Source organism: Empidonax traillii, unplaced genomic scaffold (genome assembly GCF_003031625.1).
Source record: "Empidonax traillii isolate 1590-97213 ecotype Southwest subspecies unplaced genomic scaffold, ASM303162v1 scaffold457:size789790, whole genome shotgun sequence".
NCBI lineage: Eukaryota > Metazoa > Chordata > Aves > Passeriformes > Tyrannidae > Empidonax > Empidonax traillii.
In genome coordinates, this window is record NW_020955650.1 from 325,640 (window position 1) to 466,538 (window position 140,899).

General features: G+C 45.6%; 5 protein-coding genes across 15 annotated transcripts; 4 read left to right on the forward strand and 1 right to left on the reverse strand.

Annotated features, from left to right (window-relative positions):
• The first annotated feature begins 12,022 nt into the window (after positions 1-12,022).
• On the forward strand, positions 12,023-54,873 carry MTHFD1 (methylenetetrahydrofolate dehydrogenase, cyclohydrolase and formyltetrahydrofolate synthetase 1). 3 transcript variants are annotated; one of them, XR_003572526.1, is made up of 29 exons: positions 18,389-18,456; positions 19,937-20,021; positions 22,408-22,467; positions 23,136-23,189; positions 23,567-23,703; positions 23,840-23,940; positions 24,254-24,390; positions 25,865-25,976; positions 29,751-29,878; positions 30,547-30,644; positions 31,630-31,803; positions 32,302-32,438; positions 32,727-32,773; positions 35,078-35,185; positions 35,287-35,361; positions 37,149-37,251; positions 38,418-38,494; positions 39,409-39,549; positions 42,432-42,500; positions 43,064-43,175; positions 43,379-43,518; positions 43,942-43,983; positions 44,996-45,096; positions 45,999-46,176; positions 46,418-46,525; positions 47,219-47,371; positions 51,333-51,441; positions 51,617-51,668; positions 54,857-54,873. XR_003572526.1 is itself a non-coding variant. In XM_027895345.1 (28 exons), exons 1-27 carry the CDS (start codon positions 12,113-12,115, stop codon positions 51,420-51,422), a joined length of 2,808 nt encoding a protein of 935 aa, XP_027751146.1. In that variant the 5' UTR covers positions 12,023-12,112; the 3' UTR covers positions 51,423-51,441; positions 51,617-52,550. The 3 variants fall into 3 exon arrangements, 2 of the variants coding, with proteins under 2 accessions (XP_027751146.1, XP_027751145.1); XM_027895345.1 differs by lacking the exons at positions 18,389-18,456; positions 54,857-54,873 and adding an exon at positions 12,023-12,153 and having other exon boundaries at positions 51,617-52,550; XM_027895344.1 differs by lacking the exon at positions 54,857-54,873 and having other exon boundaries at positions 51,617-52,550.
• A 758-nt stretch (positions 54,874-55,631) lies between these two features.
• Positions 55,632-61,846, forward strand: AKAP5 (A-kinase anchoring protein 5). Its single transcript, XM_027895325.1, has 2 exons — positions 55,632-55,647; positions 57,488-61,846. Exons 1-2 carry the CDS (start codon positions 55,632-55,634, stop codon positions 59,482-59,484), a joined length of 2,013 nt encoding a protein of 670 aa, XP_027751126.1. The 3' UTR covers positions 59,485-61,846.
• Positions 61,847-70,419: 8,573 nt separating this feature from the next.
• Positions 70,420-74,751, reverse strand: ZBTB25 (zinc finger and BTB domain containing 25). Of its 5 annotated transcripts, none has more exons than XM_027895326.1 (3): positions 74,552-74,751; positions 73,178-73,357; positions 70,420-72,024 (listed from the first exon to the last, which is right to left on the reverse strand). In XM_027895326.1, the coding sequence occupies exons 1-3, from the start codon at positions 74,605-74,607 to the stop codon at positions 70,887-70,889; spliced, it is 1,374 nt and encodes a 457-aa protein (XP_027751127.1). In that variant the 5' UTR covers positions 74,608-74,751; the 3' UTR covers positions 70,420-70,886. The 5 variants fall into 5 exon arrangements, with proteins under 5 accessions (XP_027751127.1, XP_027751129.1, XP_027751128.1 ...); XM_027895328.1 differs by lacking the exon at positions 74,552-74,751 and adding an exon at positions 74,031-74,092; XM_027895327.1 differs by lacking the exon at positions 74,552-74,751 and adding an exon at positions 73,437-74,006.
• A 2,267-nt stretch (positions 74,752-77,018) lies between these two features.
• Positions 77,019-101,603, forward strand: ZBTB1 (zinc finger and BTB domain containing 1). 5 transcript variants are annotated; one of them, XM_027895335.1, is made up of 3 exons: positions 77,513-77,571; positions 87,120-89,031; positions 99,761-101,603. In XM_027895335.1, the coding sequence occupies exons 2-3, from the start codon at positions 87,140-87,142 to the stop codon at positions 99,795-99,797; spliced, it is 1,929 nt and encodes a 642-aa protein (XP_027751136.1). In that variant the 5' UTR covers positions 77,513-77,571; positions 87,120-87,139; the 3' UTR covers positions 99,798-101,603. The 5 variants fall into 5 exon arrangements, with proteins under 5 accessions (XP_027751135.1, XP_027751136.1, XP_027751132.1 ...); XM_027895334.1 differs by lacking the exons at positions 77,513-77,571; positions 99,761-101,603 and adding an exon at positions 77,019-77,116 and having other exon boundaries at positions 87,120-90,398; XM_027895331.1 differs by lacking the exon at positions 99,761-101,603 and having other exon boundaries at positions 87,120-90,398.
• Positions 101,604-107,513: 5,910 nt separating this feature from the next.
• Positions 107,514-110,072, forward strand: HSPA2 (heat shock protein family A (Hsp70) member 2). Its single transcript, XM_027895336.1, has one exon. It carries the CDS (start codon positions 107,783-107,785, stop codon positions 109,685-109,687), a length of 1,905 nt encoding a protein of 634 aa, XP_027751137.1. The 5' UTR covers positions 107,514-107,782; the 3' UTR covers positions 109,688-110,072.
• The last annotated feature ends 30,827 nt before the right edge of the window (positions 110,073-140,899 follow it).

The window sequence follows — 140,899 nt, forward strand, 5'->3', positions numbered from 1 at the left end:
GTACAAAGTCTTCAGCAAATTCCAGACTAAAAAGTAATCAGGCTGGGTTGAATTTTAGCCTTTTTCCTTGCTGATAGCAACCTTGCTATAACAAATCCCACAAAAGAAAACAAAATAGTACTCTGAATTTCTTAAAGTACAGTGCTGAAAAAGTATGAAGCAACTAATAGTAGGTTATGTTGTCCTTTTTAGGTACTAATTAATTGCTTATTCCGCTCCATAAAGCTGACTCAGAAAGGTTTTCCCCTGTTTAAGGACTTGCAAGATTCAGGTGTGTTTTTGCCTTGACAACATTCAGGGCACCTACTGAATTTAAGTATTCAAGAATTTGAGAAGATTGCTTATAGCTGAAAAAGCACAGGAGTTACTCTCAGTGGATAGGCATCGCTCTGGGTTTATAAAACAAATTATGGTTTGTTAACCAGTCCAAGCCTACACATTCAAGTTGTGCCAAGAAGAAAAGCTTTCTAGGAATATTGTCCTGTGGTGGGATTGCCAACTGTTCTGGTTTGGCTCAGACCTTCCTAACATGAGGTGGGTCTCAGGAGGGAGAAGTACAAGTTAAAGATGGACTGAGCACGGAGTGCACAGTCCACCATAAGGAGTGTTTCAAGGCAGCAACTGAGCCACCAAGCTGAGACAAAAGGGGGAAAACAACATCAGTAAAGGAGATGTGAAGCTGGCTGAACATTGGGATTGGTTGGCCAGGGAGGTTATGGGCTCTGCATCCTTGTAGGTTTTCAAAACTGAACTGGACACGGTTCTGGGCAGACTGATCTAGCTGACCCTGCTTGAGTAGAGCAGTTTGACCAGAGGTTCTCAAAAGGTCCCTTCCAGCCTCAAGTATTGGCACAACAGCAGAGAGAACAACTGGATCCAGAGGCTAGGACTGAGAAGAAGACATTAGCAAAACTTGCTAAAATAAGGCCAGGAAACATTGTTACAAAGAGATTATGACATAAATGTCTCAAATGTTCCCGACTAATGATTCTGGGAATAAATAATTTCTGAAAGGACCAGTGATGCAATCAAACTCTTAATGTGTAACATCCAGCTCCACATCAGAAGTGCTAAGAGCTGAGGAGTTCACCTTGTCTTCCTTAGAAAGTATCAGGGAGGCATGGACACTTGCATTATGCCCACGTTTTCTAATTTCTTCACACATCAAGACTGTACCAATTGTAAAGCTATAGGGAGCATTGTACAAACAGAACACTGGCTCATATGTTTGTCCTTCCACCCTGGAGAACTCTGACTAATTAATGAAGGGACATGCAGTACTTACCTGGGAGATCTGTTCCCATGAAAACCTGGAAAGAACTCCTGCTAACAAGGTTTTGAACACCTAAAATTTTAGATTAGAGAAAGCCCAATGCCAAAGGTGGCAGATATTAGAGCAAATCATCCTCACATCTTCCATAAACCCAGAGTACACTCATCACTGAAGATGAGTCAACAGAAGAGCATATCCTCATTAGTGTCACCTTTTGCAAAAACTAGCATAATGCAACCCAAAAACTGAAGAAAAATATCACTTTGAAATGTCACTGCAGAAAGTCTTTTCCCTGAGTGTCTCCCACCCTGTATGAATTTTCTTCTTTCTCTATCCCACCACAACTTGCTTGGCTTCAAAGATGCAACAAAGCCTGGACATCAAGAGTGGCCACTTGTCCCCAGCCTTTTTGTTTTTCCAATATTAAAATGACTATAAAGAAATTCTAAATGTATTTTTTAGGCCAGTCTGCACTGGTATAGTCTGTGGTGGAGTTTAGTTTCTTCACAGTGAGTAAATACACAATTATCTGGAGCTCAAGCTGTGGAGGGTTAAAATAATCCAGAATGAAGTGCAAGTGATTATATACATGGATAGGAAGGAGGGGCCCCCATGCTAATACCTTGAACCCACAGGTCTAACGCTGGCTCTGCCCACTGGGAATATTGATCCTTGTATGAGGATCTCATCAGTTGGAGACCGCATACATATATTTGACTGCATCCCCTTGCACAAACGGAGAAATGTGGTGTCTCCTTGCAGAAAATCTTGGTGCCACGAGTACAGTAATGGCTGGAGTCACACGAGGTACCTTTTCCCTGGCTGGGCACAATAGGCCTGCAGTGACCAGCACAAGAGAGTATGAGCTGGAAGGTTGGGTATGGATCTGAGTACCACTGTTGGCTCACTCTCAGTCAGTCAGTCCGCTCAGCTTTAAGCCCAAATTCATCTCGCAGTCAAGCTGCCTGCTTTGAAGTCCAAGAACAGAAGCAAATGTTTATGTCATGGTGAGATTTGGAATAGTTAGAAGGAAAGCCTGAGGTCATCCAGATGCTCAGCACAGGCTCTGCCACATCTACCCCGCAGTGCTGTTTGGCTGCCCACCAGGCTCCTCCATTCCCTACTTCCCAGAGCATTCAAGGGATGTCCTATGGCCAACGTCAAGCAGACAGACTGGCCAATTCTCCTTCATAGAGCACCTGTCATAACATGGAATAAATCTTCTGAGTCTAAGCCTGCATCATCTATAATATGGGCACCGGTGGGAATCAGCCAGGACAAAAGCCAAGATCCATATCCCAGCTGCTTTTCCTGCTCACTGAGCAGCACTGGGGCAACTGAAAATGGTAAATCACTGAGAGTAAAGGAAAGTATGTTTGTGGTTGTAAGCAATTTTAGCTAATAGTATGGATGTTCTTCCCCTTGTAACAATCCCACTTAAGTAAGATGCAATAAACATTCCACTGAGAGCTACCGGCATCAGCTGTTACATTCCAAAGGTAATTGTGGAATGCCTCGCACGGGGAGCAGTGAGGTGGGGAAGGAGCTGTATCAGCTGAGACATGAGCTGAGGGCAGTGCAGATGTACACACTGCACAGTATGTACAGCTCCCAGCACAGCTCCCTGTGCCTGGACTCAGGCCTGCAACCACACAGAGCCGTGACCTCTCAGGATTCACACCCCTGTTCCACCCTGCAGCTTCCCCACGTGCAGCAAGAGAAAGCATACAAAACGAATCCTTTCCTGTGTGACTAGTGCCTTAGGTTATTGACAGATTGGTCAATTCCATTCCAGCATAGAGTCATTTCTGGTTTGAATTTCTGGTTCTTCAGCTGTGGCTGTGGGAGATGCCAATGCTACAGGAGCAGAGACTGCTCCCAGGTGTGCAGAGAAGGCTTTGCACAATCTCCAGTAATCCAGCCCTAACACACAGCAGCAGCATGGCTGAATACGCTCAGTTTAAAAGGCTTCACTCTGTCATTGGTGCAAAAAAAAAGTTCTCTACACAAAATCAATTGAAATACTTATGTTAGTAATGCCCCTGACTGCCTCCTTTTTCAACAAAATCTAAGGCCTTGTCCTGGGTGAGGATGGTAGTTTCTCTTTATAGGATAACCAACTATTATTTTTTATGCTTTTCACTCTTAAAAATTCCACTAATGTTGCTAACATCAGTGATGATGAACAATGTCACACCTGAAGAGAAATCCTCGGTACAATCCACTGTAGGAAAGGTCTCAGGGACCAAGCTGTCTTGTTGACTTTTTGCTACAGTATAGTCTTTGCTGATCCTGTGTGATTAGTACAAGGACTCAGCCTCCTTCATAATCTCTCTGGCAGTCCTACACTGCTATGGCGGGCACAAGAGACACCAGAAACATCCTGGCTTGGCACAGCTCCTCTTGGAAGGATTATTCATTTCCTTCTCCAGGTTTCTAAGCAATAAAGAGGAATCACAGGCCAAGCAGACTCCTCCCTGCTGAGCTCACCGTATTCCTGTTCCACAGCAAGTCTATGGGCTCTGCATCTTCCTGTGGCCCAGGCAAGTGCCAGGCACTGTCTCTTCCCTAGGCACAGTCTGGGAGCACAGGCTCCCCATGGTTTGTTCTGCAAAGCAGTGGGGCTGCAGAGCAGAACTACTCCAAGGGCAAGCACCTGCACCAGGCTGCTCAGGCTAGAGATGTCAAACTGCAAAGCTTCAAAAGGATAGCTGGAGGGGACCAGAAGGGACATTACTGTGCTTTTTGCCAGCTATGGCTGATATAGGACAAAACATTACACTGCCCTTCTGGACTACCTAAAGCTCTCGGAGACAGCAGCAAAGGACATGGCACAGACTTTCCAATGAGTTCTGTATCTGCTTTGTGAATCAGAAAGCTCAGAGAGATCACAGCAGCAGACATGAGCAAGCCATGCTGTTCTTTTGAGAAATCTTTCTCCCAGAGATGTGCAGGACAGCCGTTAAAGCTCTGCAGACTTGAGAGGTTAATTTACTGCTTTTCTTCTCTGATGCAGCTGAGCATGAGGGAAGAGACACACGCCACAGCTTCAGGGCAAACACTGGCCGTGTGTCTCCGAATCTGGTGCCTCCGCCAGGCTCTGCATCATTTATAAATGGAGCGGTTCTTGTTTTAAATACCAGACAAATCACAAAGCTCTTAGGCAAAAGGGAAGGGCAGAAACATGATCACTCTGATTAGAAGCTGAAAAAATTTTGGGATAAAATGGTCTGTAATATAAGGCATATATATATACATTATATAACTGGGAAATACGTGCCCATAGACATAAGCACATATATAAACAATTGTGGAACAAGCTTTCACTGAGCTCAGTTATGTTCATACTGTTCAGCGATACGAGATAAAGAAGAAGAAAGAGCTACTTGAATAGTCTGTACATCAGCACTTTTTGACATTTTCAAGCTGAGCTCTTGCAAATCTAAAACTCAGCTCCAAATATTTCAATTAGGAGACCTTCAAGGAAAGGTTTGTTTCATGTGTGGGTGGACATGTGCTTATATGAACAGCATATCAAAGATCTGCTTTTCCAGAGCAGTTCAGTTAGGTCTCTTCCTCCTTCAATTTACTGTTCCTTTCTAACTACAAATAACAGTCATCAAACATGGGCAATGGGGGATAAATATGGATTTTTGTTTTCAGTGCTAAGAATCATAGAATCATTAAGGTTGGAAATGCCATCTAATATCTAACACTGCCAGGTCCACCACCAAATCATACCCCTAAACTCTACATCTACACATTTTTTTAACACTTCCAGGTACAGTGATTCCACTACTTACCTGGACAGCCTGCTTCATTGCTTGGCCACCCTTTTATGAAGAAATTTTTCTTGATATCTAGTCTAAACTTTCCCCGGCAGAACTTGAAGCTGTTTCCTCTTGTCCTGTTTTTTGTAACCTGGGAGAAATTAAAGTCTAATTATGAACAACTCCAATAGGGAGATAACGAAGCACAATGGGCAAATAAATCCACATTTCAGAGACAGAAAAAGCATGCACAAAAAAGGGAGAAAAACATTCACTGCAGCATTCAAAGGTACCTCATCCTTTTACCATTAGAACTAACCAACAGACTCACCTGGCCAAGAGGTGTTATGGAAAAGGGGAAGAACCCTAAGATCCTGTGTGTTGAGAAAAATCAATACATTCTATATATTATATATCAAAAGGAAATTATCTATGTCTCTCATGAACCTCTAAAAACAGAAGGCACAGGCTTCAGACTGTTGTTGGTCCCTAACTTTGCTCTGTTTCTCCCCCATTTCCATTATTCTGTTTGTCTTAGGAATTCTTGCAGCTGTAAATGGTTGGCAACCAGCAATATCATCTATTTGCCCCGTTCCTCTAGTCTTCCTTACACACCTCCACCTGGCCACTGTTAGAGCCGTGACCCTGTGGTGGGATAACCTTGTGTCTGATCTGTTATAGACAGTTCAGTGATCTAGAGGCAGTTACAGAAAAAATACATGTACTGGCATTTGGAATGCTATAAGTAGAAGCACTCTGAAGGTACAATTTCTTAAGCCTGCTTCATACTATGAACTGTGTGCATCATCAAACACTGCTCAGGGTGTCAAGCTGGATATGAAGAGAAGCATAAAGACTGCACCACCCAGGTCTGAAGAGCAAATTTACCTATTTTTTCCTCCAAATACTGACTTGCTGGAATTACGATCTGTAAAGAAGTTGGTTTCTGGGACTTCCACCACCATAGACTTCACAGGATCTTTCTACCCTACTCCTGTGTCTTCAGGACAGGATTAGCTTGGTTGAGAGAGTGCCCTGCGAAAGTTCCTGCAGAGATGGCATAGAACCAGCTATGTAATCTTGCTCTGCCAGGGATGTCCTTGCTTGGGCTGGGAGAATTATCTGGGAGGCAGTGTGGATTAAACTGCAATGGCAACACTGTCTTTGGGACAATCTACCTGCAGCCCTGAAACTCACACTTCTCCCTGCCTACCTCTGCCTGTGTCAGTGTCTGCAACTCCCTATGCAATTAGAAAGGTGAAATTGGTGTGGTATTTCTCTTGAAAATGTTGGAAATGCTTTTTTCATTGTTTTCTACTGAATTTTAGCAGTCGGAAAAAGAAGGAACATCCCATGTAGCTGCAAGCCATTAACTAAAAACTACTAGCCAGAGAGAATTAGAAGGAGGTGGAAATGGCAAGGTAGTTAATCACAGCTCCACTGCTTATGTTTGTATTCTGCTTTAGGCTATCAATAAATCCTTCTGGAAAATGTGGTAATAAACCACTGACAGGCTGGAACAGTGAATCAGGCTGTTTATTGCAGGGAGTGCCCCAACATACTGCAGAAGTATCAGAAATGGTTACTATATGTGAGAGAGAACTACTTAGAAAATTGTTTCTTTGCTCTGAATTTTATCTCTTAACATCAAAGAGTCAGGACAACCTAGAGCCCATATTTATCGAGCACTCCGGCACTGTTCTCAGTGGAATCAAATGTGATGAAAAAGTCTTCAATCAGTTAACAAGATATCTTTCTTCTGCAGTATCCCAAAGAGGTCACTGGGAAGTGTTGGAAGAGTTCTGTTCAAAAGCAAGGTGATGTAGTTAAAGGAAGCCAGCTAAAAGAGCAACAAGAAAAGCAGTCAATGGAAAATCCACTCAAGCATGTACAGATTTGTGTCATTGGCATAGTAACACAAGTAGAAGTTCAGAGACGGTCTGAGCTGGTTATTGCTGGTTTTAGAGTGACAGATAATCAATATGAGCCCCCCTCGTGGGAGGCGAGTGATCAGCAAGCTTGAGAAAAGGGGGCAGGAAAGCCCTTGAGAGGCCTGTTTGTTACTGCCACTCTAGGACACAACCAGCTCTACCTCCCTGCCAGAAATAGCTACGATGAAAGTACCCTTCACTGGCTTTACAGAAAATCAGTTCCTTGTAATTAAAGCTGCTCTTGGAAGTGATCTGGTCACTCTGCACTGAAGTGGACAAAGAGCACCACAAGTTCTGCTACTTCAGCCATTGGACCAGGAACCCTGAGGAGAAGGCCAGAGAGCAAGTACTATCCTAAACTAGGAGAGCTACTTTTGCAGTGACTGTGCAACACCTGGCTGCATCACCACCTTCTTATTCCAGTGACATGTCTAAAACGGATAGAAGACATGATATGGCTAAAGAGATTAAGGGGTAACTACATCTGGGAAACACTTTATGGTGGAACAAATCATAGTTCCAGTTATCTCCTAGTTCATCAGCACAGCTTAGCTACAAGGGCTGATGGAAAGCACGTACGTTGAGTCAATCTCAAGCTTTACGTCAAAGTTTAGTAATTTTCTGACTAAAGGGAGAGTTTAAATGTGCCACTGTTAACCTGTTACAAAGTTGTGTTCCTCATCATGGTGCATACAAATAAGGTACATTCTTGGGTAACATCATTCATTCTTCAGTGGGGCATCTCTAAGCAGTAAAAGTTCCCTGTAAACATTTGAAGAATCAAAGTCTAATATTGGTTTTCTGGCATGGTCCTGGAAACAGGTTTCCTCAAAATCTCTTTTCTGACCAAGGTTTATAAAGCTAACCTAACTTTTCTGTTCTTCCTCCTTTACTGGAGACAATGTCCTATCCTAAACATCCCATTTAAGAGGTGAAGCAAAGCTTAATGTTCTTCCTTAGTTTGATGATTTGGGATGAATTTCTCATGACAAATCACAGCTTTTGGGGCCCTGTGCCATCAGAGGCACAGCTGTTGGCTCACCGGTAACACTGCAAGTGTTTCTGGCGTGCATTTTGCAGCCTTCATGGGTTTTTTAAAGAGCAACCTCCACGACTTTTGACATGTTGGGTAAGAGGGGGTGGATGCAAAGGTAAACAGTCAAACTGTGGGAGTTGCCAAATCAAACCCAGGGATGCTGGCAGGGAGGTGAGGGAGAATAACTGTGCTGGGGCAACACTCAGAGCAGAGAGATCTCTCTTACACTTCAGCCTATTCTGAAGTAACTGTTTTTATCCTTCTTTATTCTAACAACTGTTAGATAATAAGTCTGCTCTGGTGCTGAATGCTTAAAACATTGGTCTTTACTGTTTGTAAACATTTTCACAATGTTTGTCTCCTTTGCCAATGTGTTTCTCTGAGATTTCCTATACGTGAATAGTAGCTTTAACTTTTTACCACATTTTGGGGCTGGATATGGCTCTGATATGAGCTGAGCAGAAGGATCTGTTCAGCCATTTCCCATCATATAATCCCTCTTCTGTTCCTTTCCCACTCCTTTTCCAGCATTTTGATCTCAGGATGACAATTAAGAATAAATGTTAAAGAACATGTTCTTACCTAAAGACATGATGGGCACAATTTCTGAGGAACAATTTCAGCTTTCGTGCTTGACTGCCACATGAGACAAGTTAGAAATACAAAAGGACTTCCTGCTATGATAAAAGGAGGTTAGCAAGTCTGATTTTATGGCACAAGAATTTAAAATTCATGAGTCTGTCCCTTCCTGAAAATGAGAATCTGGATCAAAAGTAAAGAAATAGTAGAAGAAGTTGTTTGGAATTATTCTTATTATTCCTTTCCTGCAATAAGTTCAGATAATTCTCAGTGTTTTATCTATCACCATGACACATCTATTTTTCAGGAGTTGGGGCGTTAAGAAAAGCAGGAAGGGAGATTTATTTCTCACACACACATGTAAATCATGGAAGTTTGCAGCTCTGTGTAGGAATCTACAGCTCCTGATGGCAATGGTTTCTTCTGCTCACTCTTCAAATAAGGCCACCTGATTATTTTAAATAATGTGGCTTTTTTTTTTTTTCCTTTTCCCGCCTGATATTTTTACTGAATGACATCAGGATGTCATTACATCCTGAGTGTCAAATAATTTACTTTTTTGGGGGGCCAAAATTGTTTTTGGGAGCTTTTCCTGTCCTTCACTGAAAGGGTTCATCTTTTGCATTTTTTTGTTTTTTAAACACAGGGTCATTTTCCCCTCCAAGAGTTCATTCAGGGGTCAGATAAAGGCACCAGAAGAAACAAAGAAGGCACAGAATTTTAAGCAGCCTAGAAAAATCCCTTCTCTTGGTTAATTGCGTAATCTCAGTTTTGACTGTATAATACTGCAAGTGCCTCTTGGAGCATTCCAGGAAATACAGGGAATACATAATGAAAGGGGAAAAGAAATTCTTTCTAGATTTTTCTATTTATGTCCATGTTTTTCTATTTAGCATATAAAAGCCCTAAACCACAATGTTTTCTCTCTTTTCCAAGGCACTTTTAGAGAGAAATTTCTGACCTTTAATCCTACAATTACAACATGATGTTAACTTGGGGTAGTGCAATCACTCAAGGTAACAATCTCTACCCTCAATGGGAAAGAAAGAAGAAAAAAGTAGAAAATGTATCACTTGTTAGGCTATAAAAGGAAACAAAAAGAAAAAAAGCCTTATTCTGAGAGAACTTTTGAACTATGTATGGTTTATACTCTCCTCCTAGGATACTGGAAAAGCAACCTTAAAGCTTCTGAGCTTCTGAGACAGAAGGGTCCTTATATTTCCATCCTCACAGTTTTGTGCCCTAGGTGAAAGCTGCAAGGCCTGCATTTCTGCCTTCTCAAAATCTGAGAGTTCCCCAAATTCCTTTTTGAAACAGTTACATTATGGAGTAGTGGGATTAAATGCTTTCTCAGCAAACTCTTGGGAACAGACACTTTCTTTTTCCTAACCTATGCATTCTATAGGAAAGCATTTTACACGGACCTTTTAAGCCTCAATTCTCAGCAGGAATGCTGCTGTTTTAGCATCCAACCCTGATTCTCCACAGCTTGTTAATTTGCAGTGAGGTTACTCCATTTCTTTGCTGTACTGCCAACACACGTGGCAGATGTTGCTAGGTCCCAAAACAGTAAGAGCACTGCTTTACTGGAGGAACGTGCTACTACTCCCCTACAGCAATCTAATGCTGTAGGGCCAGCCCAGCATTGATCCCAATCTGCCAGTTCTCGGCCCCAAACTTTTTATCACCAGTTTCTTGAGTCATGGACCTGCTCTCTAACCATGTGCTAAAGGAACACTGATGAGTTCCTTAACAGTTCTCTGGGTCTCAGAGTTATCTTGCCTGGGCAAGTCTGCTTCAGTGACATTTAACTGCTTGTTCCATCTCCACCTCTGGCTGGGCCCTAATCATTTATTTGCCATATGTGTGAGAAAAACCACTGACAGCCAACTCTCTAAGCAAGAGAGTTAACGTCTGCACTGGCCTGCAAGGTAAAGAAAAGACTTGGTTATACAAATAACAGTACCCATGGACAACTGCATGGATCTGACTGGAAGCTGTACCTTCACCAGCTCTAATGGGATTACTTACTGCAAATATATCCCTTGCAGACCAACGTTAGGAACCTGTTTCTCACTCTTGACAGCTCCTATGAACTTCAGGCCACAATCTAAGCCTCCTCTTCATTGCTCTCTTTCTGGCTAACCACTGTTTTGGTGACTCTATGCTGGACAAACATGTTGAAATCATGAAAAATAAGGATTACTCATTATTATGCAAATAAGAATGAGAGACGTTTTGCAAGGGCATGTAGTGATAGGAGAAGGGTGAATGGCTTCGAAGTAAAAGAGGGTAGTTTAGATTAAATATTAGGAAGAAATTCTTTATTTGATAATTAGTTATTAGGAAGAAATTCTTTACTTTGGAAAGTGTCCAAAGGAGGGCAACGAAGATGGAGAAGGGCCTTGAGGTGAAGCCGTATGAGGAGCGGCTGAGGCCACTTGGTCTGTTCAGCCTGGAGAAGAGGAGCCTGAGGGGAGATCTCACTGCAGTCACAACTTTCTTGTGAGGGGAAGAGGGAAGGGGGTAGAAACTGATCTCTTCTCTGCGGTCCCCAGTGAAAGGACCTGAGGGAATGGCCTGAAGTTGTGTCAGAGGAGGTTTAGGTTCTTTACTAGAGGGTGGTTGGGCACTGAACAGGCTCCCCAGGAAAGTGGTCACAGCTCCAAGCCTGACAGAGCTCAAGAACTGTTTGGACAATGCTCTTTGGCACACGCTGTGACTCTTGGGGATGGTCCTGTGCGAGGCTAAGAGTTGGACTCTATGATCCTGATAGTTCCCTTCAGATCAGCAGATTCTGTGATCCTGTGAGGGTGGTGAGGCCCTGGCACAGGTTGCCCAGGGAAGCTGTGTCTGCCCCATCCCTGGAAGCGTTCAGAGTCAGGCTGGATGGGGCTCTGAGCAACCTGGGATAGTGGAAGGTGCCCCTGCTCATGGCAGGGGGTTGGAACTGGATGATCTTTAAGGTCCCTTCCAACCCAAACCATTCTGTGATTCTATGATTCAGCTATTAGCTCCCAGTCTCAGCGTAACCTGTTACGGGTTCCACACGACATGAAACGCAGATTCTTCTTATACTGACTCGGGATTTTCTTAAAGATACGGTTATGCATTCGCTGTGCAGAGCCCAGCCCCGCGCACCCCTCAGCCCCAGCTCCCCCCGGGCCAGCTCTCGCTCTCCGCAGAGCCGGGACCGGGAGAGGCCGGGAGCGCCGCCCCGCAGGCGTTTGGGAGGCCGTTCAGGCGGCCATTTCCCCGCGGGTCCCAGCCCCGCTGCCGGGAGGAGACACAACCCCGCCGCCGCCGTGAGGGAGCCCCGGGCCGCCCTCCTCGCTGCCGGGGCGGGACGGGATGGGACGGGACGGGGCGGGGGCAGCGCTTGCGCGGCGGGGCCGGGGCCGGTGCCCGCCGAAAGTTCGGGGCCACGTGGGGCGGGAGTGGAGCGGCCGCGGGGGCTGCGTGTCCTCCAGTCACTCCGGGAGTCTCGCCGCGCTCGCCCGCTGCTTGCCCGCCCTCCTCCGCCATGGCCCCCGCCGAGATCCTCAGCGGAAAGATTGTCTCCGCGTACGTACCCGGGGCCGCCCGCCCTGCCCGCCGCGCTGGGCCGGGCTCCCTCGGGCGGGAAGCTCTGGGAGCCGCGGGGGTTTTGCCCTTCGGGAAGGAGCCGGTGTGGCTGGGGAGCTGAGGGGTGCCCCTGCTCTGCTGGGGCTGTGGGGGCCTTTGCTCAGGCTCCGCGGGGGCGAAGCAGGTTTGGAAACACCTTGAAGCTTTTTAACTACGTTGCAGTCAGAGCTCGCTTCTTCCTGGCTGGAAGCTGGGAGTTACGGGATGTAGCACAGTGTTAAAGGTCTTCGGGAGAGTGTAAGCTGCTGTCAGTGCTCCCTCCACTCCCCGAAACCAGCGGTGAGTCTGCTGGGGTCTCTTTGGCAGCATCAGCCCCACGGAGCAGGTGATGACCGCTGAGCATCCCTGTGCTGATGAGATGGGATGGAGATGAGATGAGTGCCCGGGCAGGTGTGAAGCTGCCTGCTGACCTGCAGCCTCTGTGTGTGAGCAGGGCTGTTTGGGATGCAGGAGTTGGGAACGTGTGCTTTACGTATGGTCTCTGTTGATAAGGTACAGGCGTTGATCGTTCCTCTTTAAAGCAAAATAAGTTAATCCATGTGTTCGATAATACGAAGCTGAGTGTTCATCGGTGTCCTGCCAAAGCTATTTGAAAGATTTGAGAGACCTTAAAGGAAAAAGCTTCCTTGTACTTTTCAGCATTTACTTAGCTGGTAAGCCCTGAGTATAGGTGAGTAGTTTGTTTGGTTTTCCTGCTGCCACTCTACATACACATCTGGTAAGAAAGCCAAATAATTTTCCCTAACCCTAGGAAAATGCAGTGTAATGTTTCCATTACATTCTGTGCAAACAGAGTTTGGTTAGGTAGGGTCATTGGGTACCTCCTGTCAGTAATCAGGGAATTCAGACAGAAAGGGTAAGTTTGATATGGTATGAAGTAATGTCAGAAAAGCTGTTAGTCCTGCTCTTAGATATTGCTCTGGACAACACAGCTACATCTAACCAACAGTGGAGCAGTTCTGAAAAGTAGGCCTAATGTGCCTTGAATATGAATATCCATGATGAAAGGCTGCCTGTGTATTTTTTACCTGGTAATTTTTGGGCCAGTGCCAGCTGTGTGTTGCAGTCTCTCAGTGTTAGGTGCTCCATTCTACCTGACCTCTTGGCAGTGTTGAAGCCAGCACACTGTGCATGCTGCTGATGGGAATTAAGTGATTTGCTTGTTGCAGGTTTCTTTTCTGGCTGAGAAAGTGACCCTGAAGTGAAGTAGGTCCTTTCAAGCTACATATTATTGCTATTTAAAAGCGATTAGAAACCAGAAAGATGCTAGTTTGAGTACAATGAATGTGTTTTGAGCTTTCACGTTAAAACTTTTAGCTTCCTTCCCCGTGCATGTTGCATTACTTTATTTATAGATACAGTGGTGACATTTTTTCTATCTGTTTGTTTTCTGTATTGTAGTAGCAGCTACAAACAAGCAGTTTTTAGAGATGGGGACATTCATGATGTGCAAATACCTGGGAAGAGGCATGAACTTTTAGTAGGCACATTTAAGAGAAAGGTTTGCTTAGCTTCCAGAACATCTCTAAGGTATTTGGCTCAAGTCTGCCTTTCAGAGTCATTAAATCTTGACCTGAAGGCATCACAAAATGGAGAAATAATTGCAGCTGTCCAGCTGTCCTTCAGTTCCTTTATTTCTGCTGTATTTATGTCCAGTGTAGCAAAAACGTCTTTTGCTCTGCAGGAGTGGGCCTTGCCTGGTTCTGCCTTTTCCTAGTGGAGTGTTTGAAGGAGGCTTGAGGAACTGGTCTATCTGCCCTGCAGATACCTATACCTTTCTTCCATACCCTCTAGAGAAGTGCTGGTCCAGAGAATTCTCATTATCCAGAGTTCACCTTCAGGCCAAGAGTCTGGCAGCAGCAGCAGAAGCGACAGGCATGTGGTTTTTCTAAGAATTTTCACTTGAATTGCCTGTTGTAGAAAGGCAGTGTCCCTGACTTTTCATCAACTGCAAAACCTTTTCCGTCACTATCTTTTAGGGGGTGGGTTTTGTTACTTTACCCTTTAATCGAGAAAAAAATATTTGTTTTTAAGTCAGTCAAATATTGACAAATGAGGTAAATCAAACAAGTAGTGTTTCATCTATATAATTTTTTGGTTTTGTGTGACTTAAATCACAGCTCATAATTATTGTGAACTTTCTTCTCCAGCCACTGAGCACCCCTTCCCTAAAGACAGGCAAAAGAAATACCTAATTCAGTCATGCCAAGTATTTAAACAAAAATCATGTAGATAGTGGTGTTATAATTCTTGTAAAGAGAATAAATACTTTGAGAGAGTTTGCTTGCCTCTATGAATAAGGAAAATTTGATAAAGTTAGTTCACACCCTGAAAAGTCTTGAAAGGCTCAAAAGAGGTACAAAAGAAAATTGACATTTTCAGTGGCTTTGAATATTACCTGTGAGGATTGTGAATGTGTTTAGGTCGTGCATGGGAAGGAGAACACAGAAGACATTGTTTTCTCTGTAGGATTTTAGTGTTGATGTTAATGCATCTCTCAAAGGCTGCTTCTCTCAGTACAAACTCTTGTGCCTGAACAGTCTGTGAAAGATATTAAATGTTGGAGGGGTTATACATCAATCTGATCTGGCTAGTTACCTTAGGGTGGCTTTCCTCTACTTGTCTGAGTGCCTGTTTAGTAATTAATTCTTAGATTTTGCTACAAGTTAAATTTGCCTTATTGGCAAATGAGTTGCAAAAGACAAGTTATTGTGTAACAGCACAGTAAACAAATGACTAGTAAGAGGAAGAGAAGCAGTGTTTTAAGTATGCAGAATATAGAGGGTTGAAAGTAATAAAAATACAGTATTATACACCTTTTATTGCTGGTATTCCCTGAAAAAAACCCCAACCTCTGTTTCTGTGTCTGAAATAGACACTCAGAGTAAAACATGGTTGTGGCTCTTCTTTATAGCTTATGTCCCCTGCAGTGAGCTGTGTGTTCACTCTTTACCATCTGAAGGAGCCCAGGTTTGGAAACCTCTAGCTTGGCCTGAATTGGTTGATAGCACCAGGAATGGAGACCAGCATTCCTGATCTGGAAGAGTAGCTGATGAGTTGTGATGGCAGGGAAGACTTAACACCCCTCACAGCCACTAGGGATAGGGCAAGGGGTGCTTTGAGTTTAAAGAACTGGATATAGGAATGGTCAGGCTCAGCTTATAACTGGAGGTAACAGTGCAATAAGTAACTCCTCAGCATTTTCAGGCTGGAACTCAGAAGTTTTTTTGAGCTCCTATTGAAACTCCAGGTAAATCTGGTCTGAACTGAAAAATTCCCATCTGAGATCTCATTTACCAGATCCTACACAGAATGTTTCAGGCTTGCACTGAAGTATACCACACTATGGATGTGCTAAATCAAAGTGACACCCAGTGACACTGGGTGGCTCCAATTATAAGCAAGAGCCTCTTGTGTTCGGTGCTGTGCAGACAAAGAATTAAAAAAAAAAAAATGGGGCCCTGGTCCAAAGAGGTGATAAGCTAAGAGGGCCACAGTGCTGTGATCTGTGCACATCAGCACCAGGTTGGATGGAAGGGAAAGAACATTTGTTCCTTTGGGGAATGAATAAAATCTCAATATTGCTCCTTGTGAAGATGAAGCATTGTAGAAGGGCCTAGACTATTGTTTGGAATGCCTGCAGCCCCACAAACGTGGATTGAGTCTTTATCTGTTTCTCATGTGTTTTCCTCTAATTAAATCACGTGATAGTTGGGTGTTGTGCAAGCATCCATTTTGGGAAGCAGACCTGATCAGAGCCATTAATGCTGCAGCATGGAAAGCTGGTCATGACAGTTCATGATATCATAACTCATGTTTGGGGCAAGCTCTTCTAAGGCTCACCTTTATGTTAAACTGTTGTTCTGTTGGCAGCCAGCCACATTAGAAGTGCCTCAATTGCTGCCTCTCCCAACCCCTACAGATGATTGTTTTTGCAACTCAGACCCACATTGGATTTGTTTGTAGCCCACCTTGGATTAAAACTCCAGACATGATGAAAAAGCATCTAAAAAAGCAAAAACATCTTCATGTATTTATGTGGTCTGAAGAAGGCTCCTGAAAATATCTGAGCTGGCACAACCCAAAAAAGTGGTTAAAAGCCTTGGGAGTGTGGAAGTGGTAGCAAATAGCAGACATTTCTCCTGGGAGATAATGACAGTATGCCAGGATCATGCAGTGGTGGAGCATGAGACAAAAAGGTGGGAGACTTGTGAACTGGCTCCAGCTCTCTTGTCTAAGTGGTGTCTTCCCTCAACTGGAGACATCTGTTGAATTGCCAGCTGTGTTTAGATGGATTCTCCCAAGGCATTTCCCATCCCAACATCACTTCATTCACACAGCCAACCTGTGACTTCCATGAGGAGAGACTTCTCTGTGTCTCGTTAGGTACCAGTGGGGTGTTTTGTGGTGTGGTGTGGTTGCTTGCAGCCTCTTCGCAGCATTTGAGGGTAATGCAGTTGTCCTGTGCTAGGACCTGGTGCCACAGTGGTTTGGAGAAGGGAAAACTTGTTTATTCACACTACAGTGTTGGTTTGTCATGGGAGCAACAGAAGGTGAGCAGTGGCAGTGCTGCAGGCCGTAAGGAGGAATGGCTGCAAAGACAACACCCAGGATGGTGCAGGACCTGGGGAGGACCATCAGCCTCATACAGCCATTTCTGCAGGGCTGCAGCAAGAGCATTTTCTGCTGCATGTTTCTGAAACCCTTGGGGAATCTATGATCCAGGCAGTAAGGCCAAACCCTCCTCTTTAGGGACAGGCATCTTCTAGAGCATCACCGTCTCTGAGGAGGTATTTGCCAGGTCCTATGTTTGGCAGTATCACAGAGACCCTGGACCCTGTTACTCACAGAAGGGACAGAAGCACAGCCTGGTGTCACCTTCAGTACAGTGCTGTGTGTGGGCACCAGCTGAGCAGTGTGTGTACATCATCCCACAGGTGTGTGGGGAGGTTTCTGCCTGGTGTGGGAGCTGTGCTCCTCTCTCCATTTACAGCAGAGCTGGAGGAGTGTGGTTTGTCCATTTGTCCTTTGCTGTTCTGCGAAATTCACTTAATGAATTTAAATTCAAGTCACTGTTGGCAGCCCAGAGAAAGAAAGGCTAACAAGTTCTTTAATCTTTGGAGCTGGCTCTTGCATTGTATGCCTAGGGCCATGTGCTGTCCTTGACCTGTGTGGACCCTGGACTCTTGTTTGCTGTGTGAGTTTGTTTGTGGAAGGGCATGTGGGCACAGGAAGGGTCCCAGAGTCCGAGTGAAGGCTTTTGGAGAAACAGCCACAGAGAATGGCAAATTTTTTGTTTGAAGGCTTAAAAGAATTTTCATGCAGCTAGTAAAAAAGTGGTGTTGGTTTATCAATATGAACTTTTATCTTTGGGAAGACCTACAGACTGTATCTCTAAATAGCTGCTGGCTTGCAAAGATTGTTTTAAAAAGTTTTTGTAAGTCTAACTTAAAACAAGGATTTCTTCGTTTTTCCTCAATTTTCTCTCAAACCTTTGCCCCTGTGGCTTTTGTGGTTACCGGAGAGCAGTGGTGCCCAACACTAGGTGGCTGTCTAGCAAGTGATTTCTTGATTCGAGGCTCCTAAAGCAAATCAGCGCTGACAGCATCACTTTCCTGTGTTTGTGTGTTACCTTCCTTCTGTAGCTGAAGGGCAAGCGAGCTAATGCCTCATTACAGCAAATGACATCAATGTGATTAGATGTGGCTGCTGGGGGTAAAGCACAACCACAGCCCTGCTTCACAGAGGCCAGGGGAAATTGGGTGGGTTTGTTACTCTCCAGCTGAGAAGACTGGAATAAAAGTAATACCTAGACCTGGGACCCTGTCCAGTTGGCTGTCCCTTATGAGAGCATCATAAATTGTAATACATTCCATGTTTGTTTGCATTTCTTTTTGTTTGCCAGCCACACACCAGTGCTGCCTTTTCCTTACTGAAACACCTGAGACTGTTCTCAGAAATAGTTCCCTCTAAGAGCTGCCCCCAGCCCCAGCTCACAGAGCAGGTGCAGGGGGTTTCTGATGCTCCTTGAGATTGTTGTGTTGTTGTTCCAGGCTGCTCATGATCCAGCTCAGGTGCCTTCGCTAGGGGCTTGCAGCCGGACTGTAAGGAGAGGCAGTTGGTGATTTTGCTACCCAGGAGATGAACTTTTGTCACTTAAGCACGAAGAATTGCTAGGACAAGCCTTGCTATGACACTTTTCTCTGAACTCGTCAGCCAGTCTTGGTGTCAAGTCGTCTTGAGGTAATAGCCAAAGGAAGCCTTGGAACTACTGTTTCTTAATTGAGGCTGAAAACAGCCTCTTCTGCTGAAGCTTGTTAAGAGACTTTGAACCACTTGGCCAAACACCTATAAATACTCTGAAACATCTCCTTAGTTACAGCAGAGCTCTGACTCTGTGACTTGGGATGCAGCAGGAGAGATGTATTATTTGGGATGTAGCTGGAGACTGTGACTCCCCCTGAGATGAGACTTGGAACAGCCTTAGGGCTGCTTCTGGCTGGGCCAGCCACAGCTGTCCCCTGGGATCAGTGCTGCTGCCTTGCAGCAGAGCGTGTACTGCTCCCATTTCCCTCTCTTCCTGCCTCTGGCACTTCTGATTTGGAGCTTATAGTTGCAGGGTAGAGTTGGCTTCACTGGCTTTTTGTCGTCCTGGAATTTCCCCATGTGGCAGGAATCGCAGCCTTCCAGCTGGTGTCAGCTGCCTACTCTGTCCCTGTACCCTTGCTGTTCACATTTTTAATGAACTGGCAGGAACAGCACATCCTCCAGTCTGGGAAATCTGCTTCTACTTGGGAAGTAGCAAGACCTGGTGATACTCATTTGAGGGTCGATCAGCAAAAGGAGACCACCTGTGTTTTAAATGGAAGGGTGTTTGGCACAGGGTGGATTTGTTAATTGTGATGGTGGCACCTTCTCCTCTCTGAGAATAGTGGATGGGACATGGGCTGGAGATCATGTGGAGGACAGACCTCTCAATCCTCTGATGTCCTGTGAGGTTTTGCTTACCTGGATTTTGCTTCTGAGTGTCTCTTATGTGTGCAGCAGTGATGGGTACTCATTATCTCTAAAACATTCCCTAGTAAACTGGGTATGAGTTTACATCTGAGCTAATTAATCAGTGAATCCTCTCATGCTCTGTTTCAAAGCTGTGTTTAAACAACTGTATTCTTAAACTTGCCTTTCCTGAAGGGTTGATCTGAGCTGTGCACCAGGGTTTAGCTACTTTTCCTCACCTCTGTCTACCCCCCATTCTCTATGCTCCCATGGCAAAATCTTGGTCTTGTTTAGAAGCCCTTGGACTGGGGGCATTTTCTCACTCAGAAGCACTCTGGGGGCAGTACAACATATGTGGAAAGAGGATTTCCTTTTGAGAAGGGAGTTTGAAATCCATGGGTTTTCCATGCCAATTTTTAAATTTTTTTTTTACCCTTGTATCCCTATGTGACCATGAAGAGGAGGGTGAGGAAGCACAATGTGGACTTAAAAAAACAAAACAAAAAAAAAAGTTTGAATGAACCTGGTTCCAAAGTGTCTTAATGATTTATGGACATCAGTCTTATTTGGAGATTGCTGGGACTTGTGTACTCAAGGCATAAGTATGTGTTTGCCAGTCTGCCCATCTGTCACCTTTTCAACTCCTGATTTATCACACTGTATCAGAAGTCAGCCCCATGATTAACTTCTACCTTGGTTTTGTTTTCTTTTTTCATTCCCTCTTCAGGCAAGTGCGAGACAGACTGAAGCAGCAAGTTGCTGAGATGAAAGAGAAATTTCCGGGCTTCAGACCGGGGCTCGCAATTTTGCAGGTATTGTTTTCTTTAATGACAGCTACAGAAAATCTGAGTTGCTTTGCAATGGTAAGTGCACAGCTGATGAGCTTCGTCAAAGCTGGCTTGCAGTGGGAGCATTTTATAAGGAACAGAAGACCAGAGTTCTCTGTGGAATGGTAACACAGTTCTGTGGTGGCTTTTCCCAAAGTACTAGGGCCTAAAAACATTTTTGGATTTTTCTGTTTTTTTTTTTTTTTTTTTTTCTTTCACCAAACCCTGTTCTCTGTTCGAGTGTTCTGTCTGTGAAATGGTGAAATTAAGCTGCTTGCCTATTAAGAGGAAGCAGTGCTTGTGGACTCTGTTCCAAGTCTCTGCACTTGAGTGAGCCCCAAAGACTGTCAGCTTTCAGAGATGTGTTTGTACCAGAAAACTTCCAGATGGGGTGTTTATTAAGGGATTTGGTCTGATGTTATGTTGGAACATGGAGAGATAAGAGGGACAGAGGAAGGGAGAGAACCCCCCAGCCAAAACTACCTTTGGCCAACAAGACTTTGAGTGCAGGGGATGGAACAAAATCCCATTTCTGAATCGGATGTCTACCAGAAGTGTGAGTAAGTGTTAGAGTCTGCACAGAAGTGCTTACAGAGATAAAAAGCACTCAGTCAGTAAAGGGGTTTGGGCTGTGTTTGGCATAACTTTTTTGCCTTTGCAGCTATAAAAAATGGAAAGTCTTTATGCTTGTATCTGAAGGTGACTGGCAGTAGCAAGTGTCATGTAACAGGAAGGAACTGTGTGTCCCCAAAGGATTGATGGGGAATGTAAATGGCTGCTAGAGAAGTGACTTTTGTCCTTATTCAGTGTTTTGAGCTCCTGCAGAGCTTTTGGTGCCTATCTGAGGATTCCAGTGCTAATACCTCCATAGCACACAAAGGCCACGCTCCTCTTCGATGCCAGGAACAAATTTGCGTTTGTATTTTCTTGGGTTTTTTTCTGGTTTTGTTTTCCACTGGCTTTAAGAATATTGTCTCTACAGAAGATTTGTCTTCGGGTGCTTAGGAGGAAGTAGGAAAGTTTTTTAAATAAAATTTAATAAGGAACGCTTTGATCAAAGTTGCTGAACTGTTGACCTCATGAACTGTCTTCAAAAATTGCTGTCTTGTTGCGTTATTGGATTTTTTTCCATGCTTGGCCCGTGCTCTCTTCAGTCCTGGATTGTCTCAGGGTCCTTTACAACCTGTAAAGCTCTTTGGCTGTCTGACACTTTTCTAAGCTGCCAAACAGTCTGGGCTTGGAGTTCATCTCTAATACTGATATTTGCTGCTGTTATCCTTTAGTGAAGTCAGGACAATGAGCTGTTTCTGATGGTTCTGTGTAGCACTTCACGCAATATGTGCCCTTTTCTTGAGAGGCATCTGATGTTGTCTGAGCTCAACAAAATAAAGTCAGATAATCTTTATTGTTTTGCCCTGTAGTCAGGAACGACCCCATTTGCACAATATATGTGTTGTGTTTGCTGACATCTGCTGATGCTCTCGCTCTTCCTCCTTTTCTGTCCTGCACAGGGCCTACCTTTTCCTAAACCCTTCAGACTTTACAGGGAAGATAGCCCCTTTGTCTAACCTAGGGATGAAGAATCAGTGTGTGCTGGGTGATCAGTCAGTACAGTCACCCCTGGAGCTTGTAAATCTGTGTGAGAACTAGGGATGGCTGCCAAGTACCAGGGAACAGGGTTTCAAGAGTTTGCTTATCAGTTTTTCCTTATTTCCCCCTCATTTTCTTAAGGTTAGAAGCAGTATTACCTTTAACAAACTTACTGGATGTTCCAAGCTGTCTCCTGAAATGCAGTTGTACTGGAAGCACACAATACTGCCAAAAACCACAGACATTTGTTCCACTTGCTGCTTTCTCTTTGTGCATCACTTTGTTCTTGTTTTGCCTTTTGTTTGGCTGGAAAATTCTCAGGGTTTGAAACAGCAGTAGAAGAAATGTCTCCATCAAAGCACACATGTGCATAAAATTAGGATTCTTGGGTATCAAACAGGCCCAGCTTATCTGAGAGCCTTAATCAGATAATTGAATGTTATCAGCACCTGCTGATCATGTTAATTAGCTAGGATTTAACTTTCTCAGATCAGATGGTAGGGACTATTTTCTGCTTTGGAGACCACTGTGTTGCTAAGGTTTTTCAACAGGTGCAGATGTTTATTCAGGAGATCAGACAACTTGTCTTTAGCTGCCTCTTACTTGAAAGAACATTTCCCTCTTAGCTCCAGCTACTTATAGCCTCCATCAGTGTGTTTTAGTTATCAAGAATACCTCTGTCTCCTTGATGTAGCTCCAAGGAAGCTGAGGGTTAAGCCCATCTCAGCCTGTGTCTGGGTCTCTATTCTGTGCTGTGATTCAACTGTCTTTTCATCCCTAGGTTGGAAATCGGGATGATTCGAACCTCTACATCAATATGAAGCTGAAAGCAGCTGCTGAGGTAATGCCCAGACTTTTAGTACTGCTTTTTATCCTCCTAGAGTCAGTCAAAGCTGAATATGAAAAAACAGATGCAAATCAAATAACTTTGTCCAAGCTTTGCCCATATTGGAGAGCCCAGTGTTGGCCTGAATTCTCTGTTACAAGGACGAAGTGTATTTGTGTAACCTGAGAGCCAGGTGGGGGACACTGGTCACAGCAGTGTGAGCCGGTACCACTTTGTGTGTGATCATCACAGATGATGTGTCTGAAGGGCTGATGCTCTTGTCTTTCCTGGCCTGTGGCCTTGTGCAGCTGCCCTGTGTATATCACTGAGTGGTACCTTACATGCCACAGCAGGGCAGGAACGTAGATGAGTCCCTGTTTCCCTAGGTGATGCCTGGCATCTTCTCTGCTGGCACTTCAAGGCAATGTGCTGTCAAGCAAAGATGATGTTGTTCATGCCAAAAGGTCAATAGGACAGTTAAAGGACCAATCTGAGCAGGCAAAGCACTAATCTTTCTTTTTTTGATGGTGTTTCTGAATAATAGGATTGTAGCCACAGGAACAGGAGGTAGTCCTGGGAAACGTGACAGAATGCAGCTGTGATTGAGCTGGATAGAAAGATTAGTCAGATCAATCAAATGTCAATTCAGAAATGAGATAATTTGTTGTTATTCTCATTTGCAGATTGGGATCAGTGCCAATCACATAAAACTGCCAAACACAGCAACAGAAGCTGATGTAAGTAATATAACCAAGTGATGAAAAAACATATAACTTTGGTGTTGAGCTCAAGATATGAACTTATATTTGCCCTGTCATTGGATAAAAAAAGACTACTTGCCCATAGATATTAAGTCACGAGAAAAGAACTGGAATCTGCTGAGATGTTTGGTTTTTTTAAAGAAAACTAAAACACTACAATGTAAAATTTAGAGGCTTTAACAGCTTTTTTTTTTTTTTTCTAAATTACAAATGTGAGTGATATATACTGTTGAGTGGAAAACCTAAACGTAAAGAGTGTATCTTTTAATCCAGATAGAATGATGTTTTTTCCATTACATCAGTCACGTTTCAGTTTATCGACCGTTAGTTTGTTTGGTCTTTGCTTGTTGTAGGTGCTCAAGTGCATTGCCTCTTTGAATGCAGACCCTGCTGTTCATGGCTTTATCGTGCAGCTGCCCCTCGACTCCGACAAACCCATCAACACGGAAAAGATAACCAATGCTGTTGCACCTGAGAAGGATGTGGATGGGTAAACTGACTTCACCCCTGGAGAGCATGACAGCTACTCCAGAAAGAAACCCTTTTTGCTGTTTTTTTATTTTTTCTTTTGAATGGTGATCGTGGGGCTGGGAATCTTACTTGGCCTTTATTCTTTCAAAATGCAGCTTAAGTAGCATCAATGCCGGGAAACTCTCTCGAGGGGACCTGGGAGACTGCTTTATTCCGTGTACACCAAAGGGATGCATGGAACTTATCAGGCAGACAGGTAAGGAGGCTTCCATACATTATTCATGAGTGCAGGGATCTTCAATAAGTGGAGAAACTACGCACGCTGCAAGGCTGTGCTTCACATTGAAACTTCTGTCGAGATGCCACATTTCCTTTCAAGTAGTAAAAGAGCTAGTTTTAAAACAGTCTTTCCTTCCTCCCTCCCAGCTCACACATGACAAAAAAAGAAAAATAGTGTTCTGAAGTACCAGGGCCAGACTTAGACGGACCGAAAGACTCCGGAGCGGTCTGAGTTAGTTTGGGATGTGCAATGCCCTGTGTTCACTCTCTCCTGACTCTCTGTGGCGCAGGTGTCCAGGTCACAGGGAAAAGAGCCGTAGTGATCGGTCGCAGTAAGATCGTCGGTGCTCCCATGCACGACCTGCTGCTCTGGAACAACGCAACCGTCACCACTTGCCATTCCAAGACCTCCACCCTGGCCGAGGAGGTAAGAACAGGCTGGAGGCATTCGCTGCACGTTGCTGCTCGATGTCTTGCTACTCTGAGTCACTAGGTCTTGGGGTGTCTTTCATCTGAAACAGTTTCCCAGTCCTGCTCACTGCATGGTTGTGTAAATACTTCTGCTGGAATAGCATCCTGATTATTTTTGGCACTTAATTAAATAATTTTAATTATAACAATAAAATTATTATTTTTGTTTTCTTTGAGCAAGGGCCGAGATTTAATTGTCCCTTCCTAATCTCTGTGTAGGGGCTGGCAAGACAGCATATGTGTTGGGTTTTTGGTTGTTTTGTTTTGTTTTTGTTTGTTTGTTTGTTTTTAGTTGGTTTTTTTTTTTTTTTTTTTTTTTTTTTGTTTTTAGTTGGTTTTTTTTTTTTTTTTTTTTTTTTACCAAAAAGGCCAGGTGGTCTTCTGCTCTAATGGCTGAGAAATGCTAGGCCAAATGATTTCTCAGTTGGTTTGTTTTTTCCAGTCTATTTTCTATCACTGGGAGTTGGTACCATTTTCCTCTTTAGCAGTGAGAGTGACAGAAATAGTGTGTTGCTGTGCTGCCACCTACTTGGATTTTGTAGAGCCATCAACACTGCCAGGCTCTGTAGGCAAGTATTAAGGCTGAAAAGCGAGTAGGTGTATTTGAATGTAACTCACAAAGATCAGAAACGCTGCAGTGCTTCAAGCCATTAAGTTGCTGTTCAATAAGACCATCATTAGGTTGATTAAAAATTGAAGTACTGATTCTTAATGAAATCTAAAAAATAGCTTATCTCCCTTGAAGATTAAAAGAAGAAAATTCCAGGCGATAGCAGCTTCTGAAGCAAACATGAATGAAGCAATGCAGGAACTGACAAGAAGCTTTAGTCAGAGTCTCTAACACCAGCTTCGTGACCAGATCTGTCAAATTCAGTACTCCCTGAGCACATATTAGTGCTGAAATACAGTCAGCTTCCCCTGGAGTTGTTACAGAGTCCTGGACATGAAAACCACAAGACAGTGCTGCCACAAGTGAAGTGCTGCCTGGTTCTGTGCAGGGGTTGTTCTTGGCTGCTGTCTGATGAGTGCTGGGTGTATTTCTAGCACTGAATGTGCAGGGATATTTGAAGGGAGGAAGAGAAGAATATGCAGAAGGCTTTAATTTTATCTAAATGTAGTCTGTATGATCCACTTGGGAATCATGGAGGAGTTCAGAGGAGGTTTTGAAGTGTTGACTAGCAATAGTTCAGGGTAGGAGTGTGAAAATAAGCTATAATTTCTGGCTGCAGGATTTTGTCCTTGCCAAGGAACTGCCAGCTACTTTTAATTGCTGACAGTGCCCTTCCATCCCTCTGATGGCAGTGGGTGAGCACAGTTTCACTGCAGTTGCAGCTGATCTAAGTTGCTGTTGAAGCAGCTCTGTGTTTTTTCCACTGCCAGTGTGATACACAGTTCTTTATTTGTTGTTGTGTTTGGTTTTTTTTTAATAGGTTGGCAAAGCTGATATCCTGGTGGTTGCAGCTGGTAAAGCTGAAATGGTAAAAGGTGAATGGATCAAGCCTGGTGCAATTGTAATAGACTGTGGAATTAACCATGTGCCAGGTGCGTGGGTAATGTATAACGAGTGGGGATGTGTTTATTTGTATATAAATACAGTTGCTAAGTAGGTTCATGAATACTGTTTCCTTGGTGTTTCTAGTCCATGTGGACTTCTTTATCTTCTGTCTTAAGTAATGATGGCAATCTCTGAAGATGCCAGAGTAAAAAAAAGCTGCCCTAGAGCAGATCAGTGGCAGTTTTGATTCGGCCTTCAACAAGGCTGATGATTAAGAGAGGAAAGAGGAGGCCTAGGAAATATTACAACAGAATATCCAACTACACAGTGAAGTCTTGCTGCTGTTGTCACTTGTGAGGGTATGGCTTTGCTGTCATTACTTTGCAGTTAGATCTGATGAAGCTGTTCTGTTTGAGATACAGAAATGACAAGCAGTCTCTTAAAGTAGCTGTGGATTTGTTGAATCACAGCGCTAATTTCTTAGGCTTGAATGGCTGTTATCTTGAAACAAAGCAGATTCTGCAAGAGTATTGGTGACAGTGGCTCTGGCATAGAATAAAGTGCTTTAACATAATGGATTTTAGGTTAAGGTTTCACTTAGCTACTCCTTCCTTATAGAGGAGGTACAGACAGTCTGGCAATTTCTGTTTTCATCTCATTTTAAATCCAAATTACAGATATTGAATGATATGGAAAATTAGTCACTCTCTCTGTGCTACACCCACAAGGCTTTTAAAAGGTAGTTTTCATAATTAATCAGTCATTTTGTTGCCATTATTTAACAGAATGTAAAGAAATTTTTGTTCAGCAGTCTTGTTCCTCAGAGGTGACATTGAGGTGCATTTAAAAACATTAGTCCTCTGTCTAATTAAAATTAAAAAGTCATCTGCTGTTGCTGTTTGTTGCTGGGTGTATTTGTTCCAAGCTACCCAAACTTAGGCCCTTTGCCAAAACCCACGGGGTCGCTGCTGATGTGCATGAAGCAGAACGGCTGGAGTCTCCCCAACTGACACGTTGCAAATAAAAGTGCCGTTGTGTTTCTGACATAGGACGGTATGACCTGTTTTTTCAGGCTTGATGTGAACTGCATCTCTGAGGACACATCCCTGTTCCTTTGCAATTAGCCTGCCTTGGGCAGTGCACTGACATCTGAGCTTCCAGTGCACCCAGCCTAGTCTGCGTGGCACGGAATGCGCTCAGTGGCAGTGTGAGACTCAGGGATCGGGGCTTGGTAGAATACCATGGAAATTGTCACATTTCAAAATGATGGATGCCACAGACCTTTTTTTTCCTCCCCTCCACCCCCCATGGTTTTCTGAAGCTGCTGAGTTCTTCTTGCCTTCTTCTTCCCCTCTGATAGCTTGCAAAAAAGTTTTCAGATGAATCTTGTGGGAAATCAGTGCCAGGCTACAGAAAGAACAGCAGCCAGTTTCATAGCTTCTCCAGCTAAATCACTGTACAGATAGAAGGCTGCTGCTAGCTGTGGTAATGCTTTGAATGTGAAGGGGTGAGAAAGAACACAGTTGCCATACATCTTACCACAGGTGTAAGTGCACCCAGCTAGGTGCCTCCTAGGTGTAGCTGTGAGTTGCAGCTGGAAGACACGTCAGTCTCTGGATATGCCTTTACTTTGCTGGTCAGGGTACCATGTACAGGCAGATCCCAAATGATATGACATGTCAGGACACTAACTTCATGCAGTCTTGCCAAGCTGGAGTCAAAACAAATTATAGCCATGTAGCCCCATACAAATGCAGCTGTTGTGCTTTTGGATGGAGGATGGCATGTATACTCCCAGGGGCGCCAGTTTGGAGGCTAGAACAGGCAGTTTGGGCATGTCTGGCTTTGTGTTCATGTGTACTGCAGCTGAACAGAATTTCTTCCAGGTCTCCAGGTAGACAGAGAGGAAGAAAGGATCTCCTGAGACCTCTATTACAGTAGACAAGCATGTCTTACTTTGCAAGCTGGACTGTATTTGTCTTTCTCTCCCCACTGCTGCAGTTGGAGGGCTAGTCCAGCAAATGCTCTGAATGCCTTATTCCAGGCCTGTAGAAATTGCTCTGCTACAGAAAGGGAAAGAAATGCAGGCAAAGGATATTCCCAGAAATTACAGTGCCTGTGGAGTGTCCCTCTCTGAGTCCTGATAGAAGCAGCAACTCTATTCAAAGTCTTCTGCTATAGGATTTTTGCAGCCCTTGCTAACAGGGAGCCTTGAACAGTGGGATGTGAGAGCAGCAGAGGAGGATCAGCCTCTGTGGATCTCAGTGCCATGGTCTTCAAACACCAGAGAAAGATGTAGAAAGCCTTGATTTGCTTCTCTGATTGTATCTTCATGCACTAAGAATCAAGCTGGCATCACCAGCATACTGGATCAGATTGTGTTGTATGCCTTACAGAACACCTGTCCCAAAGGTGTCCAGAAGGCCAGACTGGTCTGCAGTTCAGGGCAGCAAAGCTGACAGTGGCTGTAGAAAGACTGGCTAACAGCTGTGATGCTGTTCAGGCTTTGAGCTTTAGGGAGAAGAAGTGTTGCTTAAAACACAAACACAGCAAAACATCCAAGCTGCTAATTGCCAGTAACAATGCAGCTAAAAATTAGTGTTGGCAGGAGCTGCTCTTGTTCTCCCTTTGATTTTAAGATAATCAGCTGTTTGGGAGTTTGGTTCCTCTTCCATTCCTCCCCCTCACCAAATGTACGGTAAAGTTATTGATTGTGTTCTGTTCAAACATCCACACATTGCATGCAATATAATATTTCAATATAACAACATTAAAATCTATCTTCAGGTTTTTCATGCTGCTTAGATGTTCCCTTGAGTCATTTATCTGAAATGAGAATCTGCCATTCCAGGAGAAACTTAAATTTTCTGCTTTTATGTGCTATAATCAGTGGGTTTCTTAGATGACTGTGCTAGTTTATAACACGTTTTATCTTTTTCTCTATGGGCGAGCTTAAAGGTCACCATTGGGGAAAAAAAAGGGCTGTATGTGCTTCTGAATTGTCAGGTCGTGTAGTGCAGCAGGATGTAGCAAACTTTTTTGCCAGAGAGAAAGGAGATGATTTTACTGAAGCTCTCTTAAACCACCTGTGAGGTTTGTCTTGACAAGACGAATCTTTGAACTGCACTATTTACTGGTCCATCATTAAAATAGCAATGACTGATTGAAAAGCTCAGCACTTTATGTCTTCAGTTCCTCTAAAGGCAGGAGATTTCATTCAATATTAAGGCCTAGGTGTCCAAAATGGGACAGACCAAATGTAAACCTGGGGTTTTGGAACAAGTCAGTCATGTTTCTTCTCTCACCTCCTTCTAGACCATTGGTTTATATCTCCTTCACATTGTAAGCTATACTGATCCTTCAGAGAAATAACAGCAAGAGTTGCAAGGGGATGGTTCAGGTGACATCTCTATTGTACATCCCATTTATGTTTTATTACTGCACAGATACAAAACTTGGTGTGTGATTTGGTCCCTCTGCATTTGTTTTGGAGTCATCTTCAGACTGCCCTGTGGGCCATGTTCCACTAAGAAACAACTTGCATCCCCCAGGAAAGGGACATCTGTGTGGCTGAGGATAAATGGTGCTTAAGGGGAGGATATGTTGCATGAGCTGTTGTCACTCTCTGAGTGAACTATGATAACAGCTTCGTCTTGTGAAGTTGCTTTAGCTTTTTCATCTTACTGAGCAGCTTCCTGAGTACTCAGCTTCTACTTTGTTTACTGCAGCAGAAGAAAAGACTTCAGCTTCAGTTAGTGCTGTCTCCTCTGTTGTTTTGGTGAAATGTCATGTGTAAATTTACTTTCTCCTTAAATCCCCAGACAGCACAAAGGCCAGTGGAAAAAGAGTTGTGGGAGATGTGGCATACAATACAGCAAAGGAGAAAGCTTCCTACATCACCCCAGTTCCTGGTGGCGTTGGGCCCATGACTGTGGCCATGTTAATGCAGGTACATTGTGGTCACCTTCTCCGTGTTTGGCTTTGAATTATGTTGCCGCTGGCCCAGCAGCACACTGCCAGAGCAACTGGTGCTTCCTTCTTGCTCTTACAGAGATATATCTGGGATTTCCAGCTTCTAGTCCGTAAAATTGGGATTTAGTTAACTGAGATAAAAAATGGGCTTTAAGGAAATGTTAGGACAGAGGTTTTTGGTTGGGTTTTCTGGGAGGTTTTTTGTTGTTTTGGGTTTTTTTTTAAGTTTTTGAGTGTGGTTGCTCAAAGCCATGAGAAAGGCTTTTGTCATGTAATGATAATGGCTGTAATTCTAAAACTGTTCATAGAGTGACTGGATAAAAAGAAGGAGAGTAACAGTATAAGCCAGCTCCCTCTTTTTCTGTGCTTTGCTTAAGAAACCCTGCTGGCACAGAACACCCACAAAATTCCAGCCCATTGCAGGATCAGTAGAGAGATAAATATGGTGGGGTTTGGGGTTTTTTTCCTTCTAGGAAAACTACAAGCAGAATCTCATTTTGGGGTATTAACAAGTGCTTTAATGAAAGTACTTGGTTTAATCCCAAAGAAAAACAGAGGAGAGGGGCGAACCTTTCTGGTCTCTCTGTTAGCCAGCGTGGTTCATGCAGTGGTGGTTGCTGTAATGGATTCTCATCCCCATTTCAGAGCACAGTGGAGAGTGCACAGCGTTTTCTGGAGAAGTTCCAGCCTGGAAAATGGGCCATCCAATACAACCAGCTTAACCTAAAGATGCCTGTTCCAAGGTAATGCTTTCAAGTGAAGCTCCTGGCAGTATTCATGCAGTACAGTATCCACCTCTCTTCCCAGGCTTTGTGTAATACAGGGCATATGTGTACGTAGACTGGCTGAGATTGAAGTTTGGAGAGTAGAGAGAAATCACTGTGAGGCCTTCCTGAGGTAACAGAGTTAACCTGCAGTGGTGCTGTGACATCTGTTGAAGTGTAGGTTTGGATCATCCTGATAATATTGCTAGATAATTGGTGATTCAGCAAATAGTAAAACAGTCACGGGATACTCAGAGTTGGAAGGGACCCACAAGGATCATCAAAGTCCAGCTCCTGGCCCTGCACAGGACCATCCCCAAGAGTCACAGCATGTGCCTGAGGGTGTTGCCCAAATGCTTCTTGAACTCTGTCAGGCTTGGTGCTGTGACCAGTTCCCTGGGGAGCCTGTTCCAGTGCTCAACCACCCTCTGGGTGAGGAACCTTTTTTCAAATATCCAACCTAAACTTCCCCTGACACAACTTCAGAACATGCCCTGTTACTGGTCACCTGAGAGAAGAGATCAGTCTCTACCACTCTGCATTCCCTCATGAGGAAGCTGTAAGCACAGAGGAATCACTTTTGAATGTTTTCAGTCTGACATGGCAAAAAGATAGCATCTTGAAGTAGGAGTTGTTGGTGTCAAGTTCCCAAGGAGCAGCTGAAAATATGCAAAATACCACAAGGGAACATAACACATTGCCTACAAGAAGGCATTCTTGGGGTGGGGGAGGTTGGGGGTTGTGTGGGTGTTGTTTTTTGGTTTGGGATTTACTTTATTTTTAAAAAGGCAACTCTGAGGATGTGCCTATTCCAACGTAGCTAATATTGATTCATTTAACTAGGAGGGGTTAAAGCTTCACTTCTGAAATACAGATCAGGTGTTTGTAGTTTATGCCATCCAGAAGCAGGGAATTCGTGAGAAGTTCTTTGACATATAAATTCACCTTTTTCTCTCTCTCTAAGTGATATTGAAATCTCACGGTCTTGTGTGCCCAAACCCATTGAACAAGTTGCCAGTGAAGTTGGCCTGCTCCCTGATGAGGTGGAGCCCTACGGCCAAACCAAAGCCAAAGTCCAGCTCTCAGCTCTGAATCGTCTGAAGAACCAGCCGGATGGCAAATATGTTGTTGTTACTGGGTAGGTACTTCCCTAGCTGAGACTTACCTGATGTCAAGATGAAAAGAAATATTCCTAGCGTGGCTTGTTGTATTGTCTTTTGGTAGGGTGACTGTATGGGGTTTTAGTAAATCACATTGTGACAAATGTAGTGGTTTGGGAAGTAGCTTGTGGTAAACAGTGGGGATGTAGCTTAACATTTCTCTTGAGGAGATTAATTGTTTTGGCCTGCAGGTCAGGGTTATGAAGGGCAGGCTGGTTCCTAGTCAAAGTTCTCCTCATCTGGTAGCCTGCCCTCAGCAGGAACTAGAACATTGCTTCAGAGGAGAGTTGTCAGCAGTTGTGTGATTACTTGCCAACCTCATTCCAGTTTTGAACTGATGAAGATTAGCTGAAGTCTGACCCAGTCCAGAATTTGAATTCTCATTAATTGCAATCACTGGGTGACCCTTGTCCCTGTGGTTTAAGTCTCACCCACTACAAGGGTTTAATTGTGTCTCTTCTGCTTTGTTGCTGCAGGATAACTCCCACTCCCCTGGGAGAGGGCAAGAGCACCACCACTATTGGCCTTGTTCAAGCCCTGGGAGCTCACCTCCACCAGAATGTCTTTGCCTGCGTTCGGCAGCCTTCTCAGGGGCCAACTTTTGGTATAAAAGGTATGAGCTGCTCTGTTGCTTGCAGTTGGCCTAAATGTGAAAGATGGCATTCAGAGATTGTATCCTGCTGCACTGGAGTTTTACATAATTCCCAGTTACAATTGCATTTATTTCAAGAAAGGAAAACTTTGGGTAAGTTCTTCAGTTTCGTCTTCAAGTGGTGTACTGGGTTTTAAACTAAGCTGCTTGATGGCAGCTGCCCTCCTAAAACCACTAAGTAAACACATGTAATAGCAATCTAGGCTGGAGACACTTGTATTGTATATTCTGACTGTTGTCTCTCTGCAGGTGGAGCTGCAGGTGGTGGTTACTGTCAGGTTGTCCCCATGGAAGAGGTAATTCTTTATACAAAGCCTCATTGCACGTACAGCTCCCAGACTTCGGAAAGATGCTGCAGTCAGATAACTTGGAAAGCCCATGAGTTTATGGCCTGGTGTAGCACTCTAAAGAACTGCATGCTTGATTTTAGGAAAGCTTTTTAAAAAAAAAACAAAACAGGCAAACGTGTTTGGGTTGTTTCAGAAGTGTGCCTGCATGGTCAGGGAACTTCATAGAACTACAAATTCCCAGTTCCTCCATTCCCTTCCTGTCTCTGCCTTGAATTGCTGCATACCCTTGAGCAAGGTACATCCTGTGCCTCATTTTCCCAGCACTGAAATGAAGATGATAATGGCTTAATGCCTTTTGGAAGCACTTTAAGTAGTTCTGTCAGCTGTGGTGGTCACCAATTCTTTCTGTGAGCTATTTTGGCATTCTTGTGTTTTAGATTACTAACATGATCTAGGAAAAGGGAAATTGGGAATCAGTAGTGTCAAGACCTCAGTCTGTGGGGGCCTGGCAGTGGAGCATATTTCTAGTGTGGCTTGGCAACAAGTAAAATTCTGTGTTTGGAGTCAGGGAATTAAAAGGCACGTGTAGCACGTGCTCTCGTGCTTCCCTCAAATCTCAGAGTAATTGCCTGTAGAATTCTGCCTTTGTCTTGAGCACTATAGATTGACACTGGGCAATTTCAGGAAGAAAAGCAGGAACGATCAAAAGGGCTGTTTGTTCTAATTGATGCAGCAAGTCCATAAAAGATAAAAATGTTAAAGGAGGCAGAATATTGATTTAGTCATGTGCCAAGAACGTGTGTCAGTAATAGATGTGACAGGAAAAACAATCTCCTCCTCTTTGGAAGTGTTAATAAGGCAAGCCAAAATACTTGACTGTGTGCAGCAGTGGGAAACAGCCCCGCTTTAGGAACCAAACTGGCTGAAACAGCTTTCTTTAATTATGACCCATGTGGAACAAATACACATGGTTTTGTTGGGGGTGTTTTAATCAATGCATGTCTCGTAAAATTAAAGTATCTGGAGTCACTAGTTACGATAATGACCTTGAAATATCATGTAATAATTCTGCATGCAGCTTTAATCCTAGGAAAAAAAATAGTAAGTGAAAAACTTCTGAGTTCATACTGCAGAACCAAGGTAATAGCTTATTGTTGCATTTATGCACAGTGAGACAACAATTAGCATTTACTAATTAGGATTTATAATCAGTGTGTGACTAGCTGCACTCTGTTTTAGCTCTGTGAGTTTCAACAAAAGTAGCAAGGCTTCAACAAAATGCTATGTGAAGTCTTCTGTCATATTATCTTTTCTAATGTTTCCTTTTCATCTTCCTCCTTTGCTGCTCTGCTACAGAGGAAAAAGGTTGTTTTAACTACACCTTTTACACACCTGCCATAATGCAGGAAGCTATATATCCTAAACTGTTTCACAGTGTATAATCATATTGTTTAAGTTGGAAAAGCTCTCTAAGATCAAATCCAACTGTTAACCCAGCACTGCCAAGCCCACCACTTAACCATGTCCCCAGGTGCTGTGTCCTCGTGTCTTTTAAACACTTCCAGGGATGGTGACCCCACCACTTCCCTGGGCAGCCTGTTCCAGTGCTTGACAACTCCTTTGTGTGGAGAAATTTTCCCTTAATATCCAATCCAGACCCTTCTCCAGCTTCACAGCTACAGTGCAGCCAGATAACTCACGTAGGCAAACCCACTCAAACTATCTTTTAATGAGATAGAACGAGGAAAACTACTAGCAGTGTCACTGTGTAGTACAAGTTCTGCCTGTGACACTGTGTTTGGGTGGTTACCTTATGCAGAGCTCTGTGCAACCACAGCTCCACTGCTAGTGCTGCACAAGGTTGCTAGTTCCAGTTTAGCTCAGATTCCCCTGTGGGAGCAGCAGCAACAAGTTCAGCTAATGTGTGTGTGAAACCTGCTGTGCAAATGAGGGGATTAGAAGGAAGGTGAAGGAGGAGCAATGCAGATGTGCCATACCACGGTCTTACCAAGTGTTAAGGAACCTCTGAGAACTGTTCTTGTGGAGGGGGAAACATAAAAACAAACAACTTTTTATTTGGGAGCTTTGTTCTAGAAGTTTGTAAAGTGACATAAATGTGGGGGAGGCATTTTTCTGTTTTAGAGAAATTCTTTCCTCTCTTCCACGTACTGCACTGAGCAATCTCTCCCCCTCCACCCTCACCCACTTTAACAGTACTATTAATACTTCTCTTTCCATCTGTCTACGATGAATTGAAATAAATGAAAATTGCAGCAGGATGAGGTAACTGATATGTTTTATCTCCTCTAGTTTAACCTTCACCTCACTGGTGACATCCATGCTATCACTGCAGCCAACAACCTGGTCGCTGCTGCTATTGACGCACGTATGTTCCACGAGCTGACTCAGACTGACCAGGTACAACCCTTTCCTACGATGTATTTGATCCCAGCCCAGTTTGACCAGGCTGTTCTGGGTGTGCCAGCAGTGCTAACTGACCACCTGTTTCATTCTGCAAGGCTCTCTACAACCGTTTGGTGCCTTCTGTCAATGGTGTTAGGAAGTTCTCAGACATTCAGATCCGAAGACTACAGGTGAGATCACTGGTTTCTCATTGGTTTCTGGTTCTGTTCAACTTACTCATACTTTAGATAAGCAGAACTATATTACAGAAACCCTCATGTTGTCCCCTAGGTCATTCTACTGGCATTTATTTTTTATTTTATAAAGTGTGCAGAAGTGTGGCAACCCTTCATACAACACAGAAATAGCAGTGGTAGCACAGAAAACAGTGAGATGCAGCCCCAAGAGGAAGAATCATTGATATAACTCTGTCATATGCTCTGTGAGTAACACAGTGGGAAGAGGCAAAGAGATTAGTGTCCTTTATTAGTAGTGGCATTTCAGTGTCCTTAATGCAGTTTTAAGAAAGGACTAGAATTGGTTTCTCTACCTTACACACATTTACAACTAGAGATTAATGGTTCCCATGTGACAGCCATATAGATAATGCAGGAGAAGAAAGGCAATTTAGAAAATTCATCAGGAAGAGAACAGAGAGAATTTTTTTGTCTTAGCCAGATTGAGAAAACAAGGAAAAGTGGAAAAAACACCTCTTCCCTACATTGCCCACTCCTCCTCTCTACAAAAAAGAATTCCCAGTTAGATGAGCCGCCCTGTCATTGAGTGGCAGTCGCTGAGCAGCCCACAGCTCCTCTTATCCTCAGAAATAAGGACACATGCTAGTTCACACTGACTTCTGAAAAAATGAGGATTAACTGAGACACAGTTTTGCACTGGGCTTGAACCTTTCAGCTAGGAGCACAGACTGGGCCCTGCTGAGCTCACTTAAAGTACAAGCCTGTTTGTAGGGTATTCAGGCTGGATGAGTTACCCATTTGGAAGATGGGAGCAATGGGCAGACTACTTAGCAAGCTAAAACTCTTCTATATTAATTTGCTATAATGTCTCAACCATTAGACAATATGTGGTTTGCTTCCACTGCTGAGCAAGAAGCCGTGTCATGGTGTTCCTGACAGACCTCTGAGGGAACTCTACCCTGACCACTCTTCTGGTTATTAAATGTCGAGATGTGACAGGATGCTAATGCTCTGGAAAGATGATATCTTTATTGTTGTTTATTTCTTTTTCTAAATGATATGCTTGAAGAGGAAGAGAACAGACTTTCTTCTTCCCTGCTGTTCTTCAGGGGGAAAATAAGACTTGACTGTCTAGTTAATTAAAACAACCTTGCTCGTTCATAAATCAACTGAATCGTTTTCCCCATTCCTAAGCTTGTGCTTGTATCAGGCTTCTTGAGATAATTCTTCTCTCAATTAAGCAACTTGGCAAGCTGCCCATCCTCTCAGTATGTTCAAGATCGGCTTTCTGGGATGCTGACAGCCTTGTGACTGAATTGTTTAATTCTTCCTTTGTGCTGCTTAACCAGCGTGCTGAAAGCAGTGGCTTTAAACGCGTATGGCTGTGTGCAGTGACCCCAGGCAAACTAACGAGAAGTGGATGTAAGCATGTGAGACTAATGATGAGAACAAGGCGTGTGAGGAACTGCAGAGCTCTCTCTCTTACTCTTTCTGTAGGTGCCTTGCACAAAGCTTGGTGACAACCTGCCCTAATGGGCTGCATTGTCTGCCTTGCCCTTTCATGAGCTGGCCCACAGCAAGCTCTGCTTCAGATACACCCTGGTGTGGATCATCTTACATTGCTGTGGGGTCTGGGAGAAGGGGCACCAAAAAGGCAGCCCTTCCTTATTTCTGAATATGCAGATGCTGCTGCCAAAGCTTCATTGCTGCAGTAAAAGGTTCATTTATGTGAATTTTTTCACCATACCCTTTTTTCTTTTATTTGTCCTTTCTTCCCATAGAAACTGGGCATTAACAAAACTGATCCCGGGGCTTTGACAAAGGAAGAAATAAACGCATTTGTGAGATTGGACATCGACCCAGGCACCATAACATGGCAAAGAGGTACAAGATACACTAAATGAAAGAATTGTTAAGAAACAAAACCATGTGTCAAAGGAGACATTTGCAAGTACAGCTGAAATTGTGTTTCCTGGAAAAATAAGAAAGAAGACAGGGCTGGCCTGTGGGATAGATGCCTGCAGCTGGGATCCCATTTCTAAAGGGTCTGACACAGGGATTTGAATCTGCACTGAATTTACAAAGATTAAGGCTCTGCTAATTGGTGCAAGTTTGTGTTTCTGGATTTGTCAGTCACTGAGAGACTTGAATTTGGCAACTGTAGCCAACAGTCTTTTTACCTGACTGCTCTGTGAGAAAAGAGAGGGTTCTGGTCTGGGATTAAACTCAGTTTTAATCTACCCACTTGCTCTGTTGGGGACTGACAGCAAATGAAGGACAGATTTTTAAAGGTTTTTTAAATTACCTGAAGGTGACATCAGTCTCTGATCTGGCAGATTTAATATTTCACTAGCAAAAGAAATTTCAAAATGGACTTTTTTTTCTTGAGCTAGACTCCAAGAGTATTGTTTTTTTTCTTCTTTCTATTAAAATACAGTGTGAAATGTATTATCCAAAATTTGCTTCATAACCTGTAATGAGGCTAAAGTAGTTTGCCTCATGGGACATACTTTACAAAATACTTAGAATATTCCAAGCAGATAGTAAGACACAGCAAATTTAAGCCGCTGTTTGATAGTTTGTGTTTCCAAGGCAATTTGAGTTAATGGAGCCACGTGAAACAATTCCCACTAAATAGTAGTGTCTGACCGTTTTATCACTTAACTTATAAAATGATAATTTTATTTCCCTTTGGCTGTAGTAATTTCCTGAATTCACACTGACTAATGATGGTGAAAAATCAATTTGAATAATACTAACAGCTCTGCTCTTCAGAGAAGCTTTGGTCTTGTGGTTAGTGCGCACAAAGGGATTTAGACTCCCCCTGGATGCAGTGGCAGGGTCTGACGTGTCTCTGGGTGTCTTAACTTAGTTGCTGTTCAGTTTTGGGGAGGAATCATGTTGAGAAGCATTTGTCACTCTTCAGGAGAGGATGGTATCTCAAACTGCTGTCCTCTCTTCATGGATGAACTGGCCGAGTGTTTCTCACAGGGCATAGATGTGACTTATGACTTGCAATGTGACATCTTATCTCTCTGCATTCCTTGCAGTACTGGATACAAATGACAGATTCCTTAGGAAAATCACTATTGGACAGTCTCCAACAGAGAAAGGCTTCTCACGAACGGTAATTGCTCCCTTTCCTTGCAGAAGTGCTTTGAAAAATGCGTTCCTGAGGCAAGTTTCTGTAACTCCGGATATTTTCATCTTTTACCAGGATCTTGTTAAAGAGAAAGCAGAAAGTCCTTTAAACCAAGCAGCTAAATTTGCTATCAGTGCTTATTTCATTGTCTGTTCCCTCCTTTCCTGTTCTCTCATGAATATTGGTTTCCCAAACTGGGATGACTGGCCTTTCTAAAGGTGGCACGTGGCAATGGTTCATCTTCACCGCTGTAGATGCTTTGGGTGGGGTGTATCTGGCCAAAACTAGGCTAGCTTGTCTAGATTCACTGTATAATCAATAGAGTAAAACAGGCAATTGGGCTGTGACTCCCCTCATCCCTTAAGTAACTGTCAAATTAATAGTTCAAATGAATCGTGCTCAGAAAAGCCTCTTTCTATTGACTTGAAATGTCCTTAGGGTGCTTAGCTTCCCTAAGATGGAAGTGTCTGCATTATGTCAGATGAATTATACCCTTCGTTTCCTATAGAATCCGGGGGTTTTGTTGGGATTCTTTGTCATTGACTGTATTGTTTAGGGATGATAATCAGATGAGTTAGTAAGCTCAGCCTTCAGAAATACAATTTGTTAGTAGTGTTAAGTGTTCTTACATGAATCACTAATGTGTGTGCCAGGAGAGACACATAATATCAGCGGAATAAATAGGTTTTATTTCATTTTGCAGAAAAAAAGATCCAGTTTAAAACAGTCAAATTAATTGTGTTCTGATTTCTTGTGTATTTGTACATCTGGGGGGTTCTTTTCTGGTTTTTTTTTTTGTTAGGATGGTGATGATTGGCCTTGTTTCAAGAATTTACAGGATGTAAGAATTGCTGCTGGGGAATCTTGATGAGTTCACGTTCTTTATTCATCTCTCACAGGCTCAGTTTGACATCACTGTGAGCAGTGAAATCATGGCAGTCCTAGCACTGGCTGATGGGCTGGATGATATGAAAAAGCGATTCGGCAGAATGGTCGTAGCCTCCAGCAAGAAAGGACAACCAGTTACAGCAGATGACCTTGTAAGAGTCACGCAGTTATTAAATGCTTCTTCCTACTGCTTCTGAAAGTTTTTGGATTGAAAAGCAGGAAGGTGTCTCTGTTCAGCAAAGATCTTTAACTTATAGAAGATCAAAGGTGAAATCTCGGCCCATGCAGTTAATGAAAGCTTTTTGCTTCAGTGTGGCAACCACCTTGTCCAGAGAGTGTGTGTAAGACCTGGGCAGGGACAAGGGTCCTGTGTGATGTCCTGTGATGTGCCGTGTCTCAGGTTGAAGCTGGCACCACAGGAATTACTGAGGAAATACGTGGTGGCTTCTGCTTAAAAAGCACGTTTATGAATCGGAAGAACTCAAAACGCATCCTGCTGGCCGTCCTGTTTCTCAGGCTCCCTGGAGTGAGGGAAACATTGAGCAGGAACAAAGCCTCGTGCAAAATTAATTACAAGACTGTGAAATACCTTATTCTTGGAGGCTCTGAATGCTGTAAAAGCCAAAGCCTTTGCAAAAAAGTGTGTGTGTTCTCCGTGAGGCAACCTTTGAGGAGGGACATAAAGCCTTTGTTTCCGTTGCACGAAACGCTGAGTGTCACGGCGCTGGGGATGCCTGTTACCGGTGTGTAAAGCAGTCCCAGGCAATAGTTGCAAGCTGCAGCACTGTCCTGCAGCTGCCCATACGATGATTATAGTGCAGTTCTTGGCATGTTTGTGGAACATGTCCACTAGCACCCTCCCAAGTGGTGCTTCAGCATGGTTTCAGGGGAATGCCCTGTTGTGCCCCAGACACTTCTTCCAGTGAACATTTTGAAGATGGCAACCCTGTTTGGAGAAGGGAAGGGGGTTTGAGCCCTCTGTGTGAACTGTGCCCCGCCACTTGGCCCCAAGACAGAGAACAGGCTCAGGACTGTTGGACTGGTCAATAGAGATGCAGCATTAGTGCTTAGAGCTCTGCCTGTATAGCAGATACTTCACAGCCTGCTTTGCAAGAGACAAGGGTGTTACAAATTTGCACGACGTGGCATTAATGAGGTTTGTGTTGTTTTCTGAATGAACATTTCCAGTGGGAGATAAAAATCCAGAGGGTGGGTTTCCTGGCTTATGTTTCCAGCAAGGTGGACACAGCACTAAGGCTTACCCAGCTGTTGCTATCTTCCTAAGGGGTTTCTGTTTTCTTGTGTTTTGGAGGTTTTTGTTTCTTTGTTTTACTTCCTCCCAGGATAAAACTAAGAAACTGCAGATTTGTGGCCTGACTCTGGCCTTGCAGGAGAAGGGCTAGGCTGGGAACCATTTCTGTCTTAATCCCTGTGTGATACATTTGTTGGGAATGGGGGAGGGCATGTGTCAAAGTTCTGTAGGCAGCTTTGAGATTTTAATTCCTACACCTAGCATGCTGCCAGTTTAAGTACCTGAGTTAAACCCTTTTTCTGGAAAACAGGAGTCTCCTGCTGCCCATCAGCAGTGGAGGCAGATGGTGCTTGGGTTGGGAGCTGCTTTGAGTTTTCTGTAGAATCCAGTGATAGAATTTTTTCATCTCAAGATTTCATTTTTTTTACTTTTTTTTTTTTTTTTAAATCTAAATATGGTTAACTTTTGTCCATTGCAACTGCAGAATGGAGAGTGGTATCACACCTGTCCAACAGGTTCTCTTGTGTGTTATATGTTTGCACTGATGGCAACCAGTGGCTCGTGTCGTTAGGGCTGTGTTAAAAACTCCTTATGCAAGCAGAAATGTGGTGATTGCAGAGACCAGCCTGGGTCCTTCTGCTGTGATAAAACCAATGTCAGGAGTGTGCTACCAGGAAGTGCAAAAAAAGCTGGGAAGAAGCGTGGAATCGAAAACTGACAACAGGTTTTTAGAGATGGGATGCATTGAAGTGCCGCTGAGTGACACAGGCCTGAAATGTCGCCATGGAAATCTTGCTCTGTAGTTTTCATTATTCTGGAGATGACTGAAGTTTAAAGCTTATCCGTTAAATGTTAAATAAGCTTTCATGTGGCAAGATTGAAACTAATGAAACAAAGCACGGAATGTCTTATAAAAAAATAATCTTTCCTGTAATTGAGTGCTGCAATCCACTTGAAATGGAAAGGAAAGAAAAAGAGATCATGGTTCAAGGTTTTCATAACTGCTGTGAACGTTTGGCTCGGGACTCGTGACAGCAATTTCAGTTACTTTTGCAAGTGCTGGGTAACAGCTGGTTTGGTTTCCACTGGACTGTGTCAGTCACAAAGGTGACCAAGCCCTCATTTTTCTCTTCTCAAAGCATATGGTGATGAAATCATAATCTTTCACTGGAATCAGAATTCATCAGGGTATGTGGCTGCACCTCAGAGGAAACCTGGGCTGCAGTGTTTGCTTTTTATGTCTGCCTGGTTGTTCTCATGAGCACAAAGGTTCACTTTAAAAGTTATTTTTGCACAGGAGACTTGAGCAGGATGTAGCAGCTTGTTATGACATTTTAAGGCCAGTTTGTAGAGCTGAGGAGCTGAGTTGCTAAAAAGAAGAAGGAAAAAAGTTCAAGGCAAATCTGCCTTCAAAACCTGGGAACCTTATTTCGTACGACTGAATGGGCTACAGTAAACCATATGTACTGGAAAGTTGCTCTCTCACTGCTCTTATTTACTAACCTTGCCATAGCATTGAAACAGCAGTTAATTGGTTTTTATATCTTTGCTACAAAGTGATGGCCCAGCAAGGTCACAGCCCCCAGCAGAAATCACAGATCCTCTTACAGGAATGTAAAGGTCATTCTCCTGCCTTGCCCTGACTAGAGGTTGTTCTGTGTAGAGCAGCTGCTGGTTCTGGTGCTGAAAGCCCACCAGGACAAAAGCAGAGCCCCAGCACTGCATAGGAACGGTCTCAAGGTCTCGGTACACGTGGAAACTGATTGTCCTTTTCTCTTTTAGGGAGTGACTGGAGCTCTGGCTGTCTTGATGAAAGATGCTATTAAGCCAAACCTCATGCAGACTCTAGAGGTGAGCACTGATGATTTGCTGTAGGTGTGTTCTCAGAGCCAAGAAACAACTGGTTTATTTCATTCATCACAATCAGTGTGGGCCTACTTAGCTTAGAGCTGGAGGTCTGCTGTGGTTTCCTACCTAAGGCTCAGGGCTAGGGGGGAAGGCTGGCTTCCTTCTAGGTCTGCCTTTGGCATGTGGGATGACCCCGAGGAAATGCACTAAACTTTGCTGTGTCTTTGTTCTGTTGTCTTTTAATGTCAGGAAGTGCTTGGGGAATTTAAATGGTGTGGATGAAGGAGAATGACAAAGATTGTAAATTCAAAGTTGCTGGGATTTAGCCATCCTTTTGCTAAGCGGATTAATACCTCCACTTGTGCAGATTATAATAATCCTGTTTGCCCTGTAGTCCTTATTGCTGATAACAAATGTCTGATCAGAAGGCTTTAAGATCTGTCTTCTAAAAATGTTTTTCTTTACCTTCAGGTACCACAGTACTTAGCTCCTGAAATGCTGGAGATTTGTGAAATTGTACTCTCTGTTTTTCTCTTTCTCTCTCTCCCACATCCCCCCTTTTCTAGGGAACACCAGTGTTTGTTCATGCTGGACCTTTTGCCAATATTGCACATGGGAATTCCTCTGTGTTGGCAGACAAAATAGCACTGAAGCTTGTGGGTAAAGACGGTTTTGTTGGTAAGTGCAACGAGTGTGGGGTATTTTCTTTGCCGTTTGTTTGTTTGTTTTGGAGGGAGGGGTCCGCCTCTTTTTATCATGACTGTCTTCGGGCTTTTTTTTTTTTTGCCTTGGAAGAAGCTTCTGATTTATATAATCAGAGCATGATTTTTCCACCCAGCAACCTTTCACAAGCTTCTTTTCTTTGATTTTTTTTACTGCAGTTACAGAGGCAGGATTTGGTGCAGATATAGGCATGGAGAAATTCTTTGATATTAAGTGCCGCTACTCTGGTCTCCGGCCCCACGTGGTGGTGTTGGTTGCTACTGTCCGAGCTCTGAAAATGCACGGAGGAGGGCCTGCAGTAAGTACTGGGGAAGGTTTTCTGTAGACCTGAGGGGCCATTCCTGTTGTTCTGATCCAGTCACTTAAAGCCCTGTAGGGTTTGATCCGCTGGAAATTGTCTTGAGGTTCAAGTTGTAAAAGGAATTGACGTGTTTCTGTTGCTTGTCAGCAGCTTCACTGCAGTATATTACAGGTTCATACCTGCTTGTTTTATTAGCCTGTGTGCTGGGGCACTTGTGAAAGTCCCAGAGGCAGTCATATGTTTTATCAGGAGTGCATCCTGCAGTCTTTTATTCTTCCTTTAATTTTTTTCTTACAAAGAAAGGATCAGCATGGAGTAGAATGTTGTATCTTGATGCCACTTAATATGAATAAAGCACAAATTGATGTCATGGATGAAAACCTTATGGGGCTCTTTTGTTTTTTTCTTTTTTTTTCCCAGGTCACTGCTGGGGTACCTTTACCAAAGGAATACACAGAAGAGGTAATCTCAAGGTGGTGTGACAGTTGGCCGGATAATTGTGGTCATGACATCAAGATGTCATGCAGTGCATGCCTGGGTTACTAGTGTGTCATTTCTTTAGCTGCCATGGAAATGCTTCCTCATACAAGCTGCAATGTTATGTTTTTTTTAATGATGTTACTTTGGCTCTGCTCTTTCAAATATTTATTGTACTTGATCTAGCCAGTGTTCAGAGCCTTTTTGTTTCTCCCTAACTTATTGTCTGTGTGCTCAGTTTTTCATAGTAATATCTACTCTGTATCCCCAACCTTCTCAATATGAAGTAATTGCTTGGCTGAAATATTTTGTGAAAATGTTCAGAGTGCCTCTCTAATATGCTCTGTAGTTTGGTTTTTTTTTTTTTATCCCCCCCCCACCTTTGCAAGCAAGAGAGGAAAGCGAACTAAAGTCTTGCCTTCCATCCTTGTGCTTTTAATGGTTATGTACACTTGGATAATTGGCCTGGCTCTCTTTACACTGCTGCAGCTTTTTTACTTGTGGAGGTTCTGCACGGATTATTCTTTGCATAGGAAGGGATGAAATGTCTGAATTTCCAGGAATAGACTCTGATGCTGCAAAATGTAAATACACGTAAACTGAAAGCTGTTGCCACAGACTTCAAAAGAGTGTCATAAAATTCACTGCTGGTGATATTTAATACATAAAGAACAATGTGACAGAGAGGAGACTGAGGCTTTACTGTGGGGAGTTAATGGGGACAGTTATTAACTTACTAAGAATAACAAAAAGTGGTTTCTCTTACCTTGGCTTGACAGCTGAAACCAGTGATTATTAGAAGTAGTAATTCTTTTCCCTGTCTCTATCAGGAGCATGCAGTGGTCTGGACTGTTCAGAAAGCACCACTGAGTATTTGCCTTTGTGGTGTCATTCCTTTTTTGACATTTTTACCATTAGCTGTGGATGTAGTGGTTTTGGAATAAAAGTTCCACTGCCCCTGATAAAACACGCTTCCTGCTTGCTGTCTTCTTTACAGAACCTTCAACTGTTGGCAAATGGCTGCAGCAATCTAAACAAGCAAATCCAAAATGCACGGCTCTTTGGTGTCCCAGTAGTTGTGGCTGTCAATGCTTTCAAGTAAGTGAGCTGGGACTTGGAAGTGATGCATGGGTATAAAACTGTGGCATTTTGTATGTTATGTTTAGCACAAACTCCTGTCTTCAGTTCTGTTGATGTATTGTTTGCAGCATCTTGCATTGTTGGAAGGCGCTGAAAAAGTGGGGGAGCTCTGCTTAGTCATTTCAAATGTATTCCTGACTTTTAATTAGTGCAGGATTTTATGGCTAGTATCTGCTATCAATTAACACCCTGACTGGCCAAATTATTATGGGCAGATGTGCCTGTGACAGTGTGGAATCTAAGCTCATAATAGGCGGTGAGGTGCCTGTGTTTTTGACCGCACTGTGTTCAGTGGTTGGCTGTATGGAATAATTGTGCCCTGCTAAGGAACATTTTGGGCTCTGCACAAGAAATAGAACCTTTGTGTGGTTGTTTTAGGAGAGCAGAAGGCCTTTGAGGTGGGATGTTAAAGCTGGTACCAGTTGAAGGGGAGTAGGCAGCTAAGGTTCTTCATCTGAAGTGAATGCATATTGCCTCATCTAGAGAATGGTGGCTTTTAGCCTGCTGTGTGCCCGTGATACAGCACACCTGAGCATCTCTCAATCTGCAGTTCTAACACCTTTGAGTTTGCTCCTGAGAACTGGAAAGCAGAACAGAAATGGCAGAAGGCCTGGAATGCTGCTCTGTCAGAAGTTGTGGATGTCCACACGTAGTTCCAGAGCTACCTGTTGCTGTGTGTTGCTGCAGGGAGTAACCTCCTTCACCAAGGCGGAGAAGGCTGCGCTGGATAGCCCGTGAGCAGCTTCCTGATGGCAGGGTTCTGTGATTTCTCTGGGCAGGTTTTGGATCTTGTCAGGAACAAACGGTTTGTTTAGTGTGTGTGCGTTCTGGTGCAAACATGCAAGTTTTTCTCCTTGCAGGACAGATACAAAGGCTGAACTGGCCCTTGTAGTACAAAAGGCAAAGGAGGCAGGAGCGTTTGATGCTGTGGAGTGCACTCACTGGGCAGAGGGAGGGAAAGGAGCGCTGGCACTGGCCCGAGCTGTTCAGAGAGCGTCCCAGGCACCCAGCAACTTCAGGTTCCTCTACAACATGGAGGTAGGAACTTGCAGTATTACACACAGTTAGTTCTCGTTGTGTTGACTAACCAGTGAATATTGAAACCTATTTTGAAAACCCTCAAATTACTGTATAGCTTTGATCTACAGCAAGTGGGATTAAGTCTGATGTCTACAGTTGGGCACTGTACAACACATATAAGGGGTGGGAAGCTGCTGTGATGCTGCAGGTCTTTATAGTTTGGCCGCACTGATTTGCCTGTATTTTTTTTTTTCCTTAGCTCCCTGTTGTAGATAAGATCAGGCTTATTGCCCAGCAGGTCTACGGGGCAAGAGACATCGAGCTACTTCCCGAGGCACAGGAGAAAGTCGCCATCTACACTAAGCAAGTGAGTTTTCCATATCATCTGATAGCAGTGGTGCTTTCTGGTTGCCATGTTGCTTTTACTCTTCTCTAGCATGACATGCTTGTGAAATTTCCTGCTTCTGCATTGTTCAAGGTCTGTGAAGAGAAGACAGTGTGTGAACTGGCCATTTGCTGGTTACAGGGTGCTCGAATGATTTTGCTTTTGCAGTTCATTTACTACTGCCTTATATAGCTTCTTGCTTTCCTACTTCTTGTATATTCCTTTACAAGCCTATCAAAATCCTCTAGGCATGTAATTGCCACTTCCTCATGGCCTGCAATTATATTGACCAAATGTTTCTAATTAACTGATCTCAGCTGAACAAAACTTCGTGCTGTTTAACGTTTTGGGAAGAGAGTAGAAAGTAGGATGGCTATCAGGGTTGTATATCTAACACTTTTATAGTGTTTTTCTCACTGGATATGCTGGAGGCCGTGGTGGTTTTCTTTAGTACTTAGTGGGGCACATAGAGTTTGAGAGAGAAGGAATGGGGATGCAGAATGGTCAGTGAATCTGACAGGCTGTGGGTGAAGCAGTTGGTGAGGAGTGAAATGTCCCGATAAAATGTCTGATGTCTGCAGGGAATGACAGAGCAATAGAGCAATTACATTTGGGTACAGGAAAAGTTACTGTTTTTTCCCACTAATTTCTCTTCTTTTCTCTCTCTTTTCGCAGGGATTTGGAAACCTGCCAATCTGCATGGCTAAAACTCACTTGTCGTTGTCTCACGACCCTGAACAAAAAGGAGCACCTACAGGTTTTGTTCTGCCAATCCGAGACATTCGGGCCAGTGTTGGAGCTGGATTCCTGTACCCACTGGTGGGAACGGTATGTGATTGGGTGAAACCCTCAGCTGGGGTGAGGGGAAAAAACCTGCTGTGCATTCCAGTAATCAGTGTATCTTAAGTATCTTAAATTAGGAGAGTCCTTGTTATGGTTGGTGTTCTAGCAGTCCAGTGTATTAGATGCCTTAAGTTTTTTCCCCTGGTGTACCCCTCAGGTCCCACATCTCTCTCTTCCTAGATTTTTGAGCTCTGTAGTTAGTGAATTCTAGGAACAGCATCTAGTAGAGGGCAAGGGAAAAATCCTTGGCCCACCTGATTGACATTGGACTTTGCATTCCCGATGAAAGCACTTTGCAGTACCGCAGGTGAGCTCTGTGGGCACCTGTGGATCAGGGTAGAACAAGGCAGCTCCTCCAAAGCTTTCAAAGCAAACAGCTTTGGATGAGACACCTCCAAAGAGAAGCTGACCTGTGCTATTAATCATTTATCAGGCTCCCCTCCTGTTTGGTTCTCATGGTTTTGCTGACCATCTGTTTGCTGTTCAGCATCAATTCCAACAATTCATTTCACTGTGCCCTTGAGTTTTTAGTTTCTGTTCTTTGACGTGATTGGCATAATGTCAGCTGAGAGGGGAGACAGTAGCAACAATGGAAACAGGATCCTGGAACAGCTTTGATATGAATTGCCTGGCAGAAAGAGGAGCTACCTGCAAAATGAACTCAAGTTCAGGTTTGCATCCATAGACAGAAGCATGAAGATGAAGGGATCTTCTGGAAATCTTACCTGGGGAATCTCTTCTGGGCAGATGTTAAATAACAAATGAGAGTATTTTAGGGGATGAGGCAGTTGGAGCAAGCAGCTCTGCCTTCTTCTTGTTTTTTGGGCCTGAAGCTTTTTCTGAAGTCTTAATGGCAACATACTTAGTATAATAAACTTTCAGAAGCATTAGGAGTGCATGACTCAGATGATGAAATTTGCTGATTTAAGAGTTGGAGCCGCTCTTCCTTCAAATGCTTGCTAGAGCCAAATATTGGGTACCTTTTCTTTTAATTCCTTAGAAAAATAATGGTAGGTAAGGGTTTCCAAGTTACCCAACATAAATAAAATAACCACATCCTGATGGAAATCTGGTTCATCCATATTCTAAAGACTAATGTGTGTTTTGGGATAGAATGAAAGATAACATGCCTGTTGCTGTTATAAATGGCATTTTTTGCAAGCCAAGATTTAATCCAAACAATGATTTATTTTTATTATTTATTGCATAAGCATTGGAGAAGGAAAGGGTACACTGCATTAATGAGCTACACAAAAGAGAGATGTTTTCAGACATTAAAACCAACATTTTGGCTCTTTTTCTGGTGTCTTCAGTTTCTATAGAGTTGGAATTTTTCCTTTCTGCTCCTTTCCCAGTTTCCTAATTTTTTCTTGGCTATGTGGTAAATCATGGTGTTAATTCTGCTAGAGTTAATAGTAGGTCTTCTGGTTAGGAACATGATCACTCTTCTGTGGTGTCTACAAACTCAGGGAATGGATGTCCTCTCGAGAAGCAATCCAGAGCATTTTGAATCAGATCACTATTTTAAACCCATTCAGCAGGGGATCTGTTAGCCTCAGAATAAATTTTTGGCAGCAGTCATTGAACTGAGAGCTGAAAATGCAACAAATTATGTAGCTCTGTGCAGAAGCTTTTGGGATAAATATGAGGTGAAAATAATCACCAGTGTGTGCATACTCTGGTTATCTGAAGTCATCACAAAGAATGTCACATTTTATTTTTTTTTCACAGGTTCTGAGTTTTTGTTTTTTCGCTTTCTGGCTCAGGGTTGAAACTGTTGTACTTCAATGAAATGCTTTGAGATTTTAAAGTAAATATAATTTCAAAAGGTATCTAGATTTGAAGTGAAAATGAAATAAATTGGACTCAGATTGGTTGGGCTTTTTTTCTGGTGCTGCTGCTGAATTGAAGTCAAATCCTTTATTCAGCTATTTTTTTAGTTGCTAAACAGCAATTTTTTTGAAAGTTACACAAGAGCAATAAATAATACATGTTGAGTTGGTATTAGTTTTATTTGAAATCTTGCAAGGGATTTGATGATAATCATGTGGGCTAATTCTTCATGTAAGTAAATAGTGAATTCTTTTTGGGCACTTGTGGTATTAAAGGGGAGGAGGATAATGAAGGAGAAATTCATTACTTCAGCATTGAAAATAACTGAGTGCATTCGGCATTGTAGGTATTTGTACAGAAAATTAGTAGCCTGGATGGAAATTACTCTGTACTGCATGAAAATTTGGGGGTTTAAGCAGACTGCCTTTAAGTAATAGATAGCAGAGTAGCCACTGTGGATGAAAAGAAAGGAGGAAAAATTGACTGTTCATTTCAAAATAGAAAGTGCAAGAAATGGCAAAGTCAGGCACATCTACAGCACCTCCTACTCTATTGAATGTCACTCTCTCAGCCCCTGCTGTGGCCCTCTGAATCTGGAAGTGGAGAACTGCAAAGCTCCATGGCTCTTCAGTGATACATAAATAAATAGGAAATTTCTTGCTCTGCGTGACCAGAGACTGGCAAGTGAGAACAGGAAAACCCTTCTGGGTACTTTGAAGCTCTTAATACCTTCCTGAGAGGTTCTTGAGAGCAAAATATTCATACAGCTAAGCACAAAAATAAGGACTGAGGGTCCTCTCCATGCCCCCCACCCAGTCTCTGTCTGGGAAGGCAGTGGCTCTGACAAAAAGCTGTTGCAGCCCTAGAATTCATTACAAAGAGGAGACCCAAAGTGAGGTTTGCCCCTGCATAAGCCATGGAAGACCTGCAGTGGTGCTGTACCTGTGGGACTGGAGTTAGCACTTGTCAACAGCTTAGGAAATTGGGCTGGAACTTCAAAAGCTCCCCAGACAGTTTTGAGAACAGCAGCAAAGGCCTCACCAGCAGAGCTTTGCCTCCTTGCTGCTCAGCTTGTGATCAAAAGGAAGATGGGGAGGTAATTTGATTAGCGTGCAAAATACTTGCTCAGGGAGAAAATACCAGGTTGCCAAAGAGATCTTTAATCTAATGGAGACAGGCATAACAATACTGACTGTGAAAGCTGAGGCTGGGTGATGCAGATAGAAAAAGAGACCTTTCAAGGTCTCCCTTTTTTATTATAGCAGTTAATGACCACTGACACAAACTACCAAACATGGGCACAAGTTGTCCACTTTTGTAGAGCATCCATGTCTAGCCTGTGTGTACTGCTGGGCTAAATGCTGAGTTAGGGAAGGCGAAATGTTCTCAGCTGCATGAATAAATCAGGCCACCAAGTGTAGTTCCTGCCAGCTTTTCATTCTGCATCCCTGAAAGTGGGTGCTCGGCAGTGGGACAAGCGGAGAGGACTGGCCTGGGGCAGGCCTGGTGCTGGCAGCTGTTCTGTGAGCTCTGCCATTGCACAGCCCTCCTGAAAATGTTCCAGTCAGGAGGATGGACCTCTTCATCTCTTCCTAAGCTTTATCCCACTTTAGAAAAAACAACCCCCAAATTGATTAAACTCTCAACAGTAATTATTCCTAATTATATAATACTTCTAGTTCTAGACTCTTTAAGAGTTGTAATCAACTCGGACTTTACAGTCGGCAAAGTTGTATTAAAACATGTATCCTCACTTTAGTACCCAGAAAACTGCCACAGGTAATTATCTCACTACAGCAAAATCCATGAACACTCCTCCAGCAGTGACCTGGTCAGCTGGTTATCCAAGTACTTTGCCAAATCTTGGGCTCAGTCACTGGCAGCTGCAGAAACCAAACTGAATGCTCATCATAGAAAGGAAAAAACCTCAGATCTATCTCCTCATCCAGGAGTTCCTGGTTCTCACAGTGTGCTTCTAAAGGGTCCATGACCACCATCCTGCTGGTCTGTTCATGTGCAGGGAGCTGCCTCGGCTGCTGCCATCGTAGTCTTCAGTATCTTGTGCACAAAATGATGCTGCTGCCATTTTAACATTCTCTCTCTTCCTGTCCAGATGAGCACTATGCCAGGACTTCCTACAAGACCCTGTTTCTATGATATAGACTTGGACCCAGTGTCAGGAGGAGTAAATGGGCTCTTCTGAAAGGAATTATGAACCAAAGGTGGGTGCCTTCTTGAAGGCTTTCAGTATTTGGGCTTTATGTCTCATGTTGAGATAATGGAGTTAAGCCAATCTCAAATTATGCCATATGTCTCCAAATGACATTTGATTATAATTCAGCCTGGAAGTTTCCTGCAGTAGTATATAATAGTAATTAAATATGTTTTTGTTTTTAGCTCCCAGAGGAACACCTGATGAGTCACATAAATGGAACTTGTGCCCTGATCTGTTTTTTAAGATACGACTGAGAATGTAGAGCAAGAACTGACTGGAAGGAGGAGTGCTGAAGAATCGACCACTAATGTGTAATCTGTAATAATTTTTATACTGCTGCATTCCAAGCTAGTCCACACTGAGCATATAAACCGTATTTCCTCTACAGACCTCCCGCTTCGAAATTGTAGCTGAAGCAGAATAGAGAAGCTTGGGTTTAGTGACCTCTTTTGATTCAGTGACATGATTTTAATAATTAAAAATCCTAAAGCTGGAGCTCTTTGAAACAGTCTTGGGACTTAATTGTCTTAACCATAGGGGTTTTGTAGCATATATTATCTTTGAGAGTCTCATACACTGCCGTTTCCCACTTGCCATCCTGAATGAGTTCTCTTCCATGTCTTGCACTGTGGGGGAAACCGCCGTGCTCTGAAATTGCACCCATGTCATTTCAAAGAGGGAGCGAGGAGGAATCCCCTCCACTCCTCATCTCTCTCCAGAAGTGCTTGCCCTGGCTTCTGCTATGCATCATTCCTGCAGGCACCTGAGCCACGTCAGATTTCCCTGAAAGCCCAGCTATGACTACTGTATTTTACTGCTGATGGAATGAAACCTCTGGATATCAGATGTGAAGGGACTGGGTCTCTGGCCCGTAACTGTGGCTTGTGTCAAACGTGTCTTTTGAACCATTTTATGCTCAACAATAAGTGCAGTTACACCACTGACAAGCCTTGCCTCCAAAGGTACCGTTTTGGTGAAGAGCGACAACACGAATAGTGATCAAGTGAGTTGTAGGAGGTTTTGTCCACAGGCCAAAAATCATTTTGTAACAAGAAGACAGTGTTGCTAACGATTTTTTTTTTTAAACTAATACAAATAAACTGGCAAATACTTCAACTTTTGGGGTTTTAATGTATGCACTGAGACTACTGAAGTAGAGCTTATTTCTGTGATTAACTGCACACAAGCAGCAATCCTTGTATTGACAAGTAGGAGTGATTATTGCAGTAATAAGTTGCCTGCAATGCACCAGGGGGTGTGTGTGCATTTAATCTGGTTTCCCTCCCTAGATGATGTATGTCATCTGTAGGAAATAAACTACCTGAAATATTCTGTGAATTTGATGTACTTGCAGCTGACTGCGGAATATCTGAATTAAAACTTGTGAGGCCCATCTGCTTGTATCAGAACTGAAATCTAAAAACATTCTGATTTTGGTGAGAACTGGGAGGATCAGGACGTAGGTGTGCACCAACGCAGGGGAGCATCTGTAGTACACAGATATATTGTGTGTGTGTATGGAGAGAGATCTCTATCTCTCCAGTTGTTCAAGAGGGGGCAATAATTATATAAAAATTACCTGGTTGTGACACAAGCAGGCAGAACAGTTTAAATGGTGGTAACAGCATTTGAGATGCATTCACAGCCTCCTTAAATTTTCCTTTTGATGGTGGTCTGCTGAGGCTTTACTGGCAGCCAGAGCACACTCAGGGCCCTTGCAGGGGGTTGGAAGGGTTGTCCCCCCATGGCTGCCCCAGCCCCTGCCTGGGTGACGGGGCCTCTTCACCTGCAGCTCCTCGGCCAAGCCTTCCCTTCCAAGCAGGTTGCCAGAGCGGATGCTGCCAAGTCTGCTGTCAGTTCCTACATTTAATCTTCCCTGCTACACTGCTTTTCTGCAAGTGCTCTGTGTTCCACCTTCATTTTATGCTTATGAAAGATGGGATAAGTGCAAATTTATGCTAAGATTAGCCTCATTTTAGTTTAGCATGAGATCATAGCCATGTGCTTGAGGGAGATGGTTCAAGAGGTTGCTAGTCCACCTCCTGCAGTGAGGCACAGCCCCGGATCAGGCAGGAGCTGTTTGAGGGTTGGCTACGCACAACAGGACTGGTGGCAACAAGGCATGAGAGCCAAAAAACGGCCCCTAGGGCCAAAAAATAGCCCTGAGCATTTCCTGAGGGTAAGGTTCTAACCTGCACTTTCGACCCCTTGGGATATGATCTCTCCTCTCCCTAGTCTTGGTCTTGCGGAGATGATACATAAATAGGTTGTTTTTTTAACTCTCTCCTTTGCAGCTAAGCATGCCAGCTAGGTCTTGTCCTTTCAAATGGGACACAGAGGACACTTAATTTTTTCTAACTAAGTACTGGAAGGTTGTCTTCTCCTCCTGTTGCCTAGAGAAAAAACTAATTATGTACGAATTTGTTCTCTGTGGACTATTTGTGGGCCCAGAGCCCTTTGTTGGTGTTATGACCATCCGTCCCCTGAGCTGTGCTGTACTGAGAGTCCTGCATCACGTCATGTAAGAAATAACACATTTATTTCCTGGAGTAGTGCAGGGGGCAAAAGGAGAGATTGTTGCTTGGTTGGCTTGTTGCATATCACCAGCACTGGAGTGTAGGCCCAGAAAGAAAACTGCCTCCAGCTGGGCCAGGACCTTTTTCTGACCGGATCTCGGGCTTGCTGCAGAGCCTTTTATTTATTTCCCTTGGGCCACAGCCTGTAGTGTCACTGTCTGCCCCTGGAGCATCAGGAATAATTGAATTCCATGCAAAGTGTTCCCAAATGGAGTTGATGGGAGCTTGCCTCCATCACACCACCCCTGAGGCAGCACACACATTCCCCATCCTCACATTATCCACCCTCCTTCCTGCTGCCTCCGACTGCAAGGAGGGAAAAGCTCCTCAAGCTGAGGGGCCTTGCTTGGCTTTAATGCAAAGTGGATTGTAATTAGAACCCACCACCCACGTCGGGGGAGAAGCCGTTTCCAAATGAAGTTTATTATCCTGAGCGAATGCGAGCAAACACATCTCACAGGGGAGCTTTTAAAAAGGCAATTCCTTATGATGCTTGATGCACTTTTCTGCCCTCCTGGCTGACATTTCAGCCCATCAAACCCATTTTGTACCTTTTTTTCCCATGAAGAAGCCAAAGAGGGGGGAGGCCAAGTGTATTTTTCTAAGCCTGGCCTACTCTGGAAGCCACTTGCAGGTTCAAAGTGCTGCTTTGCCCAGTTGCTTATGTGCTAACACGCTGTGAAGCAGTTAATGTCTGCAAAACCTCTGTGGGCGTCAGTCAACTCCCCGTGGAGATGAATGGGGACGTTCAGGCATCTCGACTATAGTTTCCTGTAGTTCATCAGCTCCACTTGGTAGTCCTTTCTCCAGAGGCTCTCCCATCAATCATAACAGCTGGAGACGTGATTTTTTTTTAAGTCAGATCTCAGCTGCTTTGGACAGAAAGAAAGCTCATATGAAAGAGGCACTTTCTCTGGTATTTTAGGCAGGGATTAGTCTAAAGCCAAGAGCTGGCTGTCCTTACCTCCACCTCTGAAGGTGTAGCTCCTGCAGCACCCCCGGCAGTGTGTGCTAAGAGCTGTGAAGATTTCAGGTGGTACCTGAAGAACAGCTGCCAAGAGCAAGACCCCCCGCCCTCCTGCCCACACAGCCAGGCAAATGCCAGTGGTCCCTCCTCCCTGCGGGGTGTACACCCGTCTCCCCTCCCGTGCATCTTGCTGTCACTGGGATCTACAAACCACAGCTCGATTCCTAGGAGGACCTTTGCCTCGAGTTGTATTCGTGGTTTTCGTGTCTGCTGCCGCTGTGCAAAGCCTGGGAGGGGACGAAAGGTTACTCTGCCAGCGGGAGAGGGATCCTGCCTCACAAGGAGGGATGCTGCCTTTCCAGAAGGGAAGGATGCCGGCCGCCAGAAGAGCGGTGCTATCCCGCTACGGGGAGGGATGCTCGCAAACAAGGGATGCTGATCAGCGAAGAGGGAGAGATGCTCTCCCCTAGGAGGAAGGAGGCTGCGAGCAGGTGCCGGCGGAGCGGGGCCGGGGCGGGGGGCGTGCCGGGGGCTGGCGGCGGGGGGCGGGGGGCTGCCGGCAGCGCCCTCCCAGCCGGCCCGGGGGGCGCGGCTGCGGCGGAGGCGGCGGCGGCGGCAGCGCAGCCGCGCGGACCGGAGCCGGGATGGGCCGGGATGTGCCAGGATGCAGGTAAGGGCGCGGGGGGCGAGGGGGCGGCACCGCCTCGGGGGGACCCGCGGGGGAGGCGACACGCGTGGGGCTCCCGGGCCGCCGCTGCGGGCGCTGCCCCAGGAGCCCCCGCCGTCCCCATCCCTTCGGATGGGTCCGGCTTTGGGGGTTCCCCTTGCCCGGGGCGGGGGAGCGGCGGTGCCGGGCGGCTCCTGCTCCGCACCCGCGAACGCCCCCAAAACTTCGCGGGCGCGGGGGCGGCGGAGCCGGGCTGCGCTCGGGGCTCCGGGAGCTGCGGGTGCGCGCTCGCTCGGCTCCGACAGCCCCGCTCCTTCTCCCTTGAAAGATTATAATTAAAATAAAAATAATAATAATATTAATAATAATTGTAAAACCCCAAATGTGCTGCGGGGGAAGCGCGCCCCGGAGCCTCCCTTTAATCACCCTGCTCCTGAAAAGCCCTGCCCGGAGCCCCCGAGCCCATCCTGCAGAAGTTGTTTGTGGTAACACATTTTTTCATCTTTCTATCCCAAAACGTTGTGATAATGTTTCCAGGCAGCGCGGGATTTTTTCGTTTTGTGTTTGATTTGTTTGATTTATTTTCTTTTTTTTTTTTTTTTTTTTTTTTTTTTTTTTTTTTTTTTTTTTTTTTTTTTTTTTTTTTTTTTTTTTTTTTTTAAGGGTGACACACATCTTACAACATCACCTCTTTGATGAACACACGCGGTGTTAATTGAGGTTGCCATGGGAGGCATGCACGTAGTATAAATATGCTCCCTTCTTGCCATGTGATTTGGCTTTTGTATTCCACAAGCCTCCTTTTTGTATTCTCTGGTTTTGCATATTGTCATATGGTGCATTAAAGATAAAAATATCTGCTGTCTCAGGGTGTAATTTCCCTAGCTGGAACTATGAGTGCATATGGAGCAGTGAGGAAAGGATTTAGCAAACCTTAGGAAAAAAAATATGTGTGCATGTGTAATACGTATTCACCATAATATGGGCAGTTACATTAAAAAAAGTCCCCTTTTACCACATAAAATAGCCAAGTAGTACTTTCTGTGGTGGAGCATCACTGGGTTGACATCTTGTGGCCTGATTTTGCCTTTGGATATTGATGCTAATTAGTGGAAATAAACTGCTATAGTGCATCCAGTCTGCCTCCCAAAAATGAAATATTTAGAGAAAAAAAAAAAGTTTTCAATACGTTTTGTTTGGGGTTTTTTAATTGCCCTACAGGTATTATCATTTGTTTGTTGTCTTCCAGGTAAAAGATGAAAGCCTCAGTCAGACTTCACATCAAACTTCATGTAACCTGTGAGGGGAACTGAAGCAGAAAGGAAAGCCAAGGCAAAGCAGCATCTGACCTTGTCACTGGGGGGCAGAAAACAGCCACTGGTTCCACTGGTGCTTCAATCAAGCTCCCTTGTGCAATGTGGAATTGCAGAGAGCTCACAAAGTGCAAGTTCTTTCCAGGTCCGTGGGGTGAATAAAAATTGTTAACTCTTGGCTTGATTTGTCATCCTTTGGGGAAAAAAAAAAAGTATGTCAGACTGGCCATTATATAGTCGCTGCTGTTAGACCAAGCACAACGTGGAGTGGGTTTATTCCGGAGATGAGAGTGACTGTGGCCAGCAAAGCCAAGGAGAAGCCTGTTCAACACCACGTCTGCCCAGGATTCCTTGGAGAGGTGATCAAGTGAGTAATAAGACGAAGTGGGAGTTACAAAGCGGATGCGATCGCTCCAGCAGAACTTCTTTTCACTGCCACATCCGCTCGTTACAAAGCAACTAACGTTATTTGGAGAACTGTTCGAGGGGAAAAATGCACTTTGAGCATCTCTGCTGTTCTTGTGTCTGAGGCATCGATCAAGAAAATCGCTGCTACAACCCAGACGAAGGAGGAGCGAATGTGGTGAGGGCAGCTAAGGAAGCTCAAATGGAGAACCCAAAGGAGGTAGAGTCTCCCAGCACAGGGGCAACGTGCTCCCCACTGGAGGAACAAGCAGAGAAACCCTCCATGCTCTGTTTTAAGAAGCGGAAGAAGCCCTGTAAGAAGGGGCTGACTGTGAAGGATGCGTGCGAAGGAGCCTCAGAGGAGAAAAGCCAATGTGTCAGCACCGACCAAGGGGAGGCAAAAGTTTCCAGTCCATCACAGTCCTCCAAAGGAGCCTGGGCAGCCATCAAAAACCTCACAAGGCCTCGGAGAAGGCAGAAATCCTCCTCACGGAAGAAGGCACAGTCCGATTCGCAGGTGGAGCTGGAGGTGGATGCTGAGGAGAGCTGTGCACAAGACCTCCCGAAGAAACGGGCCAGCTCTGGCGTGAAGATGCCCTGCATGCGGTTCTCCAGGGGCAAGAAGAAACCCAGACCCTCGGAAGCACTGGAGGAGTCAGAGGGCAGCGTTCAAGCAAACGAAGTGGTGGGTGTTTTGAACAAAGCCTGTGAAGAGCCAGAGGATTTGGCCCCGGCAGAAAAATCTGAATCCTTCAGCCCAGTCTCTGCAGAGGAGGACCAGGCTACAGTGAAAGAGGACCAAGCTGCAGTGAAAGAGGACCAGGCTACAGTGAAAGAGGACCAGGCTACAGTGAAAGAGGACCAAGATACAGTGAAAGAGGACCAGGCTACAGTGAAAGAGGACCAAGATACAGTGAAAGAGGACCAGGCTGCAGTGAAAGAGGACCAGGCTACAGTGAAGGAGGACCAGGCTGCAGTGAAAGAGGACCAGGACACAGTGAAAGAGGAGCAGGCTGCAGTGAAAGAGGACCAGACTATAGTGAAGGAGGACCATGATACAGTGAAGGAGGACCAGACTACTGTGAAAGAGGACCAGGCTGCAGTGAAGGAGGACCAGGCTGCAGTGAAAGAGGACCAGGCTGTAGTGAAGGAGGACCAGGCTAGCATGAAAGAGGACCAGGCTGCAGTGAAGGAGGACCAGGCTATAGTGAAGGAGGACCATGATTCAGTGAAGGAGGACCAGGCTTCAGTGAAAGAGGACCAGGCTGCAGTGAAGGAGAAGCAGGCTATAGTGAAGGAGGACCAGGCTATAGTGAAGGAGGACCAGGATATAGCAAAGGAAAATGACAACTCTGTTGAGAAGAGTGAGCCCTCGACAGAGCACACACCTGACATGGAGGAACATACGGAGTGCACTGTTCAGTCAGAGATAACTGATTCAGAGACAGTTAATGAAATAGCCCAGGACAAACTCCAGGAAGGGAGCCTACCCCAAACCACAGACGATGCAGAGGGCAGAGAAGCTCCCAAAGCACCTGTTTCCAAGGATCAACCCGACAGTCCCCTTGAAACCACCGAGCAGGAGGAAATCCCTAATATCTGCACAGAGCTGCCTGAAGGGGATGAATCAGAGAAGAGCACAAATCTTCCTGAGGAGTGCAAAGCCCAGGAGACTGTATCAGAGTTCAGTGAGTCGACATCCAGAGACAACGGAGCGAGTGTGCAGGAATGCTCCAGCCATCAGGTGACATCAGAGGCAAACGCGGGCGCCGGCATTGGCGTCGGCATCGTCATCACCATCACTGAGGCTGAGGACTCTGACAACACCGACTCCGACCAGGCCTATGAGCCGTCCCCAGTTCTGCACCAAAATAAGCAAAAAGGGAATAAAAAATCAAACAGGAATGCTGATGTTGGTAAAAAAGAGGGCCCTGAGGCTGGTGGTGGTCCCCAGGCAGAGGACAAAAGTCTGGGTGACCAGGGGCACAGAACTGGGGAGCAGTACGAATTGCTCCTCATAGAAACTGCCTCCTCCCTCGTGAAGGCAGCCATCCAGTCATCCATAGAGCAGCTGGTCAATGAAATGGCCCTGGAACAGAATAAACACAACAGTTTTCTGTGAGGGGAGCTTTGCCCCCAAGAGGAAGAGCAGAGGGAGTGATTTAAAGCCCCATTTGTCCTGGGGTGTGTGTGGAGAGCTCAGAGGGCTCCCAGGGCTGAGGTGTAGTTAATTCTGCATGCCCCTCCAGTTGTGTGTCTATGTGAAATGGATCCTGAGACGTGGGCAGACCCTGCTACATACACTGTGTTCCCTGGGGCCTCAGACAACACCACTGACTGCAGCTGCAGAAAAATGAAGGTGTTACAGTGACTGTATTTTCATTTATTGGCATAATTATATCAAGGCCACATTTCTGCCAGCACCCATGCCAGGTTGCCCCACTGTTCATGCTGTAGATCTGTATATACCATGTGTTTAAATAAAGGTCCTGAGAGGCAGCGAGTGCCCGACCTGCTGCTGGGCTGGATTCGGGGGCACGCTGGAACAGCTGGAGGTTTGCCTGGGGTGTGTTGGAGATGAGGGAAAGCAAAGCAACTGCAGTGTTAACACGAAGACATCACTGTCAGAAGGGCTCAGGACAGTGTTTAGTGTTGTGAACTGTAGGCATTCGCTACCTACGGGCGCCAGGACCGGGGGTCACCGTTGCTGTCCCATCGCGTGAAGCCGGCAGGCTGCAGCGAGAAGTGTTCTGTGTTCTGCATTCGGCCTCTCCCGCTGCCACGAGCAGCCTGTGCATCTCCAGACACGTTAAAGCACAGCATCAGCCGCTCGCCTTGCTGACCCCGGGCTGCACAAACGCCAGGAAAGCGACAACGCTTCGGGGGAGGGCCTGTTCTTGCACCATTAAGCTCAACGGGCAAAAATTCCCTGCGGCATCAGCGGCGTGGGCTGGGCGGGAGCGGTGCCTGCTGCGGGCAGCCCCTCTCCTCCCTGGCCGTCCTCCCCCCCAATCCTGGTGTCGTGGTGAAGCTGTCCTCAGATGTAGCATATTTTTTTATATATATATGGCATGTGATATAAATAGCAGTGAGCTGCATGCGTGTTAGCAGTCAGCATAGTTTGGGTAGCTGCGATGTTCTGCCGGCACTGGAATTGCTTTGATTTGGTCTGGGCGCTGCTGGCGTCCCTGGGTGCTGGCGGCAGCCGTCCTGCACCGCTCCCCGCTCTCCACAAAGCCCGCCTGCCTTCATCCCAGCCCAGGCATCCCTTGGGAAACGTGCATTATGCCCGGCTCGCTGCCACCAGGCTCCGGCTGGCTCTGGCACGCCACGTAGCGCGCCTGAAACATGCAGTGAAATGCTGGAGCGATCTTACCGAAGTCCTCAGGGAAAAAATCTAGACATGGAGGGCCTGAGGACATGGCTGGAAAATGCCTGGACAAGCCTACTGTCGTCAAAACCCGTGAACTGCCCTGCTCCAAGGGGGTTTGTGCGTGTGCGAGCACCGCCTCCCACTGCAAGCCCTCCAAGAGAAAGGGGCCTTTTAATATTTTGGGATTGTGTCTGCATGGCTGGGATTTATGTCCAGCTGTGGGCAAGGCAGTGTGTTCCTCTGAGAAAATTCTCCTGCGTGTTTCTCAGCCGATACAGAAATAGCAGCCGCGCTTGGCACTTGCTCCCTGACCATGGGCGGTGCGCTGAGATTTCCCTTCCCAGCGTAGGATTTGGATTCCTGCTAAAATACAAGGGCTGTACATGTCCCTGGTACCTGGTGCACAACCACAGTGTGAACCTTGATAAAGCATCTCCGTTGTTATGAGAGGACTGCGACAGAGAGAGCGACGGCTCATTTCTGTGAAAGTAAAACTTTAGAAAAATCAGAGGGTGTTTAAAAAAAAAAAGTGTCTTTTTTTTCTGTGTATTTATTTATTAAGTTATCAGATATCGATAATTCAGTGTGTACAATTTTAATGGCTTTGTACTTCATACTGGTCCTTCCAGGTGTTTTGCCATAGTTTTGAAAGGGACTCTTAAAGGACTTTTAGATGCACCTTTGGAGCTGCCACAGCACCCAGCAAGAGCCATACTGGTATTGGGGGTTGCTTATGGAATTACAGCGGGCACTGTGGCAGGTTGGTGCCAAGCAAAGGGCTGCTGTGGGGCCCTGCTGGGGTTGGCTGTGGAGAAGGATGTCCAAGCTCTAGTAAATAAACAGAAAAAGACCCCGTGGGGCCAGGCTGTCATCTTCTGTCAGCCCACTTCGCGGTTTTGGGAGGATTTCGTGTTATTTCAGTATTGCCTTTTGGGCAAAACGCGCCTTCAGAAGTGGAGGAGAATGGCAGAAATGCTTTGGTCCAGCCCTGCCCTGCGAGTGTTGCTCTGTGTCCAGGGTTGTGTTTGCATCCTCTCTGTAGCTGGTTTTCTCTCTGTTATAGGTGTACATAGAACTGATGATTATTTCATTAAAGCTGAATGTACCTGTTGTTCTCTTGCCTTGTGATTGAGTGGGCAGCTATGGAGAGATTTTGTATGTGAAGGGATTAACTCACACTGGTGCCCCATTGTGTCCAGCTTTTTCAGGCAGCTGTTCAACAAGCAGAAAGAAATCTTAAAGTTGGTTGCAGACCCGAATTCTTTGGAGGCTTGCTCTTCCTCTGCTCTTTCTGTAACCTTTCCTTCTGGTTGCTGGCTAATCATTTCTACTGCAGAGCCCTGGCTGCCCAGGGACTGCTATAAGGAATTTGTGAGGGATCACAAATCTCTAGCAGCTAAGAAAAGCCATCCTGCTGTCCCATGGGTAAATTCCCTGTTAGATGCCCAGTAGTGCTAGAGGAAAATGTTTGAGGCTGTGCAGACTGACAGGGGTCAGACCCCGCTGCCCATGGAATGGCACAGCTCTTGCTGATCCCACGCAGGTGGTTTGATTTTCTCTGTGAGCCACTGGTTTGTGATTCCTGCTCCTAAGGCTTGGGATTGCTGTTCCCAGGTGTGTAGTTTGGTGCTGATGGGGTCCATTATAGGGACAGCACCTCGGGAGGGGGAGCAGCGAGTTTGGTGCATCAGCACTTTCTGTGATGGCTCAAACGAACCCCGCATCCTAATTTATGGTTTTTTTGCATAACATCTTCCATGTAATTTCTTTAGACACCACAACATTCAGAAAATATGGGAGAAAGAGGTAATACATATTTAATAGTATTAATACTATTTATTCTTTCAGGTTTACAGATTAAAATATGGGCTCATAACAGCCACTAATGACTTAATTAAGACTCTCTACTCCTTCCTTGTGATTAGAGAGTAGAACATGAATAAAACATTTATTCTTTTGGAGAAGGAATGATAAATTTACTATTGTAAAGGAGTACTGGGCCAGGAAACCTGTGAAGATGTGGCTGTGCGGTTGTGCCAGAGCACCAAAGGGTGGCCTGGATTTAAGACTGTGTTCTTCACCAACAGCTGAAATAAACCAGAATAAACACAGAATCATAGAATCATTTTGATTGGAAATGGCCTCTAAGGTCCCCAAGTCCCACTATTAATCTAGTACTGCCAGGGCTGCCATGTCCCCAAGTGCCACATCCATGTCTTTTAAATACCTTCAGGGATGGTGACTCCTCCACTTTGCTGGGCAGCCTGTTCCAGTGCTTGGCAATCCTCTCAGGGACAGAACTTCTCCTGATAGCCAATCATTTTTATAGCCCCATTCAGATTGCTTTTGAGCTGTCTGGCTCCTTATCAATACAAAAAATTCATCGCTTGCTGCTCTCTGAATCGTGGAAGTTGTTCTTCTGCTCACCCCACAGACTGTGCTGCTGCTTTTGTCCCAGATGTTTCCAGTGCTCTGCTCACAGCAGGGACAATTTGGCTTTATATTCAACAAGTTCTCTATCCCTGCTTTGCTGTGTCATTTTGAACATTTTCATCTCCCACAGCTTTTTTATATTAGCAGCAAAGAAAAGAGTGTTTAAATAGTATAAGTCTTGCCCAGAAAGGCTTCCAGGGGGATAAAAAGCTTTTCTGTTATGTCAACAATGAGCCCAGAAGAAAGCAAGTGTATCCACTGAAAGGTTCCTTGTGGAAATTGCTGGTAGACAATGAAGGCACAAACAAATACTGTGTTTTCTTTCCTGCCCTGGGACACCTAAAGTGCATTAGAAATGTACAGGGCTGGATCTCCAGCGGCTGAAGGTCACGGCAGCTCCTTACGCTTCAAAGGACCAACCCTCCCTCAGCCAGAAATCTAGTGTTTGAATCCAAGATGCAATCCCTGCATAAACGAGGGAATTTCTCATATGTGTCCTTATGTATAACTGACAATCCAGTTGTGGGTTTTGTTGGTGGTGTTGCTTGGGGGTTTGGTTTTTGGGGGTTTTCTTGGTTTGTCTTTTGTTTTTGTTTTGGGGTTTTTTTTCCACAAATGTATGTAAGAAATTGAGTAAACTCATGAAGAACACAGAAATCCTGGTCTGCACTTGGGATGGATGGATGGATGGATGGATGGATGGATGGATGGATGGATGGATGGATGGATGGAAGCCAGACCCTGCTGACAGACTCACGTGTTAGGGCAATGAAGCCCTAATACTGCCTGTCTCCCAGCTAGAAGCTTTCAACATGAGTAACTCAAAATGACAAAGTGCTCCAAGAAAACAGATTGATTTAAATAATTGCTTTAATATGATTTTACCTCTGCAGTTTTATTTCCCAGAGAAACGGTTCTTGTTAGTTCTTGTTAGGTGGTATTAAAATAATTAAATATTTTCATTTGTGAAACAGATAAAATCTTAATATTAAATGTGATTTTTTAAAAAACCAAACCAATTGGAGGATGTTATTTTTTACACAGTCTTTTAAGCAACAATATAGGTTAACATTTTTTAGGAGGCACAGCTTTCATGTGTCTTTCTTTTTGCAGAAAATTGCAAAGAGTGCAGTTTTTCTTTGCCAAATTATGGGATGCTGCTGTGGGGTCAAAGTCCTTTCAGCTGAAAAGTGGGTTTCAGCAAAAATACCCAAACCCAGCATTTTAGAATAGGGGATTTTTTATATAAAATCTGACAAAGAGGCGGATTACAAAAGGGAGGGAGACGTCAGGAAAACACATTTTGCAATTCAGATTGCTGAGATGAAAATATCGGGCTGGCAGTCACCCTGTCAGTCCTTAAGTTTAGACCTCGCAGAGATCAGTCTTCCAAACTTCTTTAATCTGGGGGAGGTGACATCCCCCCACCAAGGTGGGTGCCCCAGCAGGGTCCCTTCTTCAGGTACCAGTGTCCTTTCAGGTGGTGCCAAGTCCCAGCGTGGGGACACGCCGTGCCTGGACACACTGAGCGCCACTTTGCCACTGTCCCCGAGAGAAAGTTTAAATCTGGAGAGGGACGCTCGAACACCGTGTCACGCCGGCTCTCACCATTTGCCGCGCTGGTGCGGACACGAGGCCGAGCAGCCGATGCGTCAAGGCTCGGTGCTGTGACAGCTCCGCGTGACGGGAGACTGCTGAGATGGCAGCTGGGTGGGAAGCGCAAGTACTCCGACTCCTACGGAGCTCCCGAGCATCCCCGCAGGGAGGGAGGAGCAGCGCATCCCCTCGCCGCTCGCTGCAGCCCCAGCCGCTCGCTCTCTGCCTGCCAAGCGCTCCCACACTGCTGCTGCACGAAGGCGTCGGGCTCCGGCGCAGCCCAGACAGCCCGTAGGTGAATTTGCATTCCATTTGGTAGCTGGAGCAAGGCGGGGAAGGCCGAGGCGCTGGAAGCTTCTCGACCCGCACCTCCCTGGAGCGTGTGGAGCAGCCGTGAGGGAGGGGGCGGGTGTGCAACAGGCACAACAGGAACGCACACCTGCACCCCCGCTCATTAGGGCGGTGAGTCAGAGCCTCACGACCGCACCGTGGGGATAAAAACAGGCTGGCAGGGCATGCTCGGCCCTAATGACAGGCCTGGGTGCCTGCTCTGCTGGCTCCGGCGGTGCTGCGGGGCGGCGGGGGCGACCGCAGCAGGAGCGGGTCCCTCCCGGGATGGCTACAGGGACAGGGGCGACGCTGAGCGAGCATCAGCATCAGCCTTCGCCCCCGGCGCTTTCGGCCGGAGCCTGGCGAGGCTGCACGCCCGCCGCGGGATCCTTTCTTGGTGGCTGACACCGCGGTCCTGCCTGCCAGGGGGGTTCTTCTCCTACATCCATCACCCCCCATGCCTCGTGGCTCTGGTTTCCCGGTCCTAGTGCCTACATCCTGAAAATGGTGGGTGGCAAATCCAGCACCAGAAGGGACAGGACCCTTTATGTAGTGTTTTCTTGCACTGTTTGTCCCAGTAGTAGGAGGATTCACGTCGACTAAACAGTGCCTGGTTGCTGCATTCCCCTGTGCATCCTGGGAGGTACACCCAGCCATCGGCTGCTGTGCTGCCTGGAACCCCACAAGGCTTCCCATGGGCATCTCAGCTCAGGTGAAACCCAGCCTAATGCAGCAGTGAAGGTCTTAGAGCTTTGCTGCACCTCTGCTCAAAGGGTGCAGCCTCTGGTTTGGAAGCATTAGTGGAAACATTTCCTCTGGTAGGCTCTTTTGAAGTTGTGTCATTACTGTGTCCTAATGAAACATGCAAATCCTGTAGGCGCTGCGATTGCATCTCAGGGAACTCAGTCCTGACACAGCTCTGGTTGTAAATACTTAACTGGCATATCATTTAGGGCACATCCATCCTCATTACCTTTTTCCTCCCCATTTCTTATTGCACAGAATATATTTCCCTAGTGCTGGGAAGCCTGCTCAGTTGCAGCCCTTTTTGGCAACCCTGGACAAGAGGGGACAAGAAAAAGCTGAGTTTTATTAAACAGGGAATCTGAAGATCATGGCAGTGATGTGGCACAACCTGTTGTTGGCAGATTGTCGTGGGAGGCCTTTGACAAGCCAAGAGGAAACCTCCTGCCTTGGCCACTGACAGCCCATGGTCCCATTCAATGATGCTGAATTGCATATGCTGAGGTCACTTTTCACTGCATTTCTGAAGGAGTCCCTTACACAGGATTAATACTTTCTGCCTCCAAAATAGTAGAAAACTGCTCAGTATCAGCGTTACACTAAAGAGGAATGAAAATGAAAGCTCACAATAATAGTACTCCATAGTCTTATTTTTAACTGCAGCGCTCACTGCTTCAGGTTTACATCCCAACAGCAAATTTCTTTTCCCTGTCCAACCTCCTCAGTGTACACAAACATCCCAAAACCCCTCTGCTGAGGGACACTGCACCCACAGAGGGCATGTCAGCCCTTCCACACCCCCTGCACGTGTCTGTCAACCGACTCTGCAGTGATTTGACAGACAACATGTGAGTGAAGAGCCTGCCCGAAGGGCTGCTGCAGCCAGATGGCAGGAGACACGTGTTTTACCCACAGTCTGTGCAGGAGGTAAAAGGAGCTGAAGGATTTTTTTATCCTGCGTGGAGTTGGGGGTGAACATGGCCCGGCCACCAGCATCACCTCCAGGCAGCAGCAGGGAAATGCCAGCATCACGCTGCCCTAGATGAGCAAAAATTCAAGGTGGAAGAGGTAAAATCCGAGCATTTGTAGGTGAATGCCGGAGGGGACGAGTTACCTTTTAAGCACAACTTGTGCACAAGTAACAGGCACCAAGTAACATCGCTCCTCTGACACCAGTAATTCAGGAAAAGTTCAACCTAATGCTTTCATTGCGCAAGTGCTACTAAACCACATCTCCAGCCACCACAGCAGGTGGGGAAAAGCAAGTTTCTCAGTAAAATAACCACAGCCCATGCTGCAAGGGGGATAAATAAACTTTTCTCTACACACTTTACTGCACCCTAAGCAGCCCAAGAAACATGGCCCCTGTTGGACTCTGTTCACCATCAGAGCACTAAAAATAATTCAAAACATTTCAAATTACCTATCTTGAGATTGTTTATGATGCTCTCTGGTGCTTGAGCCAGCTTTCAGGCCAACACCCAGATACACAGTGACAGCCACTGTAGCACTTACTGGCATTTCAGAGGTTAATCTGAGCCCAGTGAGAACTCTTCTCATGCTCAGTGGCTTTGGCAGGGATCTGAATCCAAATCTTCCCATCTTTACATAAAACAGGAGCTGCGGAGCCCACAAAGCACTTTAATGAATGTGGTTCATCAACTCAATACCCCTGATGATGGGACCCCTTCACAGCCCAGGACAGATGTCCAGGGATCCCCTGGAATTTTAAAACTTCCAGCCTTAAAGTATTGTCACCCTGGGTCTTTCTTTCCCTAAGCCCACGTGCATCTATCAGCCAATTACAGATATCCAGAAGGAATCACCAATATCATTATTCTGCACACCGTGACAATTTTTTTTTAGGGTTTTATGAAAAAACCACAAAACAACAAAACACTACAAGAAATGAGTATTTGCCAAACCCAGCTGTGCAAGTTGGGCTGATTTCCAAGAATGCACTGGCATAGAGGTTAAGCACTCAGTAATTCAAGTGCCTTCCACACACAGCAATAAAACTTCTCATGATGTATCCAGGAGCAGCTGCTGCCCTTGCTTAGCAAACGTAACTGGCCTGTAAAATTATTTTCTATTCATGATACTTGGAGAGAACGGTATTTTCATATTAACATAACTCAGAGCTGACGACTTCTGTCTCCAGCTTTTTCTGCTGCTTTAATTATAACAGTGCTTTAATGCTTGCAGTAGAAAACTGCTGAAAAGGCATTTCTTGTATTGCAAATGTTGCAAAAAATGCCTCTGGCAGATGTTTGATGTCACAGATGTTCAGCACCACAAAGCTTAACCAAAGTATACCCTAAAAGGGGATGTGAAGGTAACAAAAAATAATCTCTTTTGTAACGTTGCAAAGACATACAGGACACACACATGAACACAGCCAAGGTTTTGGTATGATTTTGGCTTTGCTGGTGTGTTTGCAGTCAGCACCATGGAGTCATTACCACAGCACACACACAGCACATACAGCTGAGGGACACTTGGCTCCTCTAACCAAGATCACAGTTTTTATTAAAGCTCCCTTTTTAATGGGCAAGAAGTGAACAAAACAGTCCTGCCCACGCCCCTGAAGATGAGCAGCATGTCCTAGAGGTGCTTCCAGCAGTGCTGCCTGGTATCCTTGCTGCTGTCCCCTCTGCTGTCCCCACTGCTGTCCCGTTATCTCCGCAGAGATATCAAGAGCCCTTTGACTTTCAATACCAATTACTTCAGGCAAGTTAGGCATCTAGTAAATGATACAAGGTGCTTATCTACTGACTGAATAGTAGATATTCAGTCTCTCTACACCTATAGCCACCCCAGCAGAGCTTCTCCCTGTTCTTAAATTAAATGTAGAAGGTGAGCAAGGAGCACCCGGAGAAGCCAGCCCACTTGGTAAAATGGCACATACAAATAGGGAATGATCATAAAATACCTTTTTTTTTTTTTTTTTTACCCATCATGTAGAAATAGAGGTCAGTGGAAGCCGGAGGGCATTTGCCCCAGTTACAGGCAGCCCGTGCTGGATGTGATTTAGCTGATGCTATTAGCCTGGGAGAGACGCAGACGGCTCTCTTCTAGGAAATGTTCCGTGTGAATCGCTGCGTGCTCAGATGCAGCATCCACAGGCCTGGGTGTCGGCAGTGCTCTGTTTGTTTGCTTGCTTTAAAGAAAGGCTTTTAAAGCAGAGTTAAAACGCGTTTTCACCAGCCCCCCTTTAACGGGCACACACAGTGAGGAGCACTGGGGCTAGCAGGGAAGCACACCCCAAACCACAGCCTGCATTTTGTAACATCATCTGGGCAGGCTCAGAGCTTGTTTGTTTTGCTCCTTTGTCTTAAAACACGATTTGGCAGCTCTCGGTGGCCAATCCATCCCCTGGAGTGTGTAGCTCCCTGCCCAGGAGAAGCAGCAGCCGCCCTTACAAAGACCTCAGATGGTCTTTTAATTCGGCAGTGATTTAATTGCTGCACTTGCTCCAGGACAGTTTCAAAGAAGACAGCTCAAGGGTCCCGACTACAAAGAGCTTTGGAGCAGGCATTCTGACAGTAAACTGTTCTCACCATTGTTCGGGCTCCCCCTTTCCAAAGGCAATGACTTGGCTCCACCAGGACTGGCAGGGAGCCTCCAGCTTCTCAAAAACTGGGTAATGAGATTATGGGAGCAGCTCACGAGGCTTTTGCCCTGAGCTGCAGAAGAGACCTTTGCGCTCTAAGAACTTTGTGTGCCTCCTCGGGGCCTTGTGATTAAGAGCATCTTTGTGGGATGGGCTGGAGCCCATCTGGCAGGAAGACTGGGATATTTCAGGTAAAAAACTACAGAGGGACAAAATACGAATCCAAGAGGAACACATACAATTTTAAACCCCTTTAAATCTGAAGTTATTACCCTTCAGATAAGAAGTAATGATAAATTAAATGCTGAATATGGCTTTGAACAACCTGGTCCAGCAAAAGGTGTTCCTGCCCATGGCAAGGGGATTGAAATTAGGTGATGGTTAAAATCCCTTCTAACTTGAACCATTCTGTGTTTACATGAAAGGCAAAAAACTTGCATGTTAACATTTTATGGTGGTTCTGCAAGCAGAGAAGAAATAACACATTATATGTTTGCTCTTAGCAAATACACAGATTGTAATATTTAAGACTGTGTTTGCTCCAAGCTGTTTACAGAATCAGAAATCTTCTTCACTCAGAAAATACGAGCGTGGTATTTAATCCTGTAAAGACTTAGGTGACTATATGACTCCTCTCCAAGAAGAGAGGACAGCTTCTTTGCAGCTTTCCTTCCTCCTTGCAGAGAAGGCAGTCCCAATAATGAAACATGCTCCTAGAGGGGCATCTCTGCTGATGCAGTAGTGGTTAACGAGGGAGGAGTAGGGAGGAGGAAAAACACATGCAAATCCCTGGAGTTTAAAAGTAAATTTAGAAGACTGTACTGACGAGGACTCCAGGGCTTGTCAAAGTGAAGGTTGCCACCCCTACATCAACACTGCCAATTCCCTTGAAAAGAGCAGCCTTATGGCTCCTGCACATACTTATGCAAAGACTTATTAACTGCAGTTATACAACGCAAACTTCAGGATTCATCTCCTTGAGATATTTATTTTCATTACAAACAAACTGTTTGGGAAACACAATACACATTTCCCTCTACATTTCCACCCATCTGGTTTCAGAAAAGCAATTCTATGGGATACAAACAGTCCTAGGCACCGCACAGAGTATTGGACAACGTTTAAACCTCACACCCAGCAATACAGTCTTAACTCTAGTAAAGCAGAGCAGGAATAAGTTCATATTTAGGAAAAATGTAACCGAGTTACATAGAGGCTTCCAAGAAGGACTTAGATGGGAATTAGCTAGAGTTTAAAAGTTAGAGAAGTAAAAAAGCAAGTACACAAATCAAAGTACACAATCCTTCACAGTTATCTTGGGGGTGAGGGGAATGGTGGTTGAACAAAATCTGCTGCAGAGAGCAGCCACTCCCTATGTGGAAAATGCCAAAACATCCAGAGAGTTTCAGCATCTGAAGGCAACACAGGGGGAGAACTACTCTACCAGGATCGTATCAACACTTTCTTGGACGAGATCTGACTCCAGTATACATTCATCTAAGTGGTCTTGGGACAAACTGGAGCTCTTACCCACACTCTCGCTGTCACAGTAAGGGTGAAACCTGGGGGTGGCGGGGCTCTCCAGCCTCTGGCAGCGGTTGTATTTGTGCTGCTTCCCCCTGTGCGTGTACATGTGTTCCAGCAGCTGGCTCTTCCGGAAGAATGTGCGGCCGCAGACAGTGCAGATGATTTTTCTCTTTCTTGAGAAAGAAAAGTTACAGTTCAGCTCCACCGGTTCGTGGTCCTTGGAGATGAGGGAGAGCTGGCCAATCTGCAGAGGCTCCAGGTCGCTGCAGCTTGGATGCTCCAGCTGATGCTCATCCTCCTTGAGGAGGAAGGCCCTGAGCCGGTGGTCATCCCCAGCCTCCCTGTCCTCAGCCAGAGGCTGCACCTCGCCCAGGTCGCTGCTCTCCAGGATGGAGGCCGGCACGCCGAAGGGCAGCGAGCCAGAGACGTGGGTGTGCAGGTGCTGCCGCAGCCCGCCCCGGGAGTCGAAGCGCTCCCCGCAGTAGTGACACAAGTGCACCTTCAGGCTGGCCTTGGCAAAGATGGGGCTGGCCACCTCTGGGGAAGGAGGAGTGCAGCTCTGGGACACCACGGGCTCCGAGTCGCACCTCTCCTGCTTTATGGAGACCGAGAGCTTTGGACGCTCCTCTGCCGGCTTGGCGAGGGAGGCGGGCGGGGCGGAGGGGCGAGCGACCTGCTGGTCCAGGGGGACGTCGTCCAGGCCGATGGCCAGGGACAGCTGCAGCTGAGGGTGATCGCCCTGCGCCGCAGACCTGCCGCCCGCCTTGGGCAGGCTGTCCTTCGCTCCCAGGCGCTCCTTTGCCAGTTTGTGTGCCGTCGAGATCTGGATCCCGTACAAGTTGGAGGACTGGACTGGCTCTGGGGAGAAGGCTTGGTTCATCTCGATGGCGATGTGGGAGAGGTGGTCTGCGTGGAGAAAGCGGATGCCCTCCTCCAGTCGGCTCTGGCTGACGGTCTGCTTTGGCCCTTTCCCAGTGTACATGATATGTAACAAGTAGCTAAATATGTCAGGCTGGATGTCTGTTGGCTGAATCTTTATGCATTCGCTGAAACAAAACAGATGATTGAGTACATACAGGGATCCAAGCTAGTCCTGATCCATTACTTGCCCATTTGCTGTCAGAGCACGTGTGCTGCTGCCTGCCTCCCGGTTTATGAGCAGCACTCCCTGCCAAGCCCTGCAGAAGTGCATAAGCCCTGTTTTGCACAGCAAAGTGCCTAAGCCTGCCTCTGTGACTCTAAAGACCATGTGCACAGCCACAGCTGGGGATGGTGCAAGGGGCCAGCTCCCGGTCACCCCGTCACTTGCGTGCAGAGCCAACCGCAGCTGTGCGGCACCGCAGCGATGCCATGCAAGCATCACCAGGGTGTGCCACTCCAGTAACACCAGGCAAAGAATATCTCTGTGTTTAGGTAATAAATTCAGCTGTTGCTGCTGTGTAATCTTTATGAGCGTTGCGCTTAAGTGTCAGCAAACAAGACACTTAACTCATCTCACTTCCCGCCACAGGGCAGCACGGCTGATCCTAATGGTTATTTTGTAAAGGTGCTGGAGGCCATGACCCTCAAAAAGGAGAATAGAGAAGGGTTTAATCCATTGCAAGCACCAAGCTCCAGGTCAGGGGCCAGACCTTGGCACAAGTGTTGTTATACCTGCAGAACCACTCCTGACCTGGCCAGGTGAAGCACCTGAACAACAGCTTGAAATGAACTGATGATCTCAGTCTTGGCCCTTATCTGCAAGAGTCTGAAACGCAGAACTGCGATAAGTCTACGGCTTCTCGATTGCTTCAAGCCCATGGATCCTGCCAGAAGGGACAGTCCCACCCAGCCAGCTTGCCTACAACCTAATGCAAAGTAGTGGACATGGGCAGAGGAGGTACCAGGTTATCCCTGGATTCCAAATCTGCAAAGTTCTCACTGCAGGAAGACAGTGGTACTTACATGTTTATTTTATCTGGTCACACAAATGTCTCATCTCCAAAATGCAGGGCCTGATGTTACCATATGCTGACTAAGAGACTGGTTTTAAAGGGCAGCATGTCCTGGACTGGGAACGTTTAGGGAGCCAAGGCCTGTGCTGGGTTAGGAAAATTATCTCAAGCCATCTAACATCCCCACTTACACTCTTTTAGACTTTGATGCCTTCAGAAAGGAGAAAAAGTAGAACGCTGAGAGGATAGAAGTGTGTGTTCTTACCTTGTCTGATGAATAAATATCATCTTAAAATAGTTTGAAAAAGCAGCGAGCACCGCTCTGTGGGCTTTGAAGTAAACATCTCCAATGGCAACTGTGCAGTCACACAGAAAGCCAAACTCCCGCTGCATGTTCAGCTGCTGGAGGAGGAGGATGCTGTGGCCGGTGGTATCCATGGTGTGCCTGGGAGCAAGAGAGAACAAGATGTTCATCTCATGAAGAAATCACACAGCATCCAGAGGCTCAAATGTGGGTTTCTCACCACTGAAACGAGTTGGGCGCCTGTCACGGAGCTTCTTCCCTCCTCCAGATGGTCCCTGCACCCCAATTCAATAGTTTCTATTACCGATACCACCGCTGGTGCCCAAAACCACGTTCAATGAGCCCAGAACCTCTCGGGGACTTTTCCATCTGCCCGGCTACACTCGTAGCTGCTCCTCCCGCCGATTAACTACGCTCCATGGGGTGCCAGCGCCAACTTTAAACCCGGCTCGCGTTTTCCCGCTGATCCGATGGTGCTTCCCACTGCCCCGCGGGGGCACCGGGGGCGCGGGGCTGGCGGCGGGGCCGAGCCCGGCGGCTCCCGCACAGAGGAGCCCTGTGCGCCCAACAAAGCCCCCATTGTGCGGGGCCGAGCCGCCCGCGCCCCGCCTCGCCAGCGGCCCCTTTGCAAATAAACGCTGATATTTGCTATTGTTTCAGCAGAAAATTATTTGGGGGGGGGGCTGGGGGGGGGAAGCGAACGACACACACAAAGAGGGAGGCGGCGAGCGAAGCCGCCCCCGGGGAGCGGGACCAGCGCCCTCCCCTCCATCCCCTCCCTCCCTCCCTCCGTGCCGGCCCGGCCCCCGCTTACCCGCCAGGAAGCGCCGAGGCCGCCCGCCCCCGCTGCCCGCCCGGCGGATGGGGTGGGCGCTGCCCCCCCGCGCTTCCTGCCGCCGCCGGGGCGGGCTGGGCAGGGATGGGCTGGGATGGGCTTCTCCTGGAAAAAGTGAGCGCGGGCCCTGCGCGCTCCCTGCGCGCCCCGGCCGGGCGGTGGGCGCGGCCCCTGCGCGGCCGCAGCTCCGGAGGGAGGGAGGGAGGCAGGGATCGTGGGCACCCCCGTGGGGGGATTTTTTTTTTCTTTTTTTTTGCGAGGGTGTGTGTTTTCCCCTGGGCTCACCCTGGGCTGGGGGCACTCTTCATCTCGGTGGCAGAGTATGGCCTGCTGAGCACCCCGGCTGTCGGTATAAAAGTGGATTTTTTTTGTTGTTGTTGGGCTGGTTTTATGGGGGATTTTTGTTGTTTTTTTAACAGAAAAGAACAACTGTGGAAGGAGCCTTCTCCGGTCCACCCGCTCGTGAGAATGGATGTGAAGATACGATCTGGCTTCCTCACCAGTGTCTGCGGCCTCGGCGCTGCTTTAACCACCACGAATCCTGTGGACACACCATTTCCCTGTCAGGCCTCCCCCCGTCTCTCGCGGATGTTAAACCAGGGGTTGTTTTAGGCTCTAGGTGAGATGCCTGGCAGAGGTTGGGGCACAGGCAGCAGTGCCACCCTCACCCCGATCACTCGACCACCAGCAGCCCCTCCTGAGGGTCCCCCTGAGCCCCAGCTCTGTACAACCTCTGAGGTGTCTTTACAATGAATGTTACCAAACTGCTTCCTGAACCTGTTTAAACTTCCAGTTTGTCCAGCCTCCTGCTGCCACCAGATTAATTTGATGTCTACAGGTTGTTTCTTAGCTGGAAAAGGCAGTGAAAATCACTATTTGTGTGCTTTTGTCATGATTTTGGTGAAGTTTCTAAGATCTGTCACACCCACCTCTTCCACGGCATCTGTCCTGGCTCAGAGCTTCTGCAGAAGACATTCAGTACCTTGGATTATCCCTCTTGGCTTTATCTCAGCATTTGATATTTTTTAGTCCATTGTCCTATTGCATTCCCATAACTGCAATTATTGAATATTTAAGGCAAATAATGCCCCTGACCAGCAGTCCAGCAGTCTATGAGACTGCTTCCAAGTGGCCTGAGCCTGAGCAGAGGATAGAGACAGGCTTCAGAGAAAACGAAGTGTAGGCTTCAAAGCACTTTGATCCATGCAGTGTTTGCTGCTTATCCCACCGGCCAGCACACCTTTCTCTTTTCCATTGCCCTATGTTTTATTTCTTCTCTTTCTCCCAGGAGCTCGTGGGACTCAGGGACAGTCTTTCCCTCCTGTGTTTGTGCAGCAGCAGGATTGAGAGATGATGAAGCTGTAATCCTGCTCCTCCTGTACATATCAGTAGCTACTTTTCTTCCCCTCAAAGGGTTGGCAGGAGATGGCTCAAGGTTTTGTACCGTGCTCTGGGTTATTTAACATATTTATTAACCCACGTACAGAGTGAGTCGCTATTTGCAGATGGCACGTTATTTATTTAAATGATTAATTATTTACGTGTTATTTAGGTTGACTCTGGTCCAAAGAGGACTTTGAAGAGCTTTAGAGAAGCGGGAGCCAAACTGATGGAAGCGATGGTGAGGAATGAAATCTGGTGTTTTGCTACAAAGCGCAGGTGATTGTATCACACACCTCAGCAGATAATAAATAAATAAAAAAAGTGAACTGGAAAGGCAAGCATGGTTAGGATGGCCGTGAGAGAACGGGGGTGGTGAGAAAGGGGGACTCTCTTGTGCCCCATCTTACGGGAGGTGGCAGAAGCCCCATGGGCACTCTTGGCTTGTGCTGCCCTGAGTTGTGTAAAGAGATGGGGAGAAAAAGACCCTTGAGCCACGAGAAAAGCAACTTTTCCATGTGATTTGAAAACCATGACGGTATGAGGTTATGGAGGCCGTTTATTTAACTTCCTATGAAACAAGAAAACCTACAGAGTAGTTGTACTATGGGGGTCCCTCCACCTTATGTGGGGATTGTGCCTTATAGCCACAGAGGGATTTTTTTCCCCTAGGCACTGCTATGATACCCCTGAGGCAAGGCTGTGGCAGAGTGAAAAGGGAAACAAGGGGGGTTTTTTGGAGACACATTCTGAAAGACACATTTTGAAAGGTCCTGTTTTATTCTGTAGCGGTTAGAAAATCCCCTGACAAACTCAGGAGGAACGACTAGGATTTTGTTAATTGGGTTTGTCCTGTTTGCTTAAATAGTGGAGGGATGCTTCAGGAAAACCTTAGAGGTCAATGAAGCAGGGATGGATGCTGGTACATTTTAACAATATGGCATTTTATTTTGTTGCTTTTTTTTTGTTATTTTTGTCACTTTCAAATTTGTAATAAAATCTTTTAACTTAGCTGTGATTAAGTTTGCCTTTTTGGCTTGTCTGAAGGTAAGAGGGATCTTAGTTGCAATAACATAAAAACAAAGGTATCTCTAGAAACTGTCTGAATGACAGAGCGGTGCAGATTAAACAGTTCCAGTGCTTGCGCTGAATAACAAATGTCACTTTGGGGGTGGAAAAGTCAAGTGGCAAGACCGGGAGGAAAGCCTGCCCTGGCTTATGTTTTCTCTCAGATCTGTGACAGGTAGCAAAGGGGCCGGAAATCCCACTTGCTCCCATGGGATAATTCCTGAGGAGCTGGATGCTGTCAGACAGAAGAGGTCCAGAGACTGGTGGGAAGAGGGCCTGGGACAGCTCCTGGGAAGATGAAAAAAAGCGCTGTCCTCGGGCTCTGTGACAGAGCGTGGCGGTGGCTGCCAGCCCTGTGCTCCTGCATCACCGTGAAGCTCCAGAAGGGCGGGCGGTGGTATGAACGTGTGAAAATCGCAGCGAGGAGGAGATACTTTCTCACGCAGCTCGCAGCGGTTTTCTCGCCTTTAAACTGTCCCACGCGGGGGCCGTGGGACTGCGGGTACAACCCCCCAGCGCCGGACACCCACACGGTGGACCGGAGCCTCCCCGTCCGCACCAGTCGCCGCTGGTCCGAGGGGAAAGCAGGGACACCCCGATCCGTGGAGCGAGCCCGGGTGCGCGGGGAAGGGGCGGATTCCCGGGGCTGGGAGAGCAGCGGGGCGGGACAGCCCGGGCGCGGGGTCCCGGTGGGCGCCCGCCGCGGGTCCGGGGGGCTCCGCCAGGGGCCGGGCTTGCGGCACACGGGGAGGGGGCGCCGGCAGCGCCAGCCCGCGCCGCGCCGCGTCCCCGGCGGCATGGGAGGAGAGCGGAGCGCGGCAGGGAGCCGCCCGCCGGGGCCCGGCATTGGCGGCGGGAGGCGCAGCAGCGCTGGCAGCGGCGGCGCCGGGAGCCGCGGCCGCCGAGGGGAGGGGTCCGGCCCCGTGCGGTCGCGGCGGAGCCGGCGCTGCGGCAGCGGCAGCGCGGCGGGGCGGAAGTCCTTTGTTGCAGCCGCGGCGGCAGCAGCAGCAGCAGCAGCAGCGGCGCGGACACGGCTCTCCCCTCGGCGGCCGCCGCTTCGCCCCGCGCCGCGGTAAGCGGGGCCCGGCGCCGGGAGCCGGGGAGGGGGAGGCGGGGAGGCGGCCGCAGCTCCCGCCGGCGGCGGGAGGTGGGAAGTGCCGAGCGGCGGCGTGGCCCGGCGCGGCCCGCCATAGTGTGGCGGCGGCGCTGCCAGGTAGGGGCTTTCCAGCCGCGGCCGGTGCCTGGGCCGGCGGCCGCCGCGGTGACCTTGCGCCCGGCGGCCGGGCCGGGCACAGCGCGGGTCGCTCGGAGCGGCGCCGCCCGGGCTGCGCGGGGGCCGAGCGGCGGCGCCGCCGCGGCGGGTCCGGCTCCCGCCCGCCTTCCCCTCCTTCCCTCCCTCCCTCCCGCCCGCACTGCCGGGGCCGCGGCGGGCGCGCTCCACCTGCGGGGCGGGCGGGGGGTCGGGGGATGCCGCGCTGGGGAGCGAGAAGCGGCCTAGGGAGGTGCAGGGGCGTGAGGCGGGGAAGGGAAGGGCACCGCGCCGCCCGGGTGGCTCCGGGACTCGAAGTCGCGGTAAACGTCTCGGGAGCCGCTATCGCGCCCGCCCCCTGCTTCCCCCACCCCTCCCCGGTGGGTCCCGCCGCTTCTCTTCCTTTTGTCTTTACGAAATAAACACCCCAAAACTTCGAGCGAGTTGCGGTGGTTCGGCGAAAAACGGAGCGGAGCCGCAGCCCCAGGGAATGCTCCACCCTGCCAGGCGGGAGACTTGGGTTTCACTCGGGGCTGGCAGCGCGCTGGATCGCCTCGGAGGCGGCTGGAAAGGAAGGGGAATACTTTTATCACATTAAAAACAAGCTCTGTGCCGCTCTGGGAGCGGTGTCGACACTCTCGTTCCTCAAAGGACTCATCTTTTCTGTTCGGATAGAAAGGTAGTAAAGAGAGTAAAAGGGACTGAAAACTCATGTGGGTTTGGGGCTGGGGTTCTACTCCTTTCTGTTTTTCAGGGTTTTTTGTAACTCACATTCTCAAGTTTGGCTTGTTTCGGCTGACAGATGAGTGCGGGTTCCTCTTGACACGTAGGCATTTGGTATATGGGTAGCATGGCTTGGATGCTGCTTAATATTTGGATGTTTACTGGCAGGTTATGTCATTTGCTTGCATTATTTCCCTCGCACTAGAGTATCGCGAGGCACAGCACACACTGCAAAACTATCTGGGGTTGCAACAGTGCGGTGTTCTTTAGGCATTTAATTACATTAAACAAACATTCCTTTAATTAAAGGTGTTTGTTTAACATTCCTCATTACAGCTCTTGGAAAAACCCACACAGCAGCCGTGAGCAGGGGGATGCGGGCTTCTCATTTTTACCAAATTACAACTTAAGCTTTCATGGTGAGTGGGGGAGAGGCGTTGGGACCATATGGCCTTGGGGAAAACCGGCCAAACGCGAGCGGTTGCAGCACTGGCAGAGATTTTCCTAGGCAGCGGCACAGCGAATTGACAAGATTGTGGAGAGATTTTTGGGTGACTGGCCAGAGAACCTGAGGAGTAACAAGTAGTATTAATTGCACTCTGCTGCTGTTTGAGGTAACAGGGAACCAGCAGGCACCGACCCGCGGGGGTTGGATGCAGGTAATGAAGACATGGGTTTGTGCTGCGTGGGAAGCTCAGAGAAGTAATAGAAGACACTTCTTCCTAGTAGCCGGAAAGTTTTGTGTGGAATAAGATCACAGACTTAACAGATGCTTCAGCTCTGCTTGCACAAGTCTTTTCTTCATCAGACTCAACCACTGTTGTCACTGGCACAGGAATTTGCAGTGATTATGTTGAGAGTGCTCATGCCAGCCAGGGATTTGTGTTTTTAGATGCTTTCTTACTTGAATGTGAGAAGCCACTTCTTTCATAGATTTCCGTTCTTGCTGACAGTGGAGAGCCCTGAAAATCCAGGATGGACAAAGCCACAGTAGTTATTTACCTGCTGGATGGAAATAAAATAGCTGCTCAGAACTGAGATAGTGAAAGTTACCTGACAAAAGCCCGGTGTCCTTTCTCCTAGTTGTTACAGCTGGACCTCTCACTAGAGTCCTTCCAGACCTCACACTTGTGTAGCATGAGAAGCCATGTATTCATTTTTCAGTTTGGCCAGTGGTTCCCCAGTGGTTGGGTTGTCCTGCCCTGCCTCTGCTTGGGCACGGTAAACACCATCACGCAGAGTTCTGCTGTGGACACAGCATGTGGGCACAACAGCTGACATAATTTGCATGAAGACCGTTTATATCCTCATATTTGTCTGGTAATTTTTTTCTTTGTGCGTGCTGTGTCACTGCAGAACTCCAGAATTCACTGGCTGTTACCTTTTTTACCCATATTAAACCTATTTAATTGGATGGAGACCTTAGTAGCCTTAGTTTTATTTTTAATGTGCTGAAAGTAAAATGTGAAACATTTAAGACCAGAAAGAGTCAACGAAATCTGTAGTTTGCTTGTGTGTCACAAGTTACTGTGCTTCATTCACATGCATCCAGCAAGTTGTTAAACTGAAGTACGACCTGTATTTAGCCAAGGATGCTTTCCTGGAAGGCACTTGTGACTTCACTTGAGGGTCTCAAGACATGGTTAAACCACTAAGATGCCTCCTGCAGTTGAAAGTTCGTGTAAGTCGGAGAGCCTAGGTAAAAAGGCTCATCTTTCTGCCACAAGGCATAAATTGGATATAATTTTTTTCCCCACTAATTGTTTCTTTTAAACATATCATTACCTTGTTGCCTGGCAGCTGTAAAGGTGACAGATAAAAGATAACTGTGACTTTCTAGAGTAGTCCTTTTTGGCTAGCAAGTTACATTAAAGGACTGCATAAGATCTTTCTAGTACTTTTACTCCCTAGAACTGATCTTAAGTTGTTTGAAGTTGAGATGGGGCTTTAGCACAAACTCCCTTTTCTTAATTTACTCTGTCAAGCTTTTATGACATTGTATCCTGTGTCTTTTGAGGAGTGTTCTTACCTAAGACCATGTAACACATTTTAACTATTCTCAATAAGCAGTTGAGAATTGTAACTTGCTAAATTTTGACGTCTGTGTCTCATTTGTGGACATGGAGGCTGAATCAGCAGAGAACTGCTGGCTGAGGAGGGGATCGAGTGGCCCAAAGAGCTCGTGGCTGGGGGTTTTTGGAACATCTGACTTTTCCCTGGTTCAAGTGTCATAAAACTTGGTTCTTCTCTCTGTTGTCCAGGAGTCTGTTTAAAATGAGTTGATTCAGCCATCAGGATGTGTCTGAAGATGAGTATCTCCATCATTGGAATAATCTTCCCAGCTAGCACACCTGAGGCAGCCGATTGGAAGGGCTATGGGAGGAGGGTAAATTATACCTTCAGTCCTTCATAGCCTGAATAATGGAGCTTAATTACATTTTCCCTGTCAGTACATGGAATTTTTCCATAGTTATGTTAATTCATGACCTAGGCTATGCTTGCAATGCGAACTTAGCCACTCTTGAGGTGGACGGTGGTCACCTGGCCCCAAGTTCTTTGCTGGCTTTGCAGTGTTTGTGTGAACTGAGGCACTTGGGACTGTGCAGTCCCAGAGCAGTGTCAGTGGCTTCCTATTGACTTTGTTTAGGTAAAAGTTGTAGCCTGTTGAGAGCTCTGTGGTTGATGCGGTAGCTGAACGCTTAAAATCCTTGGGCATCACATGGAGAATTTATAAACCTTGTGTAGGATTTTCTCTGCAGCATCTTGATGCTGTCATTTAGGAATCAAGGCTCTTCGGTGGATCTGACCCACAGAGGCAAAATACTTTAGGGAGGAGAGTTCTTGGGAACCCGTGGCAGGGTGGGGTACGGTGTCAGACTGCGATGGGGGATTTGCTTTCTGCTGCCCACCTGCTTGTTTCTTTGGGTAACTGGGCGTTGTTTGCTTGAGGTTTTCCAGCCTCGTTTTCTATTAGCACCAAATTCTCCACTCCTTTATTGCACTTTTGTCCAGCCTGTTCTTGGTTTCCAAAGAAAAGCAGCCAGTAACTAACAATGTAAGCGCTATGTTTTTGCCTGCTCAGCAGTGGAAATGCTGGGTTTTGAAAACCACCTTCTAATTTTAGGAGCCGAAAGGCTCCTAAATTCTGAACCTTGTGGTAAGTCTGTTTTAAAGACAGAGGAGCTAGCAAAAGAGCTTTACCAGTTCTTTGCTTCAGGATCTTCTACTTCTTTTGTTTTAAAACATCTCAGAAAACTCTGAATTTGAGGAAATGACAGCATGGAACTGTAGTAAATACCTCTCTCTTCTTTTTTTGTTAGCAGACTTACAAACAACATATTTGGTTAGTGTAGTAGTGCAACTTACCTTGTTCATGGTCACATCTGAATAGTATGTAAGTGGTGTCTCAAAAGAAAAAAATCTAGTGGCAGACAAAGAGCTTGAATCAAAGTGTGGCCTTGTAAAAATAAACATTGACTAGGGCAATAGAATGCATATGGAGACTTGGAACTTGAAAATCAGAGTGAAAATACCCAACTCAGATATCTTCAGTTTTGTATCGGATGCTTTCCTAGCACATTTTTTCAGAACACCTCTGCATTACTCAGCACTGCTTACAATGTGGCCCGGGCTGCATTTACTGCACAAATCAATCCTTGCTGAAGTTGGAGCTACTTGTGTTCCTTGTGGCTTTGTGAGGTTGGTGCCTCCAGTACTGGGATGCTTCACAAAAGGCTAGTCCATTGGACAAGTGGCTGGCATTTCTCCCCTCTTTAAAATAGAAGAATCAGAGAGGATGAGAAATAATTTAAAATGTTGGATTGACAAACTTGCCTGCATGGAGCTTTACTTTTCCAAGATACTTGGTGTTTAATACATACAGAGGATAGCTCCCACTGGCCTTAGTTGCTGCTGATGGTGTTTACCTGTGTGAATAAACTGGACATCCAAAAAATGGGAGCCAGACTTAAAAAAAAAAAAGGTTGAAGTGACTTGTCGTGGGACTGGCAGCAATGGGATGATGTTCTCCAAGAAGTGCTCATTGCTGTGAGATCCTCCTTTTTGTCCCCTGCCTCCCATTCACTTCACATCCTCCAAATGCTTTGCCACATGACCAGGGATCTTGTCTTGCTGCTGCTGAGATCCAGGCCTGGACAGATCCAAAGGATGTGCTGAGTAAGGGAAATTTTACTATGATCTATACATAATATATGTATATACATAATACATGATATGTAAATGGCAGCTGAATTAGTCCTGCATTAATTACAGCATTTCTTGTGTACACATTTAACTTTGAAATCTTGTGTTTTCTGTAAAAAGACCTGCTTTTATTCTAATGCCTGCTTTTTTTTTTTTTTTCCAAAGCAAACTTCAAAAATAGTTTGCAGTACTGAACCACCCACATGGGTGATGAATGCAGATCACTGCCACTTTAGCAATTAAAGTAACAAAATAATGATAAACGATCATTTTCTGTGAGCTTGCTCTCGATGGGAAGGAGTTTGTCAGGAAGCCTGTGATGCTTGCTGATAGCAAAGGGATGGCAGGATTGGGGATTTGAGGTGCAGTTCCTGCTCTGAAGGGGTGAATGCTATAATTGTTTTCCACCCATTCCCCCAGCAAAAGCATCTCTGTGTTTTAAGCCCTTCTGCCCTAGGACCTGCACCTTGGCTTTTCCCAGTCCCTTGCCCAAGCAGCTTCCCTCCACTGTTTAGACCCTCATTGCCCCCACTTTTAATTCCCACTGCTGCTTCCTAATCCCAGTCTCCCCTCTTGCCTCAGCACTCCCCTCCCAGCCTGCCTCTCTCCACCCTTCAAACTTCCAGAGGTTTTCCATCACATCCTTCTTACATTTCCCAGTCTCCCTGCATTTTCACTACATCCCCTCCTGGATCTGGCTCTCCATCAGCTAGAACTGGGCATCTTCTCCATCCAGCTACCTGGAGGGATGATAAAGCCCAGCAGGGAGTTGTCATGTGGATCGATCTCCAGCAAGCCCTACTATCAGCTCCTGCCTTTGTGGAGGAGGCACATAGGATCATGGAATTGGGTTGGAAGGCACCGTAAAAGGTCATCTAGTCCGGCCCCCTGTACTATGAGCAGGGGCATCTTCCACTAGATAAGGTTGCTCAGAGCCTGACCTTGAATGTTCCCAGGGATGGGGCATCTACCACGTGTCTGAGCAACCTGTGCCAGTGCCTCACCACCCTCATCTTAAAAACTTCCTTTCTTCTGTCTGCATCAACCCCTTTGTAGTTTAAAACCATGGCAGAGCTCTGTGCAAAAAGGGGGTTTCACTGCAGGTGGGGTGGCTCAGGCAGGCCCCCGTGTACAAAGGAGCTGCGAGAGGATGGAATGTTCTCAGCCAGGCTGTAATCTGAGATGGTAATAACTAACAAAATTTTTAAGTGTGAATAAACTGATATTTTTAATCTTTTCTCCCTCAAGCTTATAGCTTGGCCAAATTCAGGCAGATTTTTATATCATGACAACATATCCAAGAAATAACGCTTCCTCCCACGTAAAGTGTCTCTTCAAAGATTTTGGAAGAGAAACTTTTTATTTTTAAAAGAATATTAATCTACATATATGAAAACTTTTTCTTAGCTTCATTTTATGAACCGTTTTAGTTGACCTTTTCTGTGGAAGGAGTGGAGGGGCAAATAAATCAGTCCAAAGTAGACAACTCAGAAGGAAAGTTTTGCCTTTGCTGGTTGAAATGTGTTAGAGTTTTAAATAGCCCAACCCAGGCGCTCATGGTGGGAAGTGCTGGCAGCTGTAAATACATGGTTACATGCAGCAGGTTAATACAACATCCAGAGGGAGGATGCCATTACTTTCATTAACATAAATAACCCTAAACAGTCTTTTAATACTTACATATAGTACTACTGCAGTAGAAGCCGGATATGCATCTGAGCACTTTGCCATCCTGCTCAAGCCACCTCATGCTCCAGCTGTTTCTTCCCAGAGTTCCCGGGAGGAAACCATTGCCAAAGGGTCTTTTTTGTGTGTTGGGACCCACATGCTGAAAGCTCTGCAGGAATTCCTCTGTCAGGAGGAGAAATATCTTTCACCTTTCTAAAAGAAGAATACTTAAAAAAGGCGAGTTTGTGTGCTGGCACTCATCATTCCCATCATTTGGAAATGCTCCCATCTGCAGGTGTGTGCAGATAGTTTGTGGCCACCTTTTTGGTACAGGCTCGCTGCTTGGACTGCTGTTTTGCTGTCGGTGGACATGATGGAGTACTTTTAGTGTAGAAAAAACACAATTAAACAATAAATTTAAAGCTTGTCACTGTATGAGGATGGGGAGATTAATATGAGTTGTCCTGAGACTTTTCTTGTTGTGTTGGGAGTTTACACCACGAGGTCAATTGTACCTTAGACTCTGTCATCTCATTTTCTCACTGGTTTTCACTTTTACAGTGTGGAAGTTGAAGTCAGTTCTTTGTCATTATGCAGCTGCTGTTCTTGATACAGTAGACTGAATTACATTTAGCATCTAATGAATTGCCTCAAGTCCAAAACACGTTACCCATGGAAGAATATGAAGTACACTTTTATTATTATTTGATGTCAAGAGCTTTGCTATGCAGAAACATCTGAAATTACCCAGTGACCTAGACAATGATCAATGTCTGTAGAAAAGGTGTGAAGTGGTTTCAGAGATTCTCCTACTTTCAAAGCCGCTGTTTTGCAAGTTAGCGAGAAAGCCATTAAATGAATTCCATGCAACGAGTTGCATTTCTAAAGTGAACATCACTGGGCCAAACCGGTCCGAGAATTATTATGGCAGGGTGCTTGCCTGGAGTTCTGGGTGTGGAGGGCTGGGCTGAGAGGAGAGGAGCAGCTGCCATGCAGATGCTCATCATCAGCTGTAGTTCAGCCCAAATCTCAATGTTCCTGTTGCCAGACAAGGTCCTGTGCTGGTGGTGATCCAGAGGTACTGCTGGATGAGTTGGCAGTGGGGAATATTGCTGGGTGGGGTGAGCATGCTCTTGTCTTGGGAGCTTGAGTGCGTTTCCTCCGTGGCAGTCCTTTGTGGAATGGAGAACGTGGACTTAATGTCAGGTCAGGCTTGCTGCTTAACAAGCCAGGCAACGCCTATGACTTGCGAATTCAACAGTAATTGTGGAATTTAATTTCTCTACCCATTTTTCCCCCTCGGACATGTAAGCTGTTGGGGGAATAAGAAGAAAAAGGGAGCATTTGTGTGTGTATTGTGTTTAAATTTTGTACAGTTGAAAGAGTTGGTTGCAAATCAATCCATGCATTTCACTGAGTCATAAAATGCCATTTAATGTATGTCATTTCCTAGCTTGTACTTTATTTGTACAACTCTCTTACAGTTATTTGCATTGTTTGTGATAACCTTTCAAAATGTTAAGAATGCTCATTACTGCTTTATGTTTTTCATTTCAGTTAGGGCGTTCTTTGTACCTTCTTTTGGTTTCTCACCCCCTCACCCTGTGCAGATTATGTGCATCAGTAAAGGTTTTCCTAAATGAGTCGTGACTAACTGTTGGATCTGGCCACACTTGGTTAAGTTTATCTTCTATAAATCAAACGCACATCTCCTGTATACAGTGCATTTCTTCTCGATATTTTTGTTAATATAAACCAATATGTTTTCTTCCTCTTTTCTCCTGAGGACAAGTTAGTCCTTTCACTTACAGCAACCTTCAGCACTCACAGGCCTTTCTCCCCAGTCCTTGTCAAGGCTTCATTTCACCGTGGCTCCACCTCTGGCCTGCTTGGCTCTCTCAGTTCTCCATTGCTGAGTTTTTCTTTGTCCTGTTTCCCATCTACGTGTTTTGGTAACGTTTCAGCGCTCTGAACTGGTGGTTTTGAGAGCAGTTGGAGGCACGGCGTGCACCACTTCCTGCCTGTGCAGCCCCTGTGGCTGTCACGCAGCTCGCATGGTCACCATCTGCACGGGCTCGTACGTGGGACGTGCCACCGCAGCCGGGCTGCCCTCTGCTTCTCAGAAGGCGTTTGACTCTGCGGTTCCTGGTTTGCAGGAAGGTTGAGACAGTCCCTGAGCTGCCATGAAGGGCAGAATGTGTGGAGTAGCTTGTGTGGGTGCTCCCACTGATGCCTCTTAGTTTCCTTTAATGAGGAGGGACAGACCAGTTTGAGCCTGGCCTGTTTTCCAGTATGAGTTGCATCATGTGCCGTTGGACTGACAGGTTAAAAGGCAAGTTGAGACTGAAGAGTGGTTTCTGACAGGCAGCTTACCTTGTATAGGTGTTGTCCCGGGGCCATCTTACAGAAGTCTACCCTGTGAAGTTTTTGAAGTTCTGCATTCAGAATTCATATCTGCAAATCTTGGCTGGAGGACTTCGAGATATATTTGCTAATTTATATTCTAGCAGCATAGCTCTGATTGACATGTGTGGTGGTTATGTTTATTAGTTTACTAGTCTTGTAAGTCTAGTGGTGAGCACATGGAATTATGTATGTTTTCACTGGCATCAGTATTCATAAGTAGTTACCAGCAAAGGTCTCCAGACAGGAAGCTGTACCGCAAACTGTCAGAATAGGAAGATCTAGAGAGCAAAACGATGGCAGTTCCTCCCTACGTTTAAGTAGGTTTGGGGTTTTGTGCTCGTGATTTAACAGATATCTTCTTCTCTGTGCAGGGCTGTAATCGAAGTACAAGATGGCAAGAACCAGCCATAGCAACTATGTCCTTCAGCAGCTAAACAACCAAAGAGAGTGGGGCTTTCTGTGCGACTGCTGCATCGCTATCGATGATATTTATTTTCAAGCACATAAAGCAGTCCTTGCTGCCTGCAGCTCCTATTTTAGAATGTTTTTTATGAACCATCAACACACTACAGCCCAGCTGAATCTAAGCAACATGAAGATTAGCGCTGAATGCTTTGATCTTATTTTACAGTTCATGTATTTAGGAAAAATCATGACAGCCCCTGCCAATTTTGAACAATTTAAAGTGGCCATGAACTATTTACAGCTATATAACGTACCCGAATGTCTAGAAGATATACAGGATACAGACTCCTCTAGTTTAAAATGTTCATCTTCTGCTTCTAGCACCCAGAATAGCAAAATGATATTTGGCGTGCGAATGTATGAAGACGCGCTCGCTAGAAATGGCAGCGAAGCGAACAGGTGGGGCATGGAGCCGCCAAGTTCAACAGTGAATACGTCCCATAACAAAGAGCCTGACGAAGAAGCTTTGCAGCTAAACAGCTTCCCCGAGCAGCTGTTTGATGTCTGCAAAAAGAGCACCACGTCCAAATTCTCTCACACGAAAGAGCGCGTGTCCCACTCGCGCCGGTTTGGAAGGAGCTTCACCTGCGACAGCTGTGGGTTCAGTTTTAGCTGTGAAAAGCTACTGGATGAGCACGTGTTAACGTGCACCAACAGGCATTCCTACCAAAGTGCCAGGTACTACAGTACTGAGAAAATAGACTATAGTGAAAAGGACTCTACTTCTAAAATGATCTCCACACAAACAGAAAAATACAAGGGGGATTCGAGCCAAGCCGCAGATGATTCTTCATCTCCCGTGTCAAACATCACGAGCAGGAAAAGCAGCACGGTTGCCTCCGAGACCTCAGGTGAAGAAGGAAGCAGAGCCTCTGAGAGGAAGAGGATTATCATCAAGATGGAACCGGAGGACAATCCTACAGATGAGCTGAAGGATTTTAATATTATTAAGGTGACGGATAAGGACTGCAACGAGTCTTCCGACAATGACGACCTGGATGATGAACAGGAAGAGCCGCTCTACAGGTACTACGTCGAGGAAGAGATGAGAGAGAAGAGAAATGCTCGGAAGACTTTAAAGCCCCGTTTGTCCATGGATGAGGATGAAAGAAAGTGTTTGAAAAGTCCACGGCACCTTAACAGGAAGGCATCTTCGGTGCAGGAAGACGTGGAGAACGCTCCCTGTGAACTTTGTGGGCTAACAATCACCGAGGAAGATTTGTCCTCTCATTATTTATCCAAACACATAGAAAATATATGTGCTTGTGGCAAATGTGGTCAAATACTGGTCAAAGGCAAGCAGTTACAGGATCATGCACAGACCTGTGGAGAACCCCAGGATCTGACCATGAACGGGGTCAGAAATTCTGAGGAGAAAATGGACTTAGAAGAAAACCCTGAGGAGCAGTCGGAAATAAGGGATATGATGTTTGCAGAGATGCTAGAGGACTTCAGGGACAGTCACTTCCAAATGAACAGCCTTCAAAAAAAACAGTTATACAAGCATTCTGCCTGTCCTTTCCGATGCCCTAATTGTGGTCAGCGTTTTGAAACTGAAAACCTGGTGGTTGAACATATGTCCAACTGCCTGGAGCAAGATCTGTTCAAGAACTCCATGTTGGAAGAGAACGAGAGGGATCACAGACGTAAGCATTTCTGCAATCTTTGTGGGAAAGGATTCTACCAGCGCTGCCACTTGCGGGAACACTATACCGTTCATACCAAGGAAAAACAGTTTGTTTGTCAGACATGTGGGAAGCAGTTCTTAAGAGAGCGCCAGTTGCGGCTCCACAATGATATGCACAAAGGCATGGCCAGGTATGTCTGTTCCATTTGTGATCAAGGCAACTTCCGAAAACATGACCATGTACGGCATATGATATCTCACTTATCAGCTGGAGAGACTATATGCCAGGTCTGCTTTCAGATATTCCCAAATAATGAGCAACTGGAGCAGCACATGGATGTTCATCTGTATACATGTGGAGTATGTGGAGCAAAATTTAATTTGAGGAAAGATATGAGATCTCACTATAATGCCAAGCATTTGAAAAGAACATAAGCGTAAACATACTGTTAAAAGCATTAAGTTGGCAGCAGAGAGAACACCAAAGCAAAGCATAAGTATAGTAGAAAAAAATTGAAAAGGAAAAAAAAAATTTGAAAATAAGTCTCTTTTTTTATTATTTTTTTTAAGACCCTCCTAACCATAGGTGTCTATTTAGGCTCATTAAGTATATAGCTTTGAAAAGCATCATGTGTTTAATTATTACATTTTCACTGTTTCCTAATACCAGTTTCTGTTCTTAATTTTATTGTTTTACTAAGTAGATATACAAATCATTATTTTTAAACTGTAGATTAAAAGCACAATGTTACCCCTTCACTGACTGCTATTAAACAGTTCTCGGATCCATGTCCGTAAGATGAGTGCTTTAATATTTCCATGCGTTGTTTCTTCATGTGAAAATTTTAGATCACAGCGATTAATGTGCAAGAGAATAATTGTTCTTAATCCCAAATTAATTTTCAAAATGAAAAAAAAAAAAAAAAAGCCAAAACAACAATGCCAAGAAATAATCCTTTGTGCTCTGCCTCTGCCGTAAGGGCAGAGCTGGCTGTCCTGGTCCCCTGCCTCTTGGCTTTGTTGGAATGTGCATCCCAGAGTGAGAGCACATAGGCTCAGTTAAACCTCTCAGGCTTGGACTGGGAGTGCACAAAGGGAAAGGGAGTTACTGACTGTCGGGATAACCCAGGAGTTCCCAGCACAGTGGTGGTTTTCCAGACTTTAAGTCCTAGCAGAACTGCTCAGCTGACATTGGCCCTTCTTTTACTGTCTGTACCTCTGTGGGTATATTTAACCTGCTTATCCTAACATACAGGGGAGGAGTGGCCGTGGTGGGTTCCTAGGAATGCAGCGTGGCCATGTGCACTGGAGACTGCATTCTCAGCCTGGCTGTGAACCGTGCCTGGCTGCTTGTGTTGGAAAGTTAAAAGCAGGATGGGTGTGAAGATAGTGCCATTGCTTGGGTGGGGAGGGGAAGGGGGAGTGTGGCTCACGTGAACCTTAGTTTTTTTGCCTCTTGTTTTCATGATACTTTATGAATGTTTTGTTTCTCAACAAGAATATAACAAGAAAAGACTGCAGAGTTTGCTTAATAAATGTAAAGACATTTTATGCCTTTTAAGATTCCTTTCTGACTCTAGCAGAGCCCTAATCTGCGTAGCTTGTCTCTTAATTTAATTGAATTTAAAAATCCTGCTAAGTACCAGCTGACATCAATTCAGTGAGGCACTTTGGCCTTTGAGAGAACTATTGGCTTTGACTCCTAGGCACCAGCTGTCTAAACCTTTGTTAAGGGTGTGATTTGTGATGGGGGGGAGGAGGAAAGGATCCTGGATGTAATGGTAGAGAAAATGATTAAAAAATAAAACCTAGCAGTACTTTCTCCCAGCAGATCTTACTTTATCAGAGAGGGTGGGTAATGCTATTTCCTACTGAGACGTGGAGGGAGGAAAGTAATTTAGATCAGCAATTAAGGCAAGTGGATGAGATGATCATTGTAGGTCCCTTCCAACTGAAATACTCTATCACCTCGTGTGCCAGTGGTGGGGTTGTGAATAGGAGCCAGGAGCTGAGGGTCTACTCCAGGGCTTTCATGAGCTTGTTGCTGTCAGAGTTGAGTTTGTTTCTTGGGGATTATGAGGAGTATCGAGCTTTAATGTTAAACTATTTAGAGAAATGAACACAGTACAGAATCTCCACTATAAGTGTTCAAATCAGTATGAATTGCCTTGCATTTATTCAGTTTTAAATGTTCATTAGGATTTCTCTTGGCTGGGAGATGTGTGCATTTCTGCAGTGATGGAGGAGGCTCCCCCACCAGACTTCAGTCCTGACGTGGCAGCTGGCCCTGGGCACCAACTGCTTCGGGTGCAATTCAGACCTTTAATGTTTTGCTTTAACCGCTCAATCCTGTGTTTTCTCGTGTGATGCTGAAACCAGCCCAGTCCTGATCAACACTGGGGCCAAAAAGAGCACAGGCATGGATGCACTCCAGCTTTGCAGTTAATTCAGAACTTCACCCCTTAGGATTTATTCCATGCTCCCCATCCCAAACCAGGCTGAAGCTCAGTGTACAAGGGTTCAAAGAGTAAGTGGGATGGGTATTTTAACACCTTTTAGCACTGGAAGTGTTGCTAAGGTGATGATGAGACTCTTTGAAAGACAAAATATTTGGCTATAATGATTGTCTTAGAGTGAAGCAGTTAGGTGCTGTAGGGGAAGAGCTGGGGGGTTCATACACTGCACACATGCATGTTATCCCTCATGATGTCAGCTGTGGCTGGATTGGGAAAAGCAGTCAAGGGAAGTGAGGGAGAACTGGAGGGCACTGGGGGAGTTGGTGGGGGAGTCTTGTGGCACTGGAGTAGTGGGAAGACTGAGTGGGAGAAGAGATCCTGAGTGGGAGGGAGTGGCAATGGCAGCGGGGCAGGATTAGAGCTGTGCAGTGGGAAACAAATCCCAAAGGTGGCATGGAGGGGGTGGCTGGAGGAGTGGATAAAATGTCCTGTAGACGCCTCTGAGACCGGAGTGAGAATGACTCAGCTTGGCTGGGAGAGCTGTCGGCCGGAGCCATGAGCTCACTACGGCACAAACGCGGATTCGGAGCTCGTAACAAGGACGGCGACCCAGCTGCCCCAGGGGCTGCAGGGCCACAGCACAGCCCAGATTAAAGACCTTGTTGAAAAGGAGGAGGTGACCTCTGCAATCTAAGGGATCACTCCTGAATACAGTGAAGGACTAAGGGTGATTTATGGAGCCTGCTGCTCAGGATCAGGAGCCCTTGTTAACAGTGTATTGGTCTGAACTTGACCCAGAAATGTTTCCCAAAAAAAGTGACTTCCTAGTGTAAGTAGACCTGCCAACTACAGAAGTTAAATGGAGGAACTGGGAATGATGGTATTTATGTGTACTTATAAACACCCTGGAGTACCTTTGTTTTCAATTACAAGCTGTGTTGTAGTAACAAATAAGTTTGTTAAACCTTTCCAACTGAACTTGCTGTTTTTTCCTCTTCTAGTGAAACAAAACCTTGGAGTGCACATGTATGAATGTCCAGACTAAGGCTCACAAAGAGCATGAATTACACTGCAGGGAAGTTTAAGAGCAGATCTACTTATATGTAGGCAGAGAAAATCAAAATGACTGAAGTAGCCCGAGAAGTGATCAAGGGCAATATAAGAGAACAAATCAAAGGTGCTAAGGCATAAACAAGTCAGCCTGGCTTGCAAGTAGATGGGGAGAGTGTTTAAGGAGACATGTAAAAGCGTGCAGGGGAACAGCATGGGAGCATTGAAGAAAAGGCCTGCAGTGACAGAAGGAATTTGGCTGCTGTGAATGGGGAGAAGGCTTGGGTGCTGAGGCAGCCTTGGGCTGGCCAGTCCTGACTGTCCTTTCCAGAATGGGACAGCATCCTCAGGAGAGTGAAGTGATGGTGTTTCATGATAACAGTGATTTAATGTGGAGACAGAATGAAAGCAGACATGGAAAAAAAAAAAATCAGCAGCAGTTACGATATCCTAGAAGTTTTGCTGTCACTTGAAGGGGAAGCAAAAATGTTTCATTAAGAGTTCTGTTTCCTCTGATTTGTACTTTTCAGTCACATAACATTGTTCCTTTGCATCTACTTAGTGCACTATGGGGAGTGTTAGAGTGTTAAAGCACTTAAGGATCTTTAAAACTGGAGGTGTGAGTGTATCATATTGCACAAGGCATAGCCAGAAAGAAAGATTTGCTGGGTTCTCTAACTTATATTTTTGAGCCATTTGCTTTTCTTATTTTTGGAGGCCTTCCCTCTGTTCTGTTGTTTTTCTCATTTTGGCAGTGGTGTGGGCTGCAACCCTGAAAATAATTTATAAGTATCCAGCCTAGCTCTTAGCTTTCAGGATTTACTGAAAGGTTAAAAAAGGGAGTTAATGAAGACCTAGAATGAGCTTTAAAATATCACAAAAGCTGTTGCACTTCTTTCTCAGTTTCAGAGGAGATTTTTCAAATGTTAATATATATATACTTGTAAATGCTGATTGGCAACTTGTTGGTTCAAATAGTATTTACATTTGTGTATAATGATATTTGTAGCCAGGTCTGTGGGGAAATCTTCATTTGAGTAGATCAGAACATCCTAGAATTCTAAGAATTGAGGCTCTTGTTAGGGGTCTTCTCTATTTAATATTTTCAGTTGACGGTGAAAATACAATTCAGCATATTTTTTAATCAAAGCTGAAGACAGAAAATGTACTGCCCTGGATAATATATTAAAAATACATTGCTATAAATGAGAAAAGTTTGACTGCAGCATTGCATTTGAATTGCATTAGTGCTAAACCATCAAGAGTCTCAGCTATTGGTGAGGACATGAGTTTGCTCCTGGAGGCAGTGCCACCTTGAGCCCTGGCAGCCCCTTCTTCCTCCCTATTAGTTTCAGCTCTCATATCCCCTGTGTGCCACCCTCTCTTTTGTAAAAAAGGCACGCATTTATGTAGCTTCACAATGAACTGAATCCAAAAATGGGCTTTTTTTTATTCCCTATGGGGCTGTTTTTTGGCTGGACCAGTTTCCCGCTGTGCTTCCCTCTCCGTCTCTGTGTCAGATCTTGTGCAAGCACAATAGAAGGGGTGGCACGAGGGGAGGAATGAGTGGCTGGGAGGGGGCTCGTTTGCTTAAACAGCTGTACCAGAAGTCAGAGTATGTCCCGAGTTTAAGTCGGTCTCTGTCTCCCCCAAGCATCCTCAGGCAAGCTGAACTCTTACATTCGTGTCCTGTTTCCTGATAAGGAAAAAGGCAGCCCAGCTTCTTACAAATGAGACACATCTCTGCTATCTGCCCTCTTCGTGAGAACTGGAAACCTTCCTGCCTTCAGCTCATCCCACAAATATGCTCTGGAGCTTTCTCAGTCCTTCTTGAAGCAGGCTGTGTAGTGTTCTGCGCCACTGGGCTTGTGTGGTTGGCCTGGCCCGGGGCCAGGAATGAGCTGGGCCCCTTGTCTGGCCAAACACCAGAAACAGCTCCCACCTTCCTCTGGCCTTCATGCCCTCCAGCTGTGGGCCCAGGAGCAGCTGTGGAGCTCTCTTGCTGCCCTCTGCCCCTCACTGCTTTTTGTAAGGGGAGAAAGTCATCTCATTTTTGGTCTAATACTGGAAGCTCAGGATAATTCCCTGTGTAAAATAAGGAGATGCTGGCAGTATCTGTTACCGTCCCCATGTGCCTGCTCCTGACTTTTAAGTACTTCTTAATCTGAAAATGCTAAAAATCAAATCTGACTTCCCTAGTTCTCAGTTGGTTTGATACTTCTCACAGACTTGGAAGACCTACAAGATGAAGCATGACTAATTTGACTTTATAAAGTCTGCTGAAGGCTAAAAATTAGGAACGTGTTTTTAAAAGCTGACATTTCTGTAGTTCTCAGCTATGAACCAGTTTTCTGTATTCCAGTTTCCAAAAAAATCCTAAAATTTTGCTGTGCAGTGTATTCTTGAGACATGTGAGTAGGCTGAGATTTTGTAGGGGAAAGATGGCAAAAATCAGTACACATTTTGTAAATTAAATGTCTTTTGCCACTTTTACAGTCACTTCTACAAATCTGGAATTAATTGTGATTTTATTTTTTTCACAAAGAAAGACAAATCTTAATTTGTAACAGGACAACAGAGCTCATGACTCAGGAGTCACTTCATCATGACTATAAATATTCAACCCTGAAACAAACAGCCCCATGTTCCTTTTCATGTACTTGAATGACTAGTGCCAATTTTACAGGAGAAAAGCTATCAGATATTTGTTTCACTTATTTTTGCCCTCAAGTGTCTTGTAGGGTGGATTTTTTTTTTTTTTTAATTAAAGACACAGGAAAACAATACTGTGCCTCATGCTTTTAGAGAAACTGTTTTCAGTAACTCACACACATCCCCGATATAAGAGTAGCTGGAAATACGTTTTTAAAGTTTCATATTAATGTATTCAAGGGAACATAACAAAATTATGAGATGAGAAATCAGCAGGTTTTGACTGTCTGCTTTGTGTAGCCAGCGTGGCACACCTCACCCCGGGAACCTCGATGTTCAGACGTGGTCAATGTCTTTGACTCTCTTTGCAGGAAAATGAAAAGGTTTAATCCTTTCCTGTGCCTTCTGGCTTACTGAAACCATAGCCAATCTTCCTGCAGCTACAACCACAACAACAGTGCTGCACCTAGACTTTCTGGTGGGAGAAAAAAAATAGTTCAAGGGTTTTCGTCTTTGACAGAGTCCTGTTGCTGCTGTTGTTTTCACTCAAACTCAACTATGATTTGCATCAGTGAGATTTTGGGGTGTACTTTTTTTGTATGCAAATAAGACATGATCTTAGATAAGTGTATCTTGTGGTTCTGTAGATATCACAAGACTCCTGACAGGCAATGAGAAGAGAGCATTCCTTAAAGGCCTCCAAATCCTGGAAGCTATGTGGATTGTAGGAAATCCACTGGAAATCAGGACTGTTGTAAATCCTTGGTTTCTCAACTTGTCTGTCAGGCAAAGTGCCACCAGGGTCAGCCATTGCCAAGGTCTCTGCAGCAGCAGCGTTGCCAACATGAAAGATGCAAAAATCAGTCTTTCCTCTTTTCCCCCATCTCCCCTGATGACAAGGTTGCTCTTTTAAAAATGTATCCCTTTGGCCTTCTGTTTTTGTGGTTTTGTTGTTTTTTTTCCATAATGGGAAGCTGTGCTTTCTTCCTGTTTTAAAGCAATGACTAGGGCTAAGAACCTGCCTTTTTTAATAATTCTCACATGTTCAGCTGAACGTACACAACTCAGTAATACCTGTTCTCCCCTTTTTAGGTAACCATCCCACTACGTTGCAGATGGTCACCAGTGGGACTTCTGCTTCTGACTCCCCAGAAAATGAATGGGAGAAGTAACATAAGGTCCCTCTCTCCATGGCAAAAGCCACAAAGACCATGAAAGTTTGTGGAAATGCAGATACACTGGCTAAAAATAGAGTTTGCTGAATACCATAGATTGCTTTTGGTTTTGGCAGCAGATACACCAGACTTCTGGTATCGGTTACGCTCCTCCCTTTTACACAAGTCATCATTGGAGCATTTATTCAGATTCAGCCTCTGCTCCCTCCCTGCCTCTGGGTTTCTTACTGGTACCTGCTGGTAGAGAGTCCCAGCTACCAAACTGTTGAGGTTCTCTAGCCATTGGTTATTTAATTGCTTATGCAAAGTAGTGACATTTTAAGAGATAGAATCTAAAATATCCCTCCTTCGGGAAAAGGATAAATACAGTAGTACTGGAGGAGGAGGAAATACAGGGTAGGATCCTTTGGAGCTGATGAAGAAATTGTCTTAGTGTGCCCCACAGCCCAGGAGAGAGCTCGGATCTCTGTGCTGCATTGTTATCAGGTAGATTAAATAGAAGCTGTGTACACTTACATATGCTGTAAAATATGACACAGTCTGCATGCCTGCAAGTCTGAGGGTTAGCCCCACCTAGTCTGCTTTCAGACGGGGTGGTGTTTTACTTAGATTTTAGTGACTGTTGCTACCACAGTCACTACTGCCAGAAAAGACGGAGGTCCTGATGAACAGTAACTTAAAAGCTGGAGATCTTAAGTAATTGTTACAGTTCTTTCAGCTTCAGTTTGCTGTGCAGAGAGTTAAATAGTTCAAAGGCAGTTTCCTTTGGAGAATGTTTATTTGATCAAGTTCAGTGTGGCTTTAGACCCCAAATAGAAATACCAACTTCAAACAGAGCACTACTATGAGAGTAGGAATAGTCTAGTGTGGCCTTCCAGACGTCACAAGCTATGTTGGTTTGTTAGACAGAGTCAAAACAAAGATGTCCCTTAGAACAGATATACATTAACTCAGTGTAGTTCACACACCACATCTTTTATCTCCCATCTGCTTCTCTCCCTTGTCATTTGGGCTGTGCCAAAGTAACTGAGACCCTGAATGAACCATAGACTTCCCAATAAGGAGTGTATATAGTGGGATTGGACCAGCCAAGCTACTTAGATCACTGGAGAACAGGCTGTTTTGAGTGCTAGTGCTCCTGTTTACCGAGTCTGAAGTACTACATCCTTTGGATTTTGGAACAGTGCTTATCTTTGCTTCTTGATTCCCTTTATGCTGCAGAAAGCAGGCTGAGGAAGAACCCAGTTGGTGCTTCTCTTAAACAGAGCCTGTAAGATCTTGTTAGCTGGGAGGAGTTGTTTTTTAGTTTTTGTCAGGTTCTTAGCCGGCTGAATCTTCAGACTTTTAATAAATGCACTAAGCATTAAAAAAGCATTTTTAATGCATGATGAGATACACCAAGTTCAGCCACTTCACGTAACAGTCGAACCCACGCAGATGCTGTTAGCATAAGTACACGGTATCGTGCCAAATCTGGAGAGTCATCTTTGATCTGTCTCCAGATCCTCCTTTTATTTGTAAACATCCAGCTAATCACAGGCTTCCTCCGACTTTGATGAAGTGGAAGGAGCTGCATCCTCTGTAACCTCTCCGAAGGGCTGGAATTCTGCAGATGTTCAGGGATACGGGGAATGGAGCTGTGGGCGCCATCTCGTGGCTCGCTGGGAACGCGCGTGTTCCCATTCCAAAGGCTCGAACGTTTCCGCTTGCTGAGAGGAGGGTGAAGCTGATCCTCCTGCAGCTGTGCATCCCCCAAACAGCTTCTGTTCTTAGGGCAGCTGGGGGATTTTAGAGCCTGCGAGGGGGGCACAACGTTTTACCTCTAATCTGGCTTACTGTGGGCTACAAGCTGTCAGCTTGTAGCGCCAGCAGCTCTGTGTGCTCACCACCACACACCACCACAGTTGGCACTGATTAGCAGTATTTTTGCAGTCTCATCGGAAAAATATTTAATATTCCCAGGCAGCCCACCTTCCCGCACTCAGAGGTGGTCCCACACAGCACAGCCGATGTGTTTGAGGGTGGTGGTGTAATGAAGTTCAGTCGTGCGCGTGAGCCGTGTGTGATCTGCAGGCCGGCATCCTAATAAACAGCAATGCTAAACACTGATGTTGCCCAGGGAAAAATAACGCTCACATGCATACTGTAGTTAGAATGGCTTTTTTCTCCTTTGTTAATTTACAAAAAAAAAAAAAGAAAAGAGGCACTCCCTGACTTTTGAGCAAGTTATATAAGAGCTACTTTGCGATAACAGCATCGGTCCAGTGAATTCCCCTCCTAGATTTTAAGAACGTGTAAGGTAGACACATGGATTTGCCACCAGAACCAGCAGTACTTTGACAGCAGTAGTTTGCCCAAGACCTGCTTCCCCTGTCCACATCACCCTCACGGCAGGAAACAAAAGCCTTTTGTCCCAGTGTGCTTTTTTTCCCCCCACCAAGTGTGTGACACGGCACAGAGGGCAGGTAGAACATGCCGAGCAGCCTGGGCCTGGCACATGCTGTGGGTGAGGGCCTGGCCATGTGTCACACGGGGCTCCCCGCAGTGCACACCCAAGTGTGGAGCACCACTCTCCAGGCTTTCCCCTTGGAGGTGTGCCAGGAAGTTCAGCCCTGAGCTGGCCTTGAGGATGCTCTGGCAGGTAAGTAATGCAGAGAGCTGATAAACCCGGCTTCATGTGCAGCCTTGAAGCCTGCCCTGCTCTGCAGCGTAGACAATAACCACTTGGTCCAGGACTGCCACAGTGTGCACAGAAACATCAAGTGTAAATTAGTAGTGGATCAGTCATATACTTTGTACAATGTGATTTACATATCCAGAGAAAAAAGTCAGTGTACCAAAAAAACCCCATGTCCTCAAAAGTTACATTCATGCATTTCCAATTCCTTGACTGTTCGTATCGGATACAAAGCTGCTCATATTTGTCAAAAAATAGTTTGGTCAAAAGAGACAGAAATTTTAAATACTTGTATAATTTATCTGCATTTAACCTAAAATAAGAATTTGAGGAGGAGGGGGCTAAGTAAATACATAACAGTTACCTCTGAGTTAGGCAAGGGAAAAAAAAAAACAACCAAAAATAAAGGCAAATGCGAAGCAGTAAGAAGTATTCCATAGTGAGCATGTTCCAAGCTATGAGAAGTCCAGGCTGAGGGGAAATAATACTCATGCAATTTTTTGAGCATCCACTAAGCCAAGCCATAAACCACCGCTGGAAAGTAACACACACAGGATCAAAAATAACTTCTGTGAGGTTTGGCAAGTGAAGTTTCTCTTCAGCGAATCTTTAGCTGTTTTGAAAATGGAAGGCAAAGGAGAAAGAAACAAACAGAAGTTTCTGAAACAGTATTGCAGCATTGTTTAAGGTTGTGTTTTGGTGGGGTAGGGGTTGAAGGAAATGAACTGTATGGCATTTAAAAAGAGCTCCTGACTGTGGTGGGTGCTCTGAATATAACTGAAGGATGGGTATTTCGAGTAAAACCACACATGGTGAGGTGGGAGGGACCACGTCGTGCTAGCAAATACAGTACTGCAGTGTGGGCTTCTGACTTTTAATATTTTTCTTGCATTTCTTTTCTGCATGGCAGTAGTGAAATAGGGACCTCTAAGCTTCTGAACAACTGAGAGAACCAGGTTTGAAGAAGACATGAGGAAGAACTGGTCGTCAAAAGATTTCATAAAACTCAGAACCACGTGTGCCAGATCTGAGTTGGCACCACCTTTGCTTTTTTGACACACTGCAGCAATCGCAAAAGGCACCAAAGCAGTCAAATTAGAACATGCAGTAAAAGTTGTTTTGGACTCTTCTCTGTATTATAAAACTTACCTACTTGTGACTCTTACTTACACCTGTTACAAACAAATTTGAAGTCTTTCCTGGAGCAGACAGCCAAAAGAGGCAGATGCCAGGTGTTCAGGGCTGCACTGAAATGAGTTTGCAGAATTTGCTATTCATGTGCTGGAGTGCTCCTTTTCTGAAATGAGGCTTCTTAGAGCTGCTGTCAAAAACTGTTTAGATTTTTTTAGTTAAAACATTACAAGTGTATACTCATGTACAACGCTAAACTATCAAGTGTTAAAAAAAAAAAAAAAAAAAAAAAAAAAAAAAAGAGAAAAAGAAAAGAGTACAAGGTGAAAAAAAATCTTAAAAACTGAGGACAGAGGGGCCCTGAGGAAGGACAGGATGGTGAGAGAGATCCAGCTGACCTGATTCCCCCTGCTGCCATGATCATCACTTGCAAGCTGAAGAGGACCTTCCACGAAGCACAGTGCTTGTATGTGGAAAGTAAAGAAATGGTGCTCTGGTCTTATTACAAGAATGGTGAAAAGTTTTTTACCAACAAGGAGATGAATAAATGTGAAATAATCTTCACAGGGCACAGGGTGCACCTTGTTCTGCATCTAAGCCTTGCAAAAGCTGGCTTGAAGAGGAGAATCAGGCATTCATGTTCAGATTTGAACATCTTAGGAATCTCTAATGTTTCCAGCTAAATTAATGGGGGAAAAAACCCACTCAGTGAAAAAAACAATAAGGCAGTAAATGCTTGAAATTAGAGCAAGCATGGATTAGAAAAATATTAATTTCTTTTGCTTCCCCCAGACAACAGTGGATCAAATTAAGACGTAAGCAGACAAAATATGCTGATTATATTCTGCTGTAGTTACGCATCTTACCAATTCTACTCATGATTATAAAAGGATGTTTCATTGTTCACTATAACTGTTATCTCAAGAAGAGTCTGTCTATAATTTTATTTATATTTGGCATCATTTTCATTACTGTTGTTACCAAGTGTGTACAATATTGTCTGTATTGCAGCTTGTATAGGGCATGTGTCTGTGCTTGCTTTACTCTTTTTGAGTTTATAAAGTTGCTATACAAATGCAAGAAAAGATGTTCAGGTATCTTTGAATGTGGTTGCTTAATCTAATTACATAGCCCCCAAACTTTTAGCATACAGATGTCGAAGGCATCAGCTCTATTAACACATAACATCTTAAACATTAATACAGGCAATTTTAAAAGCCTTCAGTGCAGTATTGGAATGCTGACACTTCTGCCCCAGTGGCTCTAGGGAGCAAAGGGGAAGACTGAATATCTGGGCAAAGCCGGATACCACCAGGGACTCTACATGGAGAGGGCACAATACAGGTGGGAAATCTAAATGAAAATGGGATGTCCTTTCCATAGAGAACCTGCATGGTAGGACCACCACGAAGCAGAGAAGGGAAATATTATAGCACCACCTAAAGACAGGCCTTCAACAGTATACAAAGTATAGGACACCTAGAACAGGCTGTGACTGTTCTGTAACTCAGCAATTGTAGTCTATGTAGAGTATCAGTAAAGACATTCCAAGTTAGTTTTCATAATCTTTAAAGCTTATTCTGTGCTTTGCTACAGTATCTTTAATAAAATAATCTTACAAATCTGCTTATTATTTTCATTTAATTCCATTTTATACCTGAGTTAATAACAGTCCTGGCAACAGGGTGAAGTTCCAGTTACCATCTGCTTCATCTGCTCCTGCGTTTTTCCCATTCACCTGCTAACGGCAAGAGGGAAAATGGAGATGAATAAAAATTAAATAATCTTAGGAATAAAAAAATAAGAAAATATTACAGCACCGCTACGGTTTTAATTATGAAAATTCCTCACACTAAGTGTTGAAGTAAATCTGAGAGACTAATCCCACTGTATTGATCTCTGAGTATGAAGTATTGGTCTTTGTCTGTGTTTACAGTACACCATTTCCCTTGTTTAAGGTTTATCATCATTTTCCAGTTTTACAGTTACTGCCAGTAATTAGAGTATGTTGTTTTAACCCCATCACAGCAGTTCTAGATAAAATTCTCAGTTTCCTTTATTCACCCCCTGGACTATATAGAATATCCTTTTAATATCTTCAAACAAGACCAAGCAGAGTTCAAGTACATTAAAAGATAAGATTAGAATTCAAAATAATCCTGGTGATCTGAAAACATAAGGTACTATTTAATAGGAACAAGTACAAGCTGAAATTATAAGATGTGCAAGTAGAGGAACAGGGGGTTAATTGCATAGAATCACAGAATGGTTTGGGTTGGAAGGGACCTTAATGATCATCTTGTTACACCCCCCTGCCACGGGCAGGGACGTTTCCACTATCCCAGGTTGCTCCAAGCCCCATCCAGCCTGGCCTTGAACACTTCCAGGGATGGGGCAGCCGCAGCCTCCCTGGGCAAGCTGTGCCAGGGTCTCACCACCCTCATAGTGAAGAATTTTTTCCTTACATCTAAACTAAATCTGCCTTCTCAATTTCCCTTGAAAAGAATCGATGGGTTATTCCCAATCAAATTCTGAAAATGAGTCTGCAGCATCCTGCTGCTGCAAATAAAGGTAAAAACTGAAATGTCTAAACTGGGGTATAAATCTGCTCCTTCAGAACCACAAAGGTGTGAGCTGGTGATGTTTCCAGTTTTGATCATAGCCCTTGAAAACTAAGATACAGGGTGCATGCAGAGAATCCAGAAGAAAGCAATGAGTGTCTGGAAACAGAAAATTTCCCTTCTGAGCACAGGCTGAGTGATTTTAAGTACTTTTACAGAAGGGATGGTGGAGGGAAAACACAATGATTTTCATATATATGAGAGCTGGTTGCAAAAAAAAAAAAATGGCACAACTGTTTCTCATACCCACAGTTAATATGAATAAAAATAATTTCCTTAAATTGCAAGAAAGGAGATCTTGGTTAAACACAAAATGAGACTAAGTGACCTACTGACGTCCTTCTCTGATGTGATTCTGTGATTACTTGCAAACTTGCTGCTTTCAAGTCACTTGCTTATGACTGTCAGTAGAGCTGGCAGTGGCTGCAAGAAAAGGAGGCTGCAGTTACAGGAAGGAATAAAGAACTGACTCAAATGCACAGCACACCAGTTTATCTAGTTAGCACTAGTGATACTAACCTCAGCTTTTAATCATGCCTCAGCAAACTGTCAGAAGTCTATGTAAATAAATGCGCTTTAAAACCACTTAATTATAAAATAATTATTCCTTGAAACATCAAGCAGTAGTTTAATCGGTGTTGACAACTTCCATGATTTTATTGAGTCTAATCAACCTGAGGCAGCCTGGTTTCAGTTGTGAGATGGTGTAATCAGCTGTTTTATTTATTTAAAAAAAATTAGATCTGCCAATTACATGGAAAATCCTAAAAGTGTAATCTGAACATATGCTAAAGATTAAAAAGCCAGAAGGTGAACAAAGCCACATATGTTTTTTAAGCTCATAATTTTAAACTAGGTTTATAATTTTAGGATATCTGACTCATGATTTTTGAACTCCTGGTTTGGCAGTACGAAATTACAGTGCCCTATATTCTGCTCTTCTGAATACTTCCATAGTACTAATCATGCATTTGTGTAATTTGGCAAAAATGTGTTATACAGATTTGCAGAACTCTGTTTGTTATTCACAGAAACAAAGGAACACTTATTTAAGAAAGATCATGTCTTGTGGCTGCCTTTTAAATTAACAAGAAGCAGCTGTGCACAAAACCTGGAGGTACATAAATACAAGATAAGTTACATAGTTCCCCCCACATAAATACGAATTTTTTATGCAACACCTTGTCAGAAGGATCTTGTCATTTTATACACTGGTAGTTCTTGTCTGAATTCCAAATACTATCCATACATTTGCAAATATAAACAAGATGAAGAATTTCAGTGATGAAAAGGAATTATGACAAAGTGTTATTCGTTCTTAGAACAGCAGTTGCTTAGGCTTTTCTGAACTGATGGCTGTATTATAAAATAATTCATTTTCACCAATACAATCTGACTTATGCAATTTTCTGGATAGTGTTTCTAGGGAAATGGGTACTAGGGAAATGGATATGAGGAAAATGGATATCAGAATTAAAGGTCTAAGGTCTTCTGACTGTCAGACCTGAACAGACCACTGATTGCATTTCAGCTTTATCGTAATGATCTGAGTGGCTGATGTCTGATTGAACTGTAACTTGGGTTCAGTCCTATTTTTATACTCCACTGCTTTATGAAACATGTGGGGAAAAAATTTCCTTTTATCAAGATAAAGATAAGGCTTGAGTTCCCAGTTCTGCTCCAGATACTGAGCTCTTGCTTCACTGAAGAAATCTGCATATCATCTTCATTTCTGGCTGGGTGGTGTAATGGAGAACAGCCTACAGTGTGTTACATAGCGCTGCCTAACAGGAGACAGGGGTGCATTATTGATCCTAAACACAAATTAATGGATCAGAAAGGCACCTGCCACTTCCAGAGGTGCCAACTTGCTTTTCTGGAAGTTACAGCTCACAGATTCAGGATGAGGAAATAACAGCAAATGTTTTTTTAAAGCGAAAATCAGACTTGTGCTGAAGTCCTCCCCATAAAGCTCACTCTTTAATTTCCGAACCAGTCGGTTTGGCTCACCTGTAGCATGACTGCATATGAAGCAACATAAAAGAGAATCATGTGTCTCTTCCCATATGAGAGGATGACTGCATGGATGAGTTGGTTCACAAACTGCTGACAAAAAGCAGGCTGGTAATAGCTCTGCTGAGAAGAGAGAATAAGTCTAATGAGGTTTTAGAGGTTGCTCCCTCTCGTTAGACTGGACTTTCTCCAAGGACATCAGTAAGAGACAATGGTATGAACATCACGTGAACTTCTGATTAGGAATGGAGGCTTAAAATGCAGCTCAGACCTGAACATATCATTGTGTAAGACAAAAACAGCACCTGCATGGTCAGCTGGAAAAGAAATACTTCTGCAACAGGCTGAATGAAACATTCGGTAGCCTTAGTCCACAGACCTTTGGATTTTTCCTGAGAATGGTCACAAGTGTCTCATTTACACCACTGGCATTAAAATGGTGTGCTCATACATTCCTTCAAGATCTTTTCCCCCAAATTTCTATAGCAAAACAATTAAAGTGATGAAATAAATGGGACTGAGGAAATAGGCTCAGCATGAGCAGCAATGCAGTCACTGGAAACATCTCTTTAGCAGGTTATCACCACATCTGGGTGTCAGTACAACCATATCAGGGCCAAACTAGTTATTGGGCCAAGGAAACCCCAAACAAGTGTTGTCTGGAGCTCATATTTTGTGCCTGGGCTGATAAAACATGTAGGTAAAAGCTTTGGGCCAAATTAATAAAATGTCACTTCTAAATCTGATAAAACCTGTTAGATTACAGCTATACTTCAGTGAGACATCCAACTAATTTTGCCGCAAAGACTGCATATCGTGCTAATCAATATTGTTGTGTTACCTCTTCCACCATTTGTTCTTTCCATCTCTTGTTTCTGTACATGCTTTTAGGACAGGAATCCTCTTTTTACTCTGAAATAACAAGGTCTGAGTTTGTACTGCAGCTATCAAGACAGGGTTCTTGTGCATTACCAGGGTTCCTAAGGGACAGTCCTCACAAGGATACAAATAATAAACAACATCAACTTTTCAGCTGAAACGGAATTTATCAACCACCGCTCTTTGTATTGCCCTGGCATTTCTCCCTGCTCCATATAATGCAATCAACTGAATGAAGTAGCAGTGAATTACAGGAAGAGATGGTTCAGGGATGAATCAGTCACTGGTCTAACTACAAGAGAAACTGACACCCTTCCCATCAAAGAAATATGCACACAGTATATACAGAGCAGCTCCTGTTGGAGGTGGGGACAGCCGAGGGTTTCCATTTTCCTTTGACTTCTTTCGGATTTCTCTAACGTCAGAACTTGTGTGGGGAAAAAAAAAAAAAAAAAAAAGAAGAAAAGTCCATGACCTGTGGAAGAGTAATAGTTATTTAAGCACGTGCAATATTTATGGTCAGAAATTGAGGCTCTTCCACCTCAAAACTACATACACGTGATACACAAAAGAAGTGGAGCCCTTATGTCTTATAAAAAGGCTTTGAAAAACACACTAATGGAAACGAGGATGTTTTTGATCAGGAGTTCCAGTACTTAACACACAATTGTGTGAGTACAAATCACTCTGGGAAAAGCTGTAAGTTATTTTCTACGAGGCCTGCTACAACATAGTGCTGAGGGCTGGGGACAAAGCTAATGAAAGATGACTTAATCACACAGCGAATTTAATCCTTGTCTCACGTACCTTCTAATATCTAAAGGCAGCAGACTTTTAGTAATGCTTACAAAGCAGCTACTGAAAAGGAGCAACTCACTGAGACTCCCTGGAAAAAAAAAAAAAAAAAAAAGCTCTCAGGATGGTGTTTTGCCCTCCTTACTAGAAATGGAATATTTTGCAGTGTTTGTCTCAAAGCAAGGAGGAATAATTTGGAGGAACCACAGCAGGTTTTCATGTTTAATATATTTTCATCAAAGCACTTTCCTAGCTCCGAGTTAATAGCTCCATAGCTTTTGCTAAACGTAGGCGTGACGACATCTCACATTAGCACAACAGACAAGAATTTGGAGGCGCTTCAAGAATGGTCACCGCGCAGGAACACGCAGCAACAGGGCCCCCCTCCAAATCCCGCGCTGGTGCCATTGCCTGAGTTCTGGAGCCGGGGCAGGAGGGTAGATCTGTGGGTTACACCCTGAGTTCTGGTGCCGGGACAGGAGGGGAGAGCTGTGGGTTAGACAGTTCTGGTGCTGGGATGGAAGGGGACAGCCCGGTGCCATTCCCTGCCCTCAGGTGCACCCCCGCAGCAGCCCCTCAGCAGCGGCAAGAGGCTCCCTCGGCTCGGCGACACACCGGCCCCGCTGTCCCCGCGGAGACCGGGGCGTGTCAGCCCGCCAACTCTGGCCGAAATAAGGCTAAAACGGGGCTCGGCAGGACCTTCCCTCAGCAGCGGAGGGAGGACACGGGGTACGTGTGTTCGTGTGGGGGGCGTTCCGCCATGACAGCTCGGGAGCCTCCGCGCGCGGGGGGCGGGCGGCGGCCGTTCTGCCCCGGCACAAGCGGGGGGAAGCTGAAAGAGAGTGTGTGCGTGTGCGTGTCTGTGAGGGAGAGAGGGTGGAATTTCTGCCGCCCAGCGACCAAATAAGGGTAAATTCCCCAGCGCCGGGCTGCGCGCTCAGGAATGACAAGCAGCGGCCGGCGGGAGGGGGCGCGAACCAGCGGCCCCCGCACCCCCCGCGCCCCGCGGGTCCGAGCGGGCGGGGCGGGGCGGTCACCCAGCCCGGCCCCCGCCCCGCCATTGGGCAGCGACGCTGTCAATCATCGGCATAACGTCAGCCTCGCGCTGGAACTTTCTAGCAGAGGCGCGCGGCGGGGGCGGGGCCAGAGCGCAGAGCGGGCGCTAATTGGCCGAGTGCGGTGACGCATGAGGAAAAACCCGGAAGGATCGCGGCGGCGGGGCGGGGTCGGGGCCAGCCGAGCGCGCGCCCGCTGCTCTGATTGGCCGGGAGGCGGGGGGCGGGCGCTGACGGGCGGGCTGCGGGGGCGATTGGCCGGCGGGAGGCTCGCGAGGCGTCCGGATTGGCCGTCAGGGTTCTGGCAGGTTCCAGAAGCGGCGGCGGCGGGTATAAAACCGGCGACGGCGGCGCGAGCCCAGCATATCGCGCCGCGGCGTCAGCGGGAACGGGAGGGGGCGGCACGGCAAAGGCAGCGGAGCGAAGAGAGCCGACACCATGTCTGCCAAAGGGCCGGCCATCGGCATCGACCTGGGCACCACGTACTCCTGCGTGGGCGTCTTCCAGCACGGCAAAGTGGAGATCATCGCCAACGACCAGGGCAACCGCACCACGCCCAGCTATGTGGCGTTCACCGACACTGAGCGCCTCATCGGCGATGCTGCCAAGAACCAAGTGGCAATGAATCCCACCAACACTATCTTCGATGCTAAACGCCTCATTGGCCGCAAGTATGATGACCCCACCGTGCAGTCAGATATGAAGCACTGGCCTTTCCGTGTGGTGAATGAGGGTGGCAAGCCTAAAGTGCAGGTGGAGTACAAGGGAGAGATGAAGACTTTCTTCCCGGAGGAGATCAGCTCCATGGTGCTCACCAAGATGAAGGAGATCGCTGAGGCCTACCTGGGGCGCAAGGTGCAGAACGCTGTGATCACGGTGCCGGCGTACTTCAACGACTCCCAGCGCCAGGCCACCAAGGATGCAGGCACCATCACTGGCCTCAATGTGATGCGCATCATCAACGAGCCCACTGCAGCCGCTATCGCCTATGGCCTGGACAAGAAAGGAACCCGGGCCGGAGAGAAGAATGTGCTCATCTTCGACCTGGGAGGGGGCACTTTCGATGTGTCCATCCTTACCATAGAGGATGGGATCTTTGAGGTGAAGTCCACAGCTGGTGACACCCACCTGGGTGGGGAGGACTTTGACAACCGCATGGTGAACCACTTTGTGGAGGAGTTCAAGCGCAAGCACAAGCGTGACATCGCTGGCAACAAGCGGGCGGTGAGGCGGCTGCGCACAGCTTGTGAGAGGGCCAAGCGCACCCTCAGCTCCTCCACACAGGCCAGCATTGAGATTGACTCCCTTTTTGAGGGCATTGACTTCTACACCTCCATCACTCGTGCCCGCTTCGAGGAGCTCAATGCTGATCTCTTTCGTGGCACCCTGGAGCCAGTGGAGAAGGCTCTGCGTGATGCCAAGCTCGACAAGGGCCAGATCCAGGAGATTGTGCTGGTGGGTGGCTCTACTCGTATCCCCAAGATCCAGAAGCTGCTACAGGACTTCTTCAATGGCAAAGAGCTCAACAAGAGCATCAACCCCGATGAGGCTGTGGCTTACGGTGCTGCCGTGCAAGCAGCTATCCTGATGGGAGACAAGTCTGAGAACGTGCAGGATCTGCTGCTGTTGGATGTCACCCCTCTGTCCCTGGGCATCGAGACAGCTGGAGGAGTGATGACTGCTCTCATCAAGCGCAACACCACCATCCCCACCAAACAAACTCAGACCTTCACCACCTACTCAGACAACCAGAGCAGTGTCCTTGTCCAGGTTTATGAGGGTGAGAGAGCCATGACGAAGGATAACAACTTACTGGGCAAGTTTGACCTCACAGGCATCCCCCCAGCACCCCGAGGAGTCCCCCAGATCGAGGTCACTTTCGACATCGATGCCAACGGTATCCTGAACGTCAGCGCGGTGGACAAGAGCACGGGGAAGGAGAACAAGATCACCATCACCAACGACAAGGGTCGCCTCAGCAAGGACGACATCGACCGCATGGTGCAAGAGGCAGAGAAGTACAAGGCAGAGGATGAAGCAAACAGAGATCGGGTGGCAGCCAAGAACTCCCTCGAGTCCTACACTTACAACATGAAGCAGACGGTGGAAGATGAAAAACTGAAGGGAAAGATCAGCGACCAGGACAAGCAGAGAGTGCTCGACAAGTGCAAGGAGGTGGTCTCTTGGCTCGACCGCAACCAGATGGCTGAGAAGGAGGAGTACGAGCACAAGCAGAAAGAGCTGGAGAAACTCTGCAACCCGATCGTCACAAAATTGTACCGGGGAGACGGAGGGGCCGGGGCAGGTGGCTCCGGTGGCCCCACCATCGAAGAAGTAGATTAAAGAGGACTGAAGGACAGACTGGTTTATGGACAGTCACTCCGTTCTTTGCTTTGTTGTTGTTTTTTCTAACGTTTAAGGAAAACGTCCTTGCCGATAACAGAGTTTATTCTGTTGGGTGTGTATAAAGGCAGATCTGTCAGCTTGGTTTTGATAAGAGGGAAGGCACGTCCTGCTTTATAAGGTTAGTAATAGACAAATTTTGTTAATTCAGATACAGCTGTTTGTACTCTGGATGTTTGTCTCTGTCCTTAAAGTAACCACTTGACTGTTGCAGTTGACAAGTTTCAAGTTATGCATGAAAATCTTTACAGAAGATTAAAAGAGAAAATGCCCAGTTCGGCTTCTGGAAATTTTGGTAATAAATAAAATGTATTTAAAGCATAAATCTATCCTCTTTTCTCCTCTCTGTGAAGGGGTAGTAGTCGGGGGGGAGGGCATGGGGGGGTAAGGTGAGAAAGGACTTTCCTGGCAGTGTCTGTGGCTTCTGGGACCTGCCCTGCTGGGGTGATGAGGGTGGTGGCAGTGGAGCAGGGGGATGTTGGGTTCGGAGGGGTGGCTGGTGCTCCCCGAGGGGCAGTGGGAGAGAGCACGGGGGCTTCCCGAGGGGATCCCAGCCTGGGCTGGGAGCTGGGAAGGGTTGCTGGTGTCACAGCCCCCAAACCCTGCGGCTGGGGCAGTGGCAGCGTGGTCCCCAGCACTGCCACGGCAGGGAAAAGTTTCCCCAGAGGTGCGGGTGCTGTTTTGGGACAGGACCTGCTCTTCCCCGCAACTGGTGTCTGGGGCTGGAGTGCCTGGCACGGGAATGCTGGTTGTGTGCGTGTGGCTGGGGGAGAGCAGCGGGGAAATGAGGAGAACAGAAATTAGTCCTGCTTGGCGAGTGCTGGGGCTCGATAGAAAAGAGACCGGTTTGTGGGCAGCTATTCTTGGGTTGCTTGTCTGCCTTCTGAGCTTTCAATGCTTTACTGAACGTGTTTTACCACCCCCCCACTTTAAGACAGTCAAAGTAAAGCTGGGGAGTACGCCCCCAGAGCTGGGAGTGCTGAGTAAGGAGCCAGTATGCTGGACTTAATAGAATAGGCAAAATCTGTAGTAGTTAAACTTGCCTGACTTTGCTGCAAACTGTCTGCAGAGTTGTTCATTTGTTTAAGAAAGAAAAAAAAAAGAAGAAAAAAACAAAGCTCTGCAGGCAGCGTTTCAGGGTCCGAGGCGCTGCGAGTTAATGAGCTCTCATGGAGGATCCTGATGGCACGCACATTTCGGGCTGGCTTGTCCTTTAAGGGAAGAAACTGCGGAGCCGTGGGCAGCTGGAGGGAATCGGCCGCCGTGTTTTGGTTTGTTGCTCGTTTGTGTGTGGGAGTGTTGGTGTCCCGGGAACCACGGCGGGTGCTGCCCCGCCAGCCCTCCCTGCCGCAAGGATCTTTTAGGACTCTGGTTCCTTAAACTTACTTGTAGGTGATGTATATTTTAAAAAGAAAATCTAACAAAAATATTTTGTGACAAGAAGGCAGACAAAAAATAAACTTGTTCAGTATTTAACCATCAGCACAGGTGTAAGACTCTGGTTTACTACGTGGATTTCTCTCAGCTCTTTTTCCAGGGCACTGTCTGTGGGTTTTCTCTTCACTGGCTACAGGTGGGGGTTACAGTCGTCGTGGGGGGAATGTGGGGCTTGTAAAAAGCTTGTTGTATCAGCTGTTGTTGCAAATGATTCAAAACCACTTCAGGTTTATTGAATGGTCTGTAGGTAAATAGCAGTGCCGTCACAGTGAGATTGGAGAAGTCAATTGCAGCAACTTCAGCACCTGTTGAGAGCTTCAGTGAGGTCTCTGAAGGCTGCAGTCAGGCTGGATACTCTTGGTGTTCAGGTATTTTCCTGGCAGTCAGCCTCTTGATTTCCAGGCTGTGGCATATAAAGGACCCCTGAGAATGAGAACATACTGTGACTTTTTTTCTTAGCTAGGAACTAGTAGGTAAATATATTTATAAATAGGATGACATTATCTATAGGTGAAAAGCCGTTGTTGCAAAATGTACTACTCTGTCAGATACACTTTTTGCTGACTGAAATCCCACTACCGTGGAATGACAATAAGAAAGAGGTGGTGCCCATTTTCATTGTAAATGCAGGTTAACTATTTTTTTCTATTAACCAACTGTAATTGCCCTTGCTGCATAGTTTCCTTTACTTTTCAGCCCTTGGTTTGCATTCCTCAGCGTCGCTTCTCAGTTATTAAACACAATTTTTTGTTATTTAAGTGTACTGAGGGCTAATGTAGCTAAATGTGCACGGCAGTTTGTCACACGCCTGTGCTGTTGTCCGTCCTTCCCCTCACATCGGCCACTGCTGCCCTGTGCCTATTTCAGCAGTGGGGCAGGCAGGGAAAACAGCACAGAAGTGGAGTTCCTGTCCAGATGGTTAAATTACCCCAAGGGCTGAGGACAAGAACAGGGTAACACTGGAATAATTATTTTATTTTTCCTACAAAGAGGATATTTTTTTGTTGGACACACCTAGACCGTGTGTGGGGTATGTAAAGGATTGGAAACTTCTGCTGACTTACATGCTTGGGAAAAGATTTGAAGTCTTGAGGCACAAAGTAGCTTTTCAGGTATGTGAACAACACCCCAGAATGCAAGAGGCAGAAAACTTGTAGGGCTCAGGACTGGATTCCTTGCATTCATTCACTTAGTTTATAAAACAAAGAAGAACTTTGAGTTGATTTTCAGTATAGCGTAGTTACCACGGAGTGAACTCTGATCCTGTTAGTGGAAACTTACCACTGACTCCAGTGGGTCTGTGTTTTCACCCCCCTGCAGTTTCTTAAAGAAATGAAGTCCATTTCCCAAATGCTGCTCCTCATTTGCAAATAGGTGCATTTGGTGTGTACGTGTCATTCTGGGGAGTAGTTGCATGTTTGGGATGAATTTTGCAATGCCAGGAAAATAATCTTGTCTAAAATCTGCAGTTTCATTGCTTTCACAGCCAGTGTCTCTCATCCTTTGCACTGTCCTGACTCACAGGGAAAGCCGGCTGCTCCTGTCAGAATCGGGGGCCTGGACTTCTGAACTTTGCTGTTCTCAAACAGGACTGTGCATGAAAGATAAAGCCCACAGGAAGAATATAAAGTGGTTGTAACTTCCCAGCGCTTGTGCAACTGCTGTATTAATTTTTGATGGCCCCATATATTTGCTGATTGAGTTTGGATGGTATTGTTTCCAACAGAGGAACACCCGTAGCATTAATACTGGAGAATTTAATCACCCAAATTAAACCCCTTAAGTGCCTTAGCACCTTGCTCACGGTGCATCCAGGTGTGGAGTGATGCAAAGCCACCCCTCCCGTGTGTGGTGCAGGTCGCCCTGCAGTTCCTCGCTTTGCAGGGGAGAGGGAAGAGCCAAGAAAAGACAAAGCCGAAAGCATTACTGAAATAACGTGCCATGGGAGAGCCCTCGGAGAGGGAGCTGAGGACAAGGGAGGTGTCTGAGGGCAACCCACTCGGGAGCTGGAAGGTTGAGACGTGCCCGGGCAGGCTGTGTCCACCCAGCCGGCCGGGTGAGTCAGCCCGTGCCCCGCCGCCTCCGGAGCGTCTGTTTGAAGTTCTGCAGAGGACTGAGCAGACAGGCTGCAGCCCTGCTCATCCCTTGTGATACCATCTTAAAGGCAGGAATGAATACATCCCAGCAGCCGTCCTTTTATCTCTCGGGAGACACTGCGTGGAGCCCTGCAGGCTGGGCAGCGTTTCTCCTGGGAGCTGCCTGTCATTTATTTGAATGGTTCTCCTTGAAGGTTTTGGGGCTCTGTGGGGTGCAGCCAAGGAAGGAGATGAAGGACTGCACCATAAATTTTGTCTTCCCCATTGTGAGCTACTCCTGCGGATACTTGTGAGGAACAGGAAGAAAGGGGAAAAATGTTCAGGGAATTCACATTTCCAGTCTTGGCACTTACATTAAATAGCATAGCGTGCGTGCCTAATTTTAAACTTCCCTTTTTCAGTCCTGTCAATGTGTTGCAAGGTAATAGCATTCCAAGCTCTACTTATTTCAAAGGTGTTCCTCATTTCTCCTGCCTGGCCCTCTGCCTGGTGTGAGTTTCCCTTTCTATGTCCCTTTAGAGAGCACACCATGGTCTAATCTCTGCTCCTTTAGGGACACTGTACCTTGGCACAGGGGAATCCTGCGATATTAAACCAGCAAAGCATGTGGATGCTCTTACAGCAGCGAAATTATGTTCTGTAATTGTTCATCACAGGAAAAGTTATCACCCCTCCCTACCCCACAGCGAAACAAGTTCTGCTAGTAAAGCCTCTTTAGCACACCTATGTGGGTCAGGTATCACATCTCCTCACCGCTCTCATCCACGTATTTATGCAGGCAGAAGCCTATGGCATAGACCTGCCTCTAGAGCAGATTTTGCTTGCAGCAGCGTGCTGATTATAGAGTTGGGCAGGCCAGCATTTCCAGATGCAACAACATATTTCACTTCCACATATGAAACAGCAGTATTAAAACCCCCTGATCCACCCTTGCATGACCCATTTGCCTTTACTCTCTCCTGCATCAGTAGGGTGGAGACACAGACAAGCTGGTTCCTCTTGTCATCCCAATAACAGCTTGAGCCAGGGATTTTAGAGAGAGGAGAAATTTCCCTCTGAGAGCCAACACTTTTTTTTGTAGTCTTAAACAAAATCAAGAGTATAGGAAATTTGTGCTCCTTTTCCATTGCTAAAGATGTTTTCTCCCACCATTCAGGAATTGTTTTTTGTGTGTTGGCCATTGTAAAAGTTGATACATTTCTGTTGCATCCTGGACCGAGAAGTGTGAGGTCATCCTTGCCCGTGCTTAGGTAGCAGCACCTGTACCCTTGCAGCTGGAGCCATTCAAAATGTTATGGCTCCAAATGATTTGCAGGTCAGGAGTTAAAATCTGTTTGGAACAGGACTGAGGAGACAAAAACATGTCCAGAAGCGGTAATGCTGTGTACTTCAGGCAGGACTCTGTAGAAAACCCCACGCATTTAGGGGTCTTAGTTGCCTTGCTATATTCGCTGGCAAGCATCACGAAATACCTTCTGTCAATCCTTGTAAGAGCTGCTGCACAGTGACTCTGACAGTCTAGAAATCACATGTCATAGCTGAAAGCAGCATTTCTTTTTGACAGGCTGTATTTAAAAATGGAAACGTATTTCTTTCAAAACCACGTTTATTTCTCATTTGGCAGAGTCCTTATTTCCGTGCCTCAGACCTCATTCACATGTTTGCAGATGTACCAACACAGCCTGGTTAAAGACAACTGATGCTAGCGAGTCCTTAGTCCTACCCCCAGCACTACAGGTGGGAGATAACTAAATTAAAAATTCTAATAAGCTAAAAATCTCTCTAATGCACTAAAGTTCTCTGCCATATTTTCCTTCAAAGCTCACAGATCTGAATAGTGAAGATCTTGTTTATAGTACTTCTATATTAAGTTTTCACAGTTTTCCCCCCAATTCTAAAAGGCTGACAAACTGCTCTTGTTTAATAATCTCACCTGATAAAACCACACAGAGGGAGTAATTGCACGAGGATGTCAGTGGAAGAACGTGCAGCTGGTTTTTCTGGCGTTTCAAAAGCAGCCTGTGTGCCTGTAAGGAGTGCTGGGCAGTAGTTGCATCCTGAGTTCCCTTAGACCCTTGGTCTTGGCTCAGGAGCTAATTTTGCCTCTGCCTGTCAGACACCCGTAGCAAATTTGCTGCTGTGGATGTAGCTGTGAGGCCACAGGGCTGTGATTCCAGGGCATGGCTGGTGCTGGTGTCCCGGGAAGAGGAGGATGTGAGGTGGACACACCATCTCTCCAGAAGTTACAAAGCTACTTCATTTCCCTTTGTTTTGGGTGATCCAAGGAATGCACTGAATTGCAGCAGTGCTGATATGTGAAAACAGTGCAAATTGCTGAGAACAAGGAATTAGGAGCTTCAATGTCTCACAAATCTGAAGCAAAAAACCCCACACCAGTGTTCACAGTAGTGTGCCTAAGGACAGTATTTATTCCATTCATATGGCATGATCCTGTCTTTAATGAGCAGGCAGAGCGCTTGGCAGGTAAATGGCCTAGTCATGGACAGTATTAGCTACTGTGAGATTGAATTCTGTACTTGTGTGTCCAATACAAACAGTAGTGAGCACACGTGGAGTCTAATATTCCCAGAGAAAACAGGGCTGACATTTAACTGCCCCTGGGAGAAGAGGAGGAAATTAATGCAGTGGGTATGGAAGGCAGAGGCTTGACACAGCAAGAAGGAACAAGAGGCAGAGAAGAGGTGGATTGCTGGGTGGTGAGTCAGTGATATTTTTGTTGAGTTTATGCATGTGTTTATTTTCTGGGTGTGATATCCAAACTAAACATTAGATATACCTAAAGAATGGGTACATATACATACTGTTGAGTGTTTCCAGCTACTGGGACGCCTATGGACACACAAACACCACAAGAAACAACACTAAAAGAAGCCTATTAAGGATGCAAGGTCAGTTGTTCAGAATTATGACAATTGCAGCAAGCCTTTTTCTTGCTTTCTTTGTGCTTATGCCTCATAACCCAGTTTTTAATTATGCACTAACAGGTTTTTTAACTTTTTTTTTTTTTTCTTCTGCAGGGCACCTGCCTCAGTCATTGCCCACAATGGGCAGTGTATGCTCTAAGTAGTATTTCATGGTTCAACATACACATTATTTACCGTGTGCTGTCCAGCCCCAGCTCTAAAGAAGAGTCATTGCTTAGGATGCTGCCTGTGGATGCCATGATGATCACATCCTGAATGCTTCACAACATTATCCATTATCCATAGCTTTCCAATCCTGAAATGTGCATAGTTCCCACAGAAAGAAGGTGATAAATCAGCAAAAGCAGAATGCCATGTGTATATTATGGGGTCTTCCACTGGAAATGCCAAGGAGCTTTTTTTCTTCACAGAGCTTGGTGTTATGCACTTCTTGGACTGTTCAAAGTAGATTTCTCATTCAGTCACAGCTGTGGAGACTGAATCCTGCATGTCAGACTTCCATGAAGCCAGGCTGTTGGCTCAGAAAGAGAAGAACATGAAATTATGGACACTGGGGCTGAATGTGGGTTGGAGTGGTTTGCCTGGCATTCTGTGGCTGAAGTCCATGTGGAAATCAGCTTCTCTCACAACCTTCACTGTTTCAACCATTGCACCTTAATTTCTTGTGATCTCCTGTTTCATTTTAGAGCTTCCAGCTTTAGGAAGGCTGAAGCGTGGATGCAGCTGACTCTATTCACCTTTGTTGCCCAATGTCAGGCTTTTAATTTTTTTTTTTTTTTTCCAGACTGATATCCATTTGGGCTGTCAGGACAGGTGGGATGTTTGGTGCTCACCTCTGCAGCCTTAGCTCATGAAATACCTGAACTGATCTCCTCCAGCAGGCGCTTTGTTAAGGGTAGCACAGTGCTGCATCTGAGTATCCCAAATCTCCTGTCCCAGTAGCTGAGGCATCTCAGGGTTATGGTGAGAGGCTCCACTCTCTAACATTGATGTCTGTCCTACCCCCTGTACAGGGCCAGAGATAGTTCTGTCCCTCCCTTCAAAAATGCCTTCTGGATTTGTCTTCATTTTCCTCGGTTCACCTGTCTGCTGCACTGATTCCCAGGCATTCCCCACCTGCCTAACCAGCTCTGTCTTTAGCTCTCAGCCCTAGTCTTTGCTTCCACGGTTGTCCTCGATGTAGGCAATTCTCAGTCTCAGTTTCTCCCCATCTTTTTGTGACAATCTTCCCCCAACTCCAGTATAGCCGAAGGTTTGTCTCCACTGCCTCCTGCACCTCAAACGCTAGCACAGGTACCCCTGAGTATCTGCAACACATCCTTTGCTTTTGCCAGTTCTTTTAGCACGACTTTTACTGGAGCCACGGTGGGCTGATGGTCTCCTGGGGCTGATGACAGCCCCGCTCTCTAAAAAGGTGCTGATGAGCCATCAGTTCCTACGTTCCCCTTTCCCCTGAGCCTATTTCTATAAGTGCTGCCTGGCTGTCACAGATGAGATCTGAGGTTGTTCCCAAACCTGCTTCTCTCATCCTCTTAAATATGTAACTTGGCTGCCAAGTCATGGATATGTACTTGGCAGCCGGCAGTAGCAACTGGGAACACAACATACACAGTACGATTGTCAAAATAAAAGGAGAGAGATGTCTGTACAGAGCAGAGCCCGGGCTGAGTTTTTCAGGCTGATTTGAGATTCTTGCTTAGCTATCCATGAACTGATTGTGCTTGCATGGATAAACCTTTAAAGAGCACCTACAGGAGAAAAGATGCAGTGTTTGGAAGGCTTTTGGAAATGGGGGAGGTTAGGGGCAGGTTGATTTGTGGTAATTTTCTTCCCCCACATTGTGTTGATCACTTGTTCTTCCCGTGTGGTCATGAACACCTCAGTGTTGTTTTCAGGAGTATATTCCCTAGCTGGGAACTCTTGCAAAAATGAATGATGCCATTTTTAAGAGGTGGAAGCAGAGGAACTGATCTGTCTTACTGAACTGATCTGTCTAAAAGTCTTAGGTCAGGTATTTTCATCCTTTCAGAGGATGGCCTAGTGAAGCAATATTTTCCTAGGTTGTGGCTAGTTTTCACCTTATAGCTGACCTGGTTTGTTGAGAGGTGTGGTTCTGTTCCTGTCCCCTTATATTTATCTGCATCTCCACTGGCCCTTCTCTGACTCCACCATGGACTGATGTTAAATGCTAAGTCAACAGAAAGATTCTCATTTGTTTTTTGCTGCATGACTATTTTGACAGTTTAGGGAGCTGCCTTGCTGTGTGGTCAGAGAAGATACAGAATCAACACAAAGATAAATGATGGGAAAACTTTGATGGGAGCAAGAATGCTTCTTTCATCAACAGCTGGCCTTTAGGCTTTATTAGCTGTAACATGAAACCTCACCCTTTATGGGGACTTGACTTTTATTGACAAAAAGTGCCTTTGTCAACATAACTTGTACCAATTTTGGGTGTGATCTAAGCAGCACCAGTTATCCATGACACTGATCTGCTCTGAAAGATATGGGAGAGATTCTCTGATTGCAAAAGCAAAGGCTTCACAATATCCCAAAGATTCCAAACCTCAAAATCATGCCCTGAAGTGACCTGTCTTAGCATATGGGAATAATTTCCAGGTGCGACTTCTCAATATGGAGATGATGGCTCGCATAGAGACTTTGTGACTTTCAAATCTGGTAAGTCTGAAGCTAAAGTGTGTTTAACATCCAGAGAGCTGTACAGACATCACTGCCCATAACTGAGGGACCAGGACCAGCTGCCCTCATTGCTGCTGGTCCTGGGAAAACCAGGAAAACCTCCACAGCTTCCAACTGTCCAAGCCACAGTAAACCTAAACGAGTGGCTGCGGAGATGTTATCATGTGGAAAACACCTAATTTCCCTGTTTGGACTAAAATGTTACCCGGGGAAGCTGCTTAGCAGGGCTGGGAAGGAGCAGAGGACATTGGCCATGAGTCTCATCCGCAGAGGAGGCTGAAGTGGGGGTTTGCATGCCGGGTTCTGTTGTTCCTAGGGGACAGCAGACGGTCACCAGGATACGGCCATAAACAGTGTCACCTTATCCCCTTCACTGATGGCAGCCTCCCAGGCAGCACCATGCCATCTGTGTCTCCTGCCTTTCCCAGCTCCATCCTGTTACTGCTGTCCATAGGTTTGCCTTTGCAGCAGAACCTGAGGGCTGCAGCAGGACCCACGGGTGGGCAGGGTCTGCCTGTCCCACTGCCTCAGCCAGGGAGCACAGTGACCAAGGGACAATCATTCATCCATTGGTATGAGAAGCAGCTGAGATGTGTTTTGAAGACACAGGAGTGGAATTTTCTCCTTCCTGTGGTGTGCTGGTAGGTCTTGCTATGCTGTACCACCACCTTTCCTGTTTTTCTTTCATGGTTCATAATCCCTGCTGTGTAACATAAAGGCACAGCATTTGCGTGGGCCTTTTCATCCAGGAGTTGTAAAACACTATTAGAAAGCTGGAACCAACGACTAGAACAGACAAGTTGAAATAACCACTTTTTGTCAAAGGATTAGAGCCATGGTTTCCTAACATTCATCCCTGTGGTCTAACCATCGCATGGGCTGCAGACTGCTGACATAGAATTATTCTGCTGTCCCATATCCAGCCTCTACTACCAAATTAGACTGAGTAAGAATTTGTGAGAGCCTTGTGGCTGCCTGGCTGAATGGTACCTGGCAAAAAGTCACAGGAAGCCTCAATGTTTCACTCGGTTTAAATTTGTAGGCAGAAGGATTTCAGCAATAAGAGTCATATTGCTTTAAAGGTGACCCTGCAAATAATAGTTAAGGGTTTGCAAGTCTCTCTTGTTAATTAAGAAAGACTAACGGACCTCATTTGTTTCCAGAGGATATTTTTGTTTGGAATTTTAAAAAAATACAGATGCTGTAGAATGTTGTTACTAGTAGTTTGGTCCAGTGTCCCCTGAAGAGTCTATCTGGTGTTTATTTAAATTTCTCAGAATATCAGGAATGTACACAATATATTCCATTTTTAAATAAAAGTTTCCTTTCTCTCAGTACTTAGACTCTACAATTCCATAAATACTATATAAAAAATGCAAGAGCAATGTATTGTTTAATGCATGGCTCCATTTGATTTCTCTGTCTTCATTGATTCACTGTTAATCCAAGAATTGATGTTCCTTGGCAAACTTCCAGTTATTTATTCATAACCTGAAAGACAAAAAAGAACAAACACACATTTTTCTTTCTTACAAGGGCAGCCTTCGAGAACTTCTGTTCAGATAACACACAAAAAACACCAGGAGGAAAAGCAGACTAAAGAATGGTAGAAAGTGCATATGTTTTCTTGCAGATGATAAAACTAATTCAAGGTGAGTGGTACTGGAAAGATGATACCAACGCCCTTGACTCTGGAAGATAAATGCATGATGTTCAGTTGCAAATTATGCAGGATTAGGCCTTGATAAATACAGAAGTTCCAAGTAAAATCAGAGTCTAATATTTTTTTTTTTTACCCGAACAATTAACTGTGGGACAAATTCTTGCATCATGTTAATAGAGAAAGCGAGAAATAGGCATTTACTCTATACTAGGCCCAAGCTGGACTACAAGGAAATGGTTTAAAGTGTGTGTGAGTCCTCCTGTGTGTCAGAAATGTGCCACACGCTGGGGCAGCAGTGCTGGATGTGAGGGTGGGGGTCCACAGAGTGACATTCCCTGTTGCTGGTGTTACGTATTGACCCTGTACAATGGGGAGCACCAGAGGACTGCAGAACTCTGGGGAAACCACAGCTCTGCACAGGAGAAAGTGCCCTTAACTCTGCTTTGAATGCCTGTGGCAGTTGTGGATTAGGACATTATCAGGCCTTTTAAACCTCTGGGGCAAAAAAAAAGAAACCCCAAACCCCCCCCAAACTAGAACCCCCTGTGCTATTCTCAGGGGCAGGGAGCGGGTGGAGCGTGGCAGCTGTGGGTCACTCACAACGCTGCCTGATGCTGCCTCCTGCCCTGATGGCATTTTCCGAGGCTTTGTCAAGGTGGAGCTGGGCTGCTCATCTCTCTCAGCTGGTCACACGGCTACTGCAGGAGCCTTTCATGGTCTGTGGCTCAGCAGCTTCACCCACCTTCTCCACTGGGCTTGGGAACGCCGACGACTCTGCCCGGTGGCTCTCCAGGGAGGGGCGTGGGCTCCCTGGTGACCTCTGCCTGATCTGCCCTCAGTGATCCCAAAGAAGAGCACTGGAATGGAGCAGTTTGCATCCAAAATCTTCTGAAAGCCACTCGAGGCACTACTTGAAGGGTTTATGTGGCATATGGGGCAGGAAACAGAGCAAGGGGACCCCAGGAAACCCCTTTGTTCTTTGCTTCTGTGTTCTTGAAAGCAAACGTCTCACACTGACCTCACCACAACGCAAATGTTTTGTCAGTGTCAGCTAGAGGCCAAAATAGATGTGTCTTCATGTCCTGGGATGTTGACCTCTTCATACTGCTGCTAGTAATTTAAAATCAGAGTCCTGCACGCTCATACTTTATATCTCGGCTCTGGTCCAGCAGCTGAGGAAAACCTTAAGGAAGGAAAAAAAAAATTGGCTTTCAGGAAATGCGTGCTAAGACATTAAAGAGGTATTTCAACTCGACTAGCCTGGCTCAAAAAGAAACAAGATCGTTTGTGTGGGAATGTTTTCATCCATTGTCTGAGGATCATGTCTGAACAAAGCGCACGAAGCAGGAAGCCAGCTGTCATTTCAGCAGGGTGGTGGATGAGTGGTCTGAACACAAAAACAGAGTCAGACATGCCTGGTGTTGAATGCTAGCTCAGGCACTAGCCTGGCATGACTTTGGTAAAGTCATCCATCATCTTTGTTGCTGTTTGCAGATCGCTCAGAACGAGGTAGTAATTCTCATCTACTCCAAAGAGTATTGTGAGGTAATTAATTCATCTGTGTAAGGCACTTCAAAGATTAAATTATTATTATTATTAATTTTATAAATTCACAACATGGTATAGCTGACTTTCATCCATTACTTAAAACCTCTTTGATCTAAATAACGCAGTCGCAATTTATTATATTAGCAACTAAAAGAGCAACTTCAGACGCAACCTTAGAGGTGAAACGTCCTATTTCTCTCAACATCCCCAGCCTGGTTGGTAGTTCTAATAGTTGAAGGTTAGTTCAGGGTGCCTGCAAAACACATTTCACTGCCTGTCCCTTTGAAACCGAGTGCAATGAAAAGGGTATGTACCAGGCAGGTAATATGTCCGACTGGCATTAGCACTGTGTCCTTGAATGTTGTGTTTTGGTCAACCATTAGCATCTCCCAAGATTAGCGCAATGCTCCCTGGAAGAAGGCAGGCTGAAAAAGAGGGAAAATTGCAAGGGCTGTCTGAGTGGGTCCAGCAGGAATATGTTATGTTGGATGATGTAAAAATGTGAGTAGTTGCTGGTGTTTTGCATCAGCAAAGCATTGCCCCTACAAGTTAGAAAGCTGTTTCTGCTGACACTAGTGATTTTTATTTTTTTAGGAAATACTGTTTTTCTCCTCTATATTCTTTCAGATTTTCTACTTCTGAAAGAAGCAAATGAGCAAACATTACCATTTGCAGGAGTGGTTTGCAGAGTTTGTTTTGAGAATTATGTGTGTAGCTGTTAGTGGGGGGACCAGGGTGTTTGAGAAGCAGAATAGGAAATATTAGAGGTTTAAAATCTCTCATCTTCAGTGAGGTTCAGTGGGAAACAGTACCAAATGCATGTAGTCTTCAGCAGGTGCAAAGAAATAATCCTATCAGCTATTCGAAAGCCTTCCACTCTGTTACCTAAAGGGAGCCGAGAATTTGGGCCTGAATATCCAAAGATATCCATTTTACTTTCACTTAAATTCCATGTTAGTCAGGACATCCACAGTGCTGCCTGCACCAGGAGTGCTAATATGACTGTGCTGCTGCTGTCCCCATCAGAGCTGATATTTGATATAATGCAGCCCTTGAGCAGAGACTTTGTTCTTTGGTCTGGTGGTATCTGTATCTGCAATTCTGCAAACTTCACAGGGACCATTCTGCCTTCTACTTAGGAATGAGAAACTGGATGAGTCCTTCATGGCCCTGTTCTTCTACCTGTCTTTTCACCAGGAAAAAAGACTGAATTGCCCTGGAATAAAAATGCAGATCCTTGATTTTGTGAGTACAAGACTTTAGGGGCATAAACACACAAAGCTTGCCCCAGCAAATCTGGAGGCACAGGGCAGTTGTTCAGGTCAGAATAGTGAGATGCTGCATATGAGCAGGGGCTGTTTGCTATATTGGCCCAATATATATGTGGAATACAATGGGCAAAGACCCCTTGGTCTCACCATTTATGTCTCCCATCCCCTTGTCCTGGGTGCTCCTCAGGACACAGGCTTCTCTGACTGTGGAGAGGCAGATTTTCTGGCAGGGTTGGAACCCCTCTTTGCCCCAGCCTTTCCCAGAGTGGTGTGTGCTGTTGTTCACATCCCATGGCACCCCATCCCAGTGTCCCTTTCAAGATGGTGGCTGGGTCCAGTCCTGCTGCAATGGGGTCACGAAGTAACTTGGCTCCTCAAGGTAATGCTGCAATTTGAATAAATCATTACTTCTTCCACCAGTGTTAAATCTCTGCGAGTGCCCTGAACTGAATTACCATCCCTTAATGCCATTTCCGAGGAATAACATTAGCATTCAGTCATTTCTGCCTGCAAATAGTCACAAATGAATCTGCTGGGTGTTAATTTGTGCTGTGGGTAACGTTGCTTTAAGACTTAATTTCTAAATACTTTGCAAAGCAGGTTCGGATGACTCTGAGGTGCTAGAAACATGTTGCAACATGAGGAATATGTGCTAGGAAAGCAGTTCCCAAGTTAGGGTGTGTGACCACATTTGCTGCCTTGCAGAGTGGAAGTTGGAATGCCAGGGGAATAGCAGAGGAGCTGCTGTGGTGGAGGGTTCTATGCCTTGGGAAAAAGTACTGAGAGTTACAAACCATGACTGTAAGAAGCTTCAGTGATTTCCTGGAGTCTATAATAATCTCTGTGAACTGATGGACCATTTTATTAAAACACTTACTGATTACTTACTTCACAGTTCATGAGGCCTTGATATAAAGAGGGGCAGATTTATCTGGATTTATCTGGATTTATCTGGATTGAAGAAAAGAGCGTTGGAGGATTGGTGGCCTTAAGGAAATGATTTGTTCTACATCCATAGATCGACAGGTGTTTCACTGTGCGAGGAATAATTCATAATAAAGAAAATTATCAGCACAGTTCAATACACAATAAATACAAGTAAGAAAAATAAAATTAAAAAAGGCAATTTTAGGTCCTATTTAATGTTGAAATTCAACCTTAATTGTTTTAGCATCTTAGCTCACTTGAAGAAGCAGGGAGATATTAGTCATGGTGTGAAGAGCTTTCTGATATTGCAATCTTCTTTCCCTATTCAAGACCTCCCATTTCTTGTCATCCACATGGTCTAATTATGAACTTATATGTGCTATATTTCAAATCAAATGTAGCAAGGACTGTCTTTCCCCTCCTGTGGAGTAAAGTTCTGGAATGGTCTTCTACTAGGAGGTATCAGGGACAGGCGAGAAAACTGTGTTTCCCAGGGTGGAGTTCTGAGATCTTGTGAAAGGGATTCTGTAACTACAGAACAGAATCATGATGGCATAAAATCACACTTGTGATAAGAATCCTTGGGTTTGTGATATGCTGATGTATGTGAGCGGATGTGAAAGAAGATTGCATAGTCATTTGTTTTCCTCTACCTATCCCACAGAAATCCCATGCTCAGGGCTGTCACTGGTGGCCGGCTCAGGATGAAAACTCCTCCCCCTTCCTCCAAGATATAATTGAGTTTCAAAGGCTCTTTGGCTTTCCTGTGTAGTACTGGCAATGTGCCACAAGGAGAGACAGACAGGAGGCAAGACATGCCAGTACCACTTCGTGTTCCTCGTTAGTGGTGCCTGTAATTTGCTCCCAGTTAAGCGGACAGACAGATTACCTGGAGACAGGGCTCGGTGACCCACCTAGTCCTTTGTCAGCCTCCTGTTCCCGAGTGACAGACACATCCAATGCTCTGCAGTCCTCCAGCTCCTCTTCTTGTCGACCCAGTGTGATAACCTAATAACACAGAAAACAGCACTGGTTATTCCTGCTCCTCGCTGGTGTGTTTGGGGATTCCTGCCATTTGGGCTGCCTATTTGAGGTGCTTAACTCATCTGCTGGGTCTAATTTTGTTGACAAGGAGCCAGACCTGATGGTCTAAATAACTCCCCAGCCATCTTGAACCTAGACCACATAGAAATATCAGTGTCCACAGTGCCTCGATTGACTTCAGAAGCCACTGCTTTTGTGCATTAAAGTGTCTTTGGAAAATAAAGTATTGGAAGGGGTTCCTGTCAGAGAAAGCCAGGATGAATCTGGACATCTTTCTCTTCTTGTGACTCTGTCTTTTGTTGATGCCATGCTGATTCTTTGTAAATCCGAGCCTGAGGCTGTCATGATTTTTTCTAGGTTGGGGGAGATCTTGTAAACTAACTTCAGAAATAACCAGCCAGCTTTCCAAAGCAGCGAGCATGAGGCATTCCCCTGCTGGAGACAGCTTGGGAGGATTCACCTCTGAGATACGTGACTGTAAGAACAAAAACTCACCAGTGGTGGATGAGACATGAATGGAACAAGGGCTATTATTTCTGTCCTGCATTTTCTTTCTCCTTTAGTTTCTGTTTCTGCTTCCAACCCTTTCATGTCTCTTGGGGGAAATCTGCTGAATTTTGTTAGCAGTTATCCTTGAGAAGCCCAGAGTAGCTGTCCTATTTTATTAAAGGGGGCTTGTGTAGGAAGTTTTACAGCTGGATCCCATCAGGGATAGGGCAGATAAACCCAACTCTCCTGAGTGTGAGAGAGGGCTGGTAGCTTTTAGGCCAGCAGCACTCCCAGGCACCTGCAGACAGTCGGGTGGATTACAGGGGAAGGAGAGGAAATAGAAAGCTCTTTGGTTTGGAATTTCCTTAGTGCTTGATCTGAATTGGTTTAAAATACAGGCTTGTGGTGTCAGCCGTTCCTGTTTGGGGGCGGTCCCAAAAGCGCTTCGTGTGCCTGTTTGAAGAGCAGTAAGTGGTGTCTCTGGGTGAGCCAGACTCACAGCTCCAGGCTGCCCGGGGACAAACCCAGTGCCTGGGGATCCCAACCTCCAGGGCTTTCATGCTGGCTTCAGGAAGGGCTCATAAGCTATGCAGGATCAAAGACAGCAACCCGACGGGCTGTGGGCATGGAGCTTATATGTTGTGTGAGGCAAGAAGGACTGTTTGGGCCCAAGCCCCAGGCCTTGTGTCCCCACCAGCACTGCCCAGCTGCTCTGGAATCCCAGCCATGCTACAGAGGGGTCCCCTGACTGTGGTGTCATGCAGCCCGTTGGTTTAGCTGCCTGGAATTCACACTTAATTCACTCTTTCTGCATCCAGAGCCCCTTCCCCAAAAACTTCTCTGCTTTTTTTGTTTTAAAAAGGACTATGATATTTTTGGAGAAGATGTGCTGGTGAAGTTAAGTGTGTCCAGGATCTCCCTTGCCGAGGTGTACTGTAACCTCATCCTCGGGTGAAGCATGGCACAGCAGCACCACAAGCCAGTCCCTTCTGGGCACTCTGGCTGTGTCAAGGGCCTCAGTAGCCCAGGGTCAAGGTCTCTGTCGCATGACATAAGTGAATGCCCAGGGTAATAAATGTCTTGTGAGCCAAAGAGTCACAGAGGGCTATGGAATCATGAGACAGAGAGGCGTCCTGATCTTCCTGCAGATCTATCTCATCTCATAACCAACTCCAAAAGTGTTTCTGGTGAGCTGCTGCCAACTGATTTGGCCACAACGAGCTGCAGCAGAGCTCTGGATACCAGGCTGGAGAGCTCTAGCCCTGGTATGTGGAAGTGTTGCTGAATATACAGAGCAGAAAACTCAAATGGGCTCAACATGAAAGTCAGCAGGGCAAAAATCACTGCCCGCCCTGGATCTTACCCCTGCCACTTCCACTTAAGTAAATCTTGAAAGCAAATCCTTCGTGCCTGCTGGTTGCCACTGATCCCTGCATAAACTTCCTCTTATGCCAAGTTTGAGATAGCATAAAGACTAGTCTAGCAAGTGAGGGAGACTGTGTACCTGAAGGGCAGCAAGTGCAGGGAATAGAGGTAAGAAGAGGTTTTGCTTGGGCATTGGAAGTGTAGGACTCCCACCTCTGAGTGGGGAAGATGGTGCATGGCTATTTCAGAGTGTTGGAGACCAACCACTCTTTAGATGTGATGATCCCAACCAAGAACTGAAATGGGACACAAACTCGTAGTGAGATCTCAAAAAAGAACCTGAAGAAGGCAGGACAGGATGGGAAGGCAGAAAAACCAAGGGAATGATGACGACAAGAAAAGGGGATTTTTAACAGTTGGTGAAGGTGGTGTGATTTAACCCCAGCCAGCAACTATGCACCACGAAAAAATGGTTAATGGAAGGAGAATGTAATGACAGAGAGACCTTACACCGTGCTAGTGCCAGGGACTCTTCCTTCAGCCTTGCATGTTCCCACACAGTGTGTCACTCCCTGGGCAGCAGAAAGGAGCTGGCAGTCCCCACACAGCACTCCACTCCTTGGGATCTTCTCAGAGCCACTTTAGGAAAACTTTTTCAGTCAGCTGGTGTGAAACTTCTGCCAGTCCCCCAGTGGAGTCACAAACATGCACCTGCCTTCCTACAGCACAACTTCAGGCAACCTTGCTTCTGGCTGGGGTGGGGGAACCTAGGTTTCCTTCTGATCACAAGGAGAAGGTAACCCATGAAATGATGGAGTCAAAGGGGGGCTGAAATTGCTGTCCCAGCAGGGCTTCCATTTTAGTGTGTCCCATCCCACAAGGTGTTGGACACTGAGAATTAAGAATGTGTTCCCTTTGCATCCTGGCACATCAGAACTTCACTGGGCGCTCTGGGAGTCAAATCTGCCAGATTCCTGCTCCCAAATCCTGCTGAGCAGAGGCAACCTTCTCGCTGGTTGGACAGGGAGGGTCATGACAACATTTCATTACTTGTTGGGTGGCTCCAATGTCTGCATTTTTAAGCATCAGTTGGAGGAACTTCCTGCAGTAACTTGGATCCAAGAACTGGATGCAGCTGGATGAAACAGCCAGTTAGCTCTGCTGCCTCCTCAGTCACTCACACTGTCTGGCAGATGGGAATGACTGAGGCACAAAAGAGATCTAGTGCTAAAAAACCACCAGCATTGAAGTGAGAGAAACTGTGTTCTTTAATATTTCCATCAGAGTGGGGGTTGGAGGCTGGCAGAGGGCTGGGATGTTGGTGTCCAGGCTGTGAAAACACAAAGGCTGGAAAAGAGCTTGTCTTAAAGCCTTCATGAGGTAAGAAAGGTGCTGTGTGAGGAGAGACCTCAGTGAGTTAGTCATAGCAGGGTGGCTGACTACAGCTGCCTTCAGAGTCAGGCTAATGCTGAGCAGGTTATAATATAGGACACTTCCCATACCATGCTGCAATTATATGAACATAATCTTTTCCAGGATGACTCATTTTCAAGCCTCAAATGTTATCTGGATCCTCCCAAGCCATTATATGAACTGCCAAATACAAGAGCTAAGGGACAGAACTGATTAACACTCTTAATTATAAAAGATGGTTCGGAATTTTTTGAGCACACATGGGTTTGGGTGAAATGGAAACTATGGGAAAGGTTGCTTTTGCTAAGTTACTTTTAAAAATGAGAAATGTTTAGACTAAAAAGCTGAGGAACTCTTGATGATGCATCACCCCCAGTTTTACTATATTTTCTTACAACCCAACTATGGGTTCATAATGGTGTTGAAGCTTTTGCTTTTCACTCCAATTCACTATAGAAACCAATAACATCTTATACTATGTTGGTAAAGTGCTTTCTCTGCCAGATCTGCCAAATGTCCATGTGTTCATGTGAAAGTATTGATTTTTCATGGAAGTGGTTTCTCTAAAATTTTTAAAAAGAGAGGCTTAGGTGAAGAGCATCTTCATCTTAACTATTTACATGCTTTATAAAATGCAGCATTAATCCTATAAATCCATAATTCCTATCTTGATACTATCCCAGACTGGAGTTTGAGAGAGTTCCTCCAGACCTGTTATTTGTATATGTTAGCATTAGTCCCTTTCGTGCCTCCCATGCTACGGAAGGAATGGGTGTGTCTGGCTTTCTCCTTTTAAGTGGATGGGTATTGTGCAACCTTTTTGTAGTGCCAGTTTCCTTATGGGCATTTGTCATAATGGGAAAAATACAGAGTGTTCCCGAGTGTTCCCATCCACCAGTGGGGCAAACACAGCCCTTACTGATCCTTGGATCTGGCTTGATCCATGGGGAGAGTCCCAGCTGTGGTGGCAGGAGCTGCTGAACAGCACAGGAAGCATTTCTTCCCCACGTGCCCCTGTGCACAACAGTAGTTCTTGCAGACCTCTGAAGCCATTACCACCTTGCATCCAGACCCCACACTTGCTGCCCTGGCTGCCCTTGGCTGTGCTGTTCTCCTGTTTTGTGCCTGAACTCATCCCATCCCCTTCCCAGCTCAGAGAAATCAATATTACTGTATCAATTCTGTAATCAGCATTACTGTGTTACTAGAAGGCATGATGCATTTTGCTCACTCTTTCAAATTTCTTACAAGTCCCATCCTGAAGCTTGTTGCTTCAGGATGTTTTCCTGACCCTTTCTGTATTTTCGTAATTAGCAACTGTGCCCTAGACATGGGAGGTGCCTCTTAGTTCAAAACTTATTTTAGGAAACTTAACTTCAGTTTTGGCTTAGTACCTCACCTCAGGGCAGAAAGCACTGGGAGAAAGAAGATTGAAGACCCTTGGCCTTATTTGACTCCAATTATTAGTGTTATTTTCTGTTCCTGGCTTTTACATATGTTTTTCTGCTAAACTAGAGTCTCAGTTCCAAGACACTGCACGAGCTGTATAATGTTAAAGGTGAAGCTGGTTTTCATATTTAGGTTTAAGGACCTGGGGTCTCTTTAGGTTTCTCCAGTCTGACAGTCTGAACACATAATGGTGTGATTTACCAGAATACTTAAAGAACCCAAATAATCAGAGGTGTTCTGGGAGTCCTCTTTGGCAAAGGGCCTTTTTTCTCCATGTGCACAGTCAAGCTTATTCACCCTTGCATGGTGTGTGAAGTGTCAGCAGGATTATGGCTGGTGGGAGCCAGGCAGGGAGATATGTGGTCCTCTTGATCAAACAAATCAGTAAATGGAAGTCTAAACATAGTAAATAAAGCTATAGGGCTGAAAGTATTATCTTGATGGACTGCTCTGCATTGATGTTTCTGGGGTGATGGCAGCTGGGGATGCCCTCAATGTGTGGAACACTTGATGTTATCAGGAAGATAAGGGGCACATCAGGAGTTGTGAGTTGATGTGGTGACAGGTTTTCCTGTGTGTCTGGCAGGACCAAGCCAGATCTGTGGGGATCTGTAGGCTAGCAGGGAAAATGTGCTTGCGTTTCCATGAGGGTGAGTTGTGCCATCTCCAGGAGAATCGAGTGGCTGCTGGAATGTTCGCAGCACCCTCTGCTAAATGGCTGCCTCTGTGATAGACTGTCATTTGGCTTTGTGTGACAACTCTGAGCTCAATTGGGGGGTGAGAGCATCTCTCAAGCTTCCACTGGGCAAATTGCTGCTTCTTTAACAAAGGCCCTTTGTCATTCTTGGTCATGTTTCTTGGAGATACATCAGGCACCTCCTGCGTGATTTTCAAGTTTATTGTCTCAGTCTTGGCCTGGCTTTGTGCCCCCCAGTAACTCTGCTTGTTGCTCTTCCAGTGCTGTCAGGAAGAGTTTTTTGTTGACTTCAGTGGGAACTGGGTTAGATCAGCACTGACCACTTTTGAGAGGCCCACGCAGAGTGCTCAGTCTAGATAGCATAGCAGGGGAGCCTCGCCCGCTCATCACATCCAGCTTTGTTCTCTGTCAGATTTAATTAACTGAGCCACACGATATTTTTGCATTTTCTCCTTCTGAGGCAATGCAGAGGTCCTGTCTTTCTCCTGGGCAGTAGGTCTCCGCATGCTGGTAATGAGGATCTACCAGCAACAACTTTATTGCCCTGGTGAAACGCCAGCTTGGCATAACCCCATGAGTCATACTCAATGCTCTGTTCAGAGAACTGAAAGGACAACTGCTGCTATTAATTTTGTGCTCTTGTTCACTGCCTTAGGAGAAAAACATCATTGCAGAAAGACTGGAGCTTCTTTGAGGAGAGAAAGACACAAAGATAAACGGAGAGTGTGACTGTCAGCCCAGAGTGTGTCCCTCCCTTGCACATCCAAATGCTTCTTTCCTGTTCGGTTCCCCCAGTAGTTTACTTGTAGGGCAGAGCACCTAGGATAAAATTTAACCTCCAGGGCCTAGGTGTACCTGTAAAATCCCATCTCTTTGCCCTTCAGCCCAAACTTTTTCCCCTTGGAGCCCTAAGCTGGGGAGTTTCAGTCCCTCGGTGGCTCTTGGACCGTGGGCAGTTCCCACCACAGCCTTAGGTCTCTCTGAGCCGTCTGCTTGGTATGTTTCTTCTCACCATGGCCTCGTAGTTTCATCTCTGTAGGTAAGAAAATGTACAGTCTTTCATTTCCATTGCTCTTGGTGACATTTCTAGGTGCCAGTAACCTCCTGGCCTGCCAAATACAGCCCTATCAGCCATTTATGAGACTGGCCATGCAGCAGGGCTTCAGTAGATTAATGCAAAACATCTGGGCCCAAATTATACTTTGTACTTCATAAACTGGGAAGCTTTTCCTTGAAAGAGGGGAGCTGTGGATTCAATCCCAAGAATACCCAGCAGACCCAGCAATGCCATCTTTTCAAGAACAGACTTGGTAGAGATTAGATTTATTGGGAGTTGATTCAGCTTATGCCAGGGTAACAAATGTTAAATAGGAGTGAAAAACTAGGTTTTGGATTTTTAATCTTCAAGCAGACATGTGGAGGTGAGATGCAATGAATTTGTATTTGGTTGTGATATTTTCCCTGATAATAACAGTGTAATTCAGGGTAGGGATCACCTTGTCTACCCTGCTGCTGCCTGAACACTATCTGTCCAGTCAGACCATGCCCTTCAGCTTCCTCAACAGCCACTGTGGAGTAAAGAAGTTCAGCCAGAGGGTTAATTGTTGCCTATTGAAATAGATGTGTGTGGTAGGAACCCCGCAAAGTGGCTCATCCCATCAGTCTCTTTCCATTGATTATTGAGGGAAACCAGGTGGTGGACCCAGGTAACACTAGCCAAGACTAAGCCAAACTTGTCAGAGTTGAGCAAGATAAAATCCACCTGAGCTCACTCTGTTCCTAGCCTCATCTGTCTGCATACCCTCAAAAAACCAGTCCTTCCAAGTGTTCACTGGTGTGTGCATGGTAAAGTTTGATGCCAAATGCATGAAGCTGTGTCACAGGAGGTTTAGGTCAGATACCAGGAAAAGGTTCTTCACCCAGTGGTTGGGCACTGAACAGGCTCCCCAGGGAAGTGGTCACAGCTCCAAGCCTGACAGAGTTCACAAAGTGTTTGGACAATGCTCTCAGGCACGTGGTGTGATTCTTGGGGATGGTCCTGTGCAGGGCCAGGAGTTGGACTTGATGATCCTTGTGGGTCCCTTCAATTCAGCATATTCTGTGATTCTGTGATTCTATGCAGTGGGACTCTGGGCCTTTTTCTCCGTGAAAAAGGGATCTGCATTTCCAGTTTAGGGCTTCTACATCTTCAGCAGCTATGTGGCTTGCCTTGCGTTCAGATGGAAGCACTTCCAAGTGATTTGGGAAGAAATCAGCAGGCTCCTTTGCTCTGACGTGTTTGATCCCGCTCTAAGAGACAGGAACAATGTTAACTTGCAGAAAGCAGGAGACCAGTCTGCTAATGCAGATACAGTGTGATTGCCTGAGGCACACATTTGACACCCTGGTGAGTCCTTGGGGAACCCAACATGTCCAAATACTCTGAGGCAACACCTGCATTTGTTTTCTTTGAAGGAAAGTCTGTGCCAAGCATCCTTTTGTAAAAAGCATGGTTCACCAGCGCTCACCAGCGCTCAGCACCCCACTCCCCTGCCCAAAGGACAGTGCTCTAGACCTCTCCCAGAAATACTGCTGTCAGGGCGAAGCAGCTACTGTCCATCACAGTGCTTTGGTAAAAATCCTACATTTTTTGGGGAAAGGAAATATGCATTAACATAAATTTGAGCGGAAATTATTCTAAACTTCTCAAAATCAAAATGGGATTTATTTCCCTGCTCATAAATCATTCCAGCTTCTCATTCTTGACTTTTAGTTACTAATAGTGTTCTGATCAGACATTGCTGATATATTTTACTCCAAAAAAGCAATTTTGTTACTACATTGTACTTTAAAAATGTAATTTTGGTTGTAATAGAAATAGAGCCTTTTTTTTTTTTTTGGATTCATGATAAATAAACCAAAAATCTTTCAAGCCTGGGTATGCCATACGAGAGGAATTCTATTTCCCATCCAGTCATGGATAACAGCAGTATCACTGCAGTACTTTTAAATGTGATAACTCATGTAAACAGCACCACTGTAAATCAGTTTTGCTCTGTTGAAGTGTACGGAAATCTCCCTTTAAGACTTACCCTCATAACTTTTCTTTTGCCTGGAGATGAGAATTTAAGAATTGCCTTCATGTGTCTGGATCTTCAGCGTTCTGGCAATCCCGTGATTGCTACAGCACTGCACATGCAAAATCTTTGGACATTTCTACAACACACAACCCACGAGTCTGGTATTTACTGAGAGCGTGAAATTTGCTACAAACGCACAGGTAATTATTTTGGAATGATCGGGTGCATCCCGAGCATCTTGTCTTTATACATTATGCATTACAGAGTCCTGTAATTCACATGCAAAAGGGCCAAACTCTCTGGGGAGCTTCACTGGGACGTCTGCAATCCATGCTGTGCGCGTGCCCACTCCAGGCAGGAACCCCGTGGAGTGTGCAAGGTGCCGAGGCTTCGAGCGCGGCTGTTTGGTTTTCCCTGGGGGAGAGCAGAGCAGGCGTTCCCTGCCAAAGGGGGCGAGGTTCCTTGCTGCTTTGCCTAAGAAACATTACAGATCTGTACCCCTCTCCCCTGTTTTTCTTTGCATTATTGTTTCAAGCAGATTAACAGGATGTTTTCTAACAGGGTGGGCATCACTGGAGCCTGATGGGATGATGGAGGAGGAAGAACAAGAGCAAGGATGAATAATGAGTGGTTTCACTATCCTGACAAATGACCTCAGTTTGCCACCTTCTGAGAAGCCCCCAAAACAAGGCTGAGTGGTCAGAGCACTGTGCTCTCAGGTGCAAGGGCAGAAGGTGATTGTAATCAACTCACAGAAGTGGTGCCTGTGTTGAGTGCCATGGTTTCACTTTGCTAAGTAAATCACTTTGAAATTGCAGCTTAAGATGTCCAACTCATTTGTCAGAGGTGGGAGACTCTGTCACACAAAGGCCTGGACGGGGTGGTTGGAGACCTGGCCTGTAATTCCTGGTTCATCATCTTAATGCCTTAATCACACCGTTTCTGAGGAGATTATTTTCCTGACTTATTTTGGAAGGTGCTTTGACACCTGCAGATGGATATGATTATTGATTTCAGTGTCTACCCTCTTTTTTTAAAGGGTTAGGAAAGCCACCAGGAGACATCACTTACTACAGTTGAAAAGTTGCCAAAGTTTTTGCTTTTGAAGGAAACCACTCTAGAACATCTAATATATTGTGTTCTATTTTTTTACTTACATCATCTCTCATTTTGTTATCAGATCTAGTTAGCCTTAATTATGACTCAATGTGAAATAAGTATAGCAAAGAGAAATGCTGTTATTTAAAATATCTACCAAGTCTTATTTTTATCATTGGTTTTACATGACTGCAAAAGAAAATCTTAGCAATTCCAACTTTAAATATGCACTGGGGATGTCAGTATCTTGAAACAAACAAATTTGTGGCAAGAAATGATATAATTTTGCCTGTAAAGTTGTTTGTACCTGGTAAACATTGAAATGTTAGCATGGAAAATTTAGTGGGAAAAATTTAGGATCAAATCCTGATTTGCTCATAACCAGTAAGAATCAATGAAAAAATAATGGATTAAACAATGGAAGAAAACCAGAGAGGTAATATTTCATCATTGCTAAGAGGAGAAATTGGACACTTTAGTGCAAATTTGGAAGTTTTCCAGCAAAATATACAAATGCTGGATAAGAATAATACAAATGTTTCTACCCTTGTGGTTCAGTTTTTAAAAGGATGAAAATTTGCAGCACAATCGTGATGAAAAATTTACTTCTTCTGGAGTAACCAATAGTCCAGGGACTACATCACTTCCGTGGGATGGCCCTGCACTGCCTTGTTGAGACAGACACTTGAAGTGCAGGTCCACAGCTATTACTTAGTCTCCCCACTTAGACTGGCACATGGGATATTAATGCCTAAGTAGCATTGTGGCCTTGCCTTGTTTTCCATGTGTCAAGCGAGTCCTTTTAGCATTGGATGAGGCTGCTGTGGCCTTGCAGCTTCTCTTTCAAGCTTTTCATTAGACATCCGTTCTGGCACACAGCAAAAATATTTAAATAGAACCTCTTAGAAATTCTATGGAAAGCACATAATCTCTCCCAGAGGAGAATAAATGTAAAAGATAGATTTAGAACTGTGTGTGAGGCTCCAATATCTTCCTCATATACTTGATGTGGAACGATATACTCTCCATTCCCTGAGCAACCTGGTCTAGTGGAAGGTGTCCCTGCCCATGGCAGGCCTAAAGTTGGAACTTTAAGGTCCCTTCCAACCCAAACCATTCTGTGGTTCGATTCAAAATTAACATTTCTAGGTTATACATTCATTTTGGGCACACTGTTTAGCGATCATATGATCTGAAAAGTGGTGATGACACCTTAAGATGGTGCTTTATTTGCAGGTTTTCTGAGACCCTGCTGTGTCAAAGCACATGCAGCTGTCCTTCCCAGCTGCAGGTGTGACTCCTGGATGGTGCAAGAGGCAGCTGTGGTATCAGTGCCCTGCAGCAGCATGGTTTCCCTGCACGATGCAGCAAGATGTTGGCTAATACCTGGAGCTGAGGGAGGTTACAGCACGTCCCTGCTCTTGGTCTTGGCTGAAGCCTGTCAGTCCCTGTATTAGGAGTCCTCTGTGCGCTAAAGGATGGGTGCAGCTTTGTGTCTCTGGCTGCATCCCTGGGCCCTCTGGGATCTGTGGATTGACATCCCAGTGCCCTCCCTTGTCCCTGTCCTTGCAAAAGCACCTTGCTTTGCCACGGCAAGGCAGCAGACAGTGCGTGGAGCCTTGGGAAGGGCACGAGGGCAAGGTGTCCTTTGCCACAGCAGAGCTGCAGGGCAGTGCAGACTGTGGTATGTGCTAATAACTGGGGCTTGTTATTAGTGCCCGGGGCAGAGATTTCACAGCGATTTCACAGAGTTGCGCACTTGGCCGGTGGTGGGCCCGGGCTGACAGGAGAGGACCCAAGGGTGGAGCACACGCTCACGTAGGCAGCAAAGCCCCTGGGTGCAAACAAGCCTTCTGTGCAAGGCCACTTACCTGCCAGGTCTGTGTCACTGCAGAGGAGAGGAAGCGCCGAGCAGCTACCAGTGCTGCTCAGAAACGGTCAGTGAGCTACTCACACTGAGAGATGATGTTCAACGTGTTCTGTTTGCCCTTCTACGGATTCAAGGGAGGCTCCTCACAGGCTTCTTGAAGGGAGCAGCCCCATGGGGCTGCTTTCTCACAGTGAAATAGTGAGCAAGAAGTGACTGCTTTTGTCACACCATTTTCCTTGGTCAAAAGGGAGCTCCAAACCAGGCATGGTCTCGGTTACTGCTGTCTGAACCCAGAACGTGCTGTTTGGCTCACTCCACAGGAGTTACCTGGATAAAACCTAATGGTCCTAGTAAGCCCATGAATTGAAACACTGATCACCAGCCAAAACCTCAGCCATGGCTTTGGATCGAAGTTTTCTGTGGTAATCTAACAACAACCCTGAACTTTTCAGAAAAGATTGAGAAATACCTTGAAGTTCAGATCCTTCAGTCAGCAGAGTCTTTTCCAGGGCTGCCTTCTCAGGGGTGTCTGCTTCTTCTGAGGTAATGTGTGTCTAGCACAGAGAACCCATGCTTGTTTCAGCATGTAAGCAAGACCTGGCAGCCTTTCCCACAGGACAGTGAGTCACCCTTGAGCAGGAGAGAGTGAGTCAGAAAGGGCAGTTGACAAGCTTTATTTATCACTCTCCTGTTATTTGGCCCAGGAGAATTTTACCCTGAAAAACCCACCCCTGCTAATGACAGGCAGAGCTCAGACTTGTATCATATGACTGCTGGCTTTTTTGTCCCATAGGCTTTGCACGCCGTTTCATATCAGGAAATCATGGCAGTTGGCCATTTCCGTGAATTTTTATTTTAAAAGGGGTTCTGAACATACCAGCTATATTGGAATAACTCGCCTGAGCTAGGGTTACCCTAAAGAGAACAAACTCAAATGCCTCTGAGTGATGAAAAGAGCCTGGGGGGTTCTGTGCAAGAGCGTTTATAGAGTTCCCATTTACTTTCTTCTCTTGGGGCTGCTTTGCTCAGAGCCTAATTGAATGCTTCTAGCACAGCCCAGTGTCTTGACTGCCTTTTGATTATGGTTCTGCCACTCACAGGCTCCATATAGGGCGTGTCAGGCTTTCCAGTGTAAGTATCTATTTTCAGAAGTTATATGGTTCTGTTGTAGAAATACATTCCAAGCAGAAAGCTGGCAGGAAACGTCACAACTCAGAAATGGAAAAAGAGACAGAGAAAAAAAAAAAAATCTGCCTGATGATTAATTAAGGAAACTCTGCCTTTTCAGATTTCAGGCTTTGCAGCTGGAAGAGAGATAGCAGTGTAGCAAGGATTTGGGTTGACCATGATGTGTGGTTGGGTGTCTGGAGATATGGAAAGGAGCAAAGTGAGCTCAAGTCCATTCTACTTGTGTTGCAGGTGGCTTTGGAGTAGGAACATGTGAAGACAACACCCATTGTGCTCAGCAAGTTCTCTGTGAGCTGGCATGGTGGGACCTGGAGGTCTTGCAGGTTCCTTGTCCTCGGTTTCTCTGGTTCAGTCCTGTTCTTCTTGTCCTGTTGGTGGCCAGTGCCTGATACACAAGGCAGTCTGAGCCTGCCCATTTTCTGTGCAGGAGAGACAGGCCAAACCCAGTATTTCATCAGCAAAACAGAAGAGTTTGTCCATTTTGGCTTGGAATCATACAGACATTTTAGTAGTGTTAAGATCCAGTGAGACCAGTGAACTTACACTTCTACGTGTGATGAGGAATGTGGCTCTTTGTTACTTCTAGCCAAGTGGGCTCTCACTGGGTGCTGCAGTGGTGAAAGATGCCACTGTGTTTCCTGATTCCACCGGTGTTTCCTCTCTGTCTGAGGGGAAAATATTTTTTAGTCCATTCATTTAGTTCCCCTCTCAGATAGACAAAGCACTCCACAAATCTTTGACAGAGGTCTGAAGATGCTTGTTACTGCTCCTGTTTATCTGTGGCTTGTCTCCCTCACTCTCTCAAAGCCAAAGCTGCACATACCAACTAACTAACTATCCTTCCATTCAAGGAGGACCAGTAGCAGCTCCTTCATACAGACAGCAGCACCATCACCTCACTTGCTCCTCACCTGGCGACGGGTGTGTTTCTTGTGATGCTTTTTTACCTGGGGGAAAGAGCAGCAGTCAAACTGGAAACAGCACCAGGCAGAGATTTGCAGTAGGAAGAGAGGTTGTCAGTCTGGATTTCCTTAAAACCTGGATTTCCTTTCTGGATTTTCCTGCTTCCAAATGTTGGTGATATGTGTTCCTGCTCTGGCTGGGACTAAGACCTTCATCTTGTAAACAAACTGCACTGGAAGCAGCACGTACGAGTTACAGCTCCTGTGGCTCAGATTAAACCGTAAATGTTTGCAATTAAATTTTTAACAGCTTGAAGCAGAAAAAACAAACTGCAATTTGCAGAATTTCAAGATGTTCTTCCCCTAATTCTTCTCCCATGTGAAAGAGAACATACTGAGGTTAAAAGAACAGGCTCCAAGTATGCTGTCACCTGTCACAGCCTTTCTGTTTAGAAGAGACACTGCTGATATAAATGTAGTGTATTTCTCCCTGTGATCGTGTTTCTTGACAGAAGGATAAACAGAGTCGTTTTCCCTTTCCTTGAAAACAGCAGAAACAAACACAAGCAAGTAGCTTCTGGACACACATTCCCATGTCTGCTGGTCCTGACAAAGTCTGACCTTGAAGGGGTTCCCCTCCATGTGAGGGGTGGGGGGAGAAAAGCTCCTTGTTTTCTCTGTCCTCTGTCAAGCCAACACAAGCACATCAACCATGACCACATCTGGGCAAGCAGGGAAGTCCCTGACTTTGTGAAGGAAATGGAGACTAGATCTTTGAGAGAGGGCTTCCATTGTTCATCTGCCTTTACTACATTAGAAGAGGGTAGTTATTCTTTCTACTGAGCCTGGCAGAGTATGCATGACGTGTTTGTGACTGTAATGGGATGTGTGAGGATTGTGGATTAAAGCCTTGCCCCAAGACTGTTATTAGCATTTTTCAGTGTAATAATGAAGAGACGAAGGTGCACCATCTAATTTAGGTCTTTCAGCAATTCATCTCAAGACAGTGCCCAGATCTCTCTATTGATTGGATTGGAAGACACGGTCTTACAGACCTGGATAGGCAGGGGACTGACCCACCCATCGCTCCTTTGTACTCATAAGCTATAAGAGCTCTAACATCTGAAGTGCTGTGATGAGTGGATACCTGAAATTTAGAAGGAGGAAGGTGAGCTGGGGAAGAGGGTTATGATCTGCACAGAGAGGAGCAGCTCAGATGCACGAAATTCTGCTATGGACTGTGTGATGGCCAGGAGCAGGGGGAAGACCAACACATGGTAGGCACCTGCCACAGATCACCTGGCCAAGAAGACAAAATAGATGAAGCCTTCTCTAGAAAAGTGGAAGAAGTGTCACTGTTTCAAGATCTGGCTTTAATAAGATACACTACCTGACCTGAAATTTGCTGGGCAGGAAACACTGAGGGACAGAAGCAAGCCAGATTTCTGGAGTGGGTCAGGGATGATTTCTTGACATAGGTGCTGGCCAGGCTGAGCAGGGAGATGCTCTGATTGATTTGCTGCTTACAAACAAGGAAGGAATAACTGGGGGGTTGATGGTCAGTAGAAGTCTTGGAGAGACCAAGAAGTGGTAGAATTTAAGATCATGAGAAAACAGAGAAAAGTGAGTAGCAGAGCAATGACCCTGGGTTCAGAAGAGCAGACTTTGGCAAGCTCAGGGAACTAGCAAGCAGCTTCTCATGGGATATTGCTGTGAAGAGTAAAGGGACATGTAGGGTTAGGTGACCTTCAAGGACCATCTCCTCAAAGCCCAAGAATGACCCATACTGTCATGCAGGAGGTTAAGCAGCCAGTGCATAAGACCAGCTTGGGTGTACAGAGAACTACTGATTGAACTCACACATAAAAAGAAAACATGTAATGAGGGAAAGCAGGGACAGGCAATCCAGGAGCAGTGCGGAACTACAGTCAGGCAAGAATGGGATTAAGAAAGCCAAACCTGGGCTGGAGGTGATAGCTGGTGATGATGGA

Bases quoted from the DNA above. Each gene is read 5' to 3' on its own strand.
- MTHFD1 (XM_027895344.1), top strand. From the start codon at position 18,404: ATGACACTTTTCTCTGAACTCGTCAGCCAGTCTTGGTGTCAAGTCGTC. The intron at 24,391-25,864 runs GTAAGAACAGGC...TTTTTTTAATAG, and splicing joins CCTCCACCCTGGCCGAGGAG to GTTGGCAAAGCTGATATCCT. The intron at 30,645-31,629 runs GTAATGCTTTCA...TCTCTCTCTAAG, and splicing joins CTAAAGATGCCTGTTCCAAG to TGATATTGAAATCTCACGGT.
- ZBTB25 (XM_027895326.1), bottom strand. From the start codon at position 74,607: ATGGTGTGTCCACAGGATTCGTGGTGGTTAAAGCAGCGCCGAGGCCGC. The intron at 73,358-74,551 runs GTGAGGAAGCCA...TCTTGCTCCCAG, and splicing joins CGCCGAGGCCGCAGACACTG to GCACACCATGGATACCACCG. The intron at 72,025-73,177 runs GTAAGAACACAC...GTTTTGTTTCAG, and splicing joins ATATTTATTCATCAGACAAG to CGAATGCATAAAGATTCAGC.
- ZBTB1 (XM_027895334.1), top strand. From the start codon at position 87,140: ATGGCAAGAACCAGCCATAGCAACTATGTCCTTCAGCAGCTAAACAAC.
- HSPA2 (XM_027895336.1), top strand. From the start codon at position 107,783: ATGTCTGCCAAAGGGCCGGCCATCGGCATCGACCTGGGCACCACGTAC.